This window comes from Centroberyx affinis, unplaced genomic scaffold, assembly GCF_046629955.1.
Source record: "Centroberyx affinis isolate AG114_WGS23_722 - 3 ecotype Tasmania unplaced genomic scaffold, CSIRO-AGI_Caff_v1 ptg005952l_1, whole genome shotgun sequence".
Taxonomy (NCBI): domain Eukaryota; kingdom Metazoa; phylum Chordata; class Actinopteri; order Beryciformes; family Berycidae; genus Centroberyx; species Centroberyx affinis.
This window is the reverse complement of record NW_027283025.1, coordinates 1-138,337: the sequence shown is the minus strand read 5'-3', so window position 1 is coordinate 138,337 and position 138,337 is coordinate 1. Positions and strand designations below refer to the sequence as shown.

Here is a 138,337-nt window from a genome sequence, read left to right as displayed (position 1 = left end):
GTGTTGCCCTGCCCCTTCCAGGTCTTGTTCTGGTGGAGAAATGCCACCAAGGAGGCAGTCAAAAAGCTGGTTTACTGGCAACAGCAGGTCAGGGCAGATGACTGGACAGCACCTCCAGGAAATGAGCATTATGGTTTTAGATTTCATGCATTAAAAAAAACACATGCGTAGATCGGTGAGGTTTTACTGTGGAGTAGAGGAGAAATTAAGTGTAACCTAAAAAAAAAAAAAAACAGCCTCTGTTCACCTCTAGGTAATTTGTGGGTTTTAAGGAAAACGTGTCACACTGGAAATGAGGCAACATGGCTCCTTTTGCTTGCAGCTTTGCTCTTACATCAGGCTGGAATAGTGTAAAATGTCCCTGTGGTAGATGCAATTTAAATAAGCATCATGTAATCATCACTGGGACTCACACCTAAACTGTCAGGCTTTCCTCGGGGTGTGAGGTTTTTGTAGCCCGGGCTCCAATCCACTGTTGGCCGGCATCAAGCAACATTCAGGTAACACCTTCCTACAATACATAATAGATAGCCTTCCTCTGTCACATGCTTTCACCTACACCCAAGCTGAATTATTCAGCCCAGCAGCAGAAAGACAGCTTGATAAGCTGCAGCCAAGAGCTGCACTCAGATGATATGAAGAATTAAGGCTGATCCATCTGAAGAACCGTTAGCAACCGTCCTCATTCATTTCACTTTCAGTTTATTACAGGGAAGAAAAGTATAGTGTACTGGAGTCAGACAGGCCCATACACTCACTGTAGGACTCCACAGCCATGCACACATTATGAAGCTCACTTCACATGTTCAGGTTAGGCCTACATGTCTCATTATCCATGACTAAGGATGACACAGCCTACATTAGAAATTATGTTTACATTACACCCTGTTTTGAAATGTAATAACAAAAACAACAATAATACTTATCTATGGAGTAGACTGCTTATCTAGAAGCAAAATTTACAAAGTGCTTTACAGGAAAGCAACCAAGAATAGTAAATAACATACAATGAAGAAATGAGAAACACATTCAAAATGCATTTTAAGAAGTGATTCAAAACATTGAATTTGGTGGACTAAGTTCCAGTCTATAGGAGCCTTGAAAACGCGAAAACACTTTTATTCTATAGTTTGTGCGTCCTGTGAAGATTTAATAATCAAGTAGCACTTACATGTCAATAAAATTTCAACTTTTAAAATGGGTTCTCCTGTTATTCCCACAATTTTCTCGAACCAAAATAAACCATTTAGGGCTGTAGCGAGCCGCGTAAACCAATCATAAACGTTGAGGTTTTATTAAAATAATGTACTTGGTTGATCAATTGTATGCCGAAATTTCCAATTTTTGGTAAATGGTCTTAAATTATAATCATTATATTCAGTATTTGACATAATGATTCTCCCTATATCCCTACACACCCATAAACATCCATTATGGAAGCTAGGCTCCATAACTGTGGATGTAAACAAAAATATATATTCACAATGTTTACCAATGTGGCCATGATTCATGTAGCTGCAACATGAGCCAGCCAATTGGCTTCATGAATTCAGCCACATATCCGATCAAAGACGTTACGTCAGCGTAACGGACATGATTGAAAGCGCGTGTATGTTTACCCTGGCTAAAAACAGAGGGCGGAGTTGTTAACATTAACACTGACTCCACTTGACTCCACTCACTGGCAGTGTTCTTGAGCACAAAACCAAGCGCTCCAATGATTTTAAACGCTTCTCCGTGGCAGCCAATGAGCGCTTTGCTAGTACTATCTCGCTCTCTAGCTGTCCAATCAGCTGCTGACCTCGGCTTTGTTGTTGGTGATGACATGAAAATATTGTTGTTGCTGGAAGCTGCGGAGACAGAGGGGGGAGATTGGCAGGGAGGACTAGGCTTGAGGGGACTGGTTCAGAGATATTGTGAAGTGAAGATTTATTATTTTTTTTGTTTTTGACCTTAAAGCAACTGTGGGTTGCGCGACGAGCGGTCATGTCGGTGAATATGGACGAACTCAGGCATCAAGTAATGATCAACCAGTTTGTTTTGACTGCTGGCTGCGCCGCCGATCAAGCGAAGCAGCTTCTACAAGCGGCCCACTGGCAGTTTGAGGTTAGTGTAACGTTGTGTGCTTTATTCTGGCTGCACTCACTGCCCTCTTCGAGATGAACGATCGTGTGGTTCACCGACGCCCGACAATATGTTCAAAACAACTGACAGATTTAAATAGATGAATTGTGTCAAATGTTGAATATTTTGATCATAGCCATGCGACCATGCGCTCTTGTAGCTAACGTTAGCTAAGCTAGCCAGCACTGTGGACGTGGTACTCAATTCAGTGGCCGTTTTGTTTACATTCTTGACAGGAATCCACTGTGTCATTGCTAAGCTAATTGTTGTTAGCCTAGCCGTTCATATGGTAATTTAGCGTTTATATATTTGTTCAAGCCAGTCCACTGTTATATAGTTTGATGATTGTGCCCTACAATATATATTAATTTAAACGTTGACAGCCAAATCAACGGTGCCATCTTGTCAGACAAGAAGACCATGTGGTAATCTGTACTATGTCTTCTTGCCACATACACCCGCAACTATTCATTCCCCCTTGATTATAACAGGTTCAGCTTGTTTGTTATTTTGGGCACATGGGATCATAAATGTAGCCCTCCCTCCCCTCCTCAGCTGCTAAAAATCCCTAAATCACGTTTCATGCAGGAATGTAGATTTTCCTTGCTTGTGGCCAGTATTTTGTAACTGCCAAGAGGAAAATTGCCTTGTATCCAGAATTTGAATAGAGGTTAACTGAAAAGTTGACAGTCAACTGCTAGATCCACGGGATTGTTTTAGCTTCTGGTAATGTTACCAGAGGAGATAGAGGTCACACTCCTGTACTTAGAGCTAAGTGGTCTAAGATTGATCCTAGTCTTGCTCACATGTATTAAAGAGAGACAGCTATATATAGGCTGATTAAGATGCATTAACCTTCCAGCTGTTCTCATACAGAAACCTGAGGTCTGCTATGAACATTTCCTATTCTCGATGCTACTGCTTCCTTCAGCTGACTCATTTGTAAATGCAAATGGCCTCTAGGCTAGTCATTTGGTCTGTATTTAGGACTAAATATGGAGATGAAAACATCAACATATGTGCTCCATTAGACCAAAAAAATAATGTAAAATCCTTTAAAAAAAACCCTACAATATCAGTTTTTCCTTTGAGAAGCCTTCGGGCTACTAGTTTGAAATATTCATCAGGCCTGTTAAACAGCTGAGGGACACCTGAAGGATCTTTGACATCAAGCCTGTGCTTCCAGATGGTTTTCCCCCAAACCGCACCTCCGTCTCTCTGTTAATGACCAATCTGTTGTTGCTCTGGTCAGTGCCTGGCTGCGGCCGGGCCAGGTGGTTCAACAGGGGGGTGGGAGGAAGCAGCTCAGCTCAGCTCCTCTCAGGCTGTTGCCGCTGCTTGGAAAGCTTGATTGATTGGAGTGGATGCATTGCTGGGACAAGTCTCCTCAAGGCGACCTGCTCAGGATCAAAGTGCAGTGGCTTTTCCCAGGTGGGCTGAGGAATGGACAGGTCAGTCTGACCCAGGAGCATAGCTTCTCTGGTATTGTTGTTTTCAGAGAAGTCAGGCAGCTGGTTTATTTTGTATTTGATAGCGTGTCAGATTGCGTGTAGAGGGTGGCCTTGTGGTTTTAGAGATAGTGTCTGCGGAAGTGCTGTTGAGCAAGACACTAAACCCCTCCCAACTCCAGAGAAGCTGTTCTGTAGCTGAGCCTGACCTCTGACCTCCCTGTGGAGAGGGGCAAGAGAGAAGACAATTCCCCCTATGGAGATCAATAAAGTGTAACATTTTTAGCTTCTATTTTTTATAAATCCTTCCTGTCCAAACCCTGTTGTTGACTGGTCAGTATGGACATATGAGATAGGAATACACAAGGTTCTATTGTGCTTGCCTCCTCTCTGTCATCGGACTCGGTGTGAAAGCATAGTAAACAGGCTATTGTTCCTTTCTGTGTGACAGCAGTGGCCTGATTTTCTCATTGGTCTGGTCTTGTGGTTTATTCTTCCCGGCCATAGGCATCTTCCATCCTCAGTCATTCCCCTAAGGCTCCTCATCCAGTTCCATAACACTACTCATGCTGTGTTCATATCCTGTGGGAAAGACTGCAGATACAAGCTTCCTACTTCAAAATACTGTTCAGGTGGTAAATCCTATGAGAAAATACTGCTCACATTAGCTTTCAGGAGGTAAATGCTACTTGAGAACTCAGGGTTTTGTGATGGACCTTGTTTTTTTTTCGACTTCCTGAATTCCAACAAGGAAATACCCGCAGTCAAGAGCAGGGAATGATGTAGGCATTTCAGATAAAACAAACAAAATGAACAGGTTTCATCACGCAAGCCATTTTGTAATCAGCTCTTCAATCAAGTCATAAAATGCATTTATAGGACACACAACTACTTGCTGTAGGTTTCGTTTCTTGCTGATTGCATTGTTTGTTGTAAAACATGAACTCAGATGTATCACTAACTTTATGTTTGTTAAATGTGAAAGAAAAATTCAGGATCAGGAGAAACCAAAGTCTACAGAAAATTTCAATCATAGAGTCTTGACGGGTTCAAACAAGTTTGAATGCAGTGAAAACGTCCATGCTGGTTACTTTTAACCATTAAGTTATTAAGTTCATTATTGCCATGTGACATTGAATGCAGCTTAACTCTGTTTGCTGCATTCCACTAATAATAAAATACACCAACAGAGTATTTGTATCAAAAGCAACATTACAAATGTTTTACATTGGCTAAAATAAGGTTAAAAAGTATTAAAACAGAAAATGACAAACAAAAACCCCACTGATGTGACTTCATTGTAAGTGTCTGGATAAGAGAGTTAACTAAACTAAACTAAGTTGTCCTGCTTGTTGTGGCCTGTTGAGTTTTCCTGCTGTTGCTCTTAACTGGAGTGGGAAGAATACCCAAATATCCTACTCAAGTAGAGGTAATGTTACTTGCTGACACTTTGCTGACAATTTTACTTAAGTAGAAGTAAAATTACTGGTGTAAAAATCTACTTGAGGAAAAAGTAGCTCATTAAAAATGTACTGAGTAAAGGTTACTCAGTTACTTAAAAAAAAAACACAGACATTACATATTATCTTTCTTATACAATGCAAAAGGACGAGAGGGCAGAGAGTTCACTGTGATATTTTATGTTTTTATAGGCCATGTTGAGCATTCTGAAAACAAGTTTCTGAAATTCATATCATTATTTGAACTGTGACAAAAACAAACTGAAAACTACTACATGTTTCTTTTGCTATTAGCTGTTCAGCTAGCTAGCAAAGATAGCAGACTAGCTAGCAACAACCAACCAACCTAATACAAACTGTAGCAGGATGGATATCTTTTGGGCTAAATGTTAACTGAGTTACTATCATGGATAAAGTTGAGAGTTTAATGTTACAGTTGGTTTCCTCCACATACCACATACTAGGTTTGAAGCACATGCATTTTACAGTGGGCCAGTTTCTGTTTCCTTGCATATGGAGACAAAATGAGTACTGTGACATGGATTAAAATGTAACAAAGTACAACAGTTCAGTTAGAAGTAAACAGGAGCTACTCAGTTACAGTAGCAAAGGTATAATTTGTTACTTCCTTGGTCCTAACAGTGTATTGTCTGTCACATTGCATTAGCAGTAGCCTGGCTGTTATGTCTCCTCTCTACATTGTTTTTAACCACCGTGTACGTAAATGAATCCTCTAGCTGGTGAAAGAACTACTGAAACCTTTTAATATTGGTTGTCATATGTAGGTTAGCTACACTGTGGCCTTATTTGTGAATCTAGTGTTTGTGTTTACAGCAGCAGGAAATGTGAATTGACAGTGTGGCGTTTGTGACTGACATGCACAAAACCTGGGCCCGGAAAATAAACCATGTAAAGACAAAGAACAGTGTGGACTCAGTGGCTCTTTACACAATAGCAGCAAAGCACTTTCACGCTTTGATATGTGTGTCACGTTGTACGGCAGACATTCCTGCACTACCACTGCTGTTGTCAAACAACGAGACCGTGTGTTGGGGGAGGGGGGCTATGGGGGAAACCACTACATTCATTGAAGTGTTGGCAAGAAAGAGGCCTCCAGTAAAGGGAAATGGAGGCTACGCTGAGCAGTAAAAGAAGCTCACACTTCCAACCTGATACATGTCCTTTTTAAAAAAAAATGTCTGGGCTGGGCTGGACGCACTAAAAGGCAATCCTAGCCTGTGTTTATTTAGGCCACATCATACAGCGGTGATTTGTTTCTACCAGAGGAATGACATCAGCAGCACCCGCACCGTTTTTCCCATCATTAACATGAATCACGCTGTAGTCAGGACTCAGAGGAATGTTTTGTCCTGCTGGGAGGAAAGTAGCCTGCTAGCCGAAGGGATGTGTTTTGGCTGGCTTGGTATCAGTATGTTGTTTCTGTTTCTAGGAGGTCATGAAGTCTGTTTTCATGCTGGCCTTGGCTGTGTTCACAACAAAGAGGAACAATACAAGTAGCCAACTCATTTCCTTGTTTGCACAGGGAGGCAGTCGTGAAACCCGTTGTTTACATTTTATAGCGTCTCCCTCTTTATCCCCAGCCAGTCAGCTTTCTTACCTTAAGAATACTTTGTTGTAGCGAAGGAGCTCGTTCTGTTAAAGCGGGTTTCCAGTTCTATTATTTTAACTAAGTGAGCATATGTTTGTACTTTTTCAGAAAGCATTGGTGAGGGACACTTTGGTTCATGTGAAAGTTATAATTCAGTAACTCCCTAGTAGTTGTAGTTGTAGTAGTAGTAGTAGTAGTAGTTTTTTGGCCATTTGTATTAAAAATACATTAGAATTCTTAGTCATGTGCCTCTCATTGACACAAAAACTCTCTAAAATGTAAATGATCAATAAAACACAAAAAGGGTTAACAATATACTAACAGAGAAAAGTGCAGTGGTGCCCTGCTTATCAGTGTCTCCCTGTTAAAATGTCAGTTTCCCTTATCAGTTAGTTAGTTAGTTAGCCTTTGGCTAAGCTGACCAGGCCAGTCTGTGGTCCACAGACCCCGTTTTAGATCACAGCATGGAGGATAATAGTTTTAACCCTGAGCTCACGTGTCAACTGACCCGTAGGCTGATTGAGAAAGGGGGATGGGAGTGATTCACACTCTCTGTGGCGTGGGGAAGAAGGAAAATGTGAAAGAAAAACTACTGTGTTTTGTGCCTGTATGGTTTGAGTAAACCCAAGTTCACAATTTATACTGTTTCCTTCTGTCTTCTCTCTGCTCTCTCTGCTCTCTCTCTCTCTCTCTCTCTCTCTCTCTCTCTCTCTCTCTCTCTCTACAGACGGCCTTAAGCTCCTTTTTCCAGGAGGCCAACATCCCTAGCCACCACCACCAGATGGTAAGTGCATTTGGTTCCCCTAAAAAAAGAAGAAAAATAGACTTAGGGCATGTATTATATCCTGTCAGTGGCTAAGTGGAGGCTGATTCACAACATGGCTGCAATGCAGCAGCAGCAGATTGCTGGACAGGGAGACGGATGCACCCATTGACCTGCTGGACTGGAGCATGAAGCCACACAGCTGGGCTTCAGACACCGGGAGGAGTCCCAAAAATAATGTAACAGGGCCACATCCGGACACACTCTTTGATGTGAAATTCCATATTTAGGTCCTCAAATATGTTTGATTTCATGTCCCTTTTGCATTTTGAAAGAAATTTCACTCTGCATCAAAGAGGGTGTGTCTGGATTTGGTCAAGGGTGTCGTCCGGATTCAGCTGTTGTTTCTTTATTGGAGTAGACTGGCTTCAGGCAGCAGGCTCTACCTGGTTGACACAATGAGGAAGGGTGTGTGCATTCGTAATTGCAGTTTAATCTGATGGTAACACAGTAATTAGTGGGGTGTGAAAAGGATTCACTTGACAAAACCCTGAGTGAGTTAAATAAATATTCTCTGCTAGTGCCGTACTCCACAGAGTGGCTGTTGGTTCTCCATACCTAATTTCAACATAGAAGAACAATGGCACAAGGATTGCCTCTGTCCTTGGCCCAGTGCTGCTTATGCAATACTGTTTCCTAACTGCCATTGTGTGTATATATATATATATATATGAGTGTGTGTTTTGAACTTGTATGTGTCCGAAAATCTGAAACGCTGCACTGCCCCCCGTGGCCCGCGACCCGGGAACGGTCTTTATCCTGAGCACGCAGGACCAGCATGCACTCTGCTCCGCTCTGCCCCACTAACATCTGCAGCAGCGAGACAGTGTTTTTGTTTTCTTTCTGCCTCTCTTTTCTTCCCCCCCCCTCCCTCTCCCTCCCTCCCTCCCTCTCCCAGCGCCTTCGTCCGGGTGTACGTGCTTGTCAGTTGCTCTGGGAGGGGCATGTTCTAGCTGGAGAGCAAGGAAGTGTGTGAGAGGCGGGGGCTGGGGTTTGTTATTATTTTGGGTGCAGTGCCATTACATCATAGCGCTGGAGGCTGTGTGTGTGTGTGTGTGTGTGTGTGTGTGTGTGTGTGTGTGTGTGTGTGTGTGTGTGTGTGTGTGTGTGTGTGTGGAGGAGGAGTGATGGAAGAAAACAAGGCTGTATGCTGGAGAGTGGAGACTGGAGGGAGGCTGGAGTGGAGAGAGAGGGAGTAGAAGAAGAGGAGACAGGGAGGCTCAGTTGCGGTGGTCAGGGTGAGCATCAGCTGCCAGACAGCTATTTCCATGTCTAGCACAAGCCCCCCTTTCTGCCTGCAACCTCCTTGGACCCTGGAGGCCATCGGGGGAGCCATGTTGGGAAAGCTTGGGCGTGGAGAAGAAAGAGCTCAGTGTTGCAGCAATAATGAACAGAGCGCGGCCCTTAATCAAAGATTAACTCTCTGCTGACAACAGGTCTGTCTGCGAGACTTTCTCTTATCCGGGGAAAAACATTTGAAAGTGTCAGACGTAGACAACGTGGGTGTTGAGGAGGATTCAGTCTTCCTACGTCAGCCGGTTTAGAGCTGGGACGGCTAATTTGTTGACACACTGATGACATTCAGGTTTATCAATTCGATAATGGTTAGGGCAGAGAGAACCGGTTGTATGACATTTTTTGTTGGGACTTTATGCGTAAGGGTCATGTGTACGGTAGGAACACCGTACATTGTGTGTGTGTTTGTGTGTACTCATAGTTTCCCCTGAGGCATGACGGAGGGTCATGAGAGATGTTACTGTTTGTAACATGCGTAGAGTTCCAGCCTCAACAACAGCTCTCCCAGCGGAGCAGAGGAGGCACAGTCTGTCCTCCGACTGCCAGTGTAAACAGTCCTGAAGCTTGGAGCGTAAACTCTCCAGCCTGTTTGTTCACTTTCTGTCCTCCGCCTCCGCTGCCGGAAGTAGCAATACAATGGCAGCAGCGATGAGTGATGTCACTAGTGTTACTTAGACCAACATGTCGGGCCTGTTTTATTAAGAATAGGATCTGGTCCAGTAGGGCTGTTTCCATGACACTGTATCGATTTTCCAGCCCCTCGTATCGATACATTAAAAAAACGTATTCATGTTTTAAATGGATTTAAAATGTCCTTAAATTTCCCTCAAATCCCTTTGAATTAAATAGTTTTGACTCAATTTGTCCGCTGTGTTGTCAATATAATGTGATGTACATATTAGACTACCCAGGTGGTACACAGCAAGTTGTATTTTCAGCTCTATTTTTAAATTTTCAGTAAATTATGTATTGTATCACAATGTATCGTGATACGTATCGTATCCTGAGGCCCTTGCCAATACCCAGCCTTATGGTCCAGTCAGTGTAGCACTCCTCTGATATGTTGATATGATGCAGTTTGATTGATTACATTTTTATTGTATAAATTAATATTACACTGGTTGTCTATGGGAAGCTCTTAACTTTAACTGATTTTAATAAGACATTTCAATCAGATTCCACACAAGTATGCATGAATATGTTTTATTATCATTATCCTGTGTTTCAGTGGAGAGTTTTAGTGTCCCATGATGGTCTAAATGCCATTTCAGAGGCTTTTCCACCCTGACAAAAAGAAAAGCGAGGGGGGAAACACTAAATACTTGAAATTTTTTGGAATCTTTTGAGCATAAAAATGGTCAAACTTAAAGATATTGCATACCGGCACAAAATGTCAACAGTTTCAATCCAAACGATCAGTATTGGCGCTTTCAAAATTTGATTGTTTGGCTTTGTATTTGCATGTCTGTATTTGAGTTCAGAGCTCTGTGTGTGTGTGTGTGTGTGTGTGTGTGTGTGTGTGTGTGTCTATATGTGTTGGGGTCATGCGGGTGACAGATCAGGCCAGTCCAGACTTGCCTCCTCAGCTGCGAGCTCCCAGGGTGCATTGTAAACACAGAACATTGCGGTTCAGGCTCTGTTACTGTGTTAACCTCTTCCAGCCTCGCCGCTGCTCCCACACCCAGCAGCTGCAGGGTCAGATTTATTTTATTCTGTACCATCGAAGCTCCTAGGGTTTTTAAACTAAACTGAAAACGAGTCCTATGATTCATACTAGGGTTGGACTGACATAAGTATCAGATGTAGTCCAGTCAGTGTTATCCACCAATCAGTACTATACTGATTACTCTATGGGAAGCCCTTAACCTGAATTGATTCTTATATGATATATCGATCAGACTCAGGTATGCCTGAATATGTGTTATTATTCTTACCATTGGTTTCTCTTACCATTTGAGTCCCAGGTCCCAGTCCCAGGTTTAAATTCTGTGTCAGAGGCTTTTCCACCCAGACAGGATAAAAAATCCTAAAATGTCATACAAATTGTTAGCTTTAAGATATTGAATATTAGTACAAAATATCTGCAGTTTCAAAATGTATCAGTCTTCGAAAATTAAAATCAGTGGCTCCCTAGTAGATACTAATAGATTGAGCTAAACCTTTTCTTAAGGTAAAGATATGTGATTAGTTTCCTTCAGGCTGGACTGGACAAACAGAGACCTGACAGACATGCCATACACCATACACCCATACATACTATCTCATATGTTGTGTACGCATTTGTGTATGCACGTGTATGTGTGTGTGTGTGTGTGTGTGTGTGTGTGTGTAGAATTCTGGATGTGTACATGTGAAAGCCCCCATGCCAGCAGTGTGTTATAAATAAAGCCGGCCTCCCACTGCACAGCTGAGAGGTCCCCACCTCTATTTATGGTTGCTACCTGATCCCAGTGTGTTTGTGTGGATGTGTGTGTTTGTTTCTGTCCCTGTGCTTTGGCCGGCCGGCACCACACCGCTTTTCAAATTGCATTTTAATTGATGTCCTCATTGCAGGCATTTGGCATTTAGCACAGTGTCACGCATCATCTATATCCAGAGTTGAGTGCAGGCGAGTAAAGGAAATCTGAGTCCTTGGTGTTCAGATTATGGCCATAAGAGAGAAGGATTGCAGTTTCAAAATGCTGGTCAGATGGACGCCCCCTTAGGCAAGCAGTGCCCTAGATATGAACTCCCAACTCCGATGTGTGTGTTCTATATCATTATGTCTATGGGCGTACAAACTTTAGGTCCCATGGCAGCCAAAGATAAAAATACACCTACAAAACTGGTACAAACTGTATTCAATTTCTGTTTGCACTTCTAATTCCCTTCCTCTTTTTTTTTTTTTTTTTTTTGTTTTCTCCCCAGATGTGTACCCCAAGAAACACCCCGGCCACACCGCCCAACTTCCCCGACGCGATCACCATGTTCTCCAAGCTGCGGGCGTCGGAGTGCGGCGGTCCCGGTGCGGGCGGCGGCCCCGGCGCCCAGGTGTCCATGGCCTGCTCCCCGCCGGCGCCCTCCTCCACGTCGGGCTTCGGCTCCTTCTGGGCCTCGTCGCCGCCCAGCCACCAGCCGGCCTGGTTGCCCCCCTCCTCGCCCACCGGCCACCACATGCACCACCACCACTACCAGCACCACCACCACATGCACCACATGCACCAGACGCCCATGTGGCCGCCCGTGTCGCAGCCCAGCGGCTCCCAGCAGCCCCCCGTCGTATCGGCGCTCCACGGCCAGAGATGAGACTCTACGCTGGGGGGGGGGGGGTTGGGAGGGCTGCTGGGAGGGGTGGGAGGGGGTGGGGGGCGCAGAGTGTAGCCAAATGAATCTGTTTCGGGAGTGGGAGGAGTCAAAGGGGGTCAGAATGGGGGGGTGGGAGGGGGGGGTTGAGGGTGGAATGAGAGGAAGAGCAGGTCTGAACAGCCTTGTGGGAAGAGACAAGATCCTGCTGTTTTCCTCTCCTGTTTTTCTAAACTGATGATGAGCAGTCCGGCTTTGGAGGAGATGCTCTTCTTCTTCTTCTTCTTCTTCTTCTGTGTCTTCATCGTTAAGTCATCCAAGCCTAGGAAGAACCCGGGGGGGGTGGGGGGAGGGGGGCGGCGGGGGGAACCACTAACAACACTGAGGAAGTGGGAAGACGGCGAAAGAGAAACCTACGAGGCCGGAGTCTCCGAGCCCCAAAAGCATTTTTTTTTGGGGGCGAAATGCAGAAATGTTTTCTTTTTCTTGTCATCAATGCAAGCAAACCCAGGACCCAACAGAGCACTTACACTTACTTAGGATAGGAGCCATGTGATCTGTTGAAGTGCTTTGTGATTGGTCTTTTTTTTTTTTTTTTTAGAAACTCTTCTTTCCCATAAGGTTGAGAAACGTTCCAGCAATCTGACAGGAATTTGGCAATAACCAGCAGACGACAAGGATGGGACTGTGGTTCAAATTGCAGCGGTTTGGATGTTTTTTTGGCTGATGGAAAGGCCCGAGCAAAAATATATGTTTCTACGCATATTATTTTGTGGTATGAATTGTGTGTACAGTGTGGATAGGATTATAGATCATGTATTAACGCTGCGGCCATGAGGTTGAGTTTCATTCATAGCCTCAGGAGCGCTAAGCACAGTGAAACTCGACTCGGCGGCTGCGTCGCATGCTCTTGTATCAGAGAGGCGGGGCTCCATGTGCGGACACTAATCTGAGGTTTGGGAATGTGTCGGAAACGCATGATGAACACAGATGAATCGTGAAGAGGAATGTGATCGGTGGCTTCGTCGGTGCGGTTGCAGGAACGGAAAAGCTTGCAATAATTTGATTATTCGACTGAGGTTGCAGCCGGACGAGAGAGCTGGCGCATTTATATTGTAGTTTTTTTTTTTTTTTGTTTTTCATGGAATAATTTCACCCTGTGACTTGTCAAAGAAGAGACTTTGAGCGGGGGTAATGATGTCACGTAGGCTTGTGGTCAATAAGGCATCACTTGGTGATTCAGCAAGAACTTTTGGGGTTTTTATTTGTTTGTTTTTCCTGATGGTTGGTGTGGCAACTCCACCCACAGACCTCATCAACAAGACAGGGCAGAGCGATGTCCTTTTTCTTTCGTTTGATAACGCAAGGCAGTTTCCTGTGACAGTCATTGGGAGAGTCTTGACTCACTTGTAAATAAAGCCTCAGCCAAAACAACAACAAAAAAGTGCAAAAACCTAGAACTCGGTCACGCCGTCGACGCGCGGGACGGACTCACGCGAAACGTTAATCTGAATATTTTGACACGGATGGGCGCGAGCTGCCAGTACCTCCGCCACGTCTCTGTCTGTGGGGGTAGAGGCCAACTCAGTGATTTTCCACACAACCTGCAGAAGCTCAACCACTCCTACCTCTGTCTGAATGGGAGAGGCCCCACATGCGCTTTTGAATGTATTCTCTACTACAGAAACAGGATCAATGGGTTTAAACGAGTAGAAACTCCGCTGGTGCTTCACACTGGTGATTCCTGCCAAAAGAAAGGGAGTTACAGCACGGCTCGACGGACAGGCGAAATTTGTGTCTTTTTTTTTTTTTAGATGAGTTCTGTCCAGGTGACTAAGCAAATCCTAAGTGATTGTTCAGATCAAGTTTACACAGTAATAAATAGGCTATCCAGTGAAAAACCTTGAAGCCTCTCAGCCAGGGACGAGACTCTTTCAGCCGCCTTTACACTGCGGCGCGTTCTTCACACAAGATCCCATGTATGTCACAACATTCAAAACAAAAATTAAGAAAGAAAAAAAAAAAAAATTCACCAGTAGATGAGTAGTGACTTTTAACTTTTAATTGTGAAAGACAGAAAAGTTTTTGCTCTGTCACAAGTCATCTTCACGTTATGATCACCACTAGAGAAAGAGGAAGAGAATATTGTTGGCATCAGGTTGTGATGGTAAGCAGAAAGAAATCCTTTCCGCCACCCTTTTTTTTTAAACTAATTGTGTTTTTCACATCTTCACACAGACAATCAACTATTTCCTCCACGCTTCTTCATTTGTTCCCCCCGGTTTTAATTTTTCCAGGAATATTTTTGTACCTGCTCACTTTTCAGGGCAGGAATGACCAGTCAGTCAGTGTGTCTTGGGGTGGTTGGGTTGGTACCGTTGTGATATCAAAGTTGTCAATTTCCTCTATGAAATTGCGCAATTGAGTACTGTTCCAATCTAGGACCTGATAGGATTACATTATAATGTGCAACACAGAAGTTAATCTGTGTTAAAGAGTATGTGTTATGTGTGACTTAAAGGAAAAATCCTCCCTGTTAGAAAACAGTTATTGGTGATGTACCTTGTATTTCTGGGCTCATTTTGTTGTTTGCTGGTGTATTTTTCTTATTCCATTGGATAACTGGCCCAATGTAGATGTCAAGTCCAGATACTTGCAGTGCAGCTACAATGTAGTTTGATATCAGAAAGTGATCTAAGCAATCTAAAACACCAACGGTAATCATTAGGTTTTGGTGTCAGTCCCTCAGAATTAAAGAGCGAGGGCGTCTTGCTAGAGCCGCCATTTTGCACCGACGTTGAACAGTCATACAGGGAGAAATCCATCATAGAAGAGGAGAGAGACCCATTTCTCCACCCACAGGAGCAGGAAATAGACCAGAATGCAATGCAGCCACAAGACAGGTTGTGTTTTGACTATTGGGCAGGCCGCAATCATAGGCACAGCACACACTAGTTGGCTAGATAGATTCTACTGCTAGATATTATATATCTGTGCCCATACACCTTTGATTGAAAGCAACTCGTTGACCCCCCCTTCTCTGGGGATAGACGAAAGGCATTCTGGGAAACATAGGAAATCACTAACTGAAGTAGAAGTAGACGAAACGGGTTGAGTGAAAGTGGGTACAGCAGAAAAGTAAATTAAAACACAACAAAGTAACTCCTGGATTGCATGAAACATCACAGAATGATGATATCTAACAGTGAGAGTATCAGAGGGAGGAGGTTTCCTTTAAATCAATGTGTGTATTTGTTTTGGTGAAGGGACAAGTGTCTACTGTAAGAGACATTGGTTTGTAGCTTCTATGCCCCCCCCCCCCCCCTCAATCCAAGTCTCACTTTACAGTAAAATACAGCCAACATGATGATCAGTGTCCAATAGAGTCCCCACCACCCCAGTGATTTCTAAACTGGGTGGGTTTTGTCTTTCTTTCTTTTTTTTTTAAATTTCATTTTTTTTTATGTTCATGCCGATATTTTACCTCCCATTCAAGATTTCTTGGTCTCTGGATGGAAACTTTGCTCTGATCAAGTGTGCAAATCACTTGGATAACGGTGTACTTTCTCATGGACCCTCAGAAATTCATTCTGTTCTAATCCATGGCTCTTTTTATATAGATTTCTCTCAAGTACTTTGTGTTAATTTCCTCTGTTGAAATTTGTATTTATATGTTTAATAAAACAAGGTATGATCTGCTAAGTTGTTTCGGCTAGTCTTTCACTGCTGAAGGGAGTTTCATCACACTTTGTTTTGGTCTTTACTGTAAAAGCCAAAGACGGTTGAGAACACACACATTTAACAAAAAAAAAAAAACAATTGCGGTCCGTAAACGTTGAAGTTACTCTTCCTTGCATTAGTAAAGCTGTTGATTGAGGAAGGATGTGGTTGGAGCACAAACCCAGTCGGTGTCACAAACCCCAAGTTTGTGAAACTGATAGATAGTGTGATAGACCCAAGTGTCCTAACATGACATTACTGTTTTGAAGAGGGAGGGTACACTTGTTTTCCAATAAGAACACTTAAAAAAAAAAAAACACTTAATAAAGCACTAATTTGGGCAAAGAGCAACAACATTCATCTGTAGTCAGTGAGGAACAAACTGGAGTTTTACAATCACAGTCATGGATAAGAGACAGAGTCACAACAATCTAGCTTCTCCAAAAACAAAGACAAGTCATTTACGAACAGAAGTCTGCTCACACACATGATGTAACTCTCTCTCTCGATACACTTGGGTTTACAAGCATTACAGCCTCCTGACATAAATTAAAACCGCATTTTTCAGTGGTAGGAAATAATTTGGTGCAAGCGGTGACCTTATTTCAAGGAATCGCCCCCGCCTCTCCTCTTTGACAGCACGGCTCCTCCTCTCAGGTTTATTCAAGTGCGCGTCCTGTCCTGCTTTCACTCTCGCACATCTCTCTGAACAACATGTACAGCACCAGTAGTAGTAGTAGTACTTCCCCTCATGATGCAACGCCCAAAGTGCTGACAGGCCGCCATGCTAAAAGCAGACGATGCTGCGCTTCACTGTGCCGCGTTGGAGACATTTCACGCTATTGCAAGTTGCGATGCGTGGCATGTTCACCAGACAGATGCCAAGGCAGGCCTGTGACCGCACTGAAGCACCGTGACATTTGAAGGGAACAACATGAGGGAGAGTTTTATGAGCCTGGCTGCTCTGCTTCCCTCTGGGCTGCAGGTGCTCTCCATTGTCAGACCATGACAGCCTATATATATATATACTGTGTATTTTAGCATTGACAACAGCAGACAGTATTTTCTTCTCTGCAGTGTGTGTGTGTTGAAGCAAGGTAAGAGTATTTATTGGCTGCATCATGGCTCTACCTAGGGGTCTTATAAATTAATAATTCTCATATAAATAAATGTCCATTTTCACATCCATTTATCACAGATTGATAACACAACAGTGACCCAACCTATACCCAGTTCATGAAAGCTTTTCCATTGTCTGTTCTAAACAGCCGGTGTCTGGTAGCTCTTTCCTCGGAAAAATCCTCTGGGGTACAGGAAGTGAAAAAGAGAAACTCAAACTGCATCGTCAGGAAATCCAAGGAAAAAGACGTCACAGTCCCGCCCCCCCACTGTTTGATTGACAGGTGATCTGTGTGAAGTGCAGAAACACCACAGCAACGAGCGCCAAATCAATAGAATAAAATAAAAAAACGAGGATGTCACAGATTTGCACTGTAAATACTGTTTATATGAGTGTGAAAAGACATACTACATTTTGAATTCATGGATTTGAATGTAAAGAGTTCCAGCAGTCTGTCCACCACAGCAACACAAGGCAAAACTCCTCCTCCAGTGTCACTTACACCTAATAATAATAATAATAATAACTTTGTGCACCTACCCAAATTCACTGACTTTGGCTCCATCACAAACTGGAGAGCACGCTACCTTGTCTCTGCAGCTTGCAGTTTATTTAAAAATAAAATTAAAAAGTATCAGGCAGGATGCTGCACCGAGCTCCATGCCGCCCCCTACAGGTTGGTGACGGGCTCCTCCTCCTGGCACAGGTCGCTGTCTGCCGGGGCCAAAGCCTGGGTGAAGGAGCTCTGGGACGCAGAGCCGAGAGGGGACACCGGCCAGTCCCGCACCGAGCTGCTGGAGGCTGAGGGACAGACGGGACAGAAAGGCTGTGAGGCGAGGTTAGGTGTGTGAAGGGTTACCATACCGAGGCAGGACAGTGTGACGCAAGCATCTCAACGCCCTAGACATTCATGTTCCTATCCCAGCATGCATTGTGTGGAAAGCAGGGAGACACCAGCTGGACAGGTCGCACAGGCCACAGACTCTCCCATTCACTTCACACCTATGGGCAATTTAGAGCGTCCACTCCACCTGACCTGAATGTCTTTGGACTGTGAGGGGAAACCCAGGAGAACAAGGGGAGAACATGCAAACTGCACACAGAAAGGAATCAAACCCGTGTCCTCCTTTTGTTGAAAACATCTTAAAACTCATCTTTTTAGCTGGCTTTCCACTGATTTTATTGTTTTTTATCATCTCTGTTTAACTTCTTTCTGTATATTTTATGTTAGTTTGCTTTGGTGTTCTTTTATATTGTGTTCTTGTTGTCTCTTTTTGTGAGTTGTCTCTGTGTCTGTGTGTGAGAGTGTGTGTGTGTGTGTGTCTCACCTGAGCGGCTGCGCTGGCTCTTGGCACTGTGGGGGTGAGCAGGAGGTCCATGTCCGGCCTCAGGACTCACAGACTTCTGGGACTGGGGGCGCTTGGCTTTGTCTTTGCTCCTGCACATGCCTGCAATCGTCAAAGCATCAAAGCACAGGAACAGCGTGGCACGTCGGCCCTGACACGGGTTAACAGCTACTGCAAACCCCAACCAACTATACCTTACCCATCCTTGACATTTCCAACTCTTACCCAAAATACAGGCGGAACGACAGTTGTCCTCGTAAATCACATTTAATGGGGCAAAAACAAACTGCAGGCGAACACTGTTATAGTTTCACCAGGTGTAAAGTCACTCTAGAACTCTTTATATAAACCACTCAGGCTTTTGTTTTTACCACAGACTGATTTTTGAACGCCAATAGTGCTACCAACACTTTTGGACTGAAGTTGCTAATAGCTGATATTTTGCACTGATGTTCAATGTCTTTAAATTTGTACAACAATCTCTATTGAAACCAGTGGAGGAATAATAATACGAAGAAGCACATATTCGTGTAGACTTGCCCAATCAAAATGTCACATGAGAATCAGTTCAGGTTAAGGTCTTCCCATAGACAGCTAATGTAGTCTTGATCCATTCTACAACAAATATGTAATCAAACAAACATGCATCCTATCTGAGATGAACGGCGCTGACCGGTCGATACCTGGTTTTTAATGAAAGGTCAGTATCGGCCTCATGCATCAGCAAACCGACACATCAGTCTGACCTCAGCCTTTACAGCTTGTGATTTCTGGTGGCGGATGAAAGCAGTTGGGGCTTTGTGATGAATCAGGCAGCATTTCCTCAGCTCTGTTATTTCTGCAGGCAGTTACAGACCTGCCCTGCTGCTGTTATGTAACTCAGTAACTTTTGCTTCTCTTTCCAGCGTGGAACATTAAACCAGTCCTCCTTCCCCCACTGCCCTCTCCGCAGCACACGCCAGTCTTATTTCCTTCCCTTCACCTTCCCAGCAAATATTTTGACATTGAATACATGTCGATATGATGGCCTGCACTGGTGTAAATATAGAGACAAAATGGAAGTTGAGACGATGTCCGTAGTCGTATGTAAATCCTACCGGCGTTGTTTTGTGAAATCAGGGCCTGAGTATCTTTCTGATATCAGTTTAAATCAGTTTCCAAAGCTGTTTTAATATGAATCTTTACTGTGCCATAATGTCATATTGTGAAAACGGGGTAGACGCTGAACTTGGCCTCCTGCATGTCACAGTCCTTCAAATGCTTGCTGGGCCGCCTCCCAGACTCTGCCACGCCACCATTTCAACACAAAACATCCCTCCTCCGCTTCACATTCCCCTACTTCCTCACCAAACAGCCCCTGTCTTGATGAACCCCAGCGTCTATCTACTGTCTCGGCCCGCCTCGTCCTTCATCACCCTGGCGCCGAGGCATGGTATCCTCTTCAGATGAAAAATCCCAAACAACCACAAGCCCCGCATTCTTCCTCAAACCCAGACATCAATCTCTCCGTCTGTTTCTGCTGTTGCTCCCACTTTCCATTTCCCAAACACCACCAACCTCCTCTCTACCTTCCTCTCTGCTCCCCTACATCCTTTTTCTTTTTTTTTTTTAACAAAGTGTCAGTGCAGAGGGAGGAAGTCGGCCGAGGGCAGAGAGTGTAAAGACATAACACAACGCCATGTGGCCGTTATCCCGACACACGTTGTGTAACAGGTCCCGGGGGGGAAGAGCGGGACTTGTGAGGTGCGTTCGCTGACCATGAGGAGTCCATCTGAGCTGTCAGCGCTGGACATCCATCACCGCTGCCTCTTCACACACACACACACACACACACACACACACACACACAGTGGCACAGTGCAGATGTGTTCGAGTCAACACTGAGTAAGCTTCTGACAGAGAGACGGCTTATTTTGTACGACTAGACCAGCGGGAATAGATGTACTGCATTCGATTTGACAGACCGGGTTAGACTGATATATCAGTTTGATGATATATCAAGCTGACTTTTATTAAAAATCAGATACCGGCCAGTCAGTATCGTCCACCTCTGATATGATAGACACAATGCACTTTGATTATGTAATTATTGTAGAATTGATCAATACAACGCTGGTTGTCTATAGGAAGCCCTTAACCGGAATTGATCTCATTTCACATCATATTTGGTTAAAATAGTCTCAAATAATCCGGTGAGAAAGACAGACATTTTAAAGAAGATGTACGTACCGTCTTTGGGAGAAATTGTAGGTAGTTTAGCGTCTGTGTTTCTGATGTCTCGGGTGTTCAGGCGGCCCTTGTAAATATGCCCATCCATTCCGAGGATATCAACCTCCTCCGGCTGACCAGTCGACACACACAGACAGGTGACAGTTAGTGGTTAAGACAGCCATCCGTAATATCTCTTAGATACAGTATATTCTCTTAAACACAGGGAGGAATATTTTGTTTGTTTGCGGGTTTGAATCCCCGGACCAGCTGGGGAAAAGGCGGGTGTGGAGAGTGAATGAGTAACGCTTTCCGCTTCCTCAAAAATTACTTTCAAGGTGCCTTTGAGCAAGGCACTGAACCCCCAACAGCTGTCCAAGAAACTTGTGTAGGAGGAGATAAGTTCTACCATTATTGTTGCTATTCCTACTGGTCACCAATAGAGGTTGTTGATTACTTAATACCCCTTTAACAGAAAATAAATCTATTACAGAGAAGCATTAATTTAAGTTTTTCTCCTTACATAACTTCCATCAGTTTGATACTACTTGCGGTGACGTATACTATGATTTAACAGCATTAATATACAGTGTATGTCGGCCTAAAAAGGTGTTTAAACTCTATTCGTCAATACCTGAAATCGCAGCGGAGACGCAGACAGCGGCTGTCCGTCCACCTCGGTCTGGAAGAAGTGTGTGATGTGCTGCAGGCGGGTGTACCGTCGGCTCGGGGAGGTCAGGGTGTGACTGCCCCCGCAGCTCCGGGACACGGCCAGGTAACTGTAGTCCGACATCTCGGGGATGCGCTCACTGCTCAGTCAGAGGAGACATCAGGAGGAAAAACAACATGAAAACACAGAGGGGATATCTGGAAAAACACCCAGGGAATTTAGATGAGATGTTTTGGAGGGTTTCTTTGTGTCAGCGCCCATTGATCTAGATCTTTTAGTGCATTTATTTCTGTGCTTGGGACTCGTTTACATCAGCTTGCACAGTTTCTGATCTGCACATTTTCTGTCCCTCTCTTCATATGAGTCATATTTCTGGACACATTTTTGTACATGTGCAACCTCCACCTATGAATACAATAATGAGAATGAGAATAGACAACAATATATGTGTCTTCGCATATTGTCACTTTTTCTGTACAAATGCCCACTCCATCTGGAATTTTTTTGTAAAGGTGAACAGCTAGTAATGCACATGTCCAAATCTGTACCTTCTGTCCATATTATCTACATCTGTAAAGTGAATATATTTGACAAGGAGAATAATTTCGACAACACACGTCTGCACACCCAGACACTTTATGCACATGTGTACCAGCTAATGTGAATAGGTAATTTTGCACATCCTGTATATATGTATGCTGTATGTATCATAGAGATTAAAAAAACATTTTTATCTCTATGGTATGTATGCTCACATACTTGTTTTCTCCATATTCTCATTTTTTTGCAGCTATCTTCATATTTGCTTACTTGTTCATTTATTTTCATACTGCATATATGTCATTTGTGGTATATTTTCAAATCATACATATTTTCATTCTGTCATTCAACTGTTTTCATTCATTTTTTTCTTGTCTCAATATATTCTACTGCTGTTATTTTGCACACCCTCCATACATGCTGTACTTCATACTGTCTGTGTTCATAGGTCTCATTCATCTATTTCAACTTAATAGTTCTAGTGTTGTAACTGTTGTTTCTTTTATGATTAAATACCTCCCATCTGCTATTATTATTCATGTTCTACTTTACTTTGTTGTATCCTGTTACTATTTGCTACGACCTAGTTTCACCGCAGGCATCATTAAAGTTTCATCTGATCTTATCTTTTGTTAGTAACATCTGCAACTAATTTAAGCCCCACTGTCCTGCTCCCCTGCCTGGCCCTGACTCACTGCCTGGTCCTGCTGTGGCTGCTGGTCTGCACTGCGCTCAGGATGGGTGGTAGGGTGTCCCGGTTGTTTGACCAGTCGGGGCATTTCAGTCGGCTCTGCACCCTCTCTATCTGCTTGCACATCACCGTGTGGATCTTATGAAGCTGCACCATGCTCCTGTCAGTGCACGCTATCCCGTAGTTGCAGAGGTTGGTCCCCGGCTTCAGGCTGAGATAGCGAGACCGGCTTACAAGCATCAGATACTGAGAAAACTACAAGGTGTTTCAGGGTTTGACCAATGAAGGCCGATGTTTTTGAAGGCCGATTCTAGATATTTTTGGATGGAAGCTGCCAATAGCCAATATGCTATGCCAGTAATTGTTTAGAATTCAGTATTCAGTGTTTCCCCCAGAATTTTATTCTTGGCAGGATGGAAAAGCCTCTGAAACAGCCTTTATACCCGTCCAGTAACATCCACTACTACTACTACTACAAATAATAATAACATATTCATGTATTTTTGTGTGGGCTCTGATAAAAATGTTACATTAGAATCAATTCAGGTTAAGAGCTTCCTGTAGACAGTGTAATACTGCTCAATTACACAAAAAAGATGACAAAAAAACTGCATCATATCCATCAGATAGAAGTTGGACGACATCCTGTTTTTAATGAAAAGCCGATTTAGGCTGCAGATATCAGCAAACCAATCAGTCTAACCCTTTAGTGGTAATGAATGGGTGGGTTGTAAGCTTTTGAGACTCTTGCGCCACCTGCTGCTGAGGAGAGGACATGAGAGAGTCAGGTAGGGTGTAATGAACTGTGGTCACTGTGCTGATCTCACCTCCTGTAGTGCTGACGAACCTGCTCCATAGCGTACACAGTGTAGGGCCTGTTGGACTTGTGTGAGGGAAGACCAGCGGTGGAGGGCACAGTCACTAAATGCCTTTAATTCCCCAGGAGCAGACAGAAATAGATGGGGAGATTTAAAGGAGTTTAAAGAGCAGCTCAGTGACATTTCAGTTAGACAGTAGAGTCGGAGTCACCTGCTATCTTTTGTTGTAACCTGAAAACTCTCAATAAATACTTTACATCCCCTCTTTCCCATATCACCCTTCTCTACTTGCACAAATATCTTGTCTCAAAGTACTCCTTCATACTTTGTCATTCTAGGGTCACAAGAACATATTGTTCTGACCGTACTACTGGCTTAATAATGTTTTTAATCCAGGAAGTCTAGCATGTAACACTGTGTCAGCTAAAAAGTATTTAGAATGTAAATGTAACTGTATAGTTACAGCCATAGAGAATATGTTATCTGGCTAAATAAATATATATACTGTATATATATATATTATACACTCACGGTCCTGAGGTGTGCATGTCGACTGGACGGTCACAAGAGATGCAGTGGAATCTGGCCACAAGTTGTCTATGACAGAGCAGAAAGAAACAGTAAGCTGTTCTGACATCAGTGAACATGCCTGAGAGCAGAGATACTGTGTGATTATCTTTTTACAAATGGTATACTTTTCCCCTCAGGTATGGCAAGTTGTGCCACTTGCCATCTGCAACTAATTTAAGCCCCACTGTCCTGCTCCCCTGCCTGGCCCTGACTCACTGCCTGGTCCTGCTGTGGCTGCTGGTCTGCACTGCGCTGAGTGAGTGAGCCTGAACTTGATCTTATAGTTTTTATCAATATAATGAAGAGCAAAGATCAAGCAAAAGAAGCCACCACAGATCTATTGGGAAGCCAAATGTAAAATAAAAAGAATCCCATCAGTGGAGCATTCAGGACCAATGTTCCCTCTAAGCTGACAGTTTGGTGACCTACGACTAATAATTTATTACTAAATAATATCTTGTCAGTCATCACTCATTGCTCCAGCAGGTTTGGAAGTTTTGGTGGTAAAAGATATCAGATGCAGGGACTTTGCCGTAGCTTACGGTTTAATGAACAGACATCACTGGAAAAACCCTTCTCTAAATTCCAGAAAATCAATACCCTGTTCACTATCTCCAAGCAAACAGCCACTTAACTCCCTGTACTGATCCAGTTCTTACTACACAAGCTCTGACGGTGACTAGTGAATACAGAGCTTCTGCTCACTTCCTGATGCCGGCAGCGTCCTCGTGCTCCGGAGCCGGCTGGGCCTGCAGCTTCTTACGGATACTCTTCCAGCGATCTTCCAGCTGCTTCTTCACTGAGTCTAACTCAATCCGGTTCAGCTATGGAGAGATCACAAGTAAAATATTAAGTGAATTATCACAGATACAACAGATGTGTCCTATCCCTAATAAATGGTATCGATAAGGGTTAGACTGATATACTGGTTTGCCAATATATATAGGGCCAATGTTGGCCTTTTATAAAAATCAGATATGGTCTAGTCAGTGTTGTCCACCTCCAATATGATGGATAATTATATATCCATCCATCCAATTATATATCATATAATTTGTAATTATATATCATTGATTCATTTTAAACTGGTCTATGGGAAGTTCTTGAATTGATTTGAATGATTTTTTGATCAGATTTCACACAAATATGCATCAATATGTTTTAACATTAGAATTATCATTATTATTATTATGTGTTTCAGTGGAGGGTTTAGTGTCCCGTGGTCGAAATGTTGTTTCAGAGGCTTTTTGTTCTTGGCTTTTCTTGCCAAAAATACAATTCTGAACAGAAACCCTGAATAGTTAGTTAGAAAAATGTAAGCATGAAAATGGTCAAATTTAAAGACACTTAAAAACTGGCACAAAGCGACTTTAATCCAGAAATATTGGTATCAGCCTTCAAAAACCCATATCAGTCGAACTCTAGCATCTATCACTGAGATGTTGCATTTTAAGAAGTCAGCTAATGAATAAGGACATAATAAAAACAGAGGGTGGGTGATAGTTGACAGGAGACAGTGGAAATAACACATAAAAACACTATTTCCCTGTAAAAATGGCTATAACTGTACAATACTCTCTACCTTGCACTCCATCTCGGTGGAGAGCTTGTCGATGACCTTGTGCCAGTCCTGCTCCTGGCCCGTCACTTTGCTCAGCAGCTCGTGGAACATGGTGCTGAGCTGCTCAGTCATGGAGTCAAACTGCAGACGGCTCACCTTGCTCTCCAGGGCGCATTTATCTGCTTTCTTCAGGTGTGGGGAGAGCAAGAGGTGATCGGGAGTGAATGGAAAAAAGACGTCATTGACATTTGCATTTATTTATATTTCTTTATACTTTGCCATTCAAGTTTGTCAGTTATCTAAATTGTGCTCCAAAAAAATGTGCTTGTTTGGCTCCGCCCACTGAGGTTGAACTCAATCAATTATTTCTGCCTCCGGGAAATGTTTGTAGAACTAAGGCGGTGTTCATATGGAGCAGTTGGATTCTGGCAAATTCACGGACAAATATAAGTTGAAACCACCGAGGTTGCATTGTTGTGGGTGTGTCTGGGTGCCTTTTGAAACAGTCTCTACAAATTTAATTGGCTGATGAAGTCTGTTAATGGATGAGGTTTCCCTGCACTCACACTGTGCTCCGTCAATCCACATCATCATCCGTCAACACATACGCAGGTCTCTACTGAAATGAAGCCACTTACAATTTCAATCTCCATCTCAACCAGCTGCTTGTCAGCCTTCTTCTCCTCCAGTTCCTCCATCGACTTGTACAGTTGCTGTGGAAACATTGATAGTGATAATGTGAACCAGAGGTGGTTGAATACATTTCACCCTGTTGGGCCCTGTTGGGCCCAGGCCTACTTAAATTGTACTATAATGAGTAATGTATATTATTTGCCGGTAAATTGATCTTATCTTTACCAAAATTATTCAATACTTCCTAAAACCCTAGTGTCCCCATATAGACATGTATGCCAATGCTGACCTTTAATTATCTGAATAACATACAATATTATGACACTAAATAATATTGTTTGTCTCCTTACAATATGGTTTCAGAATAACCAACCAATGAGCACTTAAAAATGATTTAGTAAGATTAGAGCTGACTTAGAGCTGACTGAATTATTTTTTGCTTCATTTAGATTTCTTTACAAATAAACAAATCACTAAGTAATCTGTTTCCTTAGCTTCAAAGAAAATAGCAAAGGAAATAGAATATAATAAAAAAGAATATAGCAAATGGGGAGCATTTAAATATACGCAACTGACAATTTCAACACTAGAAGGTGTAAATTAGCAAAGTATGAAAAAAGTATAGTTTTACAGCATTATGAGACCATGCAAAATAGCAGCAGTAGAAGCAGTAGAACATGCAGAGAAAATGAATGAAAGATACTGTATGTCAGATATGAAAAGCTCCTTGCTGCCCACCTCGATGTGACTCTGTTTCTGACTGCTATCCTCCACCAGACACCTGGTGGTTTCATGGAGTTTCTCACACTCTGCCTGCAGCTGGAGGATTGCCCTCTGGACATCACTCATCAGCTCCACATTCTGAGACAAACACACAGACACACACAAACACACACACACACACAGACACACACACACACATACACAAACACACACACAGACACAGACACAAAGACACACACACACATACACAGTCACATTAAAAGACATGGTGTTGGGAGAAATGGGTCTCAGTTCGGTTAAGTTTGACCATACTGGCCACGGTTCAGTAGCATTTCCCTACTCTTAAAAAGGATGAGCCATTTTCAACACAGTCCAACGTTTTGGGACAAAAAATACACACGCACACACACACACACGCACACACACACACACACACACACACACGTGTTACTTTTCAACACAACCTACACGGGGGTAGACAAAACAACCAAAACACCAAATGAAAAAGGACTTTAACCTTGACGTAACTCGTTAAAAAGGCAGCTACACAGAAGTGTCATATTAAGTTGAATGCCGATCAGCGGTATGTGTCAGCTTTGAAAGAGTTACCATCACCATCACCAGTTTTCAAATAATAATAGAGCTCCAAGGAGCTCAAACAGTTGGTGCATGGATTACAGGAGCATCAGTCACAAAAACTGCTAAATTATTCCATGTAGCTCCATTCCAAGGAGGAGTCTGGATAAACATGACAACATATGACAAACATGGAATATCACAAAGCTAGTATTTATGGCAGGACTACCATTTAGAAACCGCTCGTATTCAAAGCCAGTGCACAAAGACGCATAACCTGGTGTTACGAACCCAAGACTTGGAGCCCCGAGCAATGGGAGTCAGGTTTCACCCTTCCCAGCCCTTTTCCTTTTAAAGAGAGTAAGTCTACAAAGCTGTTCAGACCTTAATGCCCTGATCTCTTGAGCCAGGCAGCTCTGACTCCACACACTATGAGTACTAGCTGACCACACTGTCTGGCTGTCCTGCTCTCTGCTTGCCTCTGTGTCCTGCAGTGCCTCTGCTCTGCCTCCAGTATGCTGCTGCAACAAGCCGCTAACCGCGTCCTGCAGCTTCTCATAGCGATGGAACAGCAGGCTGAGCTTCCTGCCAATGTCTACTGAGCTGGTGGCGAGCGCCGGTCCCTCCTGACCCTGACCGCCACTCTCGTCCTGCCCAGCCTCGTCCTGCCCAGCCTCGTCCTGGAGGCTCCTGGACAGCAGCGAGGATGAGGACACCATCATGTCCTCCAACATGCCTCGCAGGTCGTCCAGCTGGGGTCAGAGGGCAAGGGATTAGGGTTAGACTGAGGTTAGACTGAGGGTTGGACTGAGGTTAGACTGAGGGTTGGAGTGAGGGTTAGACTGAGGTTAGACTGAGGTTAGACTGAGGGTTAAACTGAGGTTAGACTGAGGGTTGGACTGAGGTTAGACTGAGGGTTGGAGTGAGGGTTAGACTGAGGGTTGGACTGAGGGTTGGACTGAGGTTAGACTGAGGGTTGGAGTGAGGTTTGGACTGAGGGTTAGACTGAGGTTAGACTGAGGTTAGACTGAGGGTTGGACTGAGGTTTAGACTGAAGGTTAGGCTGAGGGTTGGAGTGAGGTTTTGACTGAGGTTAGACTGAGGGTCGGACTGAGGGTTGGAGTGAGGTTTGGACTGAGGTTAGACTGAGGGTTGGACTGAGGGTTGGACTGAGGGTCGGAGTGAGGTTTGGACTGAGGTTAGACTGAGGGTTGGAGTGAGGGTTAGACTGAGGGTTGGACTGAGGTTAGACTGAGGGTTGGAGTGAGGGTTGGACTGAGGTTCGGAGTGAGGTTAGACTGAGGGTCGGACTGAGGGTTAGACTGGGGCTGATATTGGGCTAGTGAATTCATTCAATCCATTAGTAGTAGTATTGTTAGTATTATCAGATGTCTGACCAGAGAAGGTCTAACTGCTGTTTCAGGGGCTTTTCCACTCTGCCAAGAATGAAATTATGTGATTTCTTGTAGTTTTTTAGCATGGAAATGGTCAAGGGTAAAGACAAGACAAAATATCAGCTATCAGCAGCTTCAATACTTTTTCAAACCTTTGAGTAAATTTCTAAACAAACTCCCTCTCACTCTGACTGGTAAAAGTTAAGTGCAGTAATGGTATTTCTAGTTGAGTGAAATCTGTCTGTCCCTCAGTAAAGCGCCTGCCTGTCTGACCTGATCTTGTAGGTGGTCTGTTGTCTTCTGGCCGGACAAGGCTCTTCTACCCTTCAGCTGCTTCATGTCCTCCTCCAGCTTCTGCACAACCCTCCTAGACATGATGGGTGGAACATGAAACACAGACCAGCCTCTAAACCGGTCGAAACACTGGCCCAGTGCTTCACCAAGACCTATCTGAAGCTAAAAATAGCACAAACTCTCTGTACCTATTGTCATGGCTGGACATGCAAAAAATCAGGCGGGCGTAGACCCAAAAATCAAATGTAGACATGATTCAAGGGAAGCTTGCATTCACAAATGGAGGGGAGAAAAAAACTGTCAAACCGGGATGTTTAAATGCGATGTTAAAGTTCCACTTTTACTCTACGCGTGACCAATGAATCGTACTGATGATGGGGCAACTTGAAAACGTTTTGCGCTTTTACACCTGAGCACACATCATCTTATTGGTCAGATGTAGAGTAAAAAATGAAAACTTTGCATTTAAACATCTCCATTTGAGAGGTTTCTTCCACTGCTGAGTGCCAGCTCTCCTTGCATCTCGTCTTTCTGAAGCTACGTGCGACTCAGACTTGGTTACCAGCAACTTGTGAAAAACTACAGTGTTGATCTGAAAAGGTTTGCATTGTTCAACCCTGCTTAAAATTTTTACCCATACACAAGATCTGATGTAATGAAACTGTGCCTAATATAATCCTGGCTTGGATGCTCGAGGAAAGCAGGCTGGGTGTGGGTCTGTTACTGCAGATCTACGTTCAGCAGGTGGGTTTCCTCTCCCTGTGAGTTGCCATCTGTCATTTACCTGAGGTAGGATGTCTGCTGTCTGAGCTGATGAAAGCCTATGCTCTCTGAATCCACATTTTCTGAGGCTTCTGCTGCGTTTTCTCTCCCTTGGCTGTCTATGTTCATAAACGTCTCCTCCAAACTGTCCAGCTTTGGACAAGCACATCGCATCGTCAGAGCCAGAAACATATAGATATACAGTCTATGACGCTGAGGACTTTGTCTTGGTGCTGCTGAGTGAGTGTGAGCCAGCATGAAAAGTTGTGACAGCCTTTTGGATAGTGGATAGTGTTTTGCTTCCTCTAAAAGTAAATATAGTGTTTTTCTGACTCACCTTCTCCCTGTCACTCATCAGGCTGTCTGTCAAAGCTCTCTGGTGGTTCAGCTGATCCATCAGGTTATCAGGCAGCTCCCTTGCACCTACAAGTACAACACAACATCAAGCTGTCAGTCCTAGTCAGGAAAGGGATTTCCCACTAAACTTGCACATGGAAAGCGGTAGTCAATCTGTGAAATCCTCATTTCATATCTAGCAGTTAAAGGAATACACCAAGTTATTACCCAATAAGTGATGAGAACATAGACACCAAAATCATCCATTTGTCCCCAGTAGATTGTTGGTTCTGGTGCTCCATACAAAACTACCAGACTGGGCCGCAGGTCATATAAGATTACTTACCTTTTAGCTTTGAAGCTGCTACAAGTTCTCATTTTCTCACCTTTGACATAATGCTAGAAGCCTACTATCACTCAGCATAGTGTATGCTAAAGTGTTAGGATGGATCACTGGAGCAAGTGATCTACTAGGGACACACAGATACTTATGTGTTTCTCATCACTTAAACGGGAACTTGACCATCAGGCCAGTCTCCCAAAAACTTACTGTATTCCTTTAAGTCAGTGAAGACTGTAGGAGTCACTGAAAGGGCATCAGCATGGTACATATGGTAAAACAACTTCACCCGTGTTAGTGATGAGCTTTTTGAGGCGCACCAGCTGGGCCTGGTCAGCCTTGCCTGCCTCCAGCGCCGCTACGCGAGCCTCCAGGTCGTTGTGCCTGTCTTGCAGCTTGCCGATGTTCCTCAGGGCCTCCAGTGTCTCTGGGTAACGGCTGGCCCCGCTGGCCACTCGAGTTAAGGGCATACCGACCGCCATCAGGCCCGTGTCAGAGCGAGTCTGCTGGGGCGGGGCCGACGGCACCGGAGGGGATTCGGGGGCTGGCGGAGCTTCCCCTTGGGCCGGTGGGGCGTCCTCCCGCCGGCTGTCCAGAGTGAAGCTTGCAGCCCCGGTATAAGTATTATTAGGAGGCGATGGCAAGGGAGGGGTCGATGGTTTTTGTGGAGCCAAATGTCTCGAAGAAATCAATGGCGTTCCAGGTATCGTCGGACTACCAGGAGCCGACGGCTTGGCCGGAGGGCTGGAGGAGGAGACGCTGGTATCAGAAGGCACACTGGCTCCAGGAGTGAGGCTGTTGTTGAAGGGCGTGGCTGCTGGTTTAGCCACTGTGGCCTGATCAATAGTCCCTAAGCCTGCAAGTTCCTGTAAATGAGGACAGAATTACTAGGAGGAAAGAAAGAATCCACAGGTTTCTAGGTTTCTTTTAAATTAATTTTATGGCTCTTGTAAATAAGATTGTGTTCTTTGTCAGCTTGCCTTGTGAAATAGGGGTTACTGCTGAGTGTCATGCTGCACTGACGTCACATGGTAATAACTGTCGGAATGACTTGATGGTTAAAAGCAACAAACTGGAAGTGTTCACACATTTGAACTTGTTTGAAGCCGTCAAAGGCCATGATCAAAGTTTTCTGTAGACTTCGGTTGCTTCTGATCAGCACATCCACTCTTAACACATTATGCACTTAGTGAGTGGTACATTTGAGTTCATGTTTAACAGCAAATTGAACATTGCAATGTCAACCACAAAACAAAAATCTAGCCAGTAGTTGTGTCCTGCCGTGGCATCTTAGGAGTTGTGGTCACAAAATTACTTATGTGAAAATAGTTTATTTTGTTGGTTTTATTTGAAATGAATATGTCATTCCCTACGCTTAACTGCAGCATTTACCATCTGAACGGTATTTTCAAATATGAAGCTGGTATCTACTGTCTTTCCCATGGGATGTGAATGCATCATTACTATCTGTTTTCACAATGAGAAGACGGCAGGTGTCTCTTGCCTTTTGAAGGTTTTCTCGCTCACTGAGCAGAGCTGACTGCATGGCGTCCCAGGTCACACACTGATCCAGCTCCTCCGGGTCTGGATACTGCTGAACTGTCTCCCTCAGAGATCTCTGTCACAATGAAGATAGATAAGATGAGATGAAACTTTAATGATCCTTGTGGGGAAAGGCACCATATGTACAGAAAAAGTGCAAGGGTGCATGTAGATTAAAATGAGAAACTGTCTGTCGATGCTTGCATTACTGCTCCAGTGTTAGCTGAGAAGAGAGATCTCATTTCAAAACAATTAAAAAGTAAGAAGTTGAGTTCACTTTACTTTGCCTTGTGCAGAGGAGGGGAACTTCTTCCTTTCACACACTCACCGTAGTTTCCTCCAGTTCCTCCACATGGTGGCAGCACTTCTCCACAGCGGTGACCCGCTCTGCCAGACCACCAACATCAATCTGGGCACAGAGAAAGAAACAAACAAATAAGCATCAGCTGGGTGTGGCAAGGTGTGGCGCTCATCACTGTGTGGAAGTGAGGCCAAAACTGATCTTGTAGTTTGTATCATTGTAATGGAGAGCAAACTCAAACTCAAAGTAGAAAGATGAGCGCCTCATTTTTCACCCAGGAATTGTATTTTTTTTAAGTTATGCAGAAAAAGCAATGTCCACACATATCCCAACTGCTACCAATTCACAACAGAATAGTTCTAGGATTATTTTATCAGCATTGCACGTACTTCTGGGCGATATGGTTGAAATCAATATCATGATAATCATAAGGATTTTTTTCAATATTGATATGTATCATGATATGGCTCGTGTATGCAAAATCACGTTAAATAATCAAATTAATGTTCATCCTATTGAAACGAATGGTAATGTTAGGTGTGATGTCAAACTAAACTGAAACATGTTTCATACCTCATTTTGTAAGAGTTATTAAATAAAGTTTGCCTGTTATCATCAGAATTGTGTGTCACAATATCCCAAAATCACCATATCATCACGATATGATTCCACTGAAAGATGATAAACGATAATATTGAATTATCGCCCAGCCCTCATTCCCTTTCAGCAGTCTCACCCTCTCCAGTTGGTGGTGAAACTCGTTAATCTCTTTCTGCAGGTTGTCTCTGAACTCCTTCAGACTGTGGATCTCCTTCAGCAGATCCTGGACCAGCGCCATGGCCTACAAATACAACATAGGGATACTAGAAAGTTGATCACCAAGCATACAAATAAACTTGTTTTTCATGATAAGAACAAATCATCATTCACAGAGTTAAATATGCTCTATCCGACAACATATATAATACCAAAAAAAGGCTTTTCACTGCATATCCAGGCATCCTCACAGCTTTGTTTCATTTTGCACACTTAAAATACATATCATTTACTTTGCTTAATCTCCCTGTGGGATTCAGGGACGCTTGTTATGAAACTGACCCCCCCTGACAACTGCTACCTTTGATAGTCCCCAACAACCTAAATTGAGAAATGTTTGAGGAATCCTCCTCATGGCAGCGTCCCTCTAACCTCTGACCCCCAGCAGAGGAGCCAGGATTTCAACAGAGGTTGACAAAGAAGACTAAGCACAATCCAAGGGTTACAGATAAGACACATCAAGCTGTTACACTGTTTTCAGATGTGGCATCCTATGCTGGTAATCAGTGTGGTTCAGTACAAACAGTTGGCATGCTGGTCACATGCAGTCAGCCATTTCTTTAACTAAGTTATTTCGTTTTCCTGTGTGACTGTGAGACTTTGTTGGCAGAGTAAACTTACATTTCATTTGGGGTATGCAAATTAAGAATGTTCTGTGTGTGTGTGTGTGTGTGTGTGTTACAAACCCAGGCTGAAACAAAGGAAATTCCTGAGGTGGATTTGAATGTATTGACCAAGCTGCTGTGCGTGTCTGTGCAGTGTTTAACTTGTGTCAGATCTGCCCAGACATGAAATGATGCATAGCGACCCCACACAGCTTCACAGGCTCAATGACTAACAGGTTGTTAATAAGTGGGCAGTGACAGTATAACAGATATATGGCCTGTTGTATTCGCTTGAAAGAATTACCCTATAATTCATTTTCTTTAAAATCCTACAGCTAGGCAGTATAGCTACTGTACATTTATGTCAATTAGTGCTTCAGGCAAAACAGCGTAATCTAGCAATTCTCTATTTTTTCTGTGTCAGGGAGCAGCAAACTTTTTTACTAATCTCCTACACAAAACTGCCAGACTTAACCACATATAATTTACTATTACTTACTATTTAGTTTTAAAGCTGCTACAAGTTCTCATTTTCTCACTTTTAAAATAATGCCAGTGGCTACTATCACTCAACATAGTTTATGCTAAACTGTTAGCATGGAGCACCAGAGCCAATGATCTACCGGGACACATGGATGATTTTGGTGTCTCTGTTCTCATCACTTAATGGGTAAGTTGACCAAGTGGCCAATCTCCCTAAAACTTGGTGTATTCCTTCACATTAGGCATCATGCCCACTGCTAAGCCTCCTGCATGGCTCTGTGCCTGTGAAAGCATCACACTATCTAGGCTGTTGGTTGCTAGTAGCAACCGGAAGGGAAACACTGGGCTGAATAAATACAAGGAGGATGCAGACAGGTTAAAATGAACCACAAATCAAACACACATGAATGAAATACAGAAGAAGTCTCGAAGCAGTTCATCAACATTGTGTTAAATATACTGTAACCATCCCAATATATCCGAAAGTTATCTGTCACATATAAAAAAAGAGGCGGAGTTAAGCTTCATCTCTGTTACTCTTTAAGCCGTTGCCTCGCTCTAAACAGTCAGCCATTAACTGGACTGGACTAATATTGCACTTGGAGCACGAAACGCCGCTCAGCCGCCCTCAGAGAACCAGAACAGACGCCCGGGGGGGTTTCACCGTGAAACACACCTTTCAGGACAAACAATTCCCCTGACAGGTTAATAGGTGAAGCCTGGCAGAGGGCCTGATCCCCGGGACATGAGGCTTATAGTTTTGCAGGCCAAATGACTCCGTGTTGTGTGGAACGAGGGGTCACTGGAGGCAAGACAAGCCGGGGGGACAGGGGCACGCCGGGGCTACCGCCAGCACGGTGAAGTCAGCGGATACCGCGGCCGACCCGAAGTATGGCCGCCGAGGACATGAATGATTCAGGTGGGTTTTTCAAAGACGCAGCATCACCTGCTCCTGCCCCGATGTCCCGCTTTTCACCCGAGAGCTATTCATGAACTGACAGCCAGAGTCATCTCTGCAGGGGACTAATTACCCCTTATCACAGAGAGAGAGAGGGAGAGAGAGAGAGAAAGGGAGAGGGGTAGGGAGAGAGAGGGAGGGACGGGGGGGGGAGAGAGGGAGAGAGGGAGGGAGAGACAGGGACCAAACGCTGTCATCCCTTCACTCTTTCAGTCTTTTTCAGTTTCAGTCCGCTTTGTTTCTTTAAGATAAGAGCTGACAGTGTGTGTGTGTCGTATTATATACTATAATCGTACTATGATGTTAATACTATGAGCACAGGTCTACCTACGGACGGACGGCACTCCCCTCTGCCTCAGCCTCTCTGCAGGAAGTGTCCGTACAGAAACCTGAACAGAGACAGAGGTCATTTGAGAAGTCAGGGTGGCGCCCGGCTCCTATTGTCCTCTGCTCTGTCATCAGCAGCCGTACACAGCGCTGAAACGCTCACCACAGACAGCCAGACGGGACGGAGCAGAGGGGAAGCCTACTGCTGCTGGGCCTAGAGATTAAGGAGGCCGTCCTTCAACATCCAGCCTGCCGCAGTGTCCATGAGCAAGACACTGAACGCCTACCAGATCCAGCTGTGGCTGTTCTGTGGCCGTAACTTCCCTATGAGGATTAAAGTTTAACTCCCATTACTTTTACTTCCTGGAAAACACAGTCCCTGCATTCCAAATCGCATACTTTTTCTTTTTACTACACTACGTACTACATCTGCCCTTAGAAAGTATGTACTGTGCATGTAGTAGGCAGACAATTGGGACATACTATTTCGTCATCACATTGCGTCTTGAACTTTGACCCTCTTGCTTATATATCCGTCGCAGTAATACGGTTGCAGTTTGTTTGTTTTGTTTTTTTCTCTCTCTGGCGGCTCAGCATGCGGCTCAGTCGAAGTGACGTGTCTTCCGCTGCGCAGAGGATTGTGGGTCAGAATAGCCAAAAAAGCATGCTGGCCTGCATACTGCAAAATACGACCGGATGTAGTAGGGCATCCGGGTATTTTCTGGCATACTGCATTGACATGCATGAATTGGGACATGCTAAATCTTTTTCTGGCATACTAAATAGTATGGAAGTATGGGTATTGGAACGCACCCAGTATATTTCATGGTGACCTCATGCTGCACTAGTAGGCGTTTTAAATTTCTAACCAATCAAACCATCAGATTTTTGAACAGCCCCGCCCCTCCACCCCTCCCATCAAATAAAACTGTCTTTCTCTCTCTAATTCATATCCCATTGGTTTAGACTTTTGAATGATCCCTCACTGTGTTATGTCCCGCCCCAACATCCTGTTTCAACAGGAAATACGTCAAATCAAGGAAGTAAAGATGCCATTTCATGGGGTCTTTAATTATAGAGTAACTAAACCCCAAACCCAAATCTGTGTATTAGCATGACATCTCATGGTAAAAAGCATTCTACTAAAATAGATTTTGATTTAGATTCTTTATTGTCATTATAACAAGTACAATGAAAATCAGTTTAGCGGCAGTCCAGAAATGCAGCTAGTGTAAATATACAATAAATAAGTAATAAACATGTTTGATTAAAAACAAATTAAATAAAGTGCTAACAAGTCTAGCCGTCTGCTATTGGCTGATCTTTGGTGCCAGGTGACGTCACTTTCTATAGAGTGGAAACAGGTGGTGACATCACCTGGCACCAAAGATCAGCCAATAGCAGACGGCAATTTCAGTAGCATGCTTTTTACCATTAGATGTCAGGCTTTACACAGATTTGGGTTTGGGGTTTAGTTAGTTCCTCTTTAACTCTCATGTTAAAGCTGCATCAGGCAACTTCGCACTTTAGCAGCTCCAAGTGGCAGCAGGAGATAACTGTTTGAATTATTTGCATTTTTCACAGTGTAATAAAAAGCAATCGAAATCATGTAACAGGATGTCAGTAAACCTAAATGTCTTCTTCTTAGCGAGTGTAGGGGTGGAGGAGGTGAAGAGCTTCAGACACTGTTGTGTGCAACTGTCTCTAGACTCACTCACTGCTGTTTAGGAGACACTTTTGTATTTCACTCTTAACGTTGGATGCGTCACTTCCTGTGAATGGAGATTTCCCTCCAGTGATCATACCAACACTAGAGTTTCATCAGGGCAAATTGGGGGGAATCTGTGGCATCTCAGTTAGAGGTGATGCAGCTTTAAATAAAACCAACTCTGTTCTACATCTGTCCTGATGCAGGCTGAGCTGCCAGAAATACATTTACCATCTCACATACTGGATAGAAAACAAAAATAAACTCCATAATTTTAACTGACAGAACAGGACTGCATGTGTAGGTCTACTTCTGACTGAGAGAGAAGCCCAGGCTTAGGTTGGTGCCATTATCTCAGCTACATTTTGCCCGTCCTATAATTCACAATATTGCTCTCTAGGCCTACAGCACAGATAACATGGGTGTCAGCTGGGTATGGCAAGGTGCAGTACTGTTATGCCATAAGTAAATTAAAAGAAATAAAAAAAACAACAACAACTAAACAAACAGATAAAATAAATAGGTAAGTAAGATAGAAAGTGAGAAAATAAATAAACAAGCAAGTAAACAAATAAACCAACTAATGAAATTACTATAGAAATAAATAAGGGTAAACAACAAAAATGAGTCAACAAAAAATGAGTCAACAGATGAATTCATAAATGACAAGACAGACAATGATAGATAGATAGATAGATAGATAGACAGATAGATAAAGAATGAATGGATGGATGGATGGATGGATGGATGGATGGATGAATGAATGAATGAATGGATGGATGGATGGATGGATGGATGGATGGATGACCTGCCCTCACCCTGGACACGCCATCCTCGTTGGTCTGGATGCGGGAGCGGAGCTGCATCAGCTTCCACATGTCGTTCACCGGGCTGTTGGAGGAGGTGTCGGAAGATGAGGCTGTCCTCTCCAGCAGCTCGGCGCCGGTGGGAAGCTCCTCCACCATGGCGATGTGCTTCTCGATCTGTCGCAGTTTGTCCTCGATGCGGAGGTAGGGAGCGGGCAGAGGGAGCAGAGGCTCGGCGGGGGTCTGGCCGTGAGGAGCCTCCGTCCACCGGGTCTTCACCTCCCGGATGCCCAGCTGGCCCAGCATGGCGTGGAGCAGGGTGTGGAGGGCGGTGAAGTTCACGGCTCCCGCCTCGGGTGTGCCGATGGATAAGTTCACCAAGTCACACAGGCTGATGTCCTCTGACATGGCTGAGTTTTACTCGGAATTCATACTTAGGAAAATACGTTACTAGAAGAAATCCGGCGGACCGTTGTTAGCTTGTGAAACTTCAAAACTCACACTTCTAACGGTACATTTTAGCTAACAAATACTTCTTTTAGTGAAGTCGATTTCGATAAAAACAAAAACAAAAAAACAAAAAATACGCCATAAAAATGAGTAAAGCGGTCTAAACTGACACACTATTCAGTCTATGTTATCTCCATCTTGGAGGTGGTTTTAACGCTGAAGCTCGGTTCTGCTGTTTCTGCTGTGGAACGTCACCGGTGGTCAAACGAAAGCAGCAACCTCCCGTCGGTTGACTGACTGGACCAGGGCACAGCTGCGTCAAGCTCGACAGAGTTATACCGGAAGTGGAGCGATTGCGCCTTCAAAGTAAAAGCGTAAAACCTGTCAAGGAAAGTATTGGTAAATCCGTCTCATCATATTCACCGTATATTTAAAATTGGACATCGGTCAGTTAATGTGGTCCACCTCTGATATGATGCAGTTTGTTTGATTGAATAGTTCTTATATAATTGATAAATACTACACTTACAATTACAATTTCACATTTGGCAGACGCTTTTATCCAAAGCGACTTACACATGAGTTACACTTACACTTGTTGTCTATGGGAATACACACAAGCATGAATTAATATGTTATTGTTAATATTATTAGTAGTCATAGTACTATTATATTGTTATTCATATTATGCTGGGTTCCCATTGTCTTAATGCTGTTTCAGAGACTTTTCCACTCTGGCAAGAATAACATTTTGGGGGAGGCAATGAATCGTTTGATTTTTTTTTTTTATGTGAAACTGGCCACAATTAATGATATTCAGTATCATCGCAAAATATCGGCTCTCAACAGCTTCACTCAAAACATATTGGTATAGATCAAAAACCAATATGGCCTATTAGTAAAATCCTAGATGGGATGTAAACAACAATACAAACCATATTAAAGGACAGTTTGAAGAAAGAAAGAACACACTGCAACCAGATTTCAATTTAATACAGACCCCCCCACCCCCTTTAAATATGTATTTTCACATTAGTAATTTATAGTATTCAAATGTTGACGTAACGCGTTTGTAAGGGTTTTGTTTTGAAACTCGTAACCGGATGTGCTGTGTTTTATTCTTTCTAACTTGACGCTGCTATAGTCCATCGCTTCCCACGTTGGGACTCGCAGCGTTGCCGGTCGCTAAGCAACGAGAGGCCGGCGGAGCGGCTGGATGTTAAATCGACCCGTTGGATTTCACTGCGTTCACACTGGTTTCAGACGCCACGACTGAAGTTTTATATAGACTTTAGTGGCTTTCTTTTGATCAGTTTTTTTTTACACTTAATACACATGAACTTAATGATAAAGGTCTACATCTGAGTTCATTTTTACAACAAACTATACAGTACAATGTCAACCACAAATCAAAAATGGGGAGGTGAACAGTATTTTCTGTTTGGAAGCTCATATTTACTTTATTTCCCATTGAACCCGAATGCAGCATTTAGGCACCAAATCCTCATCTAATAAATTTCTCCATTAACACTGGTGGTGAAATTAAAGGCTGCTAAACAATGAAACAGTTGATAATATTTCCACCCACCAGTAATTATTGATTTACTTTTATTTACTTATAAACCATATCAACTCATACTCCACATAAAAAGGTTAATAACCTGAGTGAAGCTGAATTTAACCATCCATATTCATATCAAGTCTTTTCATAATATCCATAATAAAACATAAGTTCTTTGGAATAGCATAAAACATGGCTGGTAAAGCATAAAACAAACGTTCAAAATAACATTTTATTGATATAATAAAAACAAGAAAGCATGAAAATTCAGGTGTGATTCTGAATTACTCCATTCAAGTATAAAATCACCTTCATAGTACACATGTAATTCCCTTAACATCCTAGAGACAGATTGCATTCAACCCAGTCGCAGCACAAACTGTGTTAGGTAAACCATAAACAAACCCAAACCCCCCTAACCTTTCATTTCACAACAGATTACCTACAGACTAGTATGTGATTCAGAAATTTTCAACAAAAAAAAATACAGCATGTAAGATATAGTTCAGACATAAAGCAGTCTGAGAGAGAGAAATATGTAAGGCCCATATTTAGCAAAGTGTGTTTTTGGTGTCAAATTGGTCTAAAATTTCAAATAACCCATCCTCATCCTCGTGCCATAACCCTTTTCGTTAAAAAGAAAAGAAAAACTGCATCTCCTCTTTTGTCACAAAAGTAAAAAATAACATTAAATTATTTACCCTCTAACTTTTGTTCCTTGGGGACTTTCTTCCATGAGAGTAAAGGATGTAAAGGAAACGTATAGTAAGGAAAAGAAAAAAAGGATTGCTCTTTTTTTTTGGCACAATCCAAACAGAGTGCAGAGTCACGAGGCTCCCACTGCCTTCTGGATCTGATTACTACTAACCCAATTATATAGCACAAAAAAAAAAAAAAAACATACACAAAGAAATACATTTACAGCATAGAGCCATGAGGGAGAAAATTAATTTCATGGTAAATAAAAATGAAGTGGAGGAAGTTTCGTTTCCTGATCATATTTCCCTTTCTACTTTGCTCCCAGTTGATCGAAGTGTAACAATGAAAGTTGTCTAAGTTACTCGTCCAGACTGGCAACTTTGGTAGGAATTGCACTCTCTGTGTAATAAAAGTAAACTTTTATATTGCATGGCCTTGTGATACCAGCTGAACTTCTACTGTGAGTGACAGAGAGGACAGAGGTGAGTGTGCACAAACATGTAGAGTGAAGACACAATTCAACAGCGTCCCTCGCACTTTATACGAGGAAAAAAATATATATATATTACTGACTTACGGAGCCCGGGAGTGGCTGTTCTGTAGGGGGAAAGAGTATTTGATTGTAATTGACAGAGGTGGGACTTGAGTTACATGACTTGGACTCAAGCCAGACTCAAGTAAAGACTTGACTTGAGGCATGAAGAGAAGACCTGAGACTTGAGATCTTGTGTTTGTGTAAATGACCTCAGATTGAAAGTGATGAGATTTGTTCCAGCAGACGACTGAATTTAAACTCTGTTTTCTGAATTTGTATGGAATGATTGAATTTATTGAAGTTGAAACTGATTATAGAAATCAAACTCATGATGCTCTTACCAAGTTTTTATCCTATTAAAACCATATTGCATTGAAAAGTCCTAGATGTTTAGTTTTCTTTAAGATATTAAATTGATGCTGGACTCTTGATTTGTTCTGACTTGACTTGCTGTTCTACATTTAGACTTGAGACTTGACAATAATGACATGGACTTGACTTGGACTTGACTTGGTAATCTACATTTAGACTTGAGACTGACCCAAGCAAAGTTGACTTGGTCACACCTCTGGTAATTAAGTATTAATTTGTGCACATTACATGCCATTGTGTGCGCATGAGATATGAAACATGCATGAGTTCCATAAAAGCATGCAAGTAGATAGTAGATATCAAATGTGTGAATGTTTTCAGTCAATCTGTTGCCAGGGTAACCGCACCAAATGCTTTCCTGAAACGTGGTGTTGGATTTTTGTGTTGACGGATACAGTATTATTGCAGCTGATTCACTATGAAGTCTAAAAAGTCTCTCAAAGTCCCTGCAAACTGACAACAGACGAGCCCATCAGCTCTTACTGTCCTTGTCAAAACTTGATTCATTTCTATCCGTGATGCTTTATTTAAGTCTGATTCAGCTAGGTATATTTTTATTTATTAGTGTTAATTAATTTGTTCATGAATTGTGAAATTGTGCGTTCAAAATAATGCTAAATAATAATGTGAGGGCCTGAATTGAGCGAAACGAGGTTTATCTCGTGCACACGCGGCACCACCCGTCCCTGTGGTGTGGTAAACTGCGGCCTGGAGAAAAGTGTTGTGTTCTGCTGCAGCCGCTGCCGGGCTCCTGCAGACCAGCTGGCTCTGTGAAAACCAGAGGAGTTACAGTGTCAGTCTGTTGGAGAGGCTGAGGCGGGCCGGGGGAGGCTGGTGAGGGGGTCAGAGTTCATCCCCCAGGAGAAGCTGGGATATTCGTACAGAGCGTCTTCCCCGGACCGTTCTTCCAGCAGCGAAGAGTGGAAATGCCTCCGCCCTCCTCCTCCTCCTCCTCCTCCTCCTCCTCCTCGCTCCAACACATCAGATGCTGTCATAGTCCGAGTCCCGCCTGCTGGACTCCACCACCCACTCCGCCACGAAGAAGGACAGCGAGCCCAGGAAGCCCACCAGCACCAGGATCAGCAGCTGCCAGTGCAGCAGCAGGTAGTTGCTGTAGCCGAAGGCCAGAGCGGCCATGATGGACTGTGGAGGAAAACGACGACAAGGACGCATTAGAAAGAGGAACCGAACTGGACTGGGACCGAGTCAGATTCAACCAGCCAACATCAACCGGCTCTGAATATGAATGAAGATAAGCTGAAACTTTAATGGTTCCTGTAGGGAAACTGGTCCTGGAGCAGCAAAATAATAACAGGATACAGCAAAGAAAAAAACATAATATGATTGTTGCAAATGGGGGATATTTAAACACAAGGCAACTGACAATACGTTACTGTGATACCTTGGTAGAGTCCAATTCCACTATCTGCCATTGCCAGAAACTTGTATGTATATAATGACATTTATACACATGACAGCTTATACACATGATGTGCAAAATGTGTCATAACTTTAATCAAGTCAGAAGCACATTGCTACTAGCTTTTTTCCATTTGTACTGAAATTATTTTTCCCCTGCACCAAAACAATTTCAACTGTGTGACAATAAAAGGAACTTGCTAATAAAATATATTGTCATTTTTAATGATTCACATCCTCATATATTACATTCTGTAGTTGTCAGCTGCATTATATTTAAATACCGCTATAGAAATAGAAATATTGGCCGTGTTCTTTGTTCTTTTTTTTAATTTATTTATGGAGCTCCAAAGCAGAACAAGCTCTGATCCAGGAGATAGCAGTCGGTCAGTAAGGGTTTTGAATCTTTGTTTCTGGGTTAGATTTGGACTTAGGCTGTTGTCTAGGTTTTGTTGTGGCTGAGCACTTCCTGGTTTCACTCTCCGAGTTTCGATAGGTGGGTCAGCTGACGCGGGTCGCGCCCTCTACCTGTTGCTTTGTTGTGGAAATCTGAAAGGGGCGGGATTTTCACTAAACTCTTAAAAAGAGAGATTGAACTGAGAACAAGCTCTGATCCAGGAGACAGCAGTCGGTCAGTAAGGGTTTTGAATCTTTGTCTCTGGGTTAGATTTGCTGACGACACCCAGCTCTTCCCATCGTTCCCCCCAGACGACCCCACAGTTTCGGCACTTTCATCTTATCGTAAACAGTGCGCTGAATTTAAAACGCACCTGAATGAACTTGAAGACGGCGAAGGCAGGAGCGCTTTCTTCACGGAACATGAAGCCGATGATGCTGAGCAGCTGAGTGTTGAAGCAGCTGTCGCCCAGACCGAGCAGGAAGCTGCACAGCAACGCCACGCTGATGCTGAGACACACACACACACACACACACACACACACACAGCACAAAGTCAAGTTAAAGGGGCACCATCTAGTCTATGACCTTTATTGATCTCTATTGGTGATCAATAGAACTCGTCTCCTTCTACACATCCTCATACAAATCATATCAAAACAACAAAGTCAGCTTTGTCTCAGGGTTCCTACACAGTTTCAATTTCAATTTCAAAATCCCACACTTTTTCCAGACCTTAAAGACACCATGAAACAGCATCTTTGGGGAGATCAGTACATACATATTTACACCTACTGATGCAGCATGAGGTCACCATGAAAGATACTCTGTAAGTAAAAGTAAAAGTAAAAGTAACGGGAGTTCCTTTCATGGGGACTTTCTTTCTAATTTCTTTTGGTTCGATTTGAATATTTTGGTTGGTGCTCAGTATTATATGTTATATCACTCTATAGATGATTATTCTACACAGCAACAAATATCAGAATATGTATATAAAAAAGTGTAGTTGTGTGTATATCAGGACAGTGCAACATTTCCATAGTTCTCCAAACTTTTTTAGGCAATTTCTATCTTTCTATCTGCAAACAAACTATTTTTCCATACATTTCTAGACTTCCCAGCCCTGTGTCAGAGCCCTGATCTCCATTTCTAGTCCATGGATCTCCGTGTCTAGTCGGCTCTCTTGGTACCTGGGGGTGATGAAGGCCTGCAGGTCCGTCCCTTCCTCCGGGGCCAGAGGGGCGTCGCTGGCGATGTTGAGGAAAATCAGGTAGAAGGCCACAAAGTGAGTGATGAGCCCCAGCAGCACCACCGGGTTCCTCCCAAACCGGTTGCACTTGTTCAGCATCCCGAACACGCCCCCTCCTGGCCACGCCAAGAAGCCACACCAACAAAGAAGAAAAGAAGAAAACCTGATACCTTGCGACTTTCCTCAGGTCATTTCCTTTGTTCTCTCTCATGTTTCGATCCTGCGTTTTTTTCACATGACATGCTGCATAATAAAGATTTAAAAAAGGGTCACAGCACAGCAAGGCAGAGCGGACTCACCTAAGATCTCCCCTAAGCCAATAAAAATGCCCGAGACGCCGATCAGACTCTTGGCGTCTTGCCCGAACCGCGTCATGGCTCCAATACACGTCCCATACACCCCGCTGTAAAAGGTCAGCTCCAAACCTGCCAGTGAAGAGGGAGCAAAGGCCATGAATTCAGACTTACTAGTTCCATTTTATATCTACTTTTATCACATACCACACTGTATCCCGCTGTATTTTATTCTTTTACCCACCTGTGTACGCTATGGAGATGCTCAGCAGCAACATCTCTTTGGTCACCAACAGTTTGCATGCTTTCACTGCAACGAGAAAGCGTTATGTTAGAGATAAGTCCAGTTACCTAAAGGCCAAAAGCTCATGGAGGTTTCATAGACAATGTGGGACACGATATTCTATAAACTTACGAAATGCGTCCAGAGCCTGGGTGCAGAGGCTCGGGCCAGGCGATCTGCGAAGAGAAGGAAGTTAGAAACATTATAGTACACTAGGGTTCGACAGATATGGCTCTTTGAAGGCCGATATCAATATTTTTTGGGATTGAAGCTGGACGACGGTTGACATTTTCTGCAGATAATCAATATCTTTACATTGGCGTGCCGAGAAATTCCGAAAAGGATTCAGCGTTTCCCCCCAGAATTTTATTCTCGGCAGGTTGTAAAAAGGCTATGAAACAGCATTTTAGAGAGATCATGGGACACTAATACTCTACTCACATCAGGACAGTAATAACATTTCAACCAGAAATTTCTTGTGCTTGTTCTTATTTTATTTGATTTCATTAGGTTTGGCTGGCAGCTAAACGAATGATACTCCTGAATTGGAAAAACAGTAACCCAAATACATTTACAGTCTATAAATGGTTGGATGACTATCTGGATATTATAAACATGGAACATGCAGTACTGTCATTAAAAGAAAGTGGTAAAGGTAAACGTGGAATTTGGGAGAGAAGTAGATAATTTATGGATTCTCCTGTTGTAATCAGTTATATAAACTTATGAATGCTTGCTGATGTTGTAATTGAGGAAGTATTATGTTATAAATGCTATGAAACTATGAAAAAAAAAAAAAAAGACATTTCATGAGTTTTTTCTTTTTTTCTTAAAGGAGTCTGGCCCTTGTCCTTTTGCAGGCACATATGTTTTTTTTTCCTTGGAGAATTCACCTTTCAGCCCATTCCCAAACGGGACTCGGTTGCCGTGGCGACTGTATCACAGCAGTCTCAATGAGAAGCGTATAAGAGACAACAAAGGATAACATTTACAGTTGAAGGTCACCTGTCCTGTGCCGCGCCGTTCCGCAAAAAAAAAAAAGTATCATTCTTGCTCCTGGCGGGACGACACTCACCCGACTACGGAGGCGCTCTCCAAGGATTCGGTCTGCGGCAGCGCCTCGGACGACTCCGAGGGCGTGGCTTCAGGGTCCGGCTTCCGGATCAGGAAGAACAGGAAGCAACCGACCAGGCTGATGACCGTGAGAGAGATGAACACCGTCTGGCGGTCTTTGTCTGAGAAACAAGAACGACCGACATGAGTCACACACTTCAAAATTAGATTTCTTATGAGAAGTGACAGGGGAGGGGCAATCCACACGTTTATTCACATATTTAAATAATAAAACTTGCTAAATACCCGTTATGTGAACGTGTCCATGCCAGGCAAAATATATGTACAGGTTTCCGAAGAATAAGCTGCAAAGAGATAAGGGATGTTGAGAAAATCTTCTGCGTTCGAAAAGTGAACCAAAAAAACACAGTTATGCACAAAACACTATGAGAGTCAAACGCACGCTAGCAAAAAAAAAAAAAAGGTTTACCTGAACTGCAGCAGGGCCCAAAATATGCCACTGTTTCTGCCGATGGTGGAGTCAGTGGAGTTGATGGCAAGCACGTTTCCCTGTGCCGTCCACAGCACTAAAGAATTAAGAAATGACACAGATTAGAAAACCTTTAAGGTGCAATAGAATTAATATGCCAGGTAGAAATGATATAAAGACACCGTCACTTTACCTGCTGCTCCTATTCCAACAAACACAGACGCTGTGTAGAAGCTCCAGGTGTACGGGTAAATGAACATAGCGATGTAGCCACTGTGGAAAACAACGTTAAGAGACATTAGGAGCCTGGATGAGCCTGAACAGATGATATATTAAGCTTGTTGGGGTTGTTGAAGAGCCGTCAAGACACCTGTGCACAGCTACTTCTAATCAGGTGCTGGTTGGCCACAGGAATGCAAAACAGTCCATATAAAGATTAGAATGTAATGATATCTTTATTTTTCTTGCGGTTGGATAATTTCTTTATAGAGTTGTTCCGATACCGATACCAGTATCGGAAATGCCTCCGATACAGCCTAAAATGCTGGATCGGGTATCGGCGAGTACGCGAGTCTATGCACTGATCCGATATCATGTAATTTATTAGCCCCGAAACAATCTACTTTAAAGTAGTTTCACCCGGATAAAATGTCCGTTTTCCCGGAAATCTATACTTATATACTAAATTTATACAGTTACTGTACCATTTAAAATTTTAAATGTCTTTTATTTTACTAAATTGTGACTGCACTTTAACAGTTTTTTAAAGGAATTGTTATTTATTCCTAGATTTATTTATTTATTCATGTTCTTTTTCAGTTATGACTGACTGTCAAACTAGATAATAAAGTTCTATAGCATTCATTCTCTGTATGTATTTGTTCATGTTTTACAAAGTGTTTTAACCTGAGCCAGGCCATACAACAATGATAGCAATCATATCACATCCATACAGGGTTAGTAGTATACAGCTTTTAAAAAATAATAATAATATATATATTTTTTTTTTAAACGCACTGGTATCGGATCAGTACTCAGTATCGGCCGTAAGTTCAGGTATCGGAATCGGTATCGGGAAGGAAAAAATGGTATCGGAACATCTCTATTTCTTTATACGGACTGGTTGGGGCAGAGTTGGTCAGTGCTGGACAGTGGGCTCACCTGTATAGAAGTCCACTAAAGAACATGGATAGCTGTGGGCCAATGACAGCCACCACTGAAGGGGCGATCAGGTTGGATGCAGAGAAAACTCCATAGATGATGGACATGCTGCGTGTGAGGAATAACAGCACAGTTAGGGTGAATGCATGTAATAATGGACGATTTGAACACCATAAAAAAACAGGGAGAATATTTCTGACAGAAGATGAATGATGACTGACAAGTTGCACACACATTTGTTCTCAGATGATTTTGAACCCTTCTTAAAGCTGAACTAGGCAACTTTGCACTTTGGCGGCCCCAAGTGGCAACGGGAGATCACTGAGTTTCTGAAAGTTTGAAGGACTTCATTACCCAGACTTTTGCATTTCGCTCTTATGTTTCGACTCGTCAATTCCTGTGAATGGAGTAGTGACTTTAGACTTTAACAACTCAAAGTATTTGGGGAAACAGGTGGATCTACAGCGTCTCAATTAGTGGAGATGGGACGCGCTTCTCTGTTGCAGAACCCTATTTGTGATTTAGACTGATATTACAGCTGTATTTCGAGATAGAAAATCTTGCAGCTTTAAACTCTTCCGACTGTTTAAAAAGATACCAACTGCTAAAACAGGCAGCAGCACAGTCATATATTACTTCTGGAAACCTTAGCTCACTGGCATGCAGAGAACTCAAAGTAAACTTTGTTCCCTAAACTGGTGACCCAAGATTCAATTATCCTTCAGACCTTTTGACTGTGGCAGATTTGATTATACTTTGCTGGTCGAAGGTGCAACCAGGTCTGAAATCACCCCGGGAAATGATTCAGTCTATGAGAAGAGAGCATGTTGTGCTCATAGTAAGAGCTGCAGAGATGTTGTGAGTCAAAATGTAAAATGTCACGTGAATGGATAACGCAGCAGCTGTGTGTGGTTCTAATAATACCGATAGATTACCTTGTGTATCCACTCCCATGGAATTCAGAGCTATTGAAGCTCTTGATAACCGTTTGCTGGAAAGATAAAGAAAGTAAACTGTTACAGTAGCAAGCAACGCCCCCAACAACATGGAAGATTGGGCTCTTTGTGATCAATCCGGAATGTGCATCCATAAAATTCAAACCTACCTCTATATTGCCACATGTTTGAAAAGCAGTGAACATGAACATAAAGCCAAAGCCTAGGATGATGATGTTCAAGAGCGTCTTCCCCTCTGGACTCATTTTGCAGGTTGTCAAAATTCCCTGATGGAAATTAATAGAAAAATCTACCTGGGCCAACAGCACATCTGAGGATAAAAGAACAGAAATACACTTCAGGAAAGTGTGTAACACGAAGCAACTTTAATATACCCATTAAAAGATTGCTTAGTGGACAATCCGGCATAGTTCTGTCATTTTAAAACCCACCGAGTTCCGGTAACTTGCGTTCTCTCTTGAATAGAAAGAGAGCCTCATACTCAAACGCTATTCAAATATCTGTCAGTTTTTATCGTCAAACATATACACATCGCACACCATGACTAAAGAGCTTTTAGTCTCCACTGGTAAATTCGGCGTACAAGAGATCCAACCGACAGCAGTTTTATTTCAATAAAATCATAACTTTTAGAATTGGTTTCCACTGCTCTCCGCCGCCATACACGGTATATTTTGGTGGAAGAAGGTTGTGGAAATGACAGGCGAAGCCATAATAAAAGTTTATATTTTATTGAAAGAAGTGTTGCCTGGTGCATTAGGTATATGCCGAATTATAAAGTGGGGCGTATAGATTCATATAAAGTGTTAATTCCTGTTGTAACATGCTGTATGTTTGATGATAAGCGAGGTAGCATTAAACTGTTAGATTTCTGAATGGTGTTTGACTTGAGGTTCTCTTCACACAAGAGAAAGAGGAACGTATCGGGACACCGATTGACCTTGATCACAAGAGTTTTCTTTACTGTGTGAGAAAAGTGAGCTGTTGTTATTGTAATAAGCTATGACACGGAAAACAACTCACCGGGCGGTGTTGAAGCTGTGGTTTTTGAAGCTAACCCTACGGCTGCTCTTGTTTGTGCAAAATCACTGTCTCTTTGGGGACATAGTTAGCTCTTTGTGGAATACCCGATATCCTCAACCATCCATGTACTCCGTGTAATTACTAAGTTAGCTGCAAGATGAAGATGACACTTTTCCGTCGTCTAAAACAAGATTCTCCTGGAGTATGTTCACAGCAGCAGTATCTCTGACTGGCCCGAAACTGGGAAAGGCTGTCATGTGAATCAATCAGCTGACCGAAGTGCTGTGTATCATCTCAGCAATTTCCTCAATCCCGGAATATGAGCCTCGTGCTCCTTTATCGTCAATTTACATATGCTGAGATCAGAGGCACTTCTGTAACTACGCTTCTGCTTAAACCAATCCAGTTGTGTTTAGTTAAAGCAAAATGCAGGCGCATGCAAACATCCGATCGGGAGAGTTCTACTTCCGGGTAATTGGTCTGAGGAAAATCCAAAACTAAATCCAAAACGATTGAATCATAGACATATTAAAGAAATGTGCATATATGTATTTTTTTGTTTCAAAGCGCGATGTACTGCTTCATTTCGAGCCACAACTACAGGTAGCTGCCAGAAACAATAATACAACTTCCGGTTGAAAATAAAATAAAACCTGAAATGTAAAACTTATACAAAACACAAACGTGTGGCCATGTATATTACACAACTAGAAGTAAAAATCCATCATGTATTTAAGGATTAATCTTTATTAAAATACAACACAATTGTTTCTCCAAAAAAAAACAATTTTTATTGTTAGGGTTGTACTTTGACATGGTTCATGCTTTTATTTTGAAGGCGAAATCACTTAACTTCCTGTTTTATTGTAGTTCCTTTGGCTGGCTTGAGGCAGATCGTGGCGACACAATCGACGCAGGGCTGTTGGAAGGATTAACTTATTTTTGTGGCTGTGTACTTAATATAGCCCAAATACAGCGTAGGGGATTTAATACACGCTGCACCATCGTCCGTTTGTGGTATTCCACAGGCAGGTAGCGTTGCCGTTACCTCGCTCAACTCTTTCAGGAAGGTTCTCGGGCCTCACAGTTTAATCATGAGTTACGGTAGGCCTCCGCCCGACGTCGAGGGCATGACTTCCCTCAAAGTGGACAATCTGACCTACCGGACATCGCCCGAAACCCTGCGACGCGTATTCGAGAAGTATGGCCGGGTAGGAGATGTTTACATTCCCCGCGATCGTTACACGAAAGAAAGCCGGGGGTTCGCCTTTGTGCGTTTCCACGACAAACGGGACGCCGAGGACGCTATGGACGCCATGGACGGCGCGCTGTTGGACGGGCGTGAGTTGCGGGTCCAGATGGCTCGGTACGGGAGACCCCCCGACTCCCACCACGGCGGCGGAGGAGGAGGAGGGCGGCGTGGGGGGGGACCGGCCCGGAGGTACGGCGGTTATGGTCGTCGAAGCAGAAGGTAAGTGTGAGCTTGTTTGGTTAACGAGCCCCCATGCGTTCCGTTGTCGCGTGTATGCAGCGAGCCAGACCGCATTGAAAAACCTTGCAATTCAACGTGGCTTTGCTTATTGGTAAATTTGCACAGTTCATAGAGCAAGACTGGAGACGTTTTATGAATCTTTAGGCTCCACTCCTCAAAACGGCGTACATCCAATCACCTGAGCAGTACTTATTTCAATAAAATCTCATTTTACAGAAGTGGTTCGCCTCGTACTCCCACAAGCTCTTCCACCAAAACACACCGTGGAGAGCGGGAGTGAGCAGTGTGAACCAATTCTAAAAGTTGAGATTTTGTTGAAATAACAGGTTACTTGGTGGATCACTTGTATGCCGAATTTACCAGAAGACCCTAGTGATACTTAAGAGGCGATAAGTCATGTTCTATCAGGTGTGTACCGTCTCCGATAAGCAAGCCAACATTAAATTGTCGAATTTATGAATGCAATTGGCGCGAGTTCCCTCCATACGGAAGGTGTCTGGCCTAATGATTTAACATTAGTTCAACTAAATTCTCCTTCAGTAGTTACAGTTACACCCTTATTTTTGGTAACCCATCTGAAAAGCCCCAAAGTATTGATTTACTGAGCTCACTTTGGTGCAAAATGTAAATTTGGTAATCTAGTGAGGCCCAAGGTTCTTGTAAGGGTTCCAGTGGTCCCCAGAAAAATGAAGAATAGTTTCATCTATTAGTTCACTCACTAAAAGTTAGCATAATGAGAGACTGGAATAGCCTGTTTTTGCACCAGTGTAGCTCCATAGTTACACCACAACGGTACAGTACAACGGCAGGCCTTGTTTTCTAATGCCAAAGTATGTGAATGCCACCGATGCATACCTTGCGGATAGTTGTTTTCAGATTGTAGATGATAACTCAACCCACTAAATGTATCCAGCTGTTCCCCTAGCCCGAGACGCCGGAGACACAGCCGGTCCCGCAGCAGGAGCCGCTCTCGCTCCCGAAGCCGGTCCCGCTACAGCAGATCAAGATCTCGGTCCTACTCCCGGTCCAAGTCCCACTCTCCCCAGAGGAAGAAGACCAAGGCCAAGTCCCAGTCCCGCTCCAGGTCCAGGTCCAAGTCGAGGTCCAGAAGCCGCACTCCGTCATCCAAAAGAGGCTCCAGGTCTAGATCTAAAAGCCAGCCCAAGTCCGCGGGGGAGAATGGAGGCGAATCCCCATAGTGCATCAACAGCAGAGTAAGTTTGATGAAACTATTTCAGCTGTTAATTTTGAAGTCTGCTGCACAGGCAATGATAAAGATTTTTCACATTTTTTAAAATTGGATTCCTTTTCCCCAGTGTCATTTTTAAGAGGTTGGCGTCAGGGAGGGAGATGAACTACAGCCACAAGCCAAATGCTAGTAAGTTTTGGCTGTGGCTGGTAAGTTTATCTACTCTACCAGCCACTTTGGCAGGTACTCAACCATCATTTTGAAGGTCCTATTCTATTCTAGCCTAGTTGGCTGGTAAAACTGTGATACCGGCTGGGACATTTTGAGTTGAACCAGCCACTGTAGCCAATCAATAAAAAAAAGTTTCCTGCCCTGGTCAGGATACAGGGGGGGGGGCACTTTCCTCCCCCAAGAAATTGATCTGCAACCTGTGTTCTTGGATTCAGTGTTACGACATGTCATACCCAGTGTGCACCAGGTTCATATTTCCAGTTAATATCAAGCTAAGTCGTTTTTGAAAAACCGTTTTGATGGTAAACCAAATCTGGAATTTTCTCCTTCCCAAGCTGCGGCATCCTGTTTGCAAAAGTGGAGTTTGGAGTTTGTGCTGAGCTGAGGCAGTATGAGCAGTTAGAAGGGGTGTGGTGAGCTGCCCACGGGCCGCCTGCTGCTGGTGAGGGTTCAATGCAGCAGGTTGGAGGCAGTCAGTGTTGGGGTTTGGTGTTGAGGTACGTCTGTCTGCCCGCCATTGGACAGAAACTGTCCTCCAGGTCGATGGTACTTGAGGGGAACCAAGGTTTGTCTAACTCTTATCCCATGTCTGTTCCATTTTTTTTGTTCACTCCCATTTTCTCGCTCACTTCTATCCTTGTACCCCATTTTCAATACAGCAAATTTACAATTACACATGGATTTTTATCGATGAGGCCTACCATTGTGGGTTATTAAGGCCGTGATCAGATAGGAGGCTTCCTTCTGCTCGAAAGTAACAGAGAGCAAGAGCACAAGGAGCTCATGCAACTATATAATTAGTGTTAGCTAGCTTACCTGAAGTCACAAAGGGGATAACGTTGGAAATAAAAATGGCAGAGAAAGTTAGCGATTGCTCTGCTCTTGTACAGTATGAGGAGCCCATTCTAAAGTTAACATTGCTCACTGGGAAACTCTTACTTCCCTCCAGGCGCTGCTGATTTGTTCTGTCCCGACACTGATGCACAGCGCGGCTAAACGGCGCCGCAACACACGCTGCTTCAAAAATTTGAGGCGCATAATCTGCAGGAGATGCGCTCGCTGTGACCAAACCATCAAAGTAACTGAAAAAAACAAAAGAAACTGCAGGCTCGTTCAAAAAAGCACCCGATGTGATCACGGCCTGAGGCTGAGATTAGGGTTCGACCGGTATGGGTTTTTAATTGAATCATATTTTTGGGATTAAAGCAGCCGATTAAAAGATATTTTATGCTGATATTTGATGCTCTCCATTGAAACTCAGGATGATAATAAACATTGATGCATACATCAAAATATTGCATTAGCATCAATTCAGGCTAAGATCTCCCCATATCAACCACTTTAGTATTGATCAGTTATACAACAAATATGTAATCAAACAAACTGCAGGTGGATGACTATCAGATTTTTAACAAAAGGCCAATATCGGCTCAATATATTGGTCCAACCCTAGTTCACATGTAAATTGTGTGTTGCAGGGGGGTGGGAAGGATTCAGCACATCAATATTGGAGATTTAAAAAAAAAAAAAGTAAAACATTCTTGTAGTTTTTCATTTTCTAACCATTGCTTGTTTTAACATTTTTCAGGCGACTACTTCAGAGCTTCAAGTCCAAGACTGGATCCCACCCAAGCAACAGTTTCCTGGTGTAAAAGGTTACTTTTGTGTCTTCCATGCCTTGGTCTCTTTTCTATTTGTCCGGCCTCCAAAAAAGGCTTGATTTTTCATTTCATTAATGTGCTGTGATTTTTCATTTCCTTTTCATGACCTACAGTTATTATGCAGAATTCTTCTATCTGTATGGTTTAAGTGTAGAGAGTAATTTACAGCCATATCCTGTTTTCTGGCCTGTTTTTGTGATGGTTTCACAGGATAATACCAGTGTTTTTTAAAAGTTTGTGCCAGGAGTTTAGATTCCCCCTCTCCTTTGTATTCTTCCTGGTTTTGTTGGCATAGTTGGAGCTATCAAGACTCGTTTTCCTCCCTTGAGAAGAAGCCATTTGCTGCCATTCATTCTTGTCCAGTATGAAAAACAAATTCCACAGAGAATCCATCACAGTAAACATGAAGCCTTCATTTGGTTTTGGTCAAAGTTTCTGTTTTCTCCTCATTTCATTGCGCTGAGTCGAGTGTTTTCACATCAGTGCTGTGTTCCTGTCAATCTGCTGACACCCACAGTAAGAGATGGAAATCTCCTTCAGGAAAATAGTCCCTCAGAAAAATGTCGCCCCATAAACTTTATTGTCACGTCCATGTCTTTTTATTTAGGGACATCTTTGTAAGGTGGGACAGCAGTTTAATTTCAAGCTAGATTTGACACTGTAAAGTTTGTATGTGAAAACAAGTAAATGTAAAAAAAACAATTGCATAAATAATTTGGGGGAAATGTAAACTAGATGTAGACAGCAGTAAATGGGCTATAACTCTAAATGACACTGGTATTCTCCTTTCTAAGTTGGAAAACTATCAGGTCAATGAAAGGCCATCACAGATTTTAAGCGATTACAAGTTTCTTACGCATTTGGTTGATTTTTACAAAACATGGCACTCATTTACTGGCCTGTAGGCTTTGTGTCTTTTTTTAGTTTTTCTTTTATTTCATTTTTGATTCTAATCCTCCTCCTATTTTTTTGTGCACTAGGCGCAGTTGTGTAGCAGTTGAGTATTGCTGGTTAGCTGTTAAGGTGGCGTGTTGCTCTGCTGAGTGCTTGGATGTGTCCGGTATTCTCCAGAATGCTCCTGTGACTACCGATGGTATGGTTGCTACAATTTCACCCTTTGTAGGATGAATTTTATTTTCTCCATGTGGTAATTTGTATGTCGAACGTATGACATTTTAAAAATTTCTTCTAACAGAACTAGTGCATCATGCCTCGCCCAGATTGCATTCTTTTCCCCTTTTCTTGTTTAGATCAATGTGAATTTCATTAAAGATTTGGTGTTTTGTCTAAAATGGCTTCATGTTTTTATTACTCAGGTTTTCCAGTTTTAATTTTATTTGTCATATGTACAGTGATACACACAGTGTATAAAATTAAATGAAAACCTTACAGGTAGGTTCCTACTTAAAATTGTTTAACATCATGGCAACACAATGCTTCAAATAACTAAACATCATTAAAAGCATGCTGTGCAGTGTATTTGGGCTGTAAGCCTCACAGATGTTCCTAAATCTGACTGGAAATTGGATGAGGCATAACTGGGAATCAAACAAACATTGAGGTTGTCGATCCAAGGGAAGTCTTCTGGGTGGCATGTCGTCTATAGCCGATCCTCCTCAGTCTTCAGTGTGATTATCATCATTTGTACAGTGTGGCTACCTGGCAGCGTTGATCCAGCCAGCTGAGCTTTGTTGGCGTTAAATCTTTCCAGTGGAACATCGACACACCGCAGCTTCCACCTGTGGAGCAATGCTTCAATGGACCAGTCAGCACTGAAACAGGAAGGGAAGATGTAGCTGGTTACTATGGGTATAGATCAAATTCATGAATGAATCCCAAGCCACTTCTTAGTTAAATACGTGGGTGGAGAGAGTGAATGAGTAACGCTCTCCCCTCCTGCAACAACTTCAACTGCTCAGTGGCCAACAGGAGAAGACTGGTCATACTGGGCAGCTCCCAGTGTGAATGTGTTGCAGGCTGCTCAGCTGACTTTCCCTGGATAAATAAAGATTAAAAGAAGAAAGCAAGTGTACCTTCTTTCTTGGTACGTCGTCCAAAACTGGGCCTTGGGGTTTTTCCTCAGCAGAAAAGCGATGGTCACAAGAACATTTTCAAAATCTGAAATGGGTTAAACATTTTCAGTTGGTTTTATATCAGGTGATTATATGGTTCCATGCCTGTAATTTATGAAAGTGAAAGTTGTTTATGTTGCTGCAGAAAGTAACCTTCTGGCTCGTAGAAAACATCCGATCCCAGGATAATGTCCGGTGTAGGAAGCAGAACAAGATCGGGTGAGATCTCGCCCCAGGTCAGCCCCAACACCAGCACATGGGGCAGACTGTTGGCTTCACAGCTCCGCCTGCAGTTCTCCAGACAGTGTGGAAGCTCCATGCTGTCAGACAGGATCACTTTGGCCCCGCACTTTGCAGCCACCACACCTGGGAGACTCACACCTGCACCGAGCTGAGAAGAAATATCCCAAAGTGTTCATCGGGGAGTTGTGGCACAAGTCAATTTTCAAGATGGCAGCTTGACTTTACTCTGAAATGTGCTTCCCACCTCCAGTACTGTCTTCTGCCTCAGCTCCTCTCTGTGTGTCCATAGATACTGTGCCAGCACCACCGCACAGGGCCAGACATACATGCCATATTGTGGATCAAGCACCTGAGATCATGGATCAAAGTTATGAGAAATGATTTACAAGCAAACCATGAAATAGTGTATGGTACCTCCAATGCATGCAGCAGTTATTTATCAGTGACATAACAGACCATTAGGCATCAGTAGTCCTGATATGTGCCTATAGCGAGACGCATACTCCAAATTCCATTCTAAAATCTGGTAATTTAATGCTGCCATGCTTATCGGCAAATGTACATACATGATACAAGAACACGTAAGACATTTTACGAATCATTGGGGTCTTCTGGTCAAATCGGCGTATAGATGATCCACCCAACTGCACGTTATTACAATTAAATTTCAACTTTTGTAACTGGTTCATAGTGCTCGACCGCCCTTCCTTGAGTAATGTTATTTTGGTGGACGAAGAAGGGGTGAACAGGTGAGCCAGTTATATAAAACCTGAAATTTTACTGGAGTACGTGCTTCTTGGTGTATTGAAAGTATGCCGAATTGAAGAGTGGACCCTAACGACTCATATTCCTTTACCATGTATGTACCACTGCTGATACGCAAGGCTAAATTAAACATAAAGATTGTTTAGAAATGTTTGGCACGGGAGTACGGCACGTGTGCTGTCGTGTACGATTAGAAGTTGTAGGCAGCTTCACACTGGAATGTTAACAGGATTATTATATGTATTAAAACCACAACAAACCTCGGGTATGGAGACAGTAAGTGACTGCAACGTGTTCTTGTTTGCTTCAAATGTGAAGGCTTTGTACGCTATGTTAGGTATTTCGGCTCCACTGTGGTCCATTGTCTGGCATCTTCTGTTATAATTTTGACTCCGTGTCTAAAAGTCTTGAGAAATTCACATTAAACGCGTACATCTCCCTTTCCGCGTCAACCAAAAGATTAGAGGGACGTGGGGAACAGCCAATGAAATCTATGTAATATACCTGGCGGGAAGGCCCATTCTATATTCCACCCAATCAATGCTTTCATTCTCGCATGACTGTGGCCAATGAGCTTTCTCTCGGTACGGTAGGGGCGGGTCCTCTTGTTGACAATCAAGTTTCGTTGCAATTGCATTGTATCGTCCGCCAGCTAACTAGCTGCTCGTGCTAGCTGTTTATCTAATTTTATCGACCAGGCAGGTGCAAATGTGCACTTATACTTCTTGATATAGATCTGAATACGTATTTTAACATAGTAAGCTACTTCTGATTCTGTTGTCTTATCAAATAACTGAAGCTAGCCTGTCAGAACAACGGAGCTAGCCGGGTAGCAAACCAGTGCAGGCTAGCGAATGTGTTTCTCTAGAAACCCCAGTTTAGCTAGATAGCTAACCACAGCAGGACAACGACAACTCACATTTTATTATAGGAGGAGGAATGAATCATAAGAGTAAGAAGAGGATTAAAGAGGCGAAACGGAGCGCCAGACCCGAGTTGAAGGATTCAGTAGACTGGACAAAGCATGATTATTGTGAGACTTTCGACCTGTCACACCGGACAGTAAAGGTAACTGTCAATGTAGCGTTCACGCTAAACTATCATAGCTGCTACTAGCTAACGTTTCACGTTGCACAACCCGGCAGTGCAGTTGGTCACGTAGGCAGCTAGCCCCGATACACATAGTATAGGGATACATGCGTTTCTCTGTGTGGGGAGAATGTCACGCCAAACTTTCTATAAAAAAATATGGAAATTTAATACTGCATTGCTTATCGAAAAAAGTAAATGCCTCATAGAACTTGAACATTATTTAAGACTTCTCCCTGAGTCGTTAGGTTCCACTAGTGATTTCGGCATACATATAATCCATCAAGCAGCACTTCGTTCAATAAAACTTTTACTCTCATAATCGGTTTGCCTGTTATTCATATACACTTCTTCCACCTAAATGCACTGTGGTGGATGTGAAAACATTCCAAAAGTTGAAATTTAATTGAAATGGCACATCCAGTGATTGTTGAACTCTATTAGTACATCTTTTAATCAGTGTATTACACTGTCCCTCCAATGTAATGCCAATTAGTTAACCACAGCAATTTGACAGTTTACTGGCTAAAGTTTCAATCTTGGGCTAACGTTAATTTGCATACACATTTTTATATTGGCCCTTGTCACTCTCAGTTTAACTTTCGTTCAGTTTAAAACATTATTAATGTGTGTTTACCGGACACATTTGCTTCCAAAAATAACAGGTCTGTATCTTCTAGTCAACATTACTAACATTGGTCTGTCAGCTCATCTCTACTATGAGCAGGAAAGTCTTGTTGTGTAAGGCAGCTAGTCCTTTGTCTGGCTTTGGGCAGTCAAGAGTGCTGCTGAGCAGTTTAGAAGATTTGATATTGTCACAAGATAGTTAAGAAGGGTTCGTCTGTGTGCTTGGGGCAGCTAAAAATATCCTTTACATTCCAAGTAAAGGGGGTTGAGAAATAACCCCCACTCTCTTCTGTTTGTTTGTGCCCTGAGGTTGGAAAGAGCTTTTGTAAAAAACAATTTGTCACCCTACCAACCTGCATTCCTCAATCCAAGGATGTCTTTTTCAAATATACACGCCTGTTTGCTTAATGCATTGATATACGCTGTGTTGCCAGGACAACGTTGAGCGTGCGGATGCCCTGCGACTCAGTCCCGAAGAGTTCATCCAGCGCTTTGAGAGGCCCTATAAGCCTGTTGTACTGCTGAACTGCCAGGAAACCTGGCCTGCCCGAGAAAAATGGACTCTGGAGCGCCTCAAACGCAAGTACCGCAACCAGAAATTCAAGTGCGGGGAGGACAATGACGGCTACTCTGTGAAGATGAAGATGAAGTACTACGTGGAGTACCTGGAGTCCACGAGGGATGACAGCCCTCTGTACATCTTCGACAGCAGCTACGGTGAGCACGCCAAGCGCCGCAAGCTGCTGGAGGACTACCAGGTGCCCCTCTTCTTCAGGGACGACCTGTTCCAGTTTGCAGGGGAGAAGCGCAGGCCGCCCTACAGGTTTGGACGACTTTTATGTAACTCTTTGGCTAATTAACATGGCACACAGCTGTTAGTAGTTTTAGATGAAATAAAATATGGTTGATTTTTTTTTTTTTAAGTACATTTATTTGTTGATAAACACTGGTGTTTTGCCATCTTGTGTATTTTCTGTCATCATCATCCTATGCTCTCCCTCCTGTTCATTCACACTGTGAGAAACTTGGCTGATGGGTCACTCTGTTCTGACTCATTGTGGGCGGTGCGAGACGCTCCGATAGCATCTATGTAGTGGTACGCAGCTACAAAGTTTGAAACGGATCAAATGATGTATTTTGGTAGTTTGTACTTTGGTATTGCCTCTCATAACATTACCTTGTTTTGAAGAGCTAACATAGCTAGCTAGCAAGCGCTAATTCCGTAGCATTAAGTGGAAATAAATTCAAAAAATCAATAAAATGACTTCAGAGCTTACCATCAACCCCGATGGATGCAACTGTTCTCCAAGCTTCCTTGTTGAAATGTTAATTCCTGTAGTCTTTCAAATAAAAGTTGTAGAGAACTGGGACGCTTTGAAAGTCTGTAGTCAACTTCTCTTCCATTTTGCACTTGCAAGGCAGAACTATGGTTCATGAAACAAACAAAATCATATCAGCAGGGAAACAAGGAAGCACAGAAATCTGACCATGAAAAGTTCAGTTATGGCCAACGTTTCTCGGCCGACAAGCTTGTTGACCGTCTACACATGGAGTTTTCCCGGTCGCTCAGCTCTATAGGAAATGGGTGGATTTCTGGTGACTTGCTGATTGTGTTGCTCACAGTGTGAACACACAGTTATCTTCTCATCTTTTCTCCATTACAGATGGTTTGTAATGGGCCCGGCCCGCTCTGGCACCGGCATCCACATCGACCCACTGGGCACCAGTGCCTGGAACGCCTTGGTGCAGGGGCACAAGCGCTGGTGCCTCTTCCCCACCCACACGCCCCGCGAGCTGATCAAGGTGACCAGGGATGACGGAGGCAACCAGCAGGACGAGGCGATCACCTGGTTCAACGTGGTTTACCCCCGCACCCAGCAGCCAAACTGGCCACCGGAGTTCAGACCCCTGGAGATCCTGCAAAGACCCGGGGAGACCGTCTTTGTCCCTGGTCAGTGAGGAGGCCGTTTCATTATCGTGTCTGACTTAATCTTCTTGGCCACTATTGTCTGGTTAATAGGATCTGCTGTCTTTAGAAACCATTTAAGATGAGATGGAGCTAAATGATCCTCGTGGGGAAATTGGGCCGTTGCAGCAGCAAATTGTAGCAGGATACTGCAAAGAAAAAGAAATACGAATAAAGCAGAAGAGTGTCATGTAGTCATATGCAGCCAACAGTTTTAACACTAGAACCTGCTAGGTAGAAATGTATGAGTGAAAGTTTGAATGGTAGGCATTTTAGACAAAGGAAATAAAAGAAAAGAGACAAAGGAAATAAAAATGAAGGATGTGTACGATTTGTGGGGTTCAGGGATCATCAGGGGTCCTTCAGGGGATTCCAGGGGGTCCCCCAACAAACGGAGGAGTAGTTTAGTTCACTACAAATAATCCCAAATAACTATTCTCGTACAATCATTGGGTTCACCCTCTATTATCTCCCCATGTACAGTGCAGACAGTTCTACAGTTCAATACTGAAGTCTTCTGGGCATAAAATGGGGAGTGTGGTAGATTTAGCACTGCAAAATATAGCACAGGTCAGAAATATTGAATTACTGCTGGGCTGAAAGTTGGTTGAGTTGTACTGAACTGTTGAGTAAACTGTGCGCGTTTGTTTGTTTTAACTTGTAACTTTAGAGACCAAACTGGTTTGAGGTGAGGGTTTTTTTCTGTGAACATCCACAGTAGCATAGCAGTGACTTAACAACAGGCATAATGACCGTGTGAAGACAGAGTCATGGACACAGAGGAGTAGTTGGTGTGTCAACGTAGTCAAGGAGACAGCATGGAGTGATATCGATGCGACCTAGATTCACCTAATTCCCACTGGGCTTAAGACGGCGTCGAGACTGGATTAAACCCTCAGCTGCTTCGGCCCACTGTCTGGACTCCTGGTTGACTCTCTAGCTGATCACAACCACAACAAAAAGGTTGTGAAGTCCAGAGGAGGGTGTGATGTGTGGCATCTGTTGACAGGCTGTTTTGTCACCCAGAAAGGTCAATTATGTATTCAAGTAATCCACCTCTACCTTGTTTACAATAGGGTGCAGCCAGTATGAGTTTCAGAAGGCTGATCCAGATAACAATATTTTTACATTGCCATCATATCAGCAGTGGACGACATGACCGGTCATATCTGTTATTTAATCAACAGAGGTGTGACCAAGTCAACTTTGCTTAATTCTCAAGTTTTGATGCACAAGTCTCAAGTCAAGTCCCAAGTCTAAATGTAGACTACCAAGTCAAGTCCATGTCATTAATGTCAAGTCTCAAGTCTAAATGTAGAACAGAAGAAGTCAGAACAAATTAAGAGTCCAGTATCAATTTAATATCTTAAAGAAAACTAAATATCTAGGACTTTTCAATGCAATATTGTGTTAATTGGTAAGGGCATCATGATTTTGATTTTTATAATCAATTTTTAACTTAAATTGAAATAAATTCAATCATTCTGAAATCAGAAAACACAATTTAAATTCAGTCATCTGGTGGAACAAATCTCTATAAGTTGTGACTCAAGTCTGACCTGAGTCCAAGTCATCTGACTCGAGGACCACCTCTGTTAATCAAAGGCCAATACTGGCCTGATATGTTAGCAAACGGATATATCAGTCTAACCGTGTGTACAGCTCCTCCATGAAGAGCTAGATGAGGATTTGCAGAAGTGCATCTTTTGAAAAATGGCTAATGAAAAGCAATATGGTGGCTTAGTTTGCTGTAGTTGATGGTAACGAACTGTGTGTCTCCAGGCGGCTGGTGGCACGTCGTCCTCAACATGGACACGACGATCGCCGTCACTCAGAACTTTGCCAGCACAACCAACTTCCCCATCGTGTGGCACAAGACCGTCCGAGGACGCCCCAAACTTTCCAGGAAGTGGTATCGGTAAGGACTCACCAGCTAAATCATATAAACTGCACAGAATAGCTGCTTCTCAGTCGTTCAGGAATCCTAAGAAGAGGAAAAAACACAATTTGAGGTCATTTAAATCGTTCCTTGCAAGGAAAAGATATAAACTATACAGTATGTTTCACATTTTCATTGAGCTTTTCATAAAAACCCATACGTGGGACTCAGAGGAGACTTAAATAGACAAGGAAAAGTCAATCACTACTTTATTTTAAGCTTTGTTATTATTGCCTGGTCAGGTTAATTCTAAAATGTTAAAAATCTGCTAAAGCAGTAGTGGGTAAGATAGTAATGTCTTTACTTAGCAGTCTCTATAGGCTTAGGCTTTAATTTCTATTTAGGGATTTGTGATGGGAATTGGATATTATTCATTTAGGAAGGAGCTGTAGTTTTGATTTCAATACCAGATCCTGTGTGTGTATTGAGTCGTGCTTCATGGGCCTAAATAAAATCCTCGCTGTGTGTTTTTTTTTCTCCTCAGTATTTTGAAGCAGGAGCGGCCTGACCTGGCAGCACTGGCAGACAAAGTGGACCTGCAGGAGTCAACTGGTATCGCATCTGACAGCTCCAGCGACTCTTCCTCCTCCTCCTCTTCCTCCTCGTCTGACTCTGACTCTGACGTACGTGCTGTCCCCTACACACAAACACACACACGCAGAGTGAGGTATCTACGTGCATAAACAAATATATAAAGCAGATATATAAGGCAGTGGACACAAGTTTCTCAAAGTACTGTTTTGTATATGATTTATTCAGTAGGTACATACAGTTACATACACATGTAGACTCTATACCAATGGGTCCAAAACATGTGATTTGGACCTAAATATATAGTGTTTCCTTTAAGCTGGTGGCCTGGGCCAGTGAAATATGGAAGTGACCTTCTTAGGTTTCCTGCATTGGTCATTCTTGTGCTAAATGTCTTCTGGCATTTTCAGCTGAACCTTCTTGGCTGGCGGTTCGCCCCTTCAGTCAGACATAGGCGGGTTCTTGTAAAAGTCAAAATGGTTTATTTGTATCCTTGTTAGTGGCAAGTAAAGCACAGTAAAACTCTCTCTAGGGTTTGCATCAAGCACAAAATAACAGTCAGTCATTCACACAAGATAAAAAATATCCAGTTCCCAATGATTATGGAATTTCTGGAATATCGTGGAATTTTTAAAGGTGTATTCCAGTCAGGGAATTTTATAAATTCTCTGGGGAAGTCAGGGAATATCAGGGACAAATGGGTCATTTTTCAGATATACACTTTTCATCTGGAATACAGCAGAATGTATTTTCCAACTTCTTTAACACATTCATTGCATTAGATGGTTTTCAGCCCAGCTGGAGTGGAAACCAGGCTTTTCACTCTGCTTAGAAAAACATGAACAAACCAGGAGGGAAGAATATTTCATGGAAATACTTAGAGGAAGTCATTGAAAAGTCATGGATTGTTTTTTTTTTTTTATGTCATCGCCACAGTGGGAACCCTGAATAAAACTTAAAAACTAGGAGAAATGAAAAGGGGGGAAAAATAGGTGAGAGGATATGAGCCCTCCCTTTAAGATATATTTCCTTGCTGCTCTGTGTAGGATCTAATGTTCTGCTGACAAAGGAATCTGAGCAGACCGTTTCAATCCCCGCCTGTTTAAATCCCCTCGATCCAGGAACACACACCTCTCAGCAGGGACACTAAATCTTAGTGCCGGCAACAGGTGTTAAAACATGACCGGCATCCTCCATCTCCCTCCGCCCTAAACGCAATTCAAATGCTTCAACACCGTAACAGACCAGCGGGTAGAACTTTTACACTTTGCACGTATCAGCCACCAACCGTCTGTACACTCTGTTCCCTGCAGGCGGAGTCGGGCTCAGAGGGGGACGCCATGTCTCACCGCAGGAAAAAGCGAAGGACCTGCGGCATGACGGCCAACGGAGACACCACCAGCCAGGACGACTGCGTCAGCAAGGAGCGCAGCTCTTCCCGGTGACCTGCAGCTGCGATACGATACGATCCACTCCACCCACCTCCAGCGGTGACTCCTTTACTCACGTGCAGAGCAACAACTCTTACTGGGGTTTTTTTTTGTTTGTTTTTCTTTTTGTTTTGTTCTTTTGGGAGTCCCTGAAGGAATGCGTCTGGCGATGCCGTACTCCCCGTCTTGTTAGATAAGATGGCTGCTGCCGAGAGCGAGGGGTTGGGATAAAGGAGGAGGATCCTCTGGGGCGCGGGCCTGCTGGAGACCTGCCACCACTGTGCTTTTCAACATGAATGAATATCTGTATGTCGCTTTAGCTTCTATAGGAGGGGAGAGGGGGGTGGACAGAGGTGTGAATTAATTGACTGATTGCGTTTTTAGGGAGGAAGGTGATACTGGGAACCCCCTGTTGCATTGGGGGCCGATACAGAGGGCTTAATCGTCTTAAAAATCTCTCTGAGCTGCTTTCTCTTACGTGAGCTTATGTGGAAATGGAGGAAAGGGTGAATTTTAGAGGTTCGTCTTTAACTGTACAAAGGATAGCTATTGAGTTATGACACATTCAGCTGGCGGAAGAGGTTCAAACACGTCGCTAGGGCTTGTGTAGTCTAACATGCGTACTGTCCCAGAGCGTAACAGTTTGTGTCATACGTAGTGGTGCAGCAACACCAGTATCAGCTCAATACCATACTGAATTTTGTGTAGTGGGTGGTTCTGGTGAGGATTACCAGTACCAACAGCCAAGTATCTGTACAAGTACACTACAAAAACAGAAGAGATTAACGTCTCTTTTTTTTATAAATGTAACTGTAAATTAAAAAGTCTCTTCCTCGGTTTTCTATAGGATCCAATGGTCCAGCCAAAGCTGTAAATGTCATCAGTACTCAAATTGGCACTCATCATTAGAAGCACTCAATGATAAGACTCGCCACCAAATGGTATTGTTGCACATAGTGATAATCTGCATAAAAAGCCACTTTGATGTTTTCTACTTTAAATGATTTGACGCCTTGCTTGTACTACTTACGTTGGTAATATAAATTCATGCTGGAATTGAAACTGTCAATTTGGTCAGCTAGCCTTAATGAAATTACGCAGTTAACAGCTCTCTGCAGATGGAGGAAACGTTTGAATTTTCCTTATTTATTTTGTGAGAGTCCCTGCCTGCTGTCGGTGTTGTGTATTTGTTCCAGATGACTCCAGTTTTATTTACAGTTTCAGCAGCAGTCTCGACTGGACGCTCAGAAGCTCGGCCTTAGGGAGGGAAATTGGAATAAGCAGTAGCTTTTGTAGAGTTAGCCGTTCTCAGGTGCCAGAGGTTTATGTGCTTAAATTCATGAGCAAGATTACCAATATCTGCCACTATGATTTTCATGGTGTTCTGCCTGGCGAGTCACACGCAGGGAGGGTAACAACTGGACGCTGCCATTCACACAGTAGCTTTCTCTCTAAAACAGTGTGCCATATGCTGCAAATGAGGTAAATGAGGCAGACTCGCTAAATGTTCAGTCGCGTTGATTTTGGGCTTTAAACTCAGTTAGAAGAATACACTGTATATTATCCAGCAAAAACAGCAGAGGGCACTGCACTCCCCAGAATGCACTGCTGGGTCTTAGCTTGCACTGTCCAATGGGTGTAACATAAGCTTTACTGTCCATTTACATTAAGAGGTTCAGCGTATTCAGGAGACGGGAGCTGGCACAGGGCAAAGTGAGCGAAGTGTAATAGCATTTATTCAGGTTCTGCATCGTGCATCTTGTCGTCTAACATCTCAAAACCAATATGTGGGTTGGAAATCAAGGGAGGCGACAAAGTACAAGGTTCAATTTAAAGCTGTTGCGAGGCTCTAATGTTTTGGTTTCAGTCTTCAAGCTAAAGCAACCACTGCGCTGCTGTTCACTGTACGTACAAGCGACTAATTAATGATGTGAATGAGACGCATCCTGCTTGTCCAACTTTGTTTTGTGTGCTGTTCAACATGGAGACAAGTGGATACTGGCGTTGTTGTGTTTTTTTAAAAATGATATCCTCTAAAAATCAGTCGGAAGTACTTCAAATATATGAATTGCTGTATCTGTGTCCGTGCAGTATGTGTTGATCTTAGACAAAAGTGCCTATGAAGTACCGTTTGACCATGTTGTCGGCCTGCCAGGTGCGGCGGTGTGTCATGTGACTGGCTGCAGGCCGCCGACCGCAGCGGAGGTTTCTGTCGTTGGGTCTGGTCACTGCATTTTGGTGTTTTTAATCCGTTCTCACCTAATTTAAAGGCATTTAGCACTAACGCGGTCCCCGGGGTCGGTCACACAGTGCCTTCGATCCGCCTTGGTAGAGGCCGCATTGGGGCTCGTCTCTTTCTCTGGTCTGAGGGATTCCTGTCCTTATCTCCTCCCCCGTCATCTGAACTGGTCTGGGATGGGCTTCCCAAAATGTCCATAGCCACCAGTAGGTCTTTGTTAAAAATTTTTACAAACATCTTCCACAACCGCGAGACAGAAATGATGATAAAAGTGACTGTTGGTTGGTGGTCAGAGTTTGTAAAGTCAGACATTTTGTGGTTTCAGGGGAGACGAGAAGTGGATAAATAACACCTTGAGGTGCAAACACTTTGGGAAACCGGACGTAATCTGGAAGGAATCCCTCCTCAAGTGTATAAACAGCAGGATGGATGTTTTCATTCCGTCTCTCAGCTTCTCTCCAGATCAGTGCAAATGTTGATAAAGTGAATATGAGGGAAGGAGCCTCTTCAGATGTTTGAGATGGGACACTCACTTATCCGGATCAAAGTGAATAAAGTCATTTTGTTGATGGGTCAATAAAATCTTTTCTATGAATCAAAAGGTGTTGTTGTGTTTCTCTAATTTACTTTTCATTTCCTCTCTTTGATCAAGCCAAGTGATAGCCAGAAAAATACCAGATGTTAGGTTAATAGCTCTAGGTGGTTTTAGGCAAGGATGTAGTGGAGGATCAGCCAACTTGGTATCCCACCTTTTTTATTTTCAGACTGGAGTTTACCCACCTTTTTAGGCGGATATGGTCTTCTAACTGGGGAAAAATTGCAAAAATGTATGTTTTTCCAAAATGATACTTGATTCATAGTTTATTTTCACTTTGGAAGAAGTTGTACCCAAAAGAACACGTTCATCAATAGGGCTTTTATTTTGAAATCCTGGGCCATTTCAATATCAGTTTTGAAGACGTTACTAGATTTTCTGTCAATTTAATTTAATGAATACAGGTTTTATTAAACGTTTGACCAATTCAGAGGGGGGTTTTATTAGCATACAGTTGATTTACAGTTAGTACAAATTGCTGCATAATTTCAACATTTATGATATTATCAGTTGCTACAACAACTCTATTGGAAAAACACAATAAATTTACTCTTATTTACTACAGATTCCTCCTTTATTTTAATCGTTATTACTCATTATTATTATTAAAAATAAAACCTTGTCGATACGGAAGTTCACCGTTAGCAAAAGCTTTATTTTGGAAGTGTTAACCGGAAGTCGTATTTGCTTCAGCCGTTGAGCTTGACAGCGGTTCTCCAGTCTGCTGTATTATCAGATAGTGTTGAGCGGGCGGGATGCTGCTCAGTGTGTGTGGGACAGCGCCGTGAACAACACACACACACTTCTGCCGCGGCGACACGGACCACAAAACAAACTTTACAGGAAAAAAAGCGTTATACATTTTAACTTTTACACAACATAACAAAAAAAAAGATGGATCTCGACCCGGCTGTCATCATCCCCGCGATCCTCTTCACGGTGGTTGCCATTTATTTCGCCTCCTCCTTTTTGAGCAAGAAGACCGAGGCGGCAGGTAACAAGAAGAAGAAGCAGCAGCAGCAGCCGCCCAAGGTTTCCTACGAGGAAGAAATCCCTTCATTCGGATCCCATCACGAAGTCAAGGCTGAACCTGAAGTTGTCTTCCGTCCCAAGGAAACTCCCGTCGTGGAGGAGATCGGAGCCGCAGAAGAGCCGCAAATTATTCCAGTCCGGCAAGAGACACAGGTGAAGGTGAGAGTCCAAGTTTGATCTTCACTGTCGAGAGAAAACGTCGAGCAAAAACTGCCAGAAATCTGACTGGACGCTGTATCTGTCCCCTCTACTCTGACCTACATCTAATAATTTACCACCAATTATTATTTTATCTGTCATTACTCCACTTTGTCCCCAGAATTGTAGTCTATTTATCTAAGCAGGTTTTGGAAGTTTTGCTGGCAGATGATAGGCTATTAGAGGCACTTTACCACAGCTTATAGTTGCTTATGGAGACGACAGTATATCCATATAGGCAATGACTGAGGCTAGTATTAATATTTTCTAGTCAGCTCTGTCAGCTCAGAACTGGATTTCAATCCTGGTCTTGTTGTTTTCTGTCCCAACAGCTTGTTAATTGCAGTTAATTGCCTTCACCTGTGCTCCCATGTGTGAATCAGTCCTTGAAAACCACTGGCTTTCTAACATATGGCTTCCAAATAGATTTCTGGCTATTAAAAGGTCGAGCTTTGTTCTCTATTATAATGATAAAACAACTTACACTATTCAATTTTTGGACTCGCTTATGCTAAGGCAGTGGTTCTCAACGTGCTGTCCGGGGACCACCAGGGGTCCTTGAGGAGGTTCCAGGGGGTCCCCAGAAAATGGATGAATTGTTAAACTTCACCATTATTTAATTTACAAGAAGTTAACACAGATATAGAATGTAGAAGAATGACTGTTTTGATCATAGTTTCAATGTTATCTCTCTACCTACAATACAGATAGTCTTGGAATTCTGGACAAAATCTTATCTGACAATAAAAATAGTCTCAGATTTGGATCCGAGAGACAAAATCTCATCAAATGGGGGTCTGTGGCCCTAATGTGGAATAAATTAGGGGTCCTTGATATGAAAAAGGTTGAGAATCACTGTGCTAAGGGATGGGGAGTGGTCACCATCTCTTTTTCTTGCAACATCTCTTAAAGTTGATTTTACCCGATGGACCTTCTATGAAACCCGCAAACTGTTTGATTCCAAGGGTTCGGGTTAGGAAGGGAAGGTTGAATGACATGTCAGGCAGCTGTGGAGCCATGTTGGCCCTTGATGAAGCGTTCTGGGTTGAGGGACTGAGACCTAAAGGCCTGCAGGCCGACGGGACAACAGGCTGATCAGTGATACAGACAGTCAGCAGCTCCTCCCTGTCTGCTGCACCTGTCAGACTGAGCAGGACTGGATGTTCTTAGCCAGGCTGGAAGTATTACATTTACTCAGGTTACTGTAATTGAGTAGCTTTTTTCGTGTACTTGTACTTTTTGGAGTAATTTTACTTACTGGAATACTTCTACTTAAGTGATTTTTTACTGAAGTTTTGTACTGAGCTACATTTTAAATCACATCCATAACAGAGGACAGACTTTGTGTCTCTCCATCAGCAACAGAAACTGTCCAATCATAAATTCACAAACTGTGGATCCATTCACAGTTGGAAAAGGAATCTGGCTTTATTTTGTTTATGCACTTTATTTTGTAACTTCCAAATTTTCCAATCTAAAAGAATCCAATTTGAACTCTGTCCTCTCTCCTGTTAGTCACATGAAAAAGATCACAGCTAACAACGTTCTCTTGTCTAAAAAGGAATTCAGGAACTTTTACTCTGAGTTCATTTTAGATGAGACACTTTTTACTTTTACTTAAGTAGATTTTTTCACCGCTACATTTACTTCTACTGAAGTAAAATATCAGCAAAGTAACAGTAGCCTACTTCTATCTGAACAAAAATATATATTCAACAATTTTACTTTGTTACAGTTCATAAGTAAAATCATTCCAAAGGAGAAATGCTCACTAACAGGGATGTAAACAAATTTGTGCACAAGATTTGAGAGAAATAAGCTTTTTTGTGTGTGTGGAAAAATGACAGGATATTCTATCTTAGCTCATGAAACTTTACATGTTGCATTTATGTTTTTGTTCAGTGTGCTTGAGCAGGACACTCTAGTGCTCTTTCCACCTCTGGCACTTAGTCTCCGCAGGTTACTCAGCATGTTGACCTGCAACTTGTCTTTCCAAGTCCCTATATTTTTTTTTTTTCTGACCTTTTTCCACCTCGCCCCCCCGTATGCGTCCTTTAAAGTCCCTCTGCCTGGAGAATGTGCCCACCGCTGCTGTAACACGAGGCATGCCGCAGAGAAGTCAGCGAGTGCTCCTCTATATTTGGTGCCGAACCTATATCCTATATTTACACCTATGGATAAATGTAGCGTACATGGTGTCACATGGCTGAAACCGACTCCGGTGCTTCAGGGAGAGGTGGAAGTGCCACCCATGGGAGAGAGGGTGTGACACCTACACACACTGGTTCATGTGATGTTTGAGAAGCTGGGGTGTGTGTGTGTGTGTGTGTGAGTCAGAAGCCTGCTGTGTGTTATTTCACCCTGCTGATTGAGGCTGTATAAACAGCGAGGTAGACAGATCCGCTTCATGTGTTGAGTTTACAGACTGATACCTTTTTAATGTCCTTATAATTAAAGGTTGTTGTGCTGATGTTGGTGGTTGAGGTGTATAAACTGATTGATATGGGTTTTTGAAAGCTGATATTGATATTTTTGAATTGAAGCTGCCGATAGCCACTATTTTATATCAGTATTTATTTAAATATGACAATTTTCATGCCAAAATATTACAAGTATTCAGTGTTTTGTCCCAGAATTAGATTCCTGTCAGGGTGGAGAAAGCATATAAAACAGCATTTAGACCATCATGGCACACTAAAACTCTCCACTGAAACCCTGCAGTAGGGAATTTCAGGGTTTCTTTTGGGTTTCAGCAGCTCCTTACCACACCAGGGAAACTCTGGGAAACATCACTGCCTTTTAATCGAGGAATTCATTTACAAAAAAACTTAACTGAACAATTATGAATGAATAAAATGTGCAAAGAAAATAAAATAGGCATGTTTTCCAGACAGTTTGCCTGCAGCTGTGGTTTGGGAGGAACCTCCATCGTATCGGCAGCGGACCACATGACCGCTCGATATCTGATATTTAATAAAAGGCTAGTATTGGCCCGATATGGGTCCTAACTCTAATATAAACCACCTCTGCCTTCTCTTACCAGAGGCACATGCTTCCACAGTGGAAGCTGTGTTTGTTACAAAACCTTCATGGGTATAAATCTTTCCCTGAGCAATGTTACTGGCCACCAGCTGAGAGCTGAACTTTTCAGTCACGCCCACTTCTTCACCGATTACATTATGCAACACAGACACGGGACAAGTAAAGGCTTTATTTACTGGCTAAGGTGGTAGACTCACAGTTGCCTGTGTCATGCAATAACGGGTGTGCTTTATTTGTATTTTACAGTGTTGTTTTTGCAGTTTTTACGCTGTATAAAAGCTCTCATGAAGGAGCATACTGTATCTCTCCTGCCAGTAGAGCTGAAACAGAGTGTGTGTTGTTCTGCTGTGACGGAGCTGAGTGGGAGTCGGCCCATCTGAGCTGCAGGCTGTAGCAGGGACAGAAGACTGGCCAGCCAACATACAGTATGAACAGTCACAATGAAATGACAAATTACTTTTTCACCTTGTTAGCCAATTCTCCATATCAGAAATGTGCATCTATTTAACAATACATTCCAAAAGATGTACAAAAATGTTATTTTCTCATTCTTCTCTAAAAATCCCATGACTTTTATACTTCCTGGAAAACGGGGCTTTCCTAATAGCTTGACTTTCCAAATGTTTTGTGGTGTACCAGTAGGCCTACATAACAACTCCAACCAATAACACTATCACTTATTTTTAAATAATCCCCCTGCTGCCCCTCCCATCACATAAAACGTGCATTTTGTGGATTTTGGGGCTAAAACGGAGGACAAAGTCTTCCTAAGGACTTCTTCCTCATTGGCATTTTAAAGCCAGGAATCTCAGCACCTGGTGGAGTCCCTGGTATTGATCAACAACCCTACGAATCCCCTTGAAATGTCAATGGATTATGTGGCCTGGTGCTGAGATTTCTGTCTTTTTCAACCCGTACAGTCTTTTGGAACAAAACAGCCGTTGGAGTTTGATGTCTGCCTTAGTCTTTCTCCTTCTCCTTCATTCCCTCAGTCTTCTCTTCCCTCAGTTTTCTTAGCCTCTATATCTGTGTTTGCCATGCCCTGCTTCATTTTTCTAATCATTCCCTGGACAAATGCATATCTGCCTCTCGAGCACACTTGGCATGGGAAATGATACTGGAGAGATTCACTAGTGTCCTGGACCCAGCGTTTTATCAAAACCCTGCAGATGTGTATTTACTGCAGTCGAACATTAACACTGCTGCGTTGACAAGATGCCAACCTCCATCGTCCTTCCACATCCACTCGATACTTTGTCAGTATAATGTTACCCAGACGCACACAGATTACTCCATTTCACAAAAACAGTTACTGGACAAACCACTTTCAAGAGCTGAAGACCCAAACTGGGAAGTCAGTAGCACAAGTAGACCTTGAATTTTGTAACTGAAAGTTTTGATTTGTCACTTCATACCCCGAGACCAGAATTTAATTTGGGCAAACGGGTTGAATCTGCAGCGTCTCAATTAGTGGCAATGGGAAGCTCCACTTTGGGATTTCTACTGATAAGATGGCTGGATCTTTACATAAGAATCTTGGTTAGAGTAGCTTTAAAATCCATTTTGGTGAAACCTCTGGAGTCTGGAGTGTCCACATGCAAAACGTGCACAAATTCTTTTGGTGCAGCTGCTGAATGGCCGGGCTTGATCATAATTTATGGACCCCAGGAGCAACGTTCAGGCCGATCAACGTCTCTCCTGTGCTCAGAGCTCAGCACCAGACGCCAATAAAAACCTATGTACAGTATGTTCATATAGCATGCTGAGACCGATGTGTAGGGGAATGCCCCGCTGTGGGTCACATGCCAGCTTCCAGCGTCTAGATTTATGGCGGTGTTAACCCCACCTCCATGCATCGCTCTCTGTCGGTGCCAGAGCCTAATCTGGCTCCCTGACCTTTTGTGTGCTTAACATGTTGTACCTTCCTCTAAAGTTACATTTTTCACTGCCTCCGACGCTCCATCTCTGTCCACTTTCCTTGTCTTTGCTAAATGTTTAGGCAAAGGGAGGTGGATTTGTGTAACCATGCTCGAATTTATGCATTCAAATCGTTGCAGTCTTTTGTTTATCTAATTGGGGTATATGAGGACATGTAAATTATGCATTAATTAGGACAGAATTAAACACGTGCCGATTTTGCTTAAAAGATGAAAGCGAGCCAGCGAGATGAAAGACTTGCTAATTTGTTTGGCTTCAAGGTCTGCAAGGAAAAAGAGTTAAAAAAAAAAAAAAAAAAACATTTTGTGAAGCACACTACCCTGCTTTTAACCCTCTTTGACCAACATTTCCTCTGCCTCTTCATTCTTTCAAATGGACCTACTGGATCATTCATGGAGATGCAGCAGCTCTCCATAAATGGAAATGTGTGTGCGCACATCTGTTTCACGGAGAAAGAAGAGAGAGAGATACTGCTAGAGCATGCTGGCCTGTTTTTGAGATGCGGGCGACCAGTATCCAGGGATGAACAGTGTCCAGTGCAGAAGCGCTTTTAGGACGGTCATCAAGGTATTTTCGTACCCTGGCGAAGCGTCCTGTCTGTGTATATGTTCGCATCGTACGTCCCAAGAGTCGGTTGTCGACTGAAGATGAATCACCAAACCTATCTTGAGGCCGTGGGTGTGACATGTATGGTGTTTACAAGACGGCTCCTAAGCTCCTCAGACATTCCTCGTCCCTCTCGTCTCTCGGGACTTCATCAGACTCCTAACAGTAGCTTGTAATGGAATCCATGGAGCTGTTTACTGATTGGACCGGCTCTCCTCCCTGACCTACCTCTCTTGGTATTTCCCCCTGACCTGGCCACGTTCCTGCCCGCTCCTCCTCCTCCCCTCCCGACTCCCGACTCCCAGCGCCCGCAGGCTTTGGCCGGGCATCGCATTCAGCCCCTCGTGAGAAAACAAAGGCTTTAAATCACAACATCGCAGCTAATTCCCCCCCCCCCCCCCCCCCCCCCATCCCGTGGCGCCTTGCCCTGCCTGTGATAAGAGGCTGGCATTGGAACTGGCACATTGATGCTATCTCTCTCTCTCTCCCTCCCCGCCCCGGCCTCTAACTCACCAGTGAGCGGAAACCCTGGCGTTTTTGGTCTTTTTTGGCCATGCTGAGGCATTCCATAGCAAATGGTTTACCAGATGAGTCAGGAGACAGGAATGGAAGAGCGGCCAGTGCCAAACAGAGAGACACAGGAGAGAGTGAGAGTGTGTTCAAGAGTAATTTCCACTTGTAAAGGTTGCATTAATCCCACAGTGAAAGCTAACTAACAGCAGCTCTTTGTAAAGACCAGAGAGCCTTTAACTGACCGTTTAAAAGACAGACACAGAGTGACTAATGCTCACAGCACAGTACATGTGTTGTTCTGCATCATGCTGGTTTGCATTGAGGAAGTTGGGTTGAGCTCCTTTTCATATTGTTGTAAGGCTCTTGTGTTTTGTCTTGCAAAAACACTGAACTGTTACCTACGAATATATATACAGTATCTAATTCACTTGTAACTTTATGCAGAATCTTTGCACTTCTGTACAGGAACACATTTCTTGCACAATTTTAACTGAAGTCCAGACCTGATGATATGTGAGAATAATACTTTCCCCTCCACCTCCAGTGGTCTAATGATCGGCCAATATTGTTTTTTAAAAGCTGACACCAATGACAACATTTTTGGATTGAAGCTGCCAATGGTCAATATTTTGTGCCAATTTCTAATATCTTTAAATTTGAACATGTTGGCAGCATCAATTCCAGTGTTTCCCCCAGAATTGTGTTCTTTGCAGGATAGAAAAGCCTCTGAAACTGCATTTAGACCATGAGACTATGACTAACTCATCTTCACACCATGCAGCTACCTCCACACCTACATTTCTTGAGACTAGACGGTCTGGCAGACGTTTTCCCTGTCGGCCGATTGGCTCAGAGAGCAGAATGTAAGTCTCTTGTTGCTTCATTCATAAACGGGGGCGGCGTTGGTAAGCTCAGCCAGAGATAAGGCAGGGGGCAGAGGGAACAATGTGTCTGTGTTTAGACAGAGACACAGGGCAGGGATGGGAGGTCGCTGACACAAGAAGAGCCTATTCCGCCCCAGATGCCTTGGCCCACTGCCCTCGCCCTCCCTCCATTGGACCCTCTGAACTGCATCATGGGAAAAGTGGCCACTACACCCCTAGTATTTAAGCAATGCTTGGTAACGCCCCTGGTGTTTGATTGATAGGAAGAGAGATTTGTAAATGATTCTTAATATGACATTTCATCTTTTAAAGGTGCTATCTATAGCATTCAACATCAATAAATCATTATCACATTAATTTTGAGACATGGGTATAATTACCACAAACAAACAAGACCATTGGCAAGAAGACTGACAGCCTCTAACGGCATCTACACGGCATTTTACATTGTGTGCCACACTGCCACCGGGTTGGAATTGGGCGGGAAATCTGTGGCATTGCTTTACAGCACAAAGGCAGATTGCTTTACGGCACAAAAACAGGAAGAGGGCGCTGTTCTTCCAGAGCAAACGGAGATAAAGCTTTCAGAGATTCTGGCAACGGCAGATGTGGGAAGGAGAGACAGGCATGTTTTATCCTCCTCAGTAAAGCCAAAGAGAAAACAAGTAGCAACATCCTCTTTGTGACCAGAAGTGACAGGGTTGATGGGAAATGCAGTCTTAAGTTTGAGAGATTCTAGCACTAACAAACCACTGGCATGAGATGGAGGCTACCAATCGTCTTGTTTACTGTAATTACACCAAGAGATGTTTTAAAAATGCTACACACAGCACCTTAAAAAGGAATCTGAAACTCTGCGCTGAATTCACCTTGATGCAGTCTAATGGGGATAGAAATGCACCGTCATTCCCAAGTGCTTTCAGCTGCACCAGCCATCATCTCCCTTCCTCGCTACTCAGGACTCTAACAGCTTGCTGATCTGTCCGGAGCCAGCGAGGCTCTCACATGGCGAGCCTCGGGCCCGTCACCTTCACGTCTTCAAAATGGAATCTGCGTAACACCTTTTCTGTCTTGTTGTTGCTCGGGCAGCCGGAGTATTTAGAGTTCCCACATGCTGAGAGATCTAATGCTCTTCCTTCTGTGCCGCACTACGGAGATAAAATGGCTTGGAGCACTCTGTATAATGTTACAGATTCGGATATCTGTATCAGAAAATGCCCTCATGGAGGTCCTGGAGGCCATTTGACTCGTACTAATCCGGGATGACAGAGGTCTCACACACCGACTGTATGAAGTGCATGGGGGCTTCATTAGACAGGCGGTTGGTAAAAGGCTTCACAGTCCTTTTTCCAAGTCTTCTGGCTTTTTCTCCTTTTTTATTTCAAATTTTAATGCTAGTTGGATGGTCCATTCCCCAAAGAAAACATATCCTTGCTCTCTGTAATTGCTAAAAGGCAAACCTCATGCAGGATGATGTCATGGAGTGCTTACTCATCAGAGGAACATATTTGACCAATTTAGGAGTGAGAAGCATGACAATAGCAAAAGCTGGGCCTTCCTGTTCCGGTTGGCTATATATACAGTTCATCCGTATCATCTTACTACCTCGTAAAGGATTTAATGAGCCTACGTTTAGCTCCGTGACCCTGAGGTGAACAGCTTTTTTTATTTTATTTTTTTTTATTTGCATGTCGAGCCTTCGGTGTGTGCAGATAATTTCGGTGTTTAATAGCTCAGGATTTTCGGGGCAGAGCAAGGGAGCAGCATTCCCCGCTAAATGGATGCCATTCCAGTTCCTGGGTGTGAGGGAGGGCTGCTGTGTGGATTAAGTGACCTGGCACCGGACAGGCCCGGCAGGAATAGCTTAATACAGCCGGGCCTGATGGAATCCGCTGTTCCACCTACCGGGATGCTACCAGTTGTCACTGTAGTGAGTCATGAGTCGCCCAGCAATGTGCGGTCTGTCAGGGCGGACTGGTACTGACTGATGGGACCAGACAGGGGTTTGGGCAGGGAGTGCCAGAGCTACAGTACAGTCAGCTCTGTTTCAGTGGCTCTTTTCTGAATACATTACTTGTGTTCTTGCATCTATTTTTTCTTCTGATATGTCATTGAATACCACACACCGGTTTCTACTCGATACAGATGTTCTAACAAAGACGTTTCAGCACTTTCGTCTCTACTCTCACGTTGGCAGGGGCTGAAACTTGTGCCACTAGACAGCTGAATTTGAATTATGTCCAGTGAAGTGTGTGTTTTAGGGCTGCAACTAATTTCATTATCGATTAATCTATTGATTGTTTTTTTCATTAATTGATTAATCATTTAGTCTAATGACAAATGCCCACCACAAGTTACCACAGCCCAAAGTGATTCCTAAAATGTCTGACTTGGTCTGACAAGCAGCCAAAAATCCCCAAAGTATTCATTTTATAATGATATGAAATGGAGAAAAGCAGCAAATCTTAATATTTGTGAAGCTGTAACCAACAAGTGTTTGGTATTTTTACTTAATAAATGACTGAAACGATTAATCGAATATCAAAATTCGAATCGATTATTTAATTTTCTGTTGATCGACTAATCATCTAATCGTATCAGCACTAGTGTGTTTCCTGTGGTTGATGCTTTTTACTTTTTAAGTGCCGAGACGTTGCTACAGCCTGAAAGATTAGTTTTATTTGAAATCGTGGCTTGTCCATTATTCGAATGGTTAGCTTGCAAATTTGTCAGTTTTAAATTGTTTGTCGAGTCAGTTGTAACTGAATATTGAGAAACTGAATTTCAAACAAGTAAATACAACAGGTACAGTTGAATTTCAAGAATAACACACAAAATCAGCACAGATAATTCCAGTTAATTTGTCTCGTGGCACAGGTTCAGCCCTTATTCTTAGTCTGTTTAGTTCCCTGTGAGGTTTTGGGAGCATCTAAAATGCATGAGCTCTCTCTTTTAAAACTGTGAGGTTTCCCTGTGTAGTCATGTGATCTGATCCGAAATGACAGGAGACCTCTGGCAGCTCGTGAAGCCCTGAGCAAAATGTAACCCCAGACTGTCCCTCTGTACTCCGACTGCTCGTCTCTGTGTCCTGTTTGTCTCTTTGTGTCCTTTGGTTGTCTTACCATATTGTGTCTAACTGTGCCCTCTCCTCCACATGTTGTCTCTCTGCAGCTGACACACTTAATCCTTTTGGGAGATCAAACTTCTTCACAGTGTTCCTCTGGTTTTCTCTTTAGGGAAATACCAGCAGATTGGACTTTTAGTTCTACAAACATTTTTCGAAGGCAGAGCTGCTCAGATGGAGGTAGAAATAATCTCACTGGTTAAGTTGAGTTAAACTTCAATGGGCGAAGCCAAAAACCACAGTTTTTCTGATTAATGCTGGTTCCATTCAAACTCGTAAATTCACAGCTCATCGGTTATAATGACGACCTTCATGCATTACAGTGAAGGCCGGGAAAACCAGGGAAGAAACATGAACGGCTGCGAGATGTACTGTATATAATGTAACAATGTAAAATGTTGTTCCCCATGCTAGCTATGCTAGCTAGTTAGCATAGAATGCTAGCTACTGCAAGTGTAACTCCACTGACAAGCCTGACATGTAATGGTAAAAAGCATGCTACTGAAATTACCATCTGCTATTGGCTGATCTTTAGCCTAACAAGTTATCTTGGATAGCTAGTTAGCCTAGCTGACCTTCCAAGTTAAAAGTAGTCTATACCTGTAGCTATCTAGGTTAGCTTGTTAGCTAGCTGCTGACCTTCTAATATGAATGCCATGGTCATGAATGAATGAAAAAATAAATCATTGCCATTTTCTATTTTTATTTATATTTTGACCAGAGTTCCAGAGTTTGTCATTCAGGTTTGCCCGTTAGCTAACTTGCTCTCTGAAAAACTGTTTCTTTGGCTCCGCCCACTGAGGTTTAACTCAACCAATGAGGCAGAGCTGCCTCTGAGAAATGTTTATATAGCCCAACTAAAACTCCAATCTCTGATGAATCTTCCAGTCACCAAACGTTGCATAAGATTGTTGAGCATGCCGTGTTTGGTTCATGTAAATGTATAGAGGCTGTTCAGAGAAACCGGATCCTGAGCTCAAATGTATCTGTGCAGCCTCAGCACTTCACAAAAGGCACAAACAGGTGCTTCTGTACAGAGGAGAGGAGCGGGCAGGATGAGTGATGGCGGTGGCCTTGAGGTCGGTCACTGAAGAGGTGTGTGTGTGTGTGTGTGTGTGTGAACTGTCAGGGCCAGGGAAAGGAAAGGTTGGCGGTGCATTGAAGAGGGCTTTATTTGTCCCTGTGTCAGTGGCAGGCGGCGGCTCTAGGGAGGATATAGCTCCTTAACAAGGACATGAGAGGGAGCTGCGAGTGACACTCATCACTCACAGAGCCGTTACTCTGTCAAGACACGACACTATCAGGGCAGCAGTCCAGTCAGCACAGAGTCAAGTAGGTGGTCGACATGTACAGACACTATCGGTGTGCCAATGTATCAGGTGTTTATGAAAAAAAATGATGATCCAATTAGTGTCACCCATCTCTGACATGATGGATATGATGCAGTTTGCATTTTTATTGTAGATGGCCCTTAACTTGAATTGATTCTAATGCAACATTTTGATCTGATTCCACATAAGCATGCATTAATATGATTTTCTTACTCTTATTCTCATCATCATCATCCTGGATTTCAGTGGAGAGTTTTAGTGTTCTATGGTCTAAATGTTCTTTCAGAGGCTTTTCCACCCTGACAACAATACATTTCTGAGGGAAACACTTAATACATATGATTTTGGGGATTTTTGGTATTAAAATTATCAAATTTAAAGATATTAAATATCGGCACAAATCATCAGCTATCAGCACTTTAAATCCAAAAACATCAGTATCAGCCTTCAGCCTTATTCTCTGGTCTGGTTATCTATCTGTGGACAGTAATGTGGAGTCTGGGTTTGAGTTTTTGCTAAAAAAAACTTTAATTGTCAAAACTAAGGAAACCGCAAGGACAAAGAAATGTGCCAAAGGGGTTTAAGTCTCCCAGAGGGCCTGTGGGTGAACCTCCCGCTTCAGGACGAGGACAAGATAATTTCAGTTACAAATAAACACGAGAATATGTAAACCACCAAATGAACAAGAGTAATCCAATGATACAGCACAAATACAAATATGACAGTGTAAAGGTTAGAAGTGCTAGTATATGTGAGCCTACTTTTGTGACCACAATTACAGATTTGTGATTTACTGGTCATAACAAAGTGATTATTAGTGATAATCTGAAAATAGATATGACAAAAAAACATACTGTAATAAAGTAATAAACAAATTTAATAATCTCTTTATTGGTCAGGGGTTTTTTCTCACTCTTGTTAGTAATTATTAAATGAATCCACGTTTGTATTTCTTGAGCTTTGTCCCTAGAAAGCTTAAGAGGTCTTATCCTACCTCCTGCTGCGTAACAAACAAAGGAGTCGAGGCATTTTGTCAACAAATTGCTGATGAGAAAAACTGCTGTTACAACACAACATCCTGCTCAGTTCAGCAGCCATTTATTTGGCCAGATTATACTTTCACACGTCATAGAAGTTAACTGTTTTTTTAACCTTTTGTCTTTGCAGCATGTCCCAGAACCAGTTGCAGTACCAGAACCCATCGTAGTACCAGAGCCTGCCCCAGAACCAGTTTCAGCACCAGAACCTGTCCCAGAACCAGCTGCAGTACCAGAACCAGTTTCAGTACCAGAGCCTGCTCCAGAACCAGTTGCAGTGCCAGAACCTGTTCCAGAACCAGCTGCAGTACCGGAACCTGCACCAGAACCAGTTTCAGTACCGGAATCTGTCTCAGAAGAAGTCGCAGTACCAGAATCTGCCCCAGAACCAGAAGCCGTGCCTGAGCCAGAGCCAGAGCCAGAGCCTGTGGCCAAGCCTGAACCAGTCCCAGAACCAGTGGAGGAGCCCGTCCCAGTCTCTGTGGCTGAACCAGAACCAGTTCCAGAGCCTGTGGTTGAGCCTGTCCAAACCCCTGTGGACCAGTCCCTGCCTGAGCTTATCCCTGGATCAACAGAAGATGGTCTGTCCGCCCCTGAACCCGCGGTCGAGGCGGTGCCGGAGCTGGACCCTGAACCTGCACCAGAGGCCGTCCAGCACAACGGTAGGATTTGTTCAGTGCTGTACCTTTATGTATGCTAAATTCAGAACCTCACGTAGCTTAGCTTTTCATCAACATGTACTGCATATTTTGTGCTGATCGCTGAGAGCCATCCTGAGGTGTTTACAGAGTGGCTGTCTGCTGTCTCCTGCTCACACTAAGTGCTCCTTCCACAGGCCGCCAACAGAAACATTACCTGAAACGCTACATGGAGGCCTCCTCACTCCAAATGCTCCATTACAGTGAAGGAAATCTATCCTTCTTTCTCTAGAACTGGCTCCATTCAAACCAGCTACAGATTTGTCTTTCATTCAGGACCTTTCAGTTAGCTCTAGCCTTCAGTGGTTCAGGTCTTTTTGGTCCTAATTACTGTAAGTGTTTCCAGGAGCCAGATACAGGACAATACAGGAACACTGAGACAAACATGAGCTCTGTGTCTACACACTACAGTATCGCTCATTCTATACAGTATATCTACTGGATTTTTTGTAGGAGGGAGGCTTCCTTTGTTTACTCTACACTGCATGCATAATCTCTGAACAGCAAAACAGCTGCTTCTAGCAGGCAAACGCCAGTGGCTGTGCAAGGCAGATAACTCCTTTCCAGGAAAAGCCAATAGAGCAGAGCTGCGTTAGTGCACATCGATATGGGGCAGCGCAGAGTATTTAGTGCCTGTCACGGCATGTGTATGAGTGATATGGAATGATGGCTGTATGGGTTTAGAAGTAGAATAAAAATGATTAAAATTGAATACATTTACAGGAAAATAATATACTGAATCTCTTCATTCCTCAAAGCAGAAAATCCTCTGCCCCATGAGATTAACTATTGCTCAGTCAAATTGGTTTCTATCAAACTACAACCATGCCAGCTAAACCAATGCCTCACTGCAACAGGCGCTGCCTCACAACCTCACTGTCTGACCCCTCGCAAGTTAGACTTGTCAGCATCAAGCTATTCTGGAATATGAATAAAGTCTTTGTAGAGTTATACTTCAACCAACTGTTGCTTACACAGATGTGTAATTCAATCTCAACCACAGGAGTTGACCAATGATGGCCAGTGGCCAGTCTGGACCAGTTGCTTACAGCTTACATCAGCACACTGTCTCCCTTCACAATGAGTGGCAACATAAGACCGGTATCTCAGTCTGCTTCCACCAATGACAGGAACGTAATGTCAATCCGTGTCCGATCAGTTGAATCAATTGACTTTAGCAGTTATAAAAGTAGAGCAGCCATCTGCCTTAGGAGGATGATACTTAATCTAGAGCGCACAGTCACTAAAGCACTTGGCTGTCCTGCTCAGCACCCGCTGTTAAGACTGGGAGACAATCTGCCTTATGTCCCTCCAACCTGTGATACTGGTGTAACCACAACAGATGCAGTAACAGGTGTGTGTGTGGTTGGGCGTTTCTCTGTGTGCATATATGTGTGTATCATTAAAGGAAGACACCAAGTTTTGGTGTGCCTGGTAGAGCTTTGGTGGAGCTCTGGTGCTCCATGCGAACACTTTAGCATAAACTATGTTGAGTGATAGTAGGCCAAAAGGTAAAATAACATAGTAGGTGAAATTTATATGAAATATGATATAAAATTGGTAAACTGTTTTGAACCACCTGGGACTGCTTGCTCTGTTTACATAGGAAGTGAAGGTGGTGGGATAGCTTTAGCCAAGTCATTTATATATCACATTTTGTGATATAAGATATAATGTAACCTGATGAAAGTCTCTGTGCCGAAACATATAGCTCCTGATAAAGATGCTCTAATAGCAAAGTACAATGGACAGTGTGTGGGAGCTTGTTCTCTTCATTTTTCTTTCTATATTTTAAGTAAATTTTACTAAAGCTGTCAGACCTAGCCACATATTATTTAAGACTACTTACCATTGGCTAGAGTTCTCTTTTTTTCCACTTTTGAGATAATGCTAGTAGCCTGCTATCACTCAACATAGTTTAAGTGTTAGCATGGAGCCTGCTATCACTCAACATAGTTTAAGTGTTAGCATGGCGCTTCAGAGCCATTGCTCTACCAGGGACATATGGATGATTTTGGTGTCTATGCTCTGAACACATAAATGGTAAGTTGACCAAACAGGACAGTCTAGCAAAAACATGGTGCATCCCTCTAACTTGGATCTCATCTGTCTCAGACGTGGCTGCTGCTGAAGATAAAGTGAAGTTCACCCCAGGCAAGAAACAGAGCAAGTTTGAGACGCTGATGACCAAGGAGGAGATGGAGGAGGAGCAGAGGTAAGTCCCATCCTCTACAACCTGCCTTGCCTACCTGCTTTAATGAAATGTCACTGTAGCATGACTCTTGACATGTTTTCCGACTGCATGCTAATGCAAACACACACACACACACACACACACACACACACACACACACACACACACACACACACTACACCACCTGCTCTCTACTTCCTCATCCTCGTCCCGTGTTATTTTGTTCTATCCTTGCGTGTTGACCTGGCATGTAGGAACCTGACATGATAAGAGAGGCAAGCTGGTCTGAGAGAGAACAGCTAAACCTCTAATCCTGCAGGGGAAAGGGGGGGGGGGGGGGGGGGCTCTGCTCAGACTCCCTCCACACCTATTGTTTCAGGAATAGACCACAGCAAGTTAATGATATGCAGCTGAGACGCCATTTTTCACTTGGTGTGTGAACTGTCTCAATTTTAAAGGAAAATTCCACCCTCAGATACTCTTAACACTGCTGTGTATCATCAATCTGTGATGTTCAATAAGGAGCCGAACTTTACTGATTTCCCAGAATGCCTTTCAACAACGGGCATAAGCTTGTTGCATTCAATCAAAGGTAAATATAGCTAACTAGCCAACAAGTTTGTGAACATTGGGGTGTGTCTACAATTGTGGCCGCAACAGTCTGGTCTCTCCCTCTTCTACAATGGATTTCTCCCTGTATGATTGTTGACCGTCGGTACAAAATGGCGGCTCTAGAAGGAAGCCCTCCTCTTTGATTCTGAGGGGCTGACACCAAAACATGACGTTTACCGTTGATGTTTTAGATCGCGGAAACATTTCCTGCTATCCAACTCCAACAGCCAACAGTGCTAAAGAGTTTTAGGGTGGATTCTTCCTTTTTAAACAAAGTCCAGCCTGTTCCTAAGACAGGTTTTCCTGAACCAGCATTCTCCTGCCCGGTTTCTTCAGGTCAGTCTGTCTGCAGACTGGTGAGGATTTACATAGAGAGCGGCCTCTGTCTTCCCCCTCTCTCACCACATCCTGAGGCCTTAACTTAAAGTGAACAGAGTGAGGTGTTGCGTAACAGACCAGTAGGGTCTCTATCTAATAGTGAGCCTGGGGCACGAAGGTGGCCAGAGGTTTCTACTTGAGTTAGAGGAAAGAGGGCGAGTGAGGAAAAAATAAATTCCTTTGTGTATGGGGTCTTGGTAGGGCAGCAGCACACAGACACATGGCAGAGTTTAGTGTTGGGTCTGGCTTTTTTCCCTTTTTTTATTTTTATTTTTTCAGCATGGGGAGTGGATGTCTGAGGCTCCCTGATTGGAGGCTCGTTTCTTTTAAACTCCAGAACTGAGTCAAGCTCCTAAAATATCTCCATGGCTTGGCAGTGTTGCTTTATTGTGTTCCCATGGAGTTGTGAGGAGAGGGAGAGGAGGGAGAGGAGGGAGAGGAGGGAGAGGAGGGAGGAAAGGCATGTATGACCGCTTTAGGAAACTTCTCTTTGTCTTTCGTTGAGTTTTCTTCCCTTCCTGTTTCAAGTCTTAAGTTGTGAGTCAGGGCCTAATGACATCAGAGACGAATAAATACTTCTTACGTCGGGGAACGGAGTGGGATGCTGAACCCCATCCAAGTTCCTCGTCCCACCCCTCCCACTAAGCTGCTATAAACATTGTCCTCGACCCATATGAATGATGCCTGCACCCATCCCATCTATATATACACCTAAAAAGTAACCCCTACAGCAGTAGATACCCTGCCTTTCAGTTGAGTTTGCACACATGAGCACAGCATGTGCTGCACACCACCAGCCCAGAGTTTTACTTCAGTTTCAATGTTCTCAACTTCCATTCATCCAACTGTCTTGTTCCTCCCCTTGATTCCAGGTTTACTGGAATATCCAAGCATGTCAACCCAATCTGTGCAGATATACTGTATGTGCCAACACCCTGCAGGGAAACAAAAATGTCTTGGGATACCGAGTTGTTTGTGTCTTTACTCTCTGGAACTCTGTGCTGCTCCTAAGAGCTCTCACTCCGTCTTTATCTTTTCAGGATAGAGCTTACATCTGATTTTACCTCTCTATAAACAACCTCAGCAGGCAGAGAGTGTGTTAGAAAGGATATGGTAAGGTGCTATTTCTCTTAAATAACCTCTCGACCATCCACTTATACCCAGCCCCCTTTTGTCCCCTGCCATTCCCCTAAATCTGAGGTTCTCAATCCTGCTCCTCGGGATCCGGAGTACTGCTGGTTTTCTGTCCTGCCAGCTAGATAATTGCTATTAAAGTCCCCATGAAATGAACTCCCATTACTTTGACTTCCTGGAAAACAGAGTATCTGTAATGGTGACCTCATGCTGCACCAGTAGGCATAAATTCCAACCAATAAAACGATCACAGATATTTAAACAATCCGGCCCCTCCACCCCTCCCATCAAATCAAACTGCCTCTCTCTCCCTGACTGATATTCCATTGGTTTAGACTTTTGAAGGAAGTAAAGATGCCATTTCATGAGGTCTTCAACTGCCTTCACCTGTCTCCCCAGGTGTAAACTAGTCCCTGATTAGACGTCTAGAATGAAACTCTGAGTCCCGAGGAGCAGGATTGAAAACCGCTGCCCTAAATGGCCGACCCCCTCTCACCAGTCCACCCATGTTCCCTCTGACCCCCTCACCAACCTCACTTCCCTTTTTAAACCCTTTTCAGACGCACTTTGAATCACCCTCTTATTGCCATGCTTCCATCGGAGCCATCTATGGGTGTTCACTCCTGGGTAAATGGGTCACACTGTATGTTTGTTTACAATGCGACACCCAGCTGTTAAGCTAGTGCTGCCACAGCGGCGGCGTGGTGATGGTGGCAGCGGTGGTGGTGTGTGTGTATAGAACGGCTCCAGATGGCGGATGATTTCAGATCTCGCGTTATCCTCTTATTATTCACCTTCTGTTTGATCTGAGCCAACACCCCCCCCCCACACACACCCCCCACCCCCACCTCTACCAAACCACCGCGTCCTCCATCGCTCCAATATCCTGTAGCTTAAGCCTCCCAGTGGCTATAAAGTGGATCCTCAAGCACTCTCTGTCTCACCCAGAGAGGACAAAAGAGGCCTGAGATCCTGGGAAATCGTATACGCAGGCCAAACCAATGTGGGTCATGTGCGCTTAGGGGGGGATAAGACATTCATATAGGAAATACAAAGGCTCCTATAGGGACCTTCCACCAGCCTTTTGTTTGGAAGGAATCTCTGAGGACCCACTGACAAAGGCCACAGTCTTCATCTTAACACTGATGCCAGGGGGAATCCACTGTGGAAAAGCTGTTTAAAATAAGTAAATAAATAAAATGCAATTAGTTGAATTTAATTAAATTGGTAATAATAATAAACTTTGTTTGTATATAACTTTTCAAAACAGTTACAAAGCACTTTACAAAAGGAGTAAAAAAATAAACAAACCTATAAAATCGACAGCAGAAGCAAGGTAATACAAAGAGAGGCAAGGCAAGAAACATAAACCATAAAAGACAATTAAAAGATCATTACGTATAACATAAAAGCAAGACTATAAAGTTGAGTTTAAGATATAATTTAAAAGGCAATAACAGGTTTTTACAGCCTGAGCTCGATCCAAACTCTAGTGAACCTCTTGTTTTTAATCCTGACTAATAAATGTAATAACATTAAACCAAAAACACTGGAGAGCATAATTTTTTCTCTCCCAACAACCAAAATCACTTGCCTGTACCACATGTCTAATATTATATGGGTGGGACTTTTATCACTGCTGCTCAGATTCTAGGAGCCACCTGGCAAAATTTGTATCAGTCTTATGCCAAAAGCTGCGTGTGCACATATCTGTCGCTCTGCATGCCGACCACAGTCTCATCAGGAGTGAATTAGAGTCTTGTACTGATTGTTAAAAGTGTGTTTTGACGACAGCCTCCAGCAGCCCAACTATAACAGGATGTTCCTCTAATGTACAGTGAGTTACACAATGGCTCTGTCTCTGGAGTCTCTTTTCCACTTTCCATTGGCAAGTCCAGTTGGATACTTTATTTTTTTTCTCTCTCCAGCTCTATTATAACAAAGTCCCACTCATATTTGCTTAGATCCAAAGCCACTGCCAGACTAGACATTCATTTTAAAAAAAAAAGAATTACTGAGGTATGCAGTCTTCTGTATTATTTCTAGCTTGTCGTATCTGATCAGGGAGTGGCAAGGCCAGTGGTTTGGTATTTTATTTTAGCCCTGCTATAAAACCACCATCCCTGTTGGTTGGACTTGAGTGCCCTCTGCAGTACAAATACAATAACTAGGACTCTGTCTACTTGAATCTATGTGAATGGTGATTTTGCAGATATAATGTGATGATGTTCCAGGAGAAATTTGGCAAGTTTCAGGCCTTTTTTTGTCTTTTCTTCTTGGAATACAGCCAATTTAAAGCCAATGATGCTCACTTCACCTGTTAACACCTGCAAAGTGAATAAACCTACCCACCAAATGTTCAGTCACCGTCCTTTTTCCATTGGTAACTCTTTACTTGAATTGACGTTTGTCTGACGATTATACGGTAAGAAAAGTTTAACGACTGTATGCTTCTAATGGGTTTTTAATCTGATTGTAATGCATCATCAAAGTGCATTTCAAGTAAAGTGTCACCACACCATTTCCCCTCCTCCCCATTATGTTCCATGTTCCCCCAGTGTCAATCTGTAACAGTTTCTGTATCTTTATGTCTGTCTCCGCTCAAGTCACATTGTAATTGTGAGAGTGTCAGTGTTTCATTTCATAGAGTCAGCCGTCCAAGGACCAGCTGCCTGTTGCAGCTCTGAAAATACCTGGAATAACTTATTATTTGCATCAGTGCTAATCATTACAGTTTGATCGATACATGGTTTGAAGGCTGATACTGATACTGTTATTTTTGGATGAAAGCCACTGATAGCCGATAGTTGTGCCAATGTTCAATATCTTTAAATTTGACCATTTTCATGCCAAAGTCCCAAAATGTAAAAAGTATTCAGTGTTTACCCCACAATTTTGTTTTTGGCATGGGGAGGAAATCTCTGAAACAGCATTCAGACCATCATGGGACACAAAAAACTCCTGAAGATAACAATGATAAACCCAGAGACCCAGGATAACAATGATATGATAATTACTTCAATAACAGTCACTTTAGAAAGGGCCTGCCATAGACAACCAGTGTAGTACTGGTCAAATCTACAATAACAAACTGCATCATATCCATCATATGTAATCGTGGTGGTGGGTATACTGTCATGGAGGAGAGAGTGTTGTCTTCTCTTTGGGGGTTTTTTTAAATTCCAGTCTTGGTCACTTCTCTCATCTTCAAACAAGCTCTGCTACTCACCTGCTAACTCTGCATGCTGCCCTCTAACATCACAGCCAACGGTGAGTGGTGTCACTCAGTTTTCCTCAACTTTAAAGGAATAAACCAAATTGCTTTTGGAAGACTGGTCCACTCAGCTGTTAACCTAAGGGATGAGAACAAAGACACCAAAATCATCCATGTGTCCTCAGTAGATCGATGGTTCTGGTGCTCCATGCTAATACATTACCATACTATGTTGAGTGATAGTAGCTCCATGCTAACACTTTAGCATACACTATGTAGAGTGATAGTAGCTCCATGCTAACACTTTAGCATACACTATGTAGAGTGATAGTAGCTCCATGCTAACACTTTAGCATACACCATGTCAAGTGATAGTCGGCTCCATGCTAACACTTTAGCATACACCATGTCAAGTGATAGTAGGCTCCATGCTAACACTTTAGCATACACTATGTAGAGTGATAGTAGCTCCATGCTAACACTTTAGCATACACCATGTCAAGTGATAGTAGGCTCCATGCTAACACTTTAGCATACACTATGTAGAGTCATAGTAGCCACTAACATTATCTCAGAAGTGAGGAAACGAGAACTTGTAGCAGCTCTAAAGCTAAATGGTAATAATCTAATATATAAGTAATCTTTAATGATATGCAGCAGTTTTGCATAGGAGATTGGTAATATTTACACAAAGTCTGGTGTAAAAGTAACCAGGACTACTTCCCCTAACTGTGTGCAGCTAAAAATCACTGCACAGTGGTCGTTCACCTGAAATGGCTCAAAAAATTACCCCGGCTACATCAGCTATATTGAGTTAATGCCAATTCATTTTTAATATTTTTGAATCTACAGGACAATGGTGTCTATGTTCTCATCACTTAGCTGTTAACAGGACAATCTCCCAAAAACTTGGTGTTACAGCATGAATGGATTAATATCGTTAGCATGATTTCCAAAATGCTTAACGCTAACATTACTTACACTGCTAACACCGCTGTGTACTAAGAGTTGAAGAAACCTGTCTTCTCAATTAGCATCTAACACCAGATTCATCAGACTCTGTGATCCAAAAATGTGATTCCTTGCCCTTTTTCCCTTTTTTCTTTCAGAGCGGCTGAGTAAAAGACGACGTACACCCCTCAGTTTCTTCCTCTTTATTTTTTTTACAGCTGATGTTTGAAGAGGAACACTGAAGAGTAGATCGACCTGCAGCGAAGATCTGCCTCTTTTCACCAACTGGCTCTCAGTTGATGTTGTTGATATGGGAAATTAAACACTGCATCTATCCTGCCCTCCTTTTTGTTTCATTTCACTTTTTTTTGGAGGGGGGCATGGCTTACAGACAGCAGCTCTGTTTTGCTTGTGAATAGCAGACGTCTTCACACCGTACACCCAAGTGCCTACAGGAAACTGTACTCTTTTCATTTGCTTTTCATGTGTTGTCTTACCGGTGTTTAAAGGATTTTGAAGTGAATGGAGAAATTTCGGGTCTAGACTCCTGAAAGGGAAACGACTTGCATTAACAGAATAGTGTGTGTAGTTATTGTGATTACAGGGCAGAGAACGGATTGTGTGACATTTTTGTTAATAGCCTTTGTAACTATTATTAAGCTGTGATCTAAATCCAAAACAAGTGATGAACTCCTCCCTCCTCCAGCCAGTCTTGATCTAGCTTGTGTGCCAGTCCCAGACACTTTCAACAGTAACCTAACAAAAAATAGCAGTCTAGCCTGTTGATGAAATTGTATATTTGCCATAACAACAAATATCCTACTCCTATTCTCAGTTGCACAAAGGTAGAAGTTGGTGTAACACTTTATTTGAAATTTCGCCCATAGAAAGGATCAACAGTGCATTATAAGCACATTGTGAGTGCATGATAATTATTATAATCAGAGCTGGATATAATAAACACTGCAGAAAGTGTAGGGAGTGGAATGCTTTGAGGTAAATAGATTATAATTGTCTGATTATATTGTATATCTGTGCTTCTAATGGGGTTATAATCTGCTTGTAATGCATCATAAATGCACTTCAAGTAAAGTGTTACCACAAAAGCAAATGTCACTGACAATGAATGGGCTTCAGTCTTCGGTCCAGTATGGGGTTCGAGTTCTTATTGCTTGAATGGTGAGTGTGGCAGAAATGCTTGACGTTCATTAAATTTCTGAAACCGTAGAGATGTTGTTGTTGATAACTGTATTTGTTTCAACATGGAAGTTTTTGAGGCTTTTGTAAAGTCTTATTAAAAGCCACTTTGTCCAAACCGTTGTTGGTTTCGCCCTCCTGCTTTTTTTTCCCCCCACTCATTCATTTTTCATTCTTGTTCAAATAAACAAATTAGATGTCTGAAATATTGATTTATACACTTATATTAGGAAGTAATTTTACTGTAACTAACAGTAGTCCTACTTTAAATGCTTAGCTTACCATGGCCAGGCATTTGTATTAACCGATCATGTTACAATCTTCTTCCCCTTCCCCCTACTTTTTAACAAAAATAATTCTTATTAAAGTCTTATCTGAGGAAGACTGTGATATACAGTTGGTTTGACTACTGTTGACAAAATGCACTTATTGTAAGTCACTTTGGACGAAAGTGTCTGCTAAATGACATAATGTAAAGTAGGCTATACATAAAATTCCTGTTTCCAATTCCAGAAATCTACATATGAATCAAACTTTGGAAAATGCATAGAAAACAGTTCACATCTGTGATTGGAGGAATAGTGACATTGCATCAGTGTTGTTTAGAGCTCAGACCGAAACGTTTTGGATCTCAAGTTGTCACGCCTTCTTCTAACCACGTTATCAAAGCCTTTGGATAAATCTTCTCGACAGTGCTTGACATCTCTATACACGTAAGACATCTCTGTGATTAAAAACACACATTGGACACCACAAATCTTAACACATCCATGGATACTAGGGTTTGACTGTTGGGTTCAATGCCGATACAGATATTTTTAGGATTGAAGCTGCTGTGAGCTGATATTCCATATCTTTAAATTTGACTATTTTCATACCAAAACATTCCCCAAAAACAACAAGTACTCAGTGTTTACCTTAGAATTGTATTCTTGTCAGGGTGGAAAAGCCTCTGAAGCAGCATTGAGACCATCATGGGACACTAAAACTCAAAATGTTGCATTAGAATCAACAGAATCACAGACAGCAAGTGTAGCATTGATCATTTCTACAATAAATATCCATCTTATCAGATGTGGACAACGTGACTGAATGATATCAGGTTTTGGCCAGACACATGGCCAGTATCGGCCTCATATATTGGTAAACTGATATATGGGTCTAAGCCCGGTGGATATAATGTTCTATGAGAAGTGTCATGCACCGTCCAGGACACACGCCAGCACATGAAAGTCTGATGTCTATAAAATGAAACGCACCTGTCTCAGGTTATTTTTGAAGTCGTGTTCGGTACAGATCTATATATCATGTCACACACACACACACTCTCAGGCATGTAGCAGGCCGGAGCCCGTAAACAAGTGCTTATGTTGTGTGTTGTCATGTTCTGGTTTTTCAAATGCCACAGGTGAAATGGGTGTGACGTTTCTGTGTGTCAGCAGCAGCGGTGGTGATGGGGTGGTGTGTGTGTTTGATTCACTTCCCAGGGTGCAACAGGAGCAGCTGGCAGCCATCTTCCTGTTGCTGAGGGAGAACCAAGAGGCGCTCGGTGAGGTGACGGAGGGAGACATGGAGGAGCAGCTCAAACTCTATTCCCTCTAGTCTACTGAGAGAGAGACAGTCCTGTCAGGGAACTACGGTCAATTCAGAGTCAATCAATATGGACTGTCACTATCAACACAAATTGTTGGAATACTTGAATGTATAATAGATTTTAACAGGTTTAAACACAGACATGGCTTATCTTTATGAAGTTGATGCAAGATTGGATTTGAAGGAAAAAATTCACCTTTAAATTTTGCATAAGATATGTCTATGATCTTGAGCAGCTCTATCAATTTATTTCATCGCTGATTGTTAAATCCCCAGATAATCACTGGATCACTGTGATCATGAATTTTCTTATTCATTTAACAACTCATACACCACAATGTAGATTGTAGTTTTTCAAACGTTTCTCGGAGGCAGAAATAATGTGATTGGTTGAGTTAAACCTCAGTGGGCGGGGCCAAAGAACCACATTTTCTCTTACTAAGTGACATTAGACTGAACCCCAATGAAAAAGATAAGAGGTAAAAGAGGAGGAAGCTAATATTATGAAGACTAGCTCTCTGCTACTTACTGAAAAAATACAATCTTGCCACACTAAGTTATCTAGGTTAGCTAGTTAGCCTAGCTGACCTTCCAAGTTCAAACTAGCCATAGCCTATAGCTATCTAGGTAAGCTAGCTAGCTAGCTGCTGAGCTTCCAACATCATGAACGCCATGGTCATAAATAAATTAAAAACTCATCGTCCTTTATATTTTTTATAGGCCTCTATTTGTCCCAGAGTTCCTCCTTTACCTTTCAAGTTTGCCAGTTAGCTGACTTGCACTGATAAACTGTGGTTCTTTGGCTCCGGCTTGGCTGCAGCATTAAAAACTTCCACTTACAGTGTCAAGAAAACCTAATTTCTTCACTGTTATCGTCTTCACCTTGTTCAATATATCGACTTTGGTCTTGGTTCTCTTGTTTCTCTTGTTTCTAGCTCTCAGAGAGTCTTGTTCCTATTTACAAATCAGGACTGAACTGTCCAAGATCAGAGGAATAACATATCTGAAATATTTTTTGAGGTGGATTTGTCTTTTAAATTAATAAGTAATAGCAGTAGCTTAACTTTACAGACGTCACTGTACACATTTTTCAGCACCAATACAAAATGTAGGCCTACAACGTCCCAAAAGCATATTATAGCCTAAATGAAACATGAGACTGGCTTTTCTTGGTCAGTCACATTGGTATAGTGTTCAGTTAATCTAAATAAGTTCAGATAAACCTTTTGAAGAAGTAGGCGGTACAGCAACTGTAATCACTTATCTTTGGGTAGAGTTTTAACGCACTTTATTTTGGATTCTCATGTTTTCTGGTAGCTGAAATTCAATGATTCCTTGTTAAAAAGAATTTCTGTGTGCGATTTTAATGTATATACTGGACACTTTATTTCTTATTATTATTTCAAATGAGTGATGTGATGAGGTTCTTTTTCATGACAATAAATTTATTTGAAAAAAGGCAAATGTTTGGTCACCTGCTGTAGAATTGTGTAGCCGTAATATTGTGCTGGTTTGTTTTGGGTGGCATGGTCGTGATATTAGTAGTATTAGTAATATGTGTGATGTATTCACATATATGGAAGCCACATGTATATGCAAATCTTTTCTCTTCTAACCATATAGTCCTACATATATAAAATATTCAGTATGGAAGAATTGTGTGTCAATATTACAAAAATGGTCAATCTGCATTCACATGAATTTAATGTGAATTCACATACATAGTCTACAGAAATGCATTTGATATGCAATATATTTAAATGTTTCCTTGGGATACCAAGGAAATAGGCTATTATCCAAGTGGATATTTTAAAATATGAGTTTATCAATTACTGATTAATCTATTTACTACTATTTAAAAAATGTTTGCTCACCCCAGGATACATTATACATAAATAGTTTACTTACATGGCCATATATACAGTAGCATCTGAGGGAAAGAGCATTATATCATTAAAAGTGTAATTTCTACAAATCCACAGCACTCAAATAGCCTATTGACTAAAAAAATATTAACCCTACTGCACAGGTTATGTGTCAAAACACTCCTACAGACCTGCACTTTCACAACACACTAAGGCCCGAGCAATTTAAGAAGAATCACGACAGGCCCTCAAAGTCAGCCATACTGCAAAACTGAGACACTTTCTTCAGCCTACTTTTCATTGCCAGAAGATATATCTCAACTTTTCACAGAAAACTGGTGACATCCTAAAACCTCCTTGGTGATCACTAAGAATGGATCACAGAAATGAGCTGAAATGTCTGTATCCTCCTCTAGATGTCACCAGAGGACAGCTGAGCTTTTCTCCTGCTGTCACTCCCGGTCCAAAAATCAGTTTTCACCCAAAGAGACACCAAAACATCACAGAAGACCGACTTATTACTTTTCACAACATACTGTATACAGACACCAAACCAAGTTATGATTATTTAAAATATTACCATTTAATTAATGGCTTTAGCAATTTGAAGTAGCCTACAGGCCTAATCTAGATTAATGAAACATCACATTTCCATATTTGCGACTACATGTAGTTGTAATGTACTGTAGTGAGTTTTTGCACCTTTGATTTACTCAGATGCAGTTGATTATTATTTACATTTTCTTTTATGGTAACCTAGCTTTATGCGTTTTTAATATTTTATTTATTAAGACAAAGACAACGTGTTTCTTTTATTTATTTTGATGGATTTTTTGAGCCATCAACAGAAGTGACTTAAGATGATCTGTGTTCATTTGAGGCAATTTATTTTTATTTTTTTAAATCTTTTTTTAATAGCCTATGCAGAACACCTAGCTGTTTTCTAACTGCAAATCTCTGACAGGTGACCCGCGGAATATGATGGAAAGCTGCGGTGAATAACTGAGCTACTACGAGCCGAAATACAGGCCTATTTACCAGCTACAACCCTCTCAGCTGGTCTGAGATCACTTTCCTGTCTCGTCGCTCAAACACATGACTTCCCACTTCAGTCTGGTTTTGTAGTGAACCCTAACCCTAAGCAGCATCCACCTGCAGGCATGACAGCAGAGCGGACATGTCGGCAGAGACAGAAACACATCACACTGCCAATTGCCAGTTTTGAAAGCTGGTTTTGATGACTCTTAATGGGAATTATGAGGACGTGTTCCAATAAGTGTGCTTTCTTTGTGGTGGGGACTTCGTGTTTTATCATATGGACAGTCATATATGGACATCGCGACTTCGACACATCCCTCAGGTAGGGGTCCCTTCAGTCTGTAAACTCTTAAATATTCATGTTATTGTTGTAGGACAAAGCCTACCTGCATACACACCTGAAGGATTTATACGATTGGTTCATTCTAAACTACAGTCGGTTAAATGCATATGGTTACATGGGCATTATGGGCAAAATCGTAATATGATTGGAATGAAAGTTAGAATGTTTTGGGGGCACTTGACTTCCGCCACGCCCAATACAAAATGACCCAAGATCGTTTTGAACCAATAGGAGCCACTCTGCGTTTCGTAAATCTTATCTTCCGCGAAAGAAGCACTTGTTTGTTTACATTTTTTCACATTTTTTATATCATGTGGTTCACGCGAGGAGGGTTCACGCTGTTCTATACCGTCCGCCACGGTGCGTTTTGGTGGCAGGCGATCGTGGAAATAACTGACGAAGCAGTTATAAAAGTTGTATTTTTATTGACTTACGTGCTGTTTCGTGGATTGTATGTGCGCCGAATTGAAAAGCGTCACCCCAATATTCGGAAAAGACCTTGATTCATATGTATGCGGTATTTGTACTTTTGCCATAAGAAAAATGGCATTTAATTAAAAGATTTTTGAATGGACTTTAGCGTTAGTTTTCTCTCTCGTGCTCTCTTGAAAGTTCGGGCTAGACCTTCACATGAGTCTCCTTGTTTTTATGACAACAGACAGTGTGGAGCTCATGCTGGTTGCTATGAAACAAGACCTGTTTAACAAGGGTCATTATGCAGCTCACACCTATAGATAAAACATTTCATTGCTCTCAGTCAGTGGTGGAATGTAACTTTACCTTTTCCATTTACTCAAGTACTGTACTCAAGTATTGTACTTTTTACTCCACTACATTTATTTGACAGCTTTAGTTACTAGTTACTTTGCAGATTTAGATTATTAATACAAATTATCAATCAACTAATAAATTATGATATATTTTTATAGGTTAATCTACCCAGCAGTATATAAAGTAATTAATATTAGCTCCACCTTTACCAGCTGCAACATTAAAGTGATGAACACATTAATGCATCAATAATTATAGTCCAATAACATGATATATATGATTCTGAAATGGGCCATTCTGCATAATGACTACTTTTACTTTTGCTACTTTAAGTACATTTTGATGCTAATACTTTTGTACTTTGACTTAAGTAAGATTTTGAATGCAGGACTTTTACTTGTAACAAAGTATTTTTACACTGTGGTATTGCTGCTTTTACTTAAGTCAAAGATCTGAATACTTCTTCCACCACTGCTCTCAGTTCCCCATTTGATAAGATTTTGTCCCAATGAGCAAAATCAAAGAAGATTTTGAAAGGTAGTTCGAATTAAAATTAGAGTTGTATAGGGGGAAACCAGTCGTTATACATCCTCTCTTTGTGATAACCTCTTGTGGGTGAAACCCCCCGACCCCAGTTTGAGAACCACTGTTACAGATGATTGTTGCAAATCATAGAGAATTTTCTGGAATTGGCAAAAACAAGCCTAGGGAGACACACTTCACACATTTTCAACTATTGTTGGCATTTAAGAGAACTTTGAGCCAAAAACCTGTAAAGTCATGTGGCTGTCAGTTAATCTTCAGTCTAAATGGCTGAGGAAGTGTTTCAGTGTTGGTGAATCATTGATATCTGTGAGATTTATACTTGGATATGGGCAATTCAGGTTATCTTTTCCACCAGTCAGTTAAAGTAGGCCTATAGCCTCGATAACCTGAGGCTCAACATCTTTCACTTTGCATAATGGATTGTTATTTTGCAGTGTGAGCGGGCAGAGAGACAGCGACAGCAGCTGGACTGAAGATGATGATCAGGATGTTTGGAACATCACCACAGCAACTGAAGAAGAGACGGTGGGTTTGTTCCTCAGAGAGACGGTGTCATCTCCTTTCGCCTCGCCTGCTTAAAGAGGCAGCAGACTAAATCACTGGGTTCGCTCTTTACAGCCAGGAGTAACGACTCTAAAACTTGAGCTAGTAGATCCAAGCCACACATATACATAGGATGATTAAAGGTCCAGTATGTTGCAGTTTTAATCATAATTTTAGCATTGTAAAATTAATTGTGATACTTGGTGTAAAATGAGACCATGGTCGAGACGATTGGTAGCCTCCATGTCATGCTTATGTTAGTGCTAGTGTTTTTCAGAATTAAGACTACATTTCCCATAAACCCAGTTGCTACCTGCCCCCCCACCTGCTGTCTTTGGCTTTACTAAAAAGGATAAACATGTTGGAAGTGATTTTTTTCCATCGGTCATTCATGGAAACTCTCAAAGCTTTAGTTCCATTTCCTCTGGAAGGACAGCGCCCTCTTCCTGTTTTGTGCCATAAAGCAATCCAGCAGATATCCCGCCAAATCCAACCCAGTGGCACACAATGTAAAACGCAGTGTAGAAACTGCCAATCTTCTCTGTGATGGTCTCATTTGTTTATGGTAAAATTTGACATGTAGCACCTTTTTAAAATCAGTGTTTTTCTCTCCAGATAGAAGGGCCCTGTTCTTTCAGAAAGGCAGTAAGGAAGGACCCGTTCCTCAGGAACAGTTTCAGTTTCTCGGTGCCTGTTCTCCAATGGGCCGGGAGCTTCTCCAAACCTGCATGGCAGCGACTGAGGAACCAAGCGCCTCCCTACGGCTGGAAGCAGCTTCCTTTGAATGGTAGGCTCCTCCTGTCCCCGTGTGAATTATACATTACACTATAGAATGGATTCTGACGGGGAAAACACTAGCTTCATACACCCGGAAATAGAGTTCTGCAGGTTGATGATCATTTGCTTCTGTTCTATGTTCCTCACCAGATGTTAGATCCGCCCTGGCTCTTCTCAGCAGCTCTCCCAGCAGTCGTCTTTTTGAGCGCAGGTCGCCTGACCAGTGCGTGCGCTGCGCTGTGGTCGGCAACGGCGGCATCCTCAGGGGATCCAGGCAGGGGCGGGCCATCGACAGCCACGATTTCGTCTTTAGGTACTGGAGATACTGAAACCTACCTGTGGAACCTGGAACCTTCCGAGCTTTCCATTAGTCTCACACTCAGATCCTCGATAACACATCAAGGGTCTGGTAGCAACGGATCCAGATCCTGTGCGGAGCGGGAGGTGACGCTGAAAACCACAAATCACGGTTGACGAGGCGGGGCTTTTAAGCCTCAGTGTCATCTCATCTTGTAAATGGAAACATAGGAAGCATGCCTTGAGGAACTTTGCGTTGGTCGGCATGGCAACAAAACATTTTTTTTTACACAAACACCATCAAAGACAATATCTGTGTCTCAGATTATCCAAATATTTACCCTAAGGCTCAGAGGTGTGACCAGGTCAGCTTTGCTCGAGTCCCAAGTCAGTTTTAAGTCTTGAGGCACAAGTCTCAAGTCAAGTCCATGTCAAGTCCATGTCATTAATGTCAAGTCTCAAGTCTAAATGTAGAACAGCAAGTCAAGTCAGAACAAATCAAGAGTCCAGTATCAATTTAATATCTTAAAGAAAACTAAATATCTAGGACTTTTCAATGCAACATGGTTTTAATAGGATAAAAACTTGGTAAGAGCATCATGAGTTTGATTTCTATAATCAGTTTCAACTTCAATAAATTCAATCATTCCATACAAATTCAGAAACAGAGTTTAAATTCAGTCGTCTGCTGGAACAAATCTCATCACTTTCAATCCAAGTCATTTACACAAACACAAGATCTCAAGTCAAGACTTTAGAAACCTTTTCAAGTCATCAAAGTACAAGTCAAAGTGAAGTCCCAAGTCACCAGATCCCAAGTCAAGTCGTCTCAAGTCTTCTCTTCATGCATCAAGTCAAGTCTCAGGCAATTAAAATTTTGACTTGAGTCTGACTCGAGTCCAAGTCATGTGACTCGTGTCCCCACCTCTGCTAAGGCTTTGGAAGTGTGATACTGATGTGGGAAATGTTCTTTCAGAGTCAACGGGGCTGTGATCAAGGGCTTTGAAGAAGACGTGGGGACAAAGACTTCCTTCTACGGCTTCACCACAAACACACTGAAGCACTCCCTCCGGTTTTACTGGAGAGACGGCTTCACTAAGGTCCCGCGAGGCCCGGTGAGACACCACACGCCCGGCGGTTCAGGAAACATTCAGTGCAACAAGGCTGAAAGGATATGTTACCGGTCCGCTGTGGGAATGAAACTGCGTGCTCATGTCTCTCTCTCTCTCTTTGTGTGTCGCCTTACCTGTAGGAAATCCGATACATCTTCATTCCATCGAACCTCCGAGACTATGTGATGATGGCAGCTGCCATTCAGGGTCGGACCGTCACCGCTGGAGAAGACGCCGGGGACAGGCCAGTTGTAAAGTCTTTTACTGCTGGGTGCTTCATAGGGATGGGACAATATGCTGATCTCACAATTCGATACGTGATATGGGGTTCATGATTCGATATCACCGCGACACGATGTGATAAATAAAAGTTAAATGACAACAAAGTCTGACTGTGCAGAATTATGTTTATTTCTGAGACTAATCTTTCTAGCGATGGCATTGGCATTTGTGATTACTACAGCAGAATAACATGGAGCTAATGTCACGATTCATTTTTATGACCCACGATACGTATTGTCACATTTTTGTATTGCGATATATTGAATTCCAATTCCAATTTCCCATTTGGCAGACGCTTTTATCCAAAGTGACGTACATATGAGATTTTAATACAACACAAGCAAGGATCTAGTCAGGCGAGAACAACGAGAGTAAGTGCCATAAAGCTAAGTTCTGGTCCAACAGGACATAGGTGCTACGAGGCAATGCATAGAGTACATAGAGGCAGATAAAGATTTTTTTTTTTTTTTGGTTACACAGTCCATCAGGTGAGAAGGTGTTCACTAAAGAGCTGGGTCTTTAGCCTTTTCTTAAAGATTGAGAGGGACTCTGCGGATGGATGGTGGTGGTAACTCGTTCCACCACCGAGTAACCTCAGAAGAGAAGAGTCTGGCTAGAGACTTAGGGCCTTGTTGTGGTGGCAGCACCAGGCGCCGCTCCTCGGCAGAGCGTAGTGAGCGGGAGGGAGCATAGACCTGAATGAGGGAGTTCAGGTAGGTGAGAGCCGTTTGGTTGCTGCTTTGTAGGCGGGCATCAAGGACTTGAACTTGATGCTGGCAGCAACTGGGAGCCAGTGGAGGGAGATGAACAGCGGAGTGACATGTGCTCTTTTGGGCTGGTTGAAGACCAGACGCGCCGCCGCATTCTGGATCATCTGCAGAGGTTTGAGCGAACATGCTGGGAGCCCTGCCAGTAAGGAGTTGCAGTAGTCCAGGCGTGATATTATAAGAGCCTGTACTAGGAGTTGTGCTGCATGCTCAGACAGGTAGGGTCTGATCTTCCTGATGTTGTACAGGGCAAATCGGCATGACCGAGCAACAGAAGCCACATAGAATTCCAATCTATTGTCCCATCCCTATAACACACTGTGTCAAGTTTCAGCTTGACCGGTTTCGCAGCAGACTTTTAGTAACTAACTTTTACTCTGAGTACATTTTAAATTACCTACTTTTTACTTTTTACACCAGTACTTTTACTTCTACTTAAGTAAAACATCAGCAAAGTAACAGTACTTCTACTTGAGTAGGACATTCTAGTTCTCTTTCCACCACTGGGAAAGGCGGTTTCTTTAATAATGTCTGTGTACTGTGATAGTGTTACAAAGTACTGTGATTTACTGTGATAGTTTTTGTAAAAATGTATGAGCCACTTCGGAAATACATGCAAGCAGTAAAAGTGATCTGTTCTTATTCCATCTCCACTTCTGTAATGCCACTCATGGCCTGTAGATGGTGCTGCATCATGGGTAAAGATTCAGATAGGACCTGACTGAGAGGGTTTCATGGACATGAGTTCAGTTGATATACTTGAAGATGAGCTAAATCGGTCTTTATTTTCTTGCTTTCTTTCTTTAATTTTCTGCTTATTGCGCCTTGCTTTTTTTGTGCTCTTTTTTGCCTTTTGTCTGTCATTGTTATTTATCCAGGCTGTGTCCCCTCCAACAGGCCCTCCAGGTATTTTGGCAATAAACCGCCTGAGCACTTCAAGATGCTCCACCCAGATTTTATTACATACGTGACACAAAGGTAAAGGACTGCTGTGGTCAGACCTGAAAAAGGTGTGACTGTGGAATATTTGCACTCGGAAGTCACAGTTTCAGACACGGAGACAGATCTCAGCAATATGGAGACACATAGAGACGGACAGATACTGCAGTATTGGAATAACTTTGCATTTTCTCTGTTTTCTGTGTTTGTTTCCCAGCTTCCTGAAGTCTCCACTGCTGTCCTACAGTAAGACCAGTCACCTCTACATGCCCAGCACTGGAGCGCTGATGCTGATGGCCGCCTTGCACACATGTGACCAGGTCAGCAGACAGCAACCCGCCGCCACGTGCTTAAAGATGGCCGCATCCTGGTTTGATGTCATTAATTCTTTTGATACCTATCCCACAGTGCATAAAATGTCAACAATCTGCCCTTGTCAGTTCAGACAGAGAGGAAGAGGCAGAGCAAACGATGGGTGTGCATTGCACTGTGGGATTGGTCCCGAGGACTAAATGATGTCAATCCATTCATGTTTTTTTTTGCTGTTTTTTTTGTTAACAGTTGTCACATGGATCTCATTCAGTGGTGTCAGATTGATATTGCCGACTTGTAGTTACCAAGTATCTGCTGTTGTTCACCGGCTTTGCCCTTAGTTCGTAGTTGTATTGAAGGACATGCAATGATGAGGTGGTAAATTTGTAAACTTGTTTACAAAACCCTCCTTGGTCTGACTCCTTATTTGATACACTTGTTAAAATTGTCATCCACTCCCTATAACACCAGAGCTGCCCGCCATATCTCGCTAGAAGTTCCCCGTGCTAATACTTCTTTTGGCTGGTCCTCCTTCCAGTCTGCTGCTCCGAGCAGTTGGAATGAGCTGCAAAAGACTCTGAAACTGGAGAAATCGATCTCCCTCACCGCTTTTAAGGACTCTATTGCAGAGTTGTTCACACACAACTGCAACTGTCACCCAGCTTTTTAACTGACAAAGAAACTTGTTTATTCTGCTTCAAGATTGCATGACTTGTAATTTTATTTGGTTGTTTGTTTGGTGTGTGTTTTGATTATTTCCTCGTTCCCATAGTGTGTTGGGTTTCTCTGCCTCTGCGATGTATGTAACATTTGTGTCTGATAGTCTTATCTGGATTGTTTTTTGTTTAGTTTCTTTTGTGTGTTTTTTTTTTTTTTGTCCCCTTTTCCCTTTACCCTTCGAGAGGTCCTTTTGTCCTCTCGCTAGGCCGTCATTGTAAATAAGAATTTGTTCTTAATTGACCTGCCTGGTTAAATAAAGGTTAAATAAAAATAAAAATAAAAAATAAAAAGGAGGGTAAACTATGACCTTCTGTCAATGGTCAACATCATGCATTCAACCACAAAACTGAACAAACATCAGTAATACTTTCAGAAAAACATGAATTTAAAGACCTTTTAAAGACCCTATCCTCATCCCCAACTTACATCAGTTTGATACTTCTTACTATGATGTATACTGTTAATTTAACTCATCAAGATTTATATCAGCCTAAAAAGGTGGGTAAACTCTATTCTGCAAACAAGGCAGGTAAACTGAGCTTACGTAAACTGTGCTGACGCATGAATAGTGCAGGAAATCTCCCGTCATTTTGGTCAGATAAACCTTAAATAATTCATGTGCATTACGCCTCTCGCACCTCCTCAGGTCTCCGCTTACGGCTTCATCACCAGAAACTACGCGGACTTCTCGGACCACTACTACGACTCGGTGAAGAAGCCCCTGCGGTTCTACGCCAACCACGACATGAGGATGGAGAGCTGGCTGTGGGAAATGCTGAACCACCGAAAACTCATGTGGTTATACCAGAGAGGGAGCCGACACTGAGGGAGGAACGAGTCCATAGACCTGCTCACTCCACCTCATTAGGGAAGAGTGAGTCTGGTTTGAGTTTTGTCACCCTGAGGCAGAGGTGGGACCAGGTTAGTCTCTAAATATAGAACTGTAAGTCGAGTCACAACAAATCAAGAGTCCAGTATCAATTTAATATCTTAAAGAAAACTAAATATCTAGGACTTTTCAATGCAATAAGGTTTTAATAGGATAAAAACTTGGTAAGAGCATCATGAGTTTGATTTCTATAATCAGTTTCAACTTCAATAAATTCAATCATTCCATATAAATTCAGAACAGAATTTAAATTCAGTCGTCTGCTGGAACAAATCTCATCACTTTCAATCCAAGGCATTTACACAAACACAAGATCTCAAGTCAAGACTTTTGTCAAGAAATCTTTTCAAGTCATCAAAGCTCAAGTCAAAGTCAAGTCCCAAGTCACCAGAACCCAAGTCAAGTCTCAAGTCTTCTCTTCATGCATCAAGTCAAGTCTCAAGCAATTAAGACTGTGACTCGAGTCCAAGTCATGTGAGTCAAGTCTCCACCTCTGCCTTTAGGTGCATCTAAAAAAGCTGGATACAAACATCCTGTTGACCCAAGGGCTGGATATTTTATCTCCTAATGTCAAAAGACAAAGTTACAGTGTAAATAATAGGCTGTTTGACGATAAAGGCTTACTGCACCTTTATGCCATATTTCCCAAATATTCAGAGTATCTACTATGCTTAATTTGGCTGTAAATATGTGATTAATAATGATTTTGATGTTTTATACTGTACATAGCAGATTATTATGTGATTTTTTCTTTTAATCTTATCTTTTAATACTTGCTATATCATTTAAGTTAATGTTTAGCCAGTCTGATCAGTAATTATAATGACAATTCTGTTAATAAGAATTATTTTATTGCACTTCTGTGTTTTAAAACCACTTTGTGCCTTTTCAACCTCCTGTTTGCTTGGAAGCTGTTTGTGAAGGAGCAGCTCTTTGTCATTACCGCCACACGGCGACATTAAAGGCCTTTTTTGACCGTGTAAAGCCAAGCTCAGGTGTTGTCAAGCGTCTGTTTGTGGGATCAGCAGCGTCTTTGATCATGTGGAGAAGAAGCCTTATCTGTTCTCTGTGAAGGCAGGTGCACTCACACACCACAGCAGCCTCATTTCTCTTTCTTGTACTCCTGGACATGCCTTAGTTCTCCTTTTTTTTTTTTTTTTTTTTAAAGTGCTTGGTTGGACCGGGGATGAAGTATACTGGAAGCTTTCACCTTTATGTGTCGGGGGAAAGTCCATTCACCCTAACCCTTTTGTACGGGACATCTGACTTTCAGAGCTTTTGTCCGGTGCTTATCCAAGGATAGGCCGATGGTGAGCCACAAGAAAGAACATGACACACGGCAGGGAGTCCGGCTTTGATCCCCTGTTAACTTGGTGTGTGTGTGTGTGTGTGTGTGTGTCCTCTTTAATTTTATCATAATGAAGGCAAATGTCCTCACAAGGATAGAAAGATGCCGACAGTTTTGCTGGTTCTCACTTCTACAAGGGGCTAGTTTAGGGTTAGGGCTTGAGTTTAGGGTTAATATGAGAGCTTGGTTTAGGTTAAAGTAAGGGTTAAAATGAGGGTTAAGGGAATACATGTAGTCAATGACAGGTTCTTACAAGTACTTTAATACAAGTGTGTGTGTGGTGTGTGTACATGCAGAAGCCTAATAGGAGGTAAATGTTAAATTAGGAGGTAAATGAGGAATGCATGGTTGGAAATTCCTCTTGCCCTAAATTTGACATACATAATACTAAAGCCCAAATAGTGGTGAGCTACAATCCCTGCTACTACATATCATCATAATGCGTGTGTATTTTTTTTGTATTTTTTTTTTTTGGTATGAATGAACCAAAATATATTATATATAATATAGGATCCAAAATGCATCCTGTCATCAAGTTTTTACAAAAACCGACTTTAAAAAATTATCCTCTCTGCCTGTTTTGGGAGGGGAGATTTAGCAGTGTGGGAGGGACGAATACACTGAGCTGCGTCAAGCTAGCTAGCGATAGCCAGAACAAGACCGGAAGTATGGTGATTATTTTCCTTCAAAATAAAACTATTCCTGCGACATTACTATTGTGAGTAACGCATAGTCGTCAAAGGGTGTTTTAGTTTGAAAGTTGTAACCGGATGTTCTGTTTTGTGTTGTGGCTGGCTTGACAGGTCACATTTTGGAGTATCCAAGTGACAATGTAGCGGAGAATGGCATTCACGGCGAAGAGGAATAGCAGGATAAACGTTAACCGGTTTACGAACAAGTAATACACATCTTTTATCGGTATCTATGCGTGGGTGAGACAAAGTAGGGTGACTACTGTATATGAAAGAGACCAAAATAAACTCTTTTCGTTGACTTTTGGAATATCAACACAGCAACTGCCAGGACTTCGGAGTGTTCCTACAAACTGCCACCTTGGTTAAACTTTAGGGGTTGATCAATTTTTGACATGTTGGAATAAGTAGCTACGTTAATAAGGTAAGTCGAATATGAGTTCCAGGTTTATCATACACAAGACAACGGTCCTGATGAGTTACCAACTTCAGTACAAAGGTCGCTGGCGAACTCCTCGTCTGGCATGTTTGCATGCCTGAATCTAGCCGCGAGACGTGCCACTCTCCGTGTGGAGAGAACGTACGCCAAATTGAATTGAAAAAATGTGTAATTTTAATGTGGACTTGTTTATCGTAGAAGTACATGCTACAGAAAACATGACTCAGGACCCTTTCTGGATCTTTAGGCGCCACTCATGAATTCGGCTTTCATATATGTCACCAAAAAGCACTCAAATTCAGGTAAATGTAAAGTTTTAGAGTTGGTTTACACTGCTCGCTACCGCCCCCAGGGTGTAACGTTAGTTATTTTGGTGGAAGAAGACGGGGAATAACAGACGTACCAGTTATAAAAGTTGAAGATTTGTTGAAGTAAAATGCTGTTTAGGGGAATAGATGTATGCCGAATTGGAAAGTGTCTCCTAATGATTCAGAGAAGGTCATATTTAATATCGCGTGTTTGTCGATAAGCAAGGCAGCGTGAAATTTGCAGATTTTTGAACGGAGTTCGGCATGACAATCGCTGCATGGGAGAAAGAACGGCACGTATCGAAGAGAGAGCACTGTGCAAACTTTTTGCTGGCTGATAGCTATGCAGTGTAAACATATCCAAACAGCTTCATAAACATAGACCATCACAATCTTGGCATGTAAATCCCTTGTAAGTCTAAGGACACAAGCATGTTTACTAAGCAACAGGATTTGCAAACATGATGGGATACTACATTGTGTATCTGGCTAACCTTTCTTGAGGGAATAGATGTGACGTGACTTTAGTTTGTGACCAACAGAATTACTAATTTATTTATATTTCTATTGTTTTGTTACCCACTTAGGATCAGTCAAGTGAGACTTTGAGTCCCTACTGTCTCAAACTCACATTTATATATATTGTTGTCCCTGTCATCAATGCAGTGAGCATGAAAAGAGCCTTTGGGGGGGAAGAGCAGGGGGACATGATCATTGTTAATGGGAATGACAGCTCTGCTTACGCCCTGCGCTCCTCTCTGGGTGTGTGGTGTGCTCTGGCTGCCTGGTTATGTAATGAAACAAGTTGTAACCAGGAAAACAGTGCAGAACAGAGCACAGGGGTACAAGCCAGGAGCCATCATATTTCGACTGGTGAACACTGTGAACATTCCCCAAAACACTGCTATTGTTTATATAGCAACACTGCTTTTAGGCCCTGCATGATCTGCCTGGCTAGAGCTTTCGCAGTTGGAGGTATTGCACCAGTTATCATGCATGCAGGCTGTTTTTTTCCCCCCACTATAGCTACAGAGAGTGGGACAGTCATCACTAATGCGAATAACCCACAAGAAACACTCGCTGACCTAGAGCTCAGACTAACATGTAATCGCTTTCTGTGACAAAAACTGTGGCAACTTCTTCCCCCCTATATCGTTGAGTTGTGCTCGCTTGGCCACTGGGCTGGAAGAGTTTAAGTAGCCTGTTCTCCGGTTGAAATGAAGTCCATGCGTGGCCAAAGCAAGCATAAAATCTATCATGGAGCCCCGAGGGAAGCTGTAAAACAACACCAGCTCACGTGTTGGGAAGGCACCGGCAGTGGCATCAATATTTACATAGCACAGGCAAGCAGCAAGTGGATCCCTCACAAGCTGTTTGTCCGTAAAGGTCTGGTTAACAGTGATTAAACTGTCTTCTCAGCTCCAGCAGCTTAAATGGCCCTGTCACAAGCCTGACACTGCAGCAGTAGCAAGGGAAGATATGCTCATCTCTCGATTCAATTTGATGTGCGATATGGGGTTTGTGATTCGATACAACCACAATATGATGTAATAAATAAAAGTTCATTTACAAAGTCTGACTGTGCAGAATTATGTTTACTTCTTAGCCACAAATCTTTCTAGCGATGGCATTGGCTCGCTAGAATGTAAACAACATTTTAGAAATGTCATTACAAAGTGCAAATAACATAATTTCGATGGAGAGCTTATAAAGTTCTGATGGGAAAGTCATCTCATTTGTGATTACTGCAGCAGAATAAAATGGAGCTTATATCGTGATTCATTTTTCTGCCCCACGATACGTATTGTCGCATTTTTGTACTGCGATATATCCAATTTCGATATATCATCCCATCCCTAGTAGCAGCACATCATGCGGATGACGTAATTCATAAGGTGGGAGATATCGGAGCCCACAAAAAAATCCCACATCTTCTACTTGTAGTTGCCACTAGGAGCCTGATGTTTTTTCCCAGTCGGCTGGTTCTGAATGCAGCATTACTCTCCTTAGTCAAGACGACTTCTTCACCTCCATCTTCTGTCGCTGACCGAAAACCAAATCTCTTCATCATCTCACCTCCTCTTAAATCTACACCAGTACCCAAACCAACTATGCTCTTAGCTTCCCCCCTGCTTCCACTACTAAAAGACTTTTCCTTTATCCTTTTTAATGTCTTGGCACTGTGTTGTTGCTCCATCTACTGTTTTATTGCGAGGGTACTTGCTACTGTGGCTTTGTGCCAACATTCACTTATTTCTCCTGTTTCCACTGTTGTAAGTCACTCAAGATAAGAGCGTCTGCTGAATGTCTAAAATGTAACTGTGTATTTGTAAGTGTGTGTGTGTGTGTGAGTGAGAGATATATATGGTGAATGTATGGGTGTGTTTAGGGTATGAGGAGTCTTTTCTTTTCAGTTTCAGGATATTACTACCTCCCTCACTTTTCCTGAGAGCAACAACTCCTTTGACTGATTTCCCAGATAGTGGGGGTTGTTGGAGAAAATCCTGGCATGCTAGGAATGGTGCCAACATCCCTATTTTTTTTAGCTTAGTTGTTAGATATCATGGTAAATCCATCCATTTACTATTTAGCTGGAAGCTGATTGAAACACGCCAAAGTCCTGTTGCTCTCCTTTGGTTCCTTGTGGTTAGAAAGCTATCATCAGCTGCTCCATCTCCAGTACCCTTGCTTTAGTTTCACTTCCATTCATGTTAGAGCTACACATGTGCATCGACAGACACAAGCGCCGGTGTGGTTTTGCCCAGCACTGAGCCTGGCGTACCGTAATATAAATTAACTGAGCTGTTTTTCTCGTCTCCCTCCACTCTCAGGCTCTGTTTCGGCTGGTTCAGACGGCTCCAGCCCCCTCTCAGTCCCCCGACCGCAGCACCCAGCGGTGGCCCCCCGGTCCCGTCAACAGTAGCTCCGCACGCCTCCAAACCCCCTGGCAGCCTCTGGAAATAACATCTCTCCCAAATAAAGACTGAAAAGAAGAAAAGTTGGAACAGGAAATTAAGCAGCAAAATAGTTTTTCCATCTCTCACGGCTAGGAAGTACCACAGGCTAGAATTTACAGCTCTGAGTGCCGCCTCAGCCTCCTTTTTTTTAATCCGTCTGCCGTCTCGTCCCATTTCCTCACCTGTCAGCTGTGGGTCGGCGACAGGGAGCGGAGGGTCTCACCTGAGGCGGGTTGATGTCTCTGGGTCTCAGCATGTTGCTCTGAGGAGGCGGCTGGATCTGCGTCGGACGCCGGTGAAGCTTGTTCAGCGCGAGGCGGGGCCATGGGAAAGGAGCAGGACCTTCTGCAGGCGGTCAAGAGCGGAGACTTGACCTCCACTCAGAAGCTGCTGGCCAAGCTCAAAGCCAACAGAAACAGTGAGTCCAGTTTGTCGTTTGATACTGAAATGCATCAGCTAATCGTCTGTCACTGCTGGGCATTCACTTGCATTGTAATTACTATTGTTGGACCGATGTATCGGGCCGATATTGGCCTTTTTATTAAATGTCAGATATTGTCCAGGCAGTGTCGTCCACCTCTAGTATGATGGATACGCAGCTTGTTTGATTACATATTTATTGTGTTTATTGATAAATACTACACTGGTTGTCTATGGGAAGCTTTTAACTTGAATTGATTGATCAGATTTCACAAAAGAATGCATGAATATGGTAGTATTCCTCTTCCTCCATGGTCTAAATGCTGTCAGAGGCTTCTCCATCATGACAATTTCTGCAATTTCTTGGCATGAAAATGGTCACATTTGAAGATTTTGAATTTCAGCTCAAAACTCAGCTATAGCAGTATCATCCTTCAGTAACTCATATCTGTCAAACCCTAGTAACAACCCTTGCAATACATATAAAAATCAATCTTATTTGATCTATTCATCTGCTCCCATCAAGGTAATACACAGGCAGAATGAGGCTCTAGGGGCTCCGATATTCAGGCTTACAGGGAGATGGTTCAAAAGCAGAACAATTAAATATGTGCTTTACTTTATCTTCCAGACAAAACCCACAGACAGGAAAGGCTTCGGTAACTTGCTTAAACAAGCAGTTTGCTGAGTTTTGTCTACTGCTGCTGTCGCACCTAGTAAAAATCTCCAAACTCCTAAATGTATGATGCCAGTGATTCTTAAACAGCAGTTGTCGAGCCAGCTGAAACTGACAGCTCCCAGTTCAGACACGATTCCACCAAGGTAGCTTACTGACGAATGAACCAGTTTCCTGTCTCGTTGTTGCCTCAATGAATATTTAAAACCTCCAATACACAGCTGCATTTTTGTGCGTAGCGGGGGGGGAAAAAAAGGTACAAATCCTCTTTTATTGGATTTAGAGGCATACATTGTTTATGAAAGTGGAGTATGTGAAGCGGCCCTGCTGAAAGCGAGAGTGATCCTCGTGTTGAGTGATTAAGTGTGTTTGTACAGAGAATGGAGCTGCTATGCGGCCCGTGAGGTGAGTGCGTTCCTCTGTGGCCAAGGAGGCTCAGGAATAACTTCACTCCAGAAGACACTGAGCTCCAGCTAAAGCTTAAGGGGAAATCTATCCCGGAGGATTAGACCGGGCCAGCTCCAATCCAGCCCCTCCTGATGACGGCTCAGTATAATGAACTCAGTCCCGGGACACTGAGGGCCGATCCTCAACGCCCCCCCATTGGCTTTAATTCATGGGAGTATTGCTTACTAGACCATGAACTCTGCACAGGGCCTCTCCACCAGGGTTAGACCGATTATAGACGATATTGGCCTTATTTTAAAAATCACATGTCATGTTTCCATTGTCATGTTGTCCGCCTCTGATATGATTGAGGTTCTTTCTAAAGCAGCTTCAAGGGTTGAAGTCTATAAGCCTGCAGTGAAACCTGCTTCACTCTGCCTTAAGGAGCTGCTAACCCACCTAGAAGAATTTCATTAGTCTGGGTTTCAGTGGAGAGTTTGTCCCATGATGGTCTAAATGCTGTTTCAGAGGCTTTTCCACCCTACTGAGAATACGATTCTGCAGTAAACACTGAATCCTTGGATTTTTTTTTAACTTTTTTGGCATTAATGTGATTTAAAGATCTTGAATATCAGCACAAAATCTCGCCTATCATCAGCTTCAATCTGATCTGGGTTTCAATGGAGAGTTTTAGTGTCCCGTGATGGTCTAAATGCTGTTTCAGAGGCTTTTTCATCCTACCAAGAATACAGTTCTGTGGCAAACACCAAATCCTTGGGATTTTTAGGATTTTTTTTGGTTTAAAGATCTTGAATATTAGCACAAATTGTCGCCTATCTGCAGCTTCAATGCGAAAATATAAGTATCGGCTTTCAACAACCCATAATATTGGTCGAACCTTACTCTCCACCCTTACTACTACTAGGTGGGGGGTGCACCTTGATGGGACTCCTCCTGCAGATCCTCATCAGATATTCCTCAAAGGCTTCAAAGAGAGCAAACTGGAGAAGGGTGACTCAGGTGCAGCTTTAGATATCAAGTCCTCCGATCATCATCCTCCCCTACAATGGCGCTTATCTCAAATTACAATACCGCGGCAACTCGTGTTTACCACTCCTTTATCCCTCCATTCTATTGGGTTTGGTTACGTTGAATAGTTCCCCCACTGGCTCTGAGGAAACAACACACACACAGGTTCACACAGTATCTCGCTCACACCTGGGATGACCTTCTCCTCGACACAATGAATGAGTGTTGTTTACTTGTGTGTGTAATTACCCAAATTGCAGTGGACTTTGTTTGGAGTTTGGAGTGTTTTCTCACCAAGAAGCTTAAGATGGAAGGTGTACAGCTTTGAGGGAATCCATCGTTTGTTGCGGTCACACTACAGTGGATAATAGTGGTGAACGAGGCCTTGAAATTTGTGTTAGGTTTGTTGGAAAACCTAAATGTGAGCAGAAGCAGTTAAAACACGTGTAGATCATTTCTTCCACCCATAAGCTCCCACAGACACATTTTGATTGGACAAACAAAATGCAAATAACTTAATGCGGCGGTGGCCTGCTTGGGTTGTAATATGGTCATTTGTGTGGTTCTGTCCACTAATCAGTGTTATAGAGTTTAGTTTACTGTTTAAACTCATGTCATTTGCTGGTTGGGGAAGACAGAGACATCATGTTCACTATCAGTTTCTACTTTTTAAATTTTATTTGGGGAAATTACCCATTGGCTATACTACATCTCTAGAAGTAGACCCAATCAGAGTCTGTGCTGTCAAAGTGGAGAATGTGTTGGAGAGATTTGAGAAACGTTTCTGCAAGCTTTGTGTTAATACCACTCCCTGCTGCAGGCTCTGTGTATGATGTGTGTGTGCCTCTGTATCTTTCCATAACATTTATAATTGGGAGAAAAAATGAAGGCTTGTGACAGCAGTGTTTGCCAAAATGAACCACAGTATAACATGTGGATGTTATCTCAAAATAATCAGATGAAAAATTTAGACTTGTCAAAAAAAGAGAGACTTGTATTGAAGGGTTATTTTGTCCGACTACTCGACCCACTGCTTCTTCTGCTTCTCTTGATTTTCTTTTAGCTCCTCCTCCTCCTCTCCCTCTATCTCGGTTTTCTCTATCTCTATGACTAATTGCGTGGCCTCTCTCTGCCTCCCTCCTCACCACAGAGATGGTGCCTGACGGTCGTTTTTGTTTGACAGCCCAGTGACTAAGAAAGGCCTGGTGAGGGCCCCGGGCCGGCAGGAGGTCAGGCTTTATCACGGTGATAACCTATCACCCTGTGGGCTATTCTGGGGCCCGGGGCTCTCCAGACGGCCAACGTCCAACGTCATTATTGGCTCTGACCTCTGGGGGATAAATGATGGAGTGCTGCGAGTTTAAAAGGTTGTTGATAGGGTCAACAGTGCTGCCAGTTGCACTATGTTTCTGCCCTGTTTATCAAACTCAGACAGGCTGTTAAGGCTATGTTGTAATAATGGCAGACGCATAGACTCCCCTTTACACCTTGCATTAAAGCTGCACGTCAATATTATGGTTTATCGTCTTTCGGTGGAATCATATCATGAGGACACAGCGATTTTGGGATATCGTGACGCACAATTCTGCTGTCTAAATTGATGATAACAAGCAAATTCTATTGAAAAACTATGAGTGAAATGAGATAAGGTCTATTTAGATGGTAGAATTGTGTGTCATGATATCCCAAAATCACCATATTATCACGGTACGATTCCACTGAAAGACAATAAATGATGATTTTGAAATACCTCCCAGCCCTGTGTGAAAATGTAACGCCGCTAAATCACATCCAGACTCAGTCCGGATGCATGTTAGTGCCAGGTGGGAAGGAGGCCACAGACCTGGGCCTCTCTGTGTGATGCGGGGTTATAAAACCTCCTAATGTGTTCATATTAATACAGGAGGCCTCCACCCTCAGCCAGCTGACAGGCCCGTTCTGCATGTGTCTGTCTCTGCTCCCTGAGGGGCTTCCTACAGCCTGTCAGATTACCCCCGCCCATTGTTCTGCATCCCGCCCCTCCCAATTTATCACCTTATACGTTACGCGAGAGCTTTCAGCCATTGTTTTGGGGCGACACCAGCCTATTAAATGGCTCGGAACAATCAGGATCACCTCCTCCCCTCCCTTCTGCCGTCAGATCAGCAGGGTCGGAAATGAACTTCATTTTGCCCCTGTGAGCTGATGTTGGGAAGCTTTTTAAGCACTTCTAAGGCAATGTTCACAAAAAACTGCTATGCCATAAAGAGAAACACACTAAAATGTCAAGATTTGGACTTGAATACGTCAACAACACTAATAAATACTATGGATGGGACAATATATCAAAATTCAGTATATTGCAATACAAAAATGTAATAATGTACATATCATGGGGCAGAAAAATGAATCGCAATATTAGCTACATTTTGTTCTGTAGTAATCACAAAGTGTTTTTGGGGTTTAGTTACTCTTTTGGACGAGAATTATGATACTACATTGATATATACCAGGCCATACTAGTCCAAATATTGACAGACTTTTTTGCATATTCTGTCCTTGATGTTTTGACACAGGCAGATGATGCTTTTGTCATCAGAATTTCAGGGGTATGTTATGATTTTATGAACTCTAAGGGCCATACCCCTTGGTTTATACACACACACACACACACACACACACACACACACACACATACACACACACACACACACACACACACTGTTCTACTGACATCTGGTACTTCAATGTCTGCCCTTATCTGCCCCATGCCCAACTGCTATTACCCAAATCGCAAGGAGCACCCAGATGGTGCAACGCCAGGATTAAAGGGAATTAAAGCATGGGGGAAGAGGAAGAGGGGTTCAGTGTTTCAGATACACTGGAATCCCATTCTCATACAGGTCTTCAAAAGGCTGCTACCATTGCTGTTTAAACGGACTGCAAAACTAGGTTTCCATGGCCAGCAGGATGTAGGTCTATTGGCCTATTGGTCTGTTGAGAAACACACATTTTGACGCCTTTCTCTTCCTCACTCATGTTTGCCCTAAGAGATGCAGGAGCCTAGTTGGATTGTGCAGGATTTACTTTGAAGAAGCAAAAATCCATGACGTAGTCCTGTATCCAGCCTCCTAGAAATCAAATACCAGGAATCTCTGTTTTTAAAATCTCATTTTACTCACACTCCTCTTTCTAGTTTGGTTAATTCTGTTTTATTTAAGAGCTTTCATAATTAGATCATTATTATGATGCGTCTGTGGTATTGCACAGGGGGTATAAAGCGATGAAAACTCTTGTTATTGAGGTTTTTCCCCCTCATTTCCTCATATCTACTCCTGCAAATGTTTGTGTTATCCAATCTCTCATTCCATCCTCATCAGGAACTTTAAATTGGAATTAGCCCCAGTTACCTGTGCAGCTAAAACACTGTTTGAAAGAGTGAACTAAAGGCGCTGCTCATTTTCAGAACTTTTTAGAGTTAACCAGAATGGTGAATTAAACCCTACCCAAGACTACCCAAGTACTTGTAAATGGGCTGAAACGGTGTGTAACAGAGTGTATTGTGGCTTTGACTGCGCTATCTCCTTCCACTGTAGCTCGGATTTACTTAGTCTGAGATAGTAAATGTATTAAAGCTTATTTCATTTCATTACTCTCATCAAAGCTAAGCTTCATTAGCCCCTTTTAACCTCAACAACTTATTTGCTAATTAAAATCTGCAATGCCAGAGAAGCGAGTGGGGTTTCAGACTTGCATGCATTTAAACCACAAGGAATTGCAAACGAAACCCTCCTCTGCGTATAGCATCACCATCTGTCTTTTTTATGCACAAGTGTGCCACACAAGGCATTATTGACCAGAGGGAGTGATGTTCGGTGTTGAAACCCATCAATGTCCCATTATTGGAGCCTCGTAAAACTGTCGTGCCTCCATGAAAGGCCGGGCCGTTGAGAAAGCCCCCCAAACAAAACGGCGAGCAGCGTGGTGGAGTCTCTGCTGTCGCTGGAGGAGGGAGCAGCTGTCAGGACAGGCCCACTATCGCCCACTCTGCCTGTCTGTACTCTATCCGCTCGCTACCCTAGACTATATCTCACTTATGTATTATTCATGAGTTTGGGTTCAAACGCAGCCCACCCAATCATCCCCCACAAAATCTTCCCTCTTTGCGGCTCTTCTCTTGAGTGTTTTTGGCACCGCTCCTGGTTTATAGACCAATTTACTCTCCGGCTCCTCTCTCCACTCTCTCTTTCAAACTAATTCTGTTTTCCTCTACCAAGCTGTTTCTACTGTTGTAGATCAGATGTTTGCAAACAAAATCAAATCTTCACCAGCAAATCACTTTCTGTTTAGCTTTAAACTTTTTTGGTTTTCTTGCTGACAAATGGAAAATAACCGAGTCACTTGACATGCTTAGTATGTAAGTGGAACAAATTCTGAATTTCACACCCGCATTATTCCATCCACACTCAACTCCAACAACTCAAGGAATGGGAAATTTCCTATACATTATGTGTGCTTTCCTCTGGGGAAGGGTTAGGCAAATATATAAGAATGTGTGTGTGTGTGTGTGTTACAGAAGTTTGTGGGACTGCGCTCTACATTTTGCCCGTCCCGCTCACCTCATCACAGAACGCAAGCATGGCAAGAGCATAATGAGGAGGGAAATTTCCACTCTCTTTCAGACGGGACGTATTGCTGGGAGAGTGTTAAAACCTTTTAGACAGACCGTGAAATTCTGTCCCTGTACTTTAGCTGCTAGTGTTTGCCCGTCAACTCTACTGTTGGTGTGCTAAATGTTTAATTGGTCCACTAAACAGGCGGGTCCCGTATAGCCTTTAAAGGAGGTCAGTCATACCTCTGGAGAAGAAAAAAGAAAACAGTGTCTCTGGTGGAAAGGGGCCCCTCGGGACCTCTGGCTGTCAGGGGTTTCGTCCTGTCTGTGACGTGACGTAACAAGTCGGAAGGATAAGCAAAGGTTATCATTGCTGAAGAGTGTTTATAAAAGGGATGGAGGCCTACTGCTGAGTTTTTATCCATGTTGTGTTTCAGTTGTTTTGAGCTGAATGAGATAACCCACTTTTTTATTTTTGAATGCATTTTCCCAAACCTACAGAGCCGTCTCTAACCGTAAACCTTTAGGAAGACTGTGCAGGAGGCAGACTGCTGAACTGCTGCTGAACTGTCAGTCTCGTGTTGTTAGTTAACCCTCTTCTTATTTTTTACATAAATGCCTGCTCTAATGCAATTTGGAATGGTCTCTTCCAAAACAACCGGCCAGCAAGCATACCAAAGGCAATGGTGCGGTAAACTGCGTAATTGGCCTACCCTTACTTTTTTACATGGGCTTTGAAATGAAAACTAGATGATAATGAATCTGGTTTTAGGCTATATTTTTTGAGTAGTGGTATGCAGTGTGTGTAGCACAGTAGAGTGTAGGGGAGCTATTCTTTGTTTTGTGTGTTATGTAACGGTTGTTCCAGACTAGGCTCTCTTGTAACTCTCAAGCCAAACTCTCTGCTTTGTCACTATCCATCTCAGAAGTTACATGACTGAACAACCACAAGGTTACAAGATATGACTTTATTATTATTATTTAGTACTGAATGAATCTTCCCAAGTATTAAACGATAATTCTGCCCAGTTAAGATCAGAAACACCAAGTATTTCCACAACAAATTTATTCTGCGCCTCTGCTGCTGGACAGGCTCCTTGCGTTTTTGACACATGTGCATTATAGTGGAAAGCTGCTATTTTGAGCCTACTGGTTTTCCTACTGGCACCAGTGCTGAGCAACACCTTCTGTCAACAGCTTGAGCCAGTTGCTGACCAATCCCTCTGGTGAGCAGAAGTGAAACCTGCACCAGGCTGATTTGCATGTTGGTGGCCCCAACTGGCAAGAAGAGTTTGCATTTTGAGGACTGCAGTACCCATAAATCCTGTAATGTGGCGTCGATGTCTGCTTCTTAGTGTCTGGTGGCGGTGTGGAAATGTTGAGGAGGTTCAGCCATTGTTGGTGAGGTGTTGTCTGGACGGAGCGCTCACTCACTGCTGGTTAGGGACACTTTTGGATTTAGGTCTTAAATTTTGATTCATATCTTCTTGTGCTTGGAGATGATTTCCCAAATAATAATAATTTGGGCAAATAGGGCGAATCTACAGCATCTTAATTTGTGGGGATGGGACACTCTTCTCTGTTGCAGCCCCACTTTGTGATTTAGGCTGATAAGACAGGTGCATTTTTACATAAAATCCTTGCCTAGTACAGCTTTAAGGATGCGACTACTAAAAGCTATAGGTCCAGGTATGCCTATTTTAGTATATTTAAACTGAACAGTCATTACATTAAGATGCTGTGCTGCTGCAGTTCAAGCCGCAGAAGAGGCCAACAGCACAGCATGACTTATGACTCACAGCTGCAGACTTACTAAAGGTTTCACAGTTATTTTTCCAAAATCCCCAACGTTGTATCTGTGCCAGCCATTGTCCAAGGAGCACCACAGCGGCACGCAGTGCATTTGAATGCAGGGGGAAGAATAGGAGGGGTGATGTCATGGCACTGGTATGTGAACCCCACAGCAATACCTCCGATGCCTTTTCTGGGGCTGGAATTTGACTCCACTTGGTCGAAATGCAGTATACAACAAGTTTCCCGAAGACTTGGTGAAGTTTTCAGCTGATGACAAAGAGAAGGGCAAGCATCGCCTCATGGGTGCTGGAACGCTGCCAGCAGACTATTACTATTCTTTTCCCCAGGAGTCTTAAGACGACTTCAAACGGAATTTCACTCAAAGGCAAAAAAAATAGTCTAGTTTTTTGTCATGGAGATGGGGAAATGTGGTGCTGCAGCGCCGATACGGAAAAGGAGAGGAGAGAAAACTGTCGGAAATGAAAGGGAGAGTTGGCTCTGATCTCTCCCTCCCGCGGTTAATATGTCACCTTATCTCTGTTACTGTAAGTGAAGGCTTGATGCGGCGCACCCAGGCTGACCGCCAAGCGGACACTGCCAGTCACATGCTAGAAGCGCGTGTTCAGGACGAGGGGAGGGGGCCCGGCCTGCCACTCTACTACTGGCCAGAAAGATGAAAGTTTTGCCGCGAGGAAGTCCATTATGAGCAGAGGATGGGGTGTGGAGTTTTCCTCATATCCCGTGAACAATATGTGTGGAGTGTTCTGCAAGGTCTTGTTTTAGGGTGAAAGAGGAACAGGCTTGAGAACACAAAATGCATACACTGTACATTGTACCCCACCCTCTGCCACTTTAAGAAGAATACAAGGCGGGTGTGAAAGGGTTTCAAAGAGAGGATACAGATTGCTTCAGTTGGGTTTCTGTGTGCGGAGGCTTTTGCTGAAGTCTTTGGTTTGGGGTTGTTGCTTAGTGAAAAAGGAGTTCCAAGGCGCTCTTCAAGCAGAAACTCATGGGTAGTTCAAAAGAACATATGAAAAACATACTCCAACATGTTTCAGCCATGCTGTGGCTGTCATCAGGGAGCATCACACCAAACTTCATGAAGGGTTTGTTTTATTTGAGAGGAAACATGCTGTGCTTTGGGAAAATAAGGCTCTCATTAACAGCTTGGTGTTATAATGTGGGTATTTACTGCCCATACGGGTGTGTGCTTTGCTGAATGCATACCAGCACCATCGTGCAGTAATTGGCCGGCTCAGTGAAGAGGACCCAGGAGGCTGCCGCTACATCGTCAACCGGCCATTAGGTCCCATTAGGTCCTGCCCTGCAATCAGCCATATTCATGAGGACCATTCGTCTCCTGGCTGTCCGTTTCTGTCACCGAGTCTGGAGTGGCGTATGGGGCTGAAGGGTCCTGCTTAGCATTTCCACAGCAGAGTGTGAATTAGGCTGCTGTCAGCGGCTTCCAGCTGGATCAACACACAGAAACCAACCGTCCTCCCTCCACCTCTCCATCGCTCTTTCTCCTCATTAGGCTCTGTTGACTCTGGCCCCTTGGCAAATAGCAACCAAAACAAACTCCTAACCACTCAATGTATATATGAAAAAAAAGTCCCCCTTTAGTATTTCATACTCATAGTGTGTCATAAACCTACAGGTGCCCAAAGAGGCACAAAGGAACAGAAAAATTCCTTTCCTGTGACTATAGTTTGCTTTGTCAAGAAAGATCCTTCTGTTCAGTGTTATTTTTACTTCCGCCAACAATCATTATTTTGGGTGTTTCAGAGAGAAATTAAAAAAAAAAGTAGTTTGTTCAGTATGCACCATATGCAAACTTTGTTCTTATTTTGTCCCTCTTCCTTATCATGCACCTGGTTCTTGGTTACCCCTGCCCCATTTTCCCTATTAGTGGAACCCCTGTCTAGACAATTATGCTGTTCCTCATTCATCGCATCATATCTCTTGTTTGATAAACCTGCAGTATAATGCATCACACCTCCGTCAATCCCCTTTCTCTTTTGGCTCCCAGCTGGGAATTAACACAATGCACAAGGGCAGGTCATTTGCATGCCTGGCAAACCTTTACGTCAGCTGTCTTATGGGCCTCAGCAGGGGGAGTACACAACCTTATCTCCACTTGTCGTCTTGCTTTGCATCCCGCTCCCACGGGCCTCCGGCCAGCCGTGGCTTCCAGGAAAGGTCTGGTCTGGGAACAAATGACAGAGTGAAGCACTTTGTCAAAGCAATTAGTATCTAAAAAGCCCCTCCCTTTTAACAGGTTTTAATGACTGCTGTTGGTATGCAAGGGCAATCTTTAAAAATAAACAAATAGGCCCTAGGTTTGGAAAAAGATCTGTGACGGAGATTTGTATGAAATCATTTGGGTCAAATTGATCAGTGTATACATTAACACATGTCTTTGAGGACATGGCTGCCATTGATGTGATCCTGCCTCAGTTGCTGGAGGGTAGACCACACATTCAAAAAGGTAAAACTACAGAGGGGAAGCTGAAGCAAGTGGGTATCTGTGGCCGTTTTCCAGGCAGAGCTCCAACACTGGAGCTTAGGTCTGTAGCTTGGCATCAATCTCCACTCACTCCAGCATCCTCCAACTGTTGTGGCCCGAATAACAACATGGGCTGCTGTAGGGACACAGCCGGCCCAAAGAGAGGCCGCTGGATTATCCCCAAAGGTGGCACAGAGGTCTCGGGCCACCCAGATGTGATGTGGCATCTGTAGCTGCTATGAAAGCCTGGTGTTAAACATGGATTAAACAGGTTTTCCTTTTGACCAGACCCCAAAAGAATGGGCAGAGTGCCATATGCCAGCTAAAAGAATGGATACTGCGCTATATGTCTAGTTGTCCCAGACAATAATACTTAGTGCTTCATTCATTGTCCTCCAATTAGTCAGCTAAGTTGCAGACCAGAGCCTTGAAGATTGTACAGATGTTTCCCGTTGTGAGGCATTTTCTGTTTCCCACTTTTTGGCCAGCCTTTCAAGACAAAATAGGATGTGGTCAGGGAAATTATCCCTACTTCTATTTCAGTTTTGGGCTGATCCATTGTTGGCTCTCTCTACTGGGGACATTGGCACATACATACCACTGTCTAATGGGGGTGGCAGTGGTTGTGGGCTTTTCTCTTGTATTGCAAAACACTGTGATTTGTGTATTTGTGCAGACTGATATTTCCTTTAATAAGATAATACTACATCAAGGCAAAGTCTTGACAGAAGGAAAACACATCTAATCATCCAAAATTTTGTTTGCGTAAAAAATGAACTGAAGTTATTGAATCCTCAAGCTGAACTTTCTGAGGTTTTCCTTGAGAGGAGCCGTCGTGTTCAGTGTTGTGCTTTCCTAAGTGCATGCCGTGCTCACACTGCTCAGCATCTACCTAACAAATTATAGTTGTGGTGGAACTAGTGTTTTACACACATATAATTAAAACACTATTATTCTTTGTTTGTCATGAAACAGCAGGAATGCACTTCTGCTCTCCCACTGCCAAGGAAAACTTTCCCTTACCCCCCCTGCACCCCATCTACTCCTCTTATTTTGTGTTTTTATTCTGAACTCAACACTTTGGAAACATCCTTGTGTGCGGTGGCTTTATCCTACAGTACGCATTAACCAACAACTTCATACTAGTTCACATTGAGACCCCTCGTCAGAAAAGCAACTCGCGTGAAGCTGAAATAGATTCTCCCCAGCAGCGTGTTTGGTGCAGCAGTGTGGGACTCGGTGCTGATACTGAAGGCCTCCCGGCTCCTCGGCTCCCCAGCGGCCTGCCCTGCAGCTGCTGAGCCATGTCAGTCCACCCGGAGATGAAAGTCCGCGGTGCAGCCCTTCTCCTTCTCCTGACCGCCATGTCGTCACGGATGTGTCCATTAGTCAACATGACTGACAGGCCCGGTCACTGCACAACGCAGGCAGAAGAAGAACACTCACTAGGGATACACCAGTATATCTATATGGGGCAGATACTGGAATTTTATTAAAGTCCCCATGAAATGAACTCCCATTACTTTTGCTTCCTTGAAAATAGAGTATCTTTAATGATCCACTAGTAGGTGTAAATAAAAATACCAACCAATTCAACCATAACCAATTTTTGAACAGTCCCGCCCCTCCAATCAAATAAAACTGTCTTTCTCTTCCTGACTGATATTCCATTGTTTTAGACCTTTGGATGATCCCTCCCTGCGTTATGTCCCGCCCCAACATCCTGTTTCAACAGGAAATACATCAAATCAAGGATGTAAAGATGCCGCTTCACGGGGTCTTTAAAAGTCGTCCAAGCAGTGTCGTCCATCTTGGAGGTTCTTCCCTGACCACAATGAGCATGTTTAACTTCAAGGGTGGCAGCTTGTAACCCAATTCAATTTTAATATTTTGTACATTTTACTTGTTCATTTAATTGTTCAGTAATGTTGTTGTAAATGAATTCTTCATTTAAAGGCAGTAATGTATCCCTAACCCTTCCCCTCCCATTGAATAAGTGGTGTGGGTCACCCTGCCTTAAAGAGCTGTTAACCCATCTAAAACAATTTATTTTGTTATGGGTTCAATGGAGACTTTTAGTGTTTTAGTTGATGGTGAAAAAATGCTGTTCCTGGGGCTTTTCCACCCTCTGAATAATAAAATTGAATATTTTCATGCCAAAACCTTACCCGGATTCAGTATTTTCCCCAGAATTTTAACGATGTTGAATATTGGCACAAAATAATCACTAATAGATACAGCTTAACTGTCAAATATGAACAATCACACACTCGGATATAAAACAGACCTAAGCTACACACTCACACTCTGAGGCAGAGAGCTGTGAAACCCATCAACACACTCATGATTTATTACGACTCAGCAGGCCCCCCTGTGTTCTCCGGGAAGTTCATTTTTCCCCGACTTTAAAGGCAAACCAGTGTTGTGTCTCCTATGGATGTAAAACCGAGAGAATGTGTTTGGTTTGGACTTGCAGTGCTTTATTGAACACCATTTCATGGGTCATAAATTCAGTGCATGGTTGCTGCATCTGGCTAAGCCGGGCTGCAGAGTGTCAATTTCAAGCACTTGGACGGGTGCTTTGTCTCCGGCTCCTTTTCGACAAGCCATAAAGTTGTCTTCTTCATGCTTAATGATATCCTAAAGCAGCTCTGACAGACAGTTCAGTTCCAATCAGAAACCAACATCCAAGGCATCTCAGCTGGAAGCTTTATTAATGATCTTGTCGTGCATGCTGAGGTTCGTGCCTTGGCCATGTATACTGTATAGTACACTTCTCTGCGTCTCAAGTGTAAAGTAGGATGAAAATGTGATTTTCAGTCCAGTGCAAGACAGCAGTCAGAGAACACATCATTTGCGTTGGAGTGCAGCACTACAGTACTTTTCTATCGTGTCACACCAGGTTTCTCTGTGTAGTGTGGTTGAACCAAGTGCACTTTCACAACGGCTTAGGTTACATAGGAAAAGATTTGTTGGCTCATTGGTGCTGTTGACAAAATAATATCGTCGAGTAGTTTGACCGTAACAAGTTGGATAGGAATTAATTGCTGCATTTGTTTAATAAAATTTGTGACAATTGCAGTTACTTGCAATTACAAAGGAATGATAAAGCGTCAACATTTAGGCTAAGTACTACGTTTGACAGCAGAAATGTGCCTATATATACACATAGCCTATATTATACAACTCTTAAACTATACGTAGATTAACAGAAACTGACCCTTAAGAGCTGATCTCAGTGAACTGAGAAGAACAGCCTCCCTGAACAGGCACTGGACGTGCAAACAGCAATGCAGGACAATTCAATGGCTAGTCGAATAAAGGCTGATAGACATCAATTGACCAACAGTCGAGGGAATGGCCCAGCTGCTAGGCCAACTCAAGGAAGTCTGGCCATTGTGCACCATTTCTGAGCAGTTTTATAGCTCTGACAAATGACACTGATGATGTACAGCTTCGTTAATGTTGAAGCTGAAAGCGAGCATGTCTTCTTTAACTGTGACCACTTGCGTCATGAGAGTGAATCCACTAAATATCAAGTCTGTTATAAATTGAGAACAGGATCATATCGGTGATCCTTTTATGATTGCACTCGGGGTTCTATGAGAACATTATATTCACGAGGGGAAAAAATTAAATAAGAGTAATTTACTTTGGCCAGTAGAATAAAGTGCTCAATTCATGGGAGCTTAGCGTAGGCTCTGGGCAGGAAACACACATTTTATTTGAAGTGAGGGACGTCATGTGAGATATGGTCGCCTTTGTTCTCATGCACAATATTATTTGTTCCTTGCTTGTAACACGTTTCCCTATCTCCACAGTTTATCTATAAGAGCTCTGAGAGTTAAAACTGTGGCTCATTTCTCTCATTTGACATGTCAGTGTGATTGGGCCTCGCCTCCCTGCTTTTCTCATGACCGACCTCAGTCTCTCACGCAGCACAGATGTAAGTAAAGTGTAAGTGGGTCGTTCAGCCTTTCCCCCAGCTAAAACCACGCAGTGTTATTAGGACTAATCCTCCCACCTTCAGCCCCGTCTGGTCTCACCGCCGGACCTGTGACCGGTCAGAAAGCCAAACGCAAACACACCTTGACTGGAGACTCTGCAGACCGGGGGAGATGAAGCAACCCCCCGCTTTCAACCTTAATCCTCCCCTGGCCTTTTCAACCTCTCATAAGATGGGAATCAGGGCTTTGTTTTTTCTCCCCTTCCCGGACTCAATATCTTGATCCAGCCGGTGAACAAACGCTGGCTGACCGTCTCTTATCTCTTTGTCACACTGACTAACCTGCAGTGTGAATGTTCCCGAAACCACAGAAATCCCTGTCGATCGCAGTCTGGCCCTCTGAGGGTTTTAGGCCGTTTCAGAGGTCAGCAGTTTAACCCACTGACAATCACTGTTTCCCAGTAACTGACCCCCTTAACCAGTATGCTGTGTGTGTGTGTGTGTGTGTGTCTTGTCATTAATTTGAATGTCTAGACACCCATTTGCGTCTGCCCACATATACTTGTGTTGAAGCCTCTGTTTGTGTGTGTGTGATTCAGTGCTCATATCTTCCCATGTTTGTGTTGGCCCTTGCAGTGTGCGGTGTGTGTGTGTTTGTGTGTGTGTGTGTGTGTGCGCGCATGTGTGTGTGTTAGTGTTAGTGTGACCACACACTCCTCCTCCAGGCTCATCTGCAGGGCTTCTGTATTTCCATGCCGTGGCGTTCCTCCTCATGCCAAACTGTCCCGGCCCTCCAAACCCCAGACTCCCTCCAGACTGGGAAGACAGCGCAGGGCCTCAAGTTTCACTCCGCTTCACTCCACACACTGGGCTTTTTCAGCTGGGTGTCTGCGAGTTCGTAAAAAAATCGGAAAAAGTCTTAAGTCTGAGGTGATACTTGTGGCATTTTAACATCGGTAAATAATTACTGCATTCATTTTGAGACATTAGTATAATTACTGTAAACACACACAAACACAAACGACTTAAGGCAAATGCCATGAATTGTGTAGTTTCACCAAGAGATGTGAATGGGACTGGTTTCGTATTACATTAAATTATATTGTATTGCATTACTTGCATTTACAGTTGATCACAGTAGGTTTAACCTGTATACATGCCCACTCTTGGATACAGTTGTTTCCTAGTTTTTGAATTTTCATCAGCTATGTCCAATTGGAAATTGGCTGATTTTGTTGGCTGTATGTTTCTTTTGTTGTTTGTTTTGTTGTTAAATTCGTCTTAAATTCAATTCCAGCAGCATTTAAAAACCCTTAAGTCTTCAGTTTGGCTTTTTGAACCTGTAGACTCCAACTTCTGTTGAAGATGGCAGACGGCGCTCGCACGTTGTTGACATTCCTGTCAAGCCATTAGAGCGTTGGGTTGTTTAGCGCCAAGTCGGCCAGGAGAGCAGGCTGTGCAGATAGGACGGGGATACAGGAACAAACCCGGTCTTATCTGGCCTGTTACGCGTCTGACGTCTGTGTTATCGGGCCGGCTCTTGTCTGCTGATAAGAGTGTGGCGCGAACAAAGCAACAGAGAGGTGTTGGCGGCCGGCCTGGGCGGGGATATAGGACGCATGGAGTTCAGTTAATGGTAGGAAGGTAGGTCCATGTAGGTAGACCGATGTACGGGTTTGCTCATCTTGGCCCTTTCCTTAAAATCAGATATCAGCCAGTCAGTGTCATCCATCTCTGATATGATAGATGTGTTTGTTTGATAGCATATTTATTGTAGAATTGGTCTGTGCACAAAATATCAGATGTTGGCAGCGTCAGTCCAAAAATATCAGTATTGGTATTGGCCTTCAAAAACCCATATTGATTGAACCCTGGTTGGAAGTGTGTGAAAGGTCTCTTGTGGTTGGTCACAGCTTTGTGTTTTGCCGGCCATGGTTTTCTGAAATCAGTTTGAGGCAGAAATATAAAACATTGATTCTTCATAGCTTGATTTTCACAGTTTTTCAGTGATATTTGTGAAATTGTATGTTTCAACTCAACCAGTGCTGTTTGGGAAAAGGCATTTTGTCATTTCTCTCTTGTTTGTCCAATTAAGGCTGCTTTATTGTGTGCATTAAGAAAAGTTTAGATGAGATTTTACTGATCTTCCAGGGCAAATTGGGTCGTTCCAGCAGCAAATTGTAAGGAAGTACATGTATTGTAGTTAAGAATATAGCAAATGGAGAGGGCATTTAAACTTAACACAACTTGACAATGAAAGAAATGTATGAAAGGAATATAAACTACAGCGTTTTGAAGGTGTGAAAAATAACAACAGTTTGAGATGGACGGCTCACAGCTGCAGTCTGCTGGTACAAGGAGTACAAGAAGTGCTCCTGTTTGGCGTGTAAAGCAGAATATAATAGATTGTGAACAGAGCAGGGGGAGGTCCTCGTTTCTCAGGCATTACCCTAATCATCAGAGGAGGAGTTGGGAGCAGGAGAGGGAAATAGACTGCAAAGAAAAGGGAGAGAGAGAGAGAGAGGGAGGGAGGGGGTAGGGAGATGGAGAAGGGGGAAAAAAGCGAGAGTAGGTTGTGATCAGAAAAGGAGAGGGGGTTAGCAAGTTAGACTATATCTGGAGTTAGACACCCACTCAGTCAATTTTTCCTCTCCCATTCTCTCTGTCTATCATTCCGTCTGTTTTTTTAATTTTTCTTCGGGGAGGGGTTTGTGCCGACACAATAGTTAAGCCTCCCGCTCTATGGAACAATGGTCTTGGGAAAGGAAGTGTAGAAGGGGCCCTGCTCAAGTCCCCGCTTTGTCCCCGAGAGCTCCTCCACGCCTAGGAGAGCCTCTGTCAACACACCCCCTCCTCTTCCTCTGACACCCGTGTCACGGCCAGGTTACAGCCAAACGCCTCGGAGGTCCATCGCACACTCACACACACTCAAACACACACACACACACACACACATCCCCTGTTCCTGCCCCAACTCTTACTTCCTTGTTCCTTTACTGTTTTCCAGTAAAGAAGCCCCTGCTGTGTATCTCCTCATACACACCAAACATGCAAACGCACACCACATACTAAGCGTACAAGTAATAAATTACAGTCACTCTCGTTACTATAATGGAGTAGCTTTTTTGTGCAACTATTTCTAATTTTACTTTTACTTTAGTGTGTTCTGACTTAAGTATAATACTTCACTAAATTTTAAAGGTGCTATGTGTAGCATTTTTTTTTGAGACTTTAGTTACGTTACCGTAAACAAACAAGACCATCGCAGAGAAAACTGGCAGGCTCTACTGGCCTCTACTCTGCATTTTACATTGTTTCTCCACCTGGTCGGATTTGGAGGGAAATCTGCTGGATTGCTTTACGGCACGAAACAGGAAGAAGGCGTTGTTCTTCCAGAGCAAACAGAGATCAAGTTTTCAGAGTTTCTGGCAACGGCAACATTGTAGTAACTGGGTTTATGAGAAATGTGGTCGACCATGGACTCATTTGTTTACGGTAATTATACCAAGGCATCACACTTAATTTGACAATGATATATTGAGTGAGTTTTGTAGGCTCTCCATAAACATCACATAAGAAACTGGCCAGTCTTAATGAATCATGTTGGTTCACGGTTTACTGTTTTTTTTGCACTTTATTTTCTAGCTTATTTTCGAACTAATTTTTCTGAACTTGTAATTAAAAGAATCTAGGTTGAGCTCTATTACCTCTCGTGCTTTTGGCATTGCATTGGAAAGATCATATATAACGACGTTCTCTTTTGTAAAAAGGTAACTCAGTAACTTTTACTCTGAGTACATTTTTGAGTGAGCTGCCGTTTACTGTGACTCAAGTACGTTTACACCAGTAATTTGACTAAAAAGTAAAAAGTAACTTCTGCTTGAGTAGTTTTTGGTACTGTTTCCACCCCTGCCACTTACACAGGGGTCACTGCACTTGCACTGGAACACCAACAACGGCACACACACACACACACACACACACACAGGCACCACCCTGTAGGAGGTGATGGAGCGAACCGGAAAAGTGGCTCACAATGCGAGGTGCATTCCACCGCAGGGAAAAACAACACATAAACAAAGACGACCGGGAGGAGAGCCGGGAGGTGAACTGAGATGGGCTTGTCTCTGCCCGGTCGAGCGTGAGCGTTTGCCGTTTCACCGTTTCTTCTGCCTTCTGAGTGGCTATCATGTACCGGGTGAGCACTGTGGGAAAATACCAGCACAGGCAGAACGATCTTGAACGCCTAAAACGCTGTAAAACAACAGGATTTACATTTTTGGGGATGTGAAAAACTTGGAAGAGAGAGCCAGTTTACCTGAAAGAGCGCACAGTATGATGAGGATGGGCTCTTCCAGAAATTAAAACATTCTTGTACAGGGAGGATGAGAGAAGAATAGAGCTTTATTTCACAGTAAAGCAAACGCAGATTAAATATAGGGAAATCAAAATAGCCACTGATGCCTTTCAGTCATCTTTGCCTTCATCAGTGTGTGTCCTCACTGATATCACACTTGTTTTGACTTTACTGTACTTTGACATAAGACTCTGACGCTGACCTACCTCATTCTTCAAGATTATCACACAAAAGTGCCTTGATTTCTGGCTCACTATACTGCAAACTCTTTCAGGTACAGCGGCTTTCTTTCACACTTGTGTAAAGGAATACGAAAAGATTTTGACAGAGATTGGCTCATCAACTTAACCTGTTACATGATGAGAACATAGACACCAAAATCATACTTTAGCATGAACTGTGTTGAGTTAGGTACACCGTCAAAGAGGATGTTGTTTACATCCCTGCTTACACACACACTGACTCCACCAAACACACACACATACACACACACACAAAAAGGGATACACCACCTCCTGACAAAGTCATAATATGGTGTGAAACAAGTTCTGAAAAAACCTGCATACTGCTGAATATTAGAGAAAAAAATATTTCAAAAAAGGCGTAGAAAAAATATATGTCATTTTTACGTTTTGGGTTGCTCTGTTCTTAGATGTAAAAACACAAAGCCTCTCATGTGTTCCTAACTCTTAACGCCCCTGACGGTTTGCCCTATTCTTTGGAGCTGCGTCTGCACCAATAACATGGGTGGTCTGGCCCAAAGCTGCTTAATGAGCTGAGAAAGTGATGACCAAGGTCTGAGGAAATGGCCATCACTTGCTGCCGCAGCTACTCTCCCCCTCACTCCACCTCTTCCTGGGTCAGGAAGGGCCTCTACCTGTTCACAGAGGGGCTTCTCCCGCTCAGCGTGGGCAGATGTTTGTACAGGATCAGGCTGTGAGGATTACGTTAGACATGCATCTCACGGGTAAAGACGTTTCTGCTGAGCTACCGATGATTGGGGGTGGGAGAATGGCAGTTAAAATATATAAATATCTATGAGGAAAAATGCAGTCAAGTGCTCCAAAGCAACCTGTAGCTTGTAACTTGTCTCTAAACCGCTTATGAGTGTTCCTGGTGGCGTTTTGGTCATGTTAAATCTGATGTGGAATTTGGCTGCTGTATACATGTATATAGATTATTTTAACCTTTACTAAACCAGGTAAGACTCACTGAGATTAAGAATATCTTTTTCAAGGATCACCTGGTCAAGAAGAAGCATAAAAGCTTCTAAGAGCTAATTGTACAGGTTCAGCTTCAACAGGTCATAATAAGAGTTAGGGATTGTTATATATGTCTGTGAATTCGAAAGCGTTGCCAAATGGTCAATGATGTCTCGCCTTACTGAGCCACAGCCATCAGACAAACAGGAGACTGGCTCTATCGCAGGATCCTTACTGTGGGTATTTGTATGATATCTACGGTATCTATGTATTTGGCTTGTACAGGACTAAGTAAACTGATAAAAATGATCTGTATTTACATCTGTGTGATCGTGGTCCAACTTGGCACTGTGTCTAGACGTGGGGGTGGAGGTGGGGGGATGGTGGCTCTTGTCTCCTTGCTGCTGAGCCTTGTGCAAACATGACATTGAGGTGGAGGACAGGCCAAAGGGAAAATCCTCCATTGTGTCCCTTCAGACCCTGATGTTGTCCCCGTCCCAAAGCACAGATAAGCAAGAAAAGGAAAAAAAAAACAGTCTTAGTGACTCCACTCCACTGCTGTCGCTGTGTAGTTGCCTGGCCGTCCCCATTCACTCAGCAGATAAGAGACAGATCCTGTCCCGCTCCTGCCTTGGCCAAACACACATACAGCTTCCTGTGTTCCTGTGCCAGGCCCTATGAAGGCCAGAGGGGAGGAGAGCAGTGGAGCTGTGAACTCTGGAGCTGGAGACTGCAGCCGCCGATTGCTGCCCAGGGTTTCCTCTGAGACTCCTCCATCTTCAAACAGAGCTGCTGGATCAAACAAACCAGCTACTGTCTCCGATACACCAAACAATCAGCCTTCCATTTGTCAGGGGGAGGGAAGAAAGCTTTGCACTAGCCCTTTAATCATGTGAGCTGTTTGCTTGCCAAGTGGTTGAATCCTTTTGAGTGGTGCTTGTAAAAGACACTATCACACACTGGGGTTTAACCGATATGGGCTTTAGAATGGCAATACTGATACTGTTATATTTTTGGATTGAAGCTGCCAATAGCCAATATTTTGTGCCAATATTGTATTGCTTTAAATTCTATATCATTCCAAAAATTACAAGTGTTCAGTGTTTACCACAGAATTTTATTCTTGGCAGGGTCGAAAAGCCTCTGATGTGGGACACTAATGGTGCGTTCACACCAAGCATACTTGGAGCAGTTTATTTGAACTCTGCAGTGTTTACTCTTTCAGTTTGGTTCTTTTGGGTTCATGCCATTCAAACTCGGGTGGCACCAAACAACTGCACCAAGACGGCTGAAAATGCAGGTCTTGGTTCTCTTCCAAGAGAACTGTGGAGCGGTTCATTAGGAGTGAGAATGTAATCCAAACCAACTACAGGAAACGACCCCAACACGCAAGGGTTTATGGGTAGAAGGAGATGGATGTTGACACATGATAGCCAGCAGTTCCTCATGCTTAGAAAGCCTAGTATAACAAAATGAAGTTTGGACTGATGCTCATATTCAGCTTTGTCTTCATGTGTTTTAACTGGTGTGAACACAAGAGCAGGTCAGTTACAACAAAAATCACAGACAACTCCTGAAAATGCAATGCAAAAGTAAACTTTTCCATTATGGTATGGACCAAAGAAAATGAACTGTAGGTGTGATTGCACCCTAAAACTCTCAATTAAAACCCATGATAATAATAATGATCATCATAACAATAGTAAAGTAGTAGTATAGTATTTTCATGCATTATTGTAGAATCTGATCAAAATGTCTCATTAGAATCAGTTCAGGTGAATGGCTTCCTATGAACAACCAGTATAGTATTGATTAATTCTACAATAAATATGTAATCAATCAAACTGCATCATATCAATCACATCAGAGGTGGACGACACTGACTGGCCCATGTCCAGTTTTTAGTAAAAGGACAATATCTGAGAGTATATCAGTTGCGAATGACCGCTAGTCAGCTCATATAGGCACAAAGAAAAGTTTCTGCTGTGTTGAAGTCTATCTGTGTGAAGGGAAGTGTTCAGTCTTATTGGTTGACTTGAGCGGCCCCAGCAGCAGCAGGCTGAGCTGAGCTGTGCTGTAGTGGAGAGCTGATACCATAGTAATGCTGCTGGAGACCAATCAGCCGCGCAATCTGAAACCACACAACAGCCATGTGGATCCAGTCCCACTCTATCAGCAACATGAAGACGTATGTTGTTTTTTATGGCTCCTTTTAAAACTATTAGTGCCTGTTTATATTTAGACTACAAGATTGAATCTGAAGTATAAGTCATAAGTGGTACGAATTAAACCGCTGATGTTTTTCAGGGAACATTTTTTGACAAGGGTCTGTTGTGTTCTTTTGGAGGAAAGTCTGTTTTCTTAAAAAAAAAGAAAAGAAGTAACTTTTACTTTTAGCGCAGCAACTTTTGGATGTAGAATGGTGGCATGGTCTCTGCATTGTACCACAAAGAGAGCAGAGAGGAAAATGATGGCCTGCCATTTTGCCTAGTTTGTTTATTGCCTTGTCCCAAATGCAGTCACTTGAACCCCAAGAAACAAAAAGATTTCTGAGGCGTTGCCTGTTCTTTTATGGACAGACATATAATCATAGTTTTGATACTCACAGTGGTTGTCTAATTTTAGTCAGGAGATTTTACAACAGATTCCCTTTCAGCCTGTTGCACCAGAAGCACAGGCTCAGACTCGAATCCATTTGCCCGATCCCAAGGAGACTTCTCAAATTTGCAGACTCCTGCAAAACCTCCCTGCTGCCCTGCATTCTTGTGGCAGCAAATCCATGGGACGTTTTACTTTCAGCTCAAATTATAAAAAGATATGGAGTCCCTGCAAATGTTGTAACTGAAACAGGCTGCAGCTCCGCTCTGGCCCTCACTCTCTCTCCATAAACAACATTAAAAATAACTTTGAACAAATGTGCAGCAGATGATAGCCTTAAGAGGAACACTGGCTGCAATATTTAGCATCAACTAGTGACTGCTTGCTGCAGCAAAGCAGAAGCCAACCTGCCGAAGCTGTCAGTCACATGATGAGAGGAGTTTGATATCAGATTGGCCTTGTTACGTGGTGGCGAAAGAGGTTCAAAGACTTTTCAGGGCAAAGTTTTCATGGCTCTCACTTTTCTCTCTCTCTCTCTCTCTCTCTCTCTCTCTCTCTCTCTCTCTCTCTCTTTCTCTCTCTCCCTTCAGTGTGCATGTTTGGGTATCAATTTGTATGTGTGTGTGTGTGTGCCTGCTTGTTCGTGCATGTGCAGTGTCTGATTTATGCCCATTAATTATGGAATCCAGGTCATTATAAGCAGCACTCCAATCCCCAGGGGAAAAGCCTGCTGTGTTGCTAAGAACTCGAATAGGAACGTACTTCAAAGCACTGTTGTCGTTTTTTTGGGAAGGGGGGTTAGGTTATTTCTTTTTTGGGGGGGGGGGGAGAGATGTTAAAGAGGCTGCGGTGCTACCTTGCCCTCCTCTGGCTCCAGCGCAGCCATAATGAGTAGGGTAGGAGTGCGTCGCCTGGTCTCTACGCTGTGGGTGTATCCAGTGTCTGGGATCGCTCTGCCATTCTGCTCTGTAACCCCCCTGCCGACTGACCCTTGACCCCTCCGTCACCTCTGATAGTAAACACCGACTCTGGCAGCGTCAGATGCACCTTCACAGACATCATGGGAGATGATCATTCAATCGCACACAAACACTTTGTTCTAGGGAGGGGACGATGTATTGGAATTCAATATATCGCAATACGAAAATGTGACAATATGTAACGTGGGGCAGAAAAATGAATGGTGATATTAGCTCCATTTTATTCTGCTGTAGTAATCACCAATGAGACGGCTTGACCATCACAATTTCACAAGCTCACTTTGTAATAGGGCTGAACAATTAATCAAAATTTTATTAAAATCGCAATATGGCCTAGTGCAATTTTCAAATCGCAGGAGGCGCAATATTTGTTAAAGGGAAAATGTGTCAAAATACCATTTTAAATTAAATATTGTCGTGCTGCAGAGTTGTCCTGGCCTACACATCATATTCTACAGACTTAAGAAAACATCTTTGTTTGGTACAGATCCCTGCAAAAATCACACCATAATCATTTTAATAAGTTTTTCAATGAAAATGAGAATGATGTAAAAATTATCATTCCCTCTAATATCGCAAATCATATCGCAATTGCAATATCAGTCAAAATAATCTTTCAAAATCGTTCAGCCGTACTTTGTAATGACATTTTTAAATTGTTTACGTTCTAGTAAGCCAATGCCATTGCTAGAAACATAAGTGTCTCAGAAATAAACTTTGTTATCATTGAACCCATCCCTACTTATATCATACGGGAGACAACACAGCTGATATATGGCTGTATCTCCGTCTCTAAATGCAACATTTCTGACATCGCACAATGCCGTGATTGTGTGATGATTCAGAGCCGGCACGCTGGCCTTTGCTCCAACAGGCTAAGTGACTTGTACTCACACTGAATGCAGCTTTTTCACTTACAGTGCAGAGTCAATGACCGTGGCATTATAATGACATGCTGATTAAACGCAAGCCAGGCCACAACTGTACCGCACAGAGTAGAGACTTTGTCAGGGGAATCCGCAGAGTTTAAAAGGAACGCCACTCTCTGCATCACATGTAGCCTAAATGCCATGCGAGGGAACATTCCAGTAAGGAGGAGGGGGCGGAGATGTGAAGTCACTCAAAAGAGAGTGACAAAAGTGGCAAAATGAGGCAGTAGCAAGACAAGAGTTCTCGGTGGATGTCTCCATCACTTGACGGGGTCTGAAGCTTTGAGCAGAAGAGTCCAGAGGGGAGAGGGGGGGGGGGTCTGTGGTCAAGTCCCTGTGGTGATCGCGGACAGCAGCATTGTCCTTATGTAAAGGCCTGGGGGAGTAAGGCATGGAGTCATTGTCCAGCAGGAGATCAAAGGGACCTGCGTTTTATTCTTCCTCGGTCTTAGCGGTGTACCGTCCTCTGACCTGGCCGAGGAAGTCAAGCCGGGGTCAGAGGCTAATGAAGCTTCCTCAGGAGATCCAACAGAGAGGGAGAGAGAGGAGGGATTTACGACCCTCGCACCGGTCAGGTGTCCTGCTTGGCTGAATGCACTCTCTGTAGGAAATGTACGGCTACCGCGGCCCTGTAATCACAGTCTGTGTCACTGATTGGATTTCCTCAAGAGGTGGCGAGAGAGAGGGGCAGATTTATGAGAGAGAGTGCTGGTCTAGTTTGGCACCCTAAGGAGACATAGGAGTCTCCATAGTCTGCCCTCCCTGGGACACTGACTCCCACTGTCTGTCCTACTAGACACTGTATCTTTATGAGGATATGTGTCTCTTTAGTTACATAGCCTGCAGGACTTTGGCTTTACCAGCTCCAAAAATGCTCCGTTATTATTTTCAAGGCATCACCCTCACATCACACTAGGATGTTGTATCTAATGTAGATTACCAGTTGGGAACGGGAAGGTGTGACACTAGCCATACTTTTGTGAAGTGAATACAAATTTAATCTTGTAGTTTTTATCATTATAATGGAGAGCAAAGACCAAGCAAAAATCACAGGAATCTATTTAGAAGCCATACCTAAAAGAAAAATCACATCAGTGGAGAATTCAGGACCAATCAGTTCTCTCTGAGCTGATAGTTTGGTAATAATTTATCACATTGACCAAATAATAATGTTGTCAGTCATCATTCCTTGCTCAACTTCTCATAAATGTAATCTCTTTTTATAATTGGGTTTTGGAAGTTTTGTTGGTACATGATATTAGTTTCCATACATTAGGGTTTAGTGAATTGACGCCACTATAGGTAACTCAGTTAAGAATCAGATTGGGCCAACATATCCTAGTCAAATATTAATGTTACCTGTTGTTTTGTGGTTTTTTTTAACAGAGTTGCTGGGCTCTACCAAGAGACTGAATGTCAACTACCAGGATACAGATGGGTAAGTGATGAAGTCAACGCTATAAAAAGACATTTTTGGACACATTTCTCGCAGTGAGGTCGCTGTTGAGCCAAATTCTCTACTGTGTCCAGTCATTATGGTGCTCCCTCTGCATCTATAAAACACTATTTCCACTATGCAATATATCCTGCTATACTACTCAAGCTGTGGAATTGGAAACCAAGGCTATATCAGACATGCATGCCTTTAACATCATGCTACATTCTGCTCCTGGGTCGGGTCATGCTCATTTTTTATCTGTTTAGCTGAGTTAGCAGCTAAAACGAAGTGGTAGTTGTGTCTGGTGTCAAAACACTCATTTAGAGCTCGGTTAGGTGTTTCTGAACCAGGGGCCACCGAGCAGTTGCCCCGTCAGCCAGTGGAAATGCTGACTGCTAAATTTTCCCCCCTCAACGCTTATTAGCATGGAAGAAGAAATAGATGTAGAAAGTTAGGCCTAGCTTCTCTCCTCATCAATATTTCTCTTTGTGAAAAGTTTTTTTAAAAAATCCCACATGTAAGTTCTTAGTGTTTCCTCTCACGCTGTTTCCCGCTGTCTCACGCTGTTTCCCTCTTCCTCTCAGAGGTGTCTTGTCTTTGTAGACAGCCTCACCAGCTGCCAAAACCATCCATGTGCTTATTTATGCTTATCTATTGTATGTATTTATTTTTATTCTAACCAATGTTTTTAATTCTATCTCCTCATATACTTTTCTATTCTTGTTTTCTTATCTTCCTGTAAAGCCTTTTGAAACCTTTACTTTAAGAGAAGTACCATAGAAATTCATATCCATTCCAATTCCATTTCATTCCAGTTTATTATTGGGATTATTTTCACAGTAACTCTCAGTATTTGATAGAATACCATCCTGTTAATCAGTTCATCAATCAGTTCATCAGTCAGACCATAAAAACATTTGTCTTGTAAAACACTGAACTCCTCCAAAGGTAGCCCAAATGTTTC

General features: G+C 42.9%; 7 protein-coding genes across 12 annotated transcripts; 5 read left to right on the top strand and 2 right to left on the bottom strand.

Annotated features, from left to right (window-relative positions):
- The first annotated feature begins 1,865 nt into the window (after positions 1 to 1,865).
- ubald2 (UBA-like domain containing 2) lies at positions 1,866 to 12,045 on the top strand. The gene is made up of 3 exons (XM_071547489.1): positions 1,866 to 2,106; positions 7,369 to 7,425; positions 11,668 to 12,045. Exons 1-3 carry the CDS (start codon positions 1,987 to 1,989, stop codon positions 12,043 to 12,045), a joined length of 555 nt encoding a protein of 184 aa, XP_071403590.1. The 5' UTR covers positions 1,866 to 1,986.
- A 30,443-nt stretch (positions 12,046 to 42,488) lies between these two features.
- mfsd11 (major facilitator superfamily domain containing 11) lies at positions 42,489 to 50,132 on the bottom strand. Its single transcript, XM_071547484.1, has 14 exons — positions 49,831 to 50,132; positions 48,957 to 49,117; positions 48,787 to 48,842; positions 47,852 to 47,959; positions 46,884 to 46,963; positions 46,691 to 46,787; positions 46,507 to 46,565; positions 46,223 to 46,382; positions 45,280 to 45,323; positions 45,109 to 45,174; positions 44,871 to 44,996; positions 44,513 to 44,687; positions 43,697 to 43,832; positions 42,489 to 42,650 (listed from the first exon to the last, which is right to left on the bottom strand). The coding sequence occupies exons 2-14, from the start codon at positions 49,050 to 49,052 to the stop codon at positions 42,489 to 42,491; spliced, it is 1,365 nt and encodes a 454-aa protein (XP_071403585.1). The 5' UTR covers positions 49,053 to 49,117; positions 49,831 to 50,132.
- A 585-nt stretch (positions 50,133 to 50,717) lies between these two features.
- srsf2b (serine and arginine rich splicing factor 2b) lies at positions 50,718 to 55,695 on the top strand. Of its 3 annotated transcripts, XR_011696970.1 has the most exons (4): positions 50,718 to 51,301; positions 52,236 to 52,536; positions 53,078 to 53,307; positions 54,331 to 55,695. XR_011696970.1 is itself a non-coding variant. In XM_071547486.1 (3 exons), the coding sequence occupies exons 1-2, from the start codon at positions 50,925 to 50,927 to the stop codon at positions 52,519 to 52,521; spliced, it is 651 nt and encodes a 216-aa protein (XP_071403587.1). In that variant the 5' UTR covers positions 50,718 to 50,924; the 3' UTR covers positions 52,522 to 52,536; positions 54,331 to 55,695. The 3 variants fall into 3 exon arrangements, 2 of the variants coding, with proteins under 2 accessions (XP_071403587.1, XP_071403586.1); XM_071547486.1 differs by lacking the exon at positions 53,078 to 53,307 and having other exon boundaries at positions 52,248 to 52,536; XM_071547485.1 differs by lacking the exon at positions 53,078 to 53,307.
- A 53-nt stretch (positions 55,696 to 55,748) lies between these two features.
- Positions 55,749 to 57,917, bottom strand: mettl23 (methyltransferase 23, arginine). 2 transcript variants are annotated; one of them, XM_071547491.1, is made up of 5 exons: positions 57,744 to 57,917; positions 56,963 to 57,067; positions 56,629 to 56,866; positions 56,437 to 56,521; positions 55,749 to 56,175 (listed from the first exon to the last, which is right to left on the bottom strand). In XM_071547491.1, the coding sequence occupies exons 1-5, from the start codon at positions 57,843 to 57,845 to the stop codon at positions 56,004 to 56,006; spliced, it is 702 nt and encodes a 233-aa protein (XP_071403592.1). In that variant the 5' UTR covers positions 57,846 to 57,917; the 3' UTR covers positions 55,749 to 56,003. The 2 variants fall into 2 exon arrangements, with proteins under 2 accessions (XP_071403592.1, XP_071403593.1); XM_071547492.1 differs by lacking the exon at positions 57,744 to 57,917 and having other exon boundaries at positions 56,629 to 56,870; positions 56,984 to 57,051.
- A 226-nt stretch (positions 57,918 to 58,143) lies between these two features.
- Positions 58,144 to 67,894, top strand: jmjd6 (jumonji domain containing 6, arginine demethylase and lysine hydroxylase). The gene is made up of 6 exons (XM_071547475.1): positions 58,144 to 58,551; positions 59,634 to 60,022; positions 60,864 to 61,150; positions 62,948 to 63,083; positions 63,589 to 63,727; positions 64,949 to 67,894. Exons 1-6 carry the CDS (start codon positions 58,423 to 58,425, stop codon positions 65,078 to 65,080), a joined length of 1,212 nt encoding a protein of 403 aa, XP_071403576.1. The 5' UTR covers positions 58,144 to 58,422; the 3' UTR covers positions 65,081 to 67,894.
- Positions 67,895 to 68,651: 757 nt separating this feature from the next.
- Positions 68,652 to 92,105, top strand: LOC139668008 (protein TsetseEP). 3 transcript variants are annotated; one of them, XM_071547481.1, is made up of 5 exons: positions 68,652 to 69,090; positions 81,735 to 82,266; positions 84,418 to 84,517; positions 86,527 to 86,599; positions 90,944 to 92,105. In XM_071547481.1, the coding sequence occupies exons 1-4, from the start codon at positions 68,794 to 68,796 to the stop codon at positions 86,558 to 86,560; spliced, it is 963 nt and encodes a 320-aa protein (XP_071403582.1). In that variant the 5' UTR covers positions 68,652 to 68,793; the 3' UTR covers positions 86,561 to 86,599; positions 90,944 to 92,105. The 3 variants fall into 3 exon arrangements, with proteins under 3 accessions (XP_071403582.1, XP_071403583.1, XP_071403584.1); XM_071547482.1 differs by lacking the exon at positions 86,527 to 86,599; XM_071547483.1 differs by lacking the exons at positions 86,527 to 86,599; positions 90,944 to 92,105 and having other exon boundaries at positions 84,418 to 84,521.
- Positions 92,106 to 96,683: 4,578 nt separating this feature from the next.
- On the top strand, positions 96,684 to 105,757 carry st6galnac2 (ST6 (alpha-N-acetyl-neuraminyl-2,3-beta-galactosyl-1,3)-N-acetylgalactosaminide alpha-2,6-sialyltransferase 2). The gene is made up of 9 exons (XM_071547490.1): positions 96,684 to 96,800; positions 98,573 to 98,663; positions 99,297 to 99,468; positions 99,609 to 99,771; positions 100,732 to 100,870; positions 101,008 to 101,111; positions 102,814 to 102,894; positions 103,073 to 103,175; positions 104,534 to 105,757. Exons 1-9 carry the CDS (start codon positions 96,688 to 96,690, stop codon positions 104,711 to 104,713), a joined length of 1,146 nt encoding a protein of 381 aa, XP_071403591.1. The 5' UTR covers positions 96,684 to 96,687; the 3' UTR covers positions 104,714 to 105,757.
- The last annotated feature ends 32,580 nt before the right edge of the window (positions 105,758 to 138,337 follow it).

Excerpts from the sequence above, each read along its gene's own strand:
- ubald2 (XM_071547489.1), top strand. The coding sequence starts at position 1,987 with ATGTCGGTGAATATGGACGAACTCAGGCATCAAGTAATGATCAACCAG. Across the intron at positions 2,107-7,368 it reads CGGCCCACTGGCAGTTTGAG|ACGGCCTTAAGCTCCTTTTT; the intron begins GTTAGTGTAACG and ends CTCTCTCTACAG. Across the intron at positions 7,426-11,667 it reads CTAGCCACCACCACCAGATG|ATGTGTACCCCAAGAAACAC; the intron begins GTAAGTGCATTT and ends TTTTCTCCCCAG.
- mfsd11 (XM_071547484.1), bottom strand. The coding sequence starts at position 49,052 with ATGAGTCCAGAGGGGAAGACGCTCTTGAACATCATCATCCTAGGCTTT. Across the intron at positions 47,960-48,786 it reads CATGGGAGTGGATACACAAG|CATGTCCATCATCTATGGAG; the intron begins GTAATCTATCGG and ends CCTCACACGCAG. Across the intron at positions 42,651-43,696 it reads CCGTCTTCAAGTTCATTCAG|TCCATCATGGCCGCTCTGGC; the intron begins GTGCGTTTTAAA and ends TTTCCTCCACAG.
- srsf2b (XM_071547485.1), top strand. The coding sequence starts at position 50,925 with ATGAGTTACGGTAGGCCTCCGCCCGACGTCGAGGGCATGACTTCCCTC. Across the intron at positions 51,302-52,235 it reads TATGGTCGTCGAAGCAGAAG|CTGTTCCCCTAGCCCGAGAC; the intron begins GTAAGTGTGAGC and ends AAATGTATCCAG.
- mettl23 (XM_071547491.1), bottom strand. The coding sequence starts at position 57,845 with ATGGACCACAGTGGAGCCGAAATACCTAACATAGCGTACAAAGCCTTC. Across the intron at positions 56,522-56,628 it reads TGTTTTCTACGAGCCAGAAG|ATTTTGAAAATGTTCTTGTG; the intron begins GTTACTTTCTGC and ends AACCCATTTCAG. Across the intron at positions 56,176-56,436 it reads ACGACGTACCAAGAAAGAAG|TGCTGACTGGTCCATTGAAG; the intron begins GTACACTTGCTT and ends TTCCTGTTTCAG.
- jmjd6 (XM_071547475.1), top strand. The coding sequence starts at position 58,423 with ATGAATCATAAGAGTAAGAAGAGGATTAAAGAGGCGAAACGGAGCGCC. Across the intron at positions 58,552-59,633 it reads TGTCACACCGGACAGTAAAG|GACAACGTTGAGCGTGCGGA; the intron begins GTAACTGTCAAT and ends CTGTGTTGCCAG. Across the intron at positions 61,151-62,947 it reads GGAGACCGTCTTTGTCCCTG|GCGGCTGGTGGCACGTCGTC; the intron begins GTCAGTGAGGAG and ends GTGTGTCTCCAG.
- LOC139668008 (XM_071547481.1), top strand. The coding sequence starts at position 68,794 with ATGGATCTCGACCCGGCTGTCATCATCCCCGCGATCCTCTTCACGGTG. Across the intron at positions 69,091-81,734 it reads GGCAAGAGACACAGGTGAAG|CATGTCCCAGAACCAGTTGC; the intron begins GTGAGAGTCCAA and ends TTGTCTTTGCAG. Across the intron at positions 82,267-84,417 it reads AGAGGCCGTCCAGCACAACG|ACGTGGCTGCTGCTGAAGAT; the intron begins GTAGGATTTGTT and ends CATCTGTCTCAG.
- st6galnac2 (XM_071547490.1), top strand. The coding sequence starts at position 96,688 with ATGGGAATTATGAGGACGTGTTCCAATAAGTGTGCTTTCTTTGTGGTG. Across the intron at positions 99,772-100,731 it reads AGCCACGATTTCGTCTTTAG|AGTCAACGGGGCTGTGATCA; the intron begins GTACTGGAGATA and ends ATGTTCTTTCAG. Across the intron at positions 100,871-101,007 it reads CTAAGGTCCCGCGAGGCCCG|GAAATCCGATACATCTTCAT; the intron begins GTGAGACACCAC and ends CCTTACCTGTAG.